Source organism: Cupressus sempervirens, chromosome 5, assembly GCF_028749045.1.
Source record: "Cupressus sempervirens isolate cs-2001-9-10 chromosome 5, ASM2874904v1, whole genome shotgun sequence".
NCBI lineage: Eukaryota > Viridiplantae > Streptophyta > Pinopsida > Cupressales > Cupressaceae > Cupressus > Cupressus sempervirens.
Genome location: NC_143122.1, coordinates 137,785,818 through 137,929,996, shown reverse-complemented (window position 1 = coordinate 137,929,996; position 144,179 = coordinate 137,785,818).

Sequence of the window (144,179 nt, the reverse complement as noted above, 5' to 3'; positions counted from 1 at the left end):
GAATACTTTACATGATCTAGAGAGATTTTGGCCACAAAGGCATAAAAGGAAGATTCTTTTTGCTTAGCTACATGTACATTCTTGTTTGTTTTTTTAAAAAGCTAATTGCAAATGACAATGCAATATCATGTTGATCAATTAGGATATCTTCACATTTTTCAAGATAGAAAAATAAACTACTATGAAGATGTTGATTGCATGAATTTCAATGCACCAAGACATGAAAAAATTTCAATACTACTGGCACAAAAATCAAGGCAAAAATTTTGAGACAATTTTCTAAAAACTTAAATATTTTTGATGAAGACCCACACAAGATCTCGAAAAACCTAGAAAGAATGTGAAATCAGAATGAAAATCCATCAACATAGAAACTAAGCCACAAAAAATGAGGTACCCAAACAAATCTAAGACCAACCTAGTTGAGCTCTCAAAAAATGCACCAAGAATCTATAATTAGATTTTACATTTGGAAAAAATACTAAGTGGATCAAATAAAACCCTAGCTAACTTCAAAATCTTCATAAAAATAGAAGATTGAATTGTAAAAAATGGTAGAGGAATCACGCCTAAACATAGCCAAAAACTTGTACTCAAAGAGGGCCAAAAAAAGTGTGAAAGATGTCCACAAATCCTATCCAAATCCATGGCCACAAATATTTGCAAATCTAGTCCAAATCCATAGGAAGATAATAGGCACATTCTAAAGAAAATATTAGGTAGAAAACATAGGTGATTTGGAATTAAATTTTTGCAAATTGTGGCACAAAAATTGTTAAGATTAACCTTAGACAAAAATAACAGTTACATGCAAATATAAACAATATCAAAAAATAATAGATCTCACAAAAGAGAACACAAGACACTAGGATTTAACATGGTTCACCCATTCCTTGGGGTACATCTATTGGATACAATTGACTAATTGTGTGTTGTCCTTGATGTTACACAAATGTCATATCAGATGATATTTAGTGCATACCAAGCTCACTTGGTCAATGAAGACAACTTTCCTAGTCTACCGAGCATTTCTAAGTTTACTTTGTGTAGAAGGCAGTTTCTACTGAGCTCACTTGGGCATCAAAGGAAGTTAAGTAGAAAAAAGTGTTAACTAAGGTCACTCGGTTAATGAAGGGAAAGTTGAACAGAGTCAGTGCTAACAAAGTTCACTTGGTTACCAAAGGAATTTTGTAAGTTTACAGTGTTAACCAAGCTTCTATTGGTTAACATAGGAAATCACTTCAGAATTAGTTTCTATCGAGCTGGGTCGACTACCAAAGGATTTTCTTATTTTGGCATATAAAGCTTAATTATTTTACCTATTGATTCTAGTCAACTGAAGTGATGAATATTAGTTATTCTAATTTGTATTTGAGTCAACTTGAAAATTTGAAACGTATAAGTAGAAGGTCAAGTTGTGATTTCAAGAGTGTGATGCATGCAATAAGTTGAAAGAGATAAGAAGAGGAAGTGAACTTGAAGGATAAAGAATATCGTTTTGGTGTAGAAAAATATATTCGATTAGGAAGGATAAAGTATGAACTAGAGTAGAGATCTATAGTCAGCAATTTAGTTGCATCACAATCAAGTCATTTCATTGTTACTCTCTAACTATTGTAGTAGTGATCTAAAATCTCTTAACAAAGTTGGTTTAACAGATCCTCTAACAAGGTGTCAATTTCATTGAATTGTTTCAAGACCTTTTGCAAGGCCACTCCTAATAGGTTGATTAAATCCTTTAATAGGGTCACACCTAATAGTGTGTTTTGTAACCTTTAACAGGGTTGGCTCCAAACAGGGCTCACTTTAGAAGAGTGAAAAATAGTAACTAGTTACATTGGTGGTTTTTTTCAAATAAGGTTTCCACGTTAAATCCTAGTGTCTCATGTGTTCATGTTATTTCTTTCATGCTTGCAAGTAATTTCTAATAACATCTTAAGATTTACTAAAGTAATTTACACTCTAAATTTACCGAGTTACAACATTTTCTATGTGTTTATCGAGTAACAATAATAATCTATTTTATCAGTCTAAATTTTATAGTTGACATCTAAGGGATCTGGAATGGTAACTAATTCATCCCCCCTCTCAATTACTCCTCTCATATTTCCAACAATTGGTATCAAAGCTTTTGGTGCTTGTAGAGAAGGTTTCAAGGACCTAAGCTAAAGATCAAGATGTCTTACAAGAGAGAGATTTCAAAGTTGAATAGAGATAACTTTGCAGCATGGCAAGAACTTATGAGGCTTCATCTTGCTACCATCAGTGATTCAAGATGCAAATATCTTGATGAAGACTATAAAAATCCCACTAGAACATTATCAGTTGATGACATTACTAATAAGAAGAACCATAACATCATGATGATTAACATTGCATTTGCTCTAAGTTATGCTAAATTTGATGAGGTTAAAGATTGTAAAACCACTTTTAATATGTGGAACAAGCTAAAAGAAATATATGGAGGTGATGAAAATGTAAGAAGAGCCAAATTAGAAAGCCTTAGAGGACAATTTTATTAAATGAGGATGAGAGAAGATGAAAATGTTGCTAAATATGTGGAAAGAATCAAGGCCAGTATTAGTGCAATCAGAGCATCTGGAGGAGAAATCAAAGAAGAAACTGTTGTAAGTAAAGTAATCAAAAATTTGCTTCCTATTTATCCAATTAGAGTATCTGCTATTTAAGAAAAGAAATGTAATCCAAATCACTAGTTAAGTTTGGATGTCCTAGTAGGAAGATTGACAACTTTTGAACTAGACAATTTTGACAACTATGTTCTTGTTTCCAAGAATATTAAATTTGCATTTGAAGCTAAACTCTCACTCAAAGAAAAAGGCAAGAAAATAAAATATAATCAATCAAAAAGTGAAGAAGAAACTGGAGAAAGTTTAGATAGTGATCTTGAAATTGTTGAAGCTTTACTTGCAAAGAAATATTCTAGGAATAGAGGAAAGTACAAAGGTAAAATCCCTCTAATATGTTTTTCTTGTGAAGAGATTGGTCATATTGCTGCTAGGTGTCTAAACAAAGAAAGCAAGGAAGATAAGAAAAGCCACAAGTACAAAGGCAAAAAAGAATTTGAAGGTCACAAATCCTACAAAGAAAAAAGTAAGAAAACTTGTTTTATGGCTAAAGATTCTAATTACAGTGAAGATGAAATAGTGTATATTGCTATAAAAGACGAATTTGATGATGAAGAAGATAAGATGGCACTTGTCTCTCATGTAAGCAAAAATGACACATGGATCATAGATAGTGGATGTTCTCATCATATGAATAGAGACAAAACTAAGTTTGAACACTTTGAACACTATGATGGAGGTAGTGTAAGGTTTGAAAATAATGAACCTTGCTGCATAAAAGGGAAAGGACGAATCTCATTAACCAATGAACTTGTATGTAACAATGCCTATTGGGTTGAAGGACTAAAACATAATTTTTTGAGTGTGGCATAGTTGAACAACATTGGATTCAAGGTAGAATTCATGAATGGCAAGGCAAGACTGCTAGATAACCAAGGAAATTTGACTAGATTAGGCAAGCAAACAAAAAGTAACCTATTTTATCTTGATCTTGGCGATTGTTCATGTTTCATTGCTCAAGTAGAAGAAAGTTGGCTATGGCACAAAAGGCTATGTAATGTAAAATTTGATAATATGGTCAAGATTAGCAAACTCAAAAGAGTAAGAGGTCTTCCTAACTTGAAGAAACCTAATGTTGGATTATGCAAGAATTGCCAAATTGGTAAAATGGAAAAGACTAGTTTTAAAAGTAAAAACTATTAGTCAGAAGATGTCTTAGAAATTGTGCATACTAATTTGTGTGGACCCATTGGAATAGAAACTTATAGTGGAGAAAAGTTTTTCATTATTTTTGTTGATGATTATTCTAGAATGATGGCTGTTAGGTATTTAAGAGAAAAATTAGAAGCTTTTGAGAAATTTAAGTGGTATCTGGCTAGAGTAGAAAAAGAAACTAGAAAAAGATTGAAATGCTTAAGATCAAATAGAGGAGGTGAATTCATTTCAAATGAATTCAACAATTTCTACATTGAAAGAGGAATCAAAAGACAAGTATCAACCCCTGGTACTCCTGAGCAGAATGGAATAGCTAAAACAAGAAATAGATCCATCATGGATTATGCAAGAACAATAATGATTGAGAAGAATGTTGCTATCAAATACTGGAAGGAAGCTATCAATACGATAGTTCATACTTTGAACTGAGTTCAGTTGAAGAAGGACTCAAACAAAACTCCCTATGAGCTATGGTATGGCTACAAACCCAATGTAAGTTACTTGAAACTATTTGGTAGCAAATGTTATATCTTGAAAGAATCTAGAAAAGACAAATTTTATGTAAAAGGTGATGAAGGTATATTTCTAGGATATTCCTATAGAAGTAAAGCATACAAATGTCTAGATCTATCTACTCACAAAATTATAGAAAGTGCACATGTGAGAATTGATGGGTTTGTAGAAAAGATTGAAGAAGAAAGCAAAAAGGAGCCAAAAGACTATAGAAGATTTATTTACTATGAACCTGATACATTTCCAAACACATTTGATAGAAAGGAGAATTCATCTCCCAAGTTGACCAAATCTCCATCAGCTACTGAGTTATAGGAAGTTCAAACTGAGTTACAAGGACCCAAGTCACATTCAAAGGCTCAAGAGTTAATGCATACTGAGTTTGAAGAACCCAAGCCACAGATAGAACAACCTGAGCCAAAAGTTGAAATTCAAAATGATGACAATACAATTCATTCAAAAGTCAAAGTACTTTTATTGGCTAAATATGTCAGAAGGCATCATGCACCTGATCAGATCATTAGAGATAAATCTGATGGAACAATGATAAGAAGAAAACTAAAAGGTACATGTTTACTTGCTGAATTTGAACCTATAAGTGTTAAAGATGCATTGGAAAATGAAAGTTGGATTGAGGCTATGAATAAAGAAATAGAATAGATAGGAAAAAATAAAACTTGGACTCTTGTACCTAGGCCCAAAGATAAAAATATAATTGGTACAAAATGGGTATTCAGAAATAAGCTAAATGAAGATGGAGACGTGTCAAGAAACAAAGCAAGGTTGGTATGTAAAGGTTATTCTCAAGAAAGTATTGATTATGGTGAAAATTTTTCCCCTATTGCAAGAATTAAAGGTGTTAGGACTTTACTTGCTTATGTAGCTCACAAAGGATTCAAAGTATATTAGATAGATGTTAAATCTACATTCTTAAATGAAATTCTTGATGAGGAAGTCTACATTGAACAACTAGAAGGTTTTGTTGATCAAACAAAAAGAACATGGTCTATAAATTTCACAAAGCCCTATATGGTCTGAAACAAGCTCCTAGAGCCTAGTATGAAAGACTACATAACTACTTGATACAGATTGGTTTTCAAAGAACAAATGATAACAATGACCTATACATTAAGGAAGGACTAGACAAGAAGATTGTGTTGGTAGAAATATTTGTGAATGATACTCTATTCACAAGAAATGATGACTTATGCAAAGCACTTTCAAAACAAATGAATAAGGAATTTGAGATGTCATGTTTGGAGAAATAAAATTCTTTGTTGGATTGCAAATACAATAGAACAAGAATGGCATCTATATTACTCAATCTAAGTACATCAAAGAGATACTCAAGAAATTTGGAATGGAGGATTCAAAACCAATTGGAACCCCCATGTGTACTGGACTCAAGCTTACAAAAGATGATGACTCCAAAGAAGTAGATAAGACCTTATATAGATTCATGATTGGGAAATTACAGTATGCGATACATATAAGGCCTGATATTGCCTTAGCAATTGAGATAGTGACAAGATTCTCAGCTAAACCTAGAGAAAACCACATGATGGCAATAAAAAGAATCTTAAGATATTTGAAAGACACTAAAGACTATGGCTTATGGTACAAACTTGGAGGCAACCTTGACTTAAAAGTGTTTACTGATGCTGATTGGGTAGGAAATCTTGATGATAGAAAAAGTACTAGCTGTGGAGCATTCTTTCTTGGTAAAAGGCTGGTATCTTGGACAAGCAAGAAGCAAAATTGCACATCTCAATCTATAATAGAAGAAAAATATGTAGTAGTAGTAGTGAATTGCTCTAACATTGTTTGGTTCAAACAGATGTTGGATGGAATGAAGGTTGAAATCAAAGAGCTAATAGTGATGTATTGTGATAAAACAAGTGCAATCAACATATCAAAAAATCTAGTGATGCATTCCAAACAAAGCACATTGCTATCAAATATCACTTTGTAAGAAAATTAGTACAGGACAAAGAAATTAGATTGGAATATGTGCATACAAAAGAACAAATTGTAGATATATTCACAAAGCCATTACCTAAGAATGCATTTTTGTATCTAAGAGGTAAGCTAGGGGTCATTCCCTTATCTAAAGTTTACTAAATAAATTTTAGTGATACATCAACAAGAACCAAGTTGAAAATCAATCAGTTGATGCAATAGTTACAAATGACATATTGTAGATGAATTTGTACTAAAGGTACATTGATACCATTCAGAATTATCTTTGGCATGTGTTTTTAGAGAGGGAGAAGTCTACTATCATATCTTTTTTGAAATTTTGTAAAAGGAGAAGTTAAGAAGCTCATTCAAAGAGGGAGAAACTTTCTAACAGAAGGAGTTTTGTTCTAAAAATTTCATTGTGCTATGACATGTCTTGCCATTGATGCCAAAGAGGGAGATTGCTGGATACAATTAATTAATTTTGTTTTGTCCTTGATGTTACACAAATGTCATATCAGTTGATAATCAGTGCATACCAAGCTCACTTGGTCAATGAATGCAATTTTCCTAGACTACCGAGCATTCCTAAGTTTACTCTGTGTAGAAGGCAGTTTCTACCGAGCTCACTTAGGTGTCGAAGGAAGTTAAGAAAAATAAATTGTTAACCAAGATCACTCGGTTAATGAAAAGAAAGTTGAATAGAGTCAGTGCTAACTAAGTTCACTTGGTTACCAAAGGAATTTTGTAAGTTTGTAGTGTTAACTGAACTTTTGTTGGTTAACACAAGAAATCACTTTATAATCAGTTTCTACCGAGCTGGGTCGACTACCAAAGGATTTTCTTGTTTTGGAATATAAAGCTTAATTATTTTACCTATTGATTCTAGCCAACTAAAGTGATGAATATTGGTTATTCTAATTTGTATTTGAGCTGACTTGATAATCTAAAATGTATAAGTAGAAGGTCAAGTTGTGATTTCAAGAGTGTGATGCATGGAATAAGTTGAAATAGATAAGAAGAGGAAGTGAACTTGAAGGATAAAAATATATCCTTTTGCTGTAGAAAAGTACTATTAGATTAGGAAGGATCAAGTATGAACTAGAGTAGTGATGTGTAATCAACAATTTAGTTGCATCACAATCAGGTCATTTCATTGTTACTCTCTAACCATTGTAGTAGTGATCTAAAATCTCTTAACAGAGTTGGTTTAACAACCATTTGAAAATCCTCTAACAAGGTGGCAATTCCATTGAATTGTTTCAAGACCTTTTGCAAGGCCTCTCCTAATAGGGTGATTAAATCCTTTAACAAGGTCACAACTAATAGTGTGTTTTGTAACTTTTAATAGGGTTGGCTCCTAACAGGGCTCACTTTAGAAGAGTGAAAAATAGTAACTAGTTACATTGGTCATTTTTTCCAAATTGGGTTTCTACGTTAAATCCTGGTGTCTCATGTGTTCATGTTATTGCTTTCATGCTTGCAAAAAATTAATGATAACATCTTAAGATTTAATAACGTAATTTACACTCTGCATTTATCGAGTTACAATATTTTTTGTGTATTTATCGAGTAATAGCAGTAATCTATTTGATTAGTTTGAATTTTATGGTTGACATCTAAGGGATCTGGGATTTATTTCAATGGTAATTGATTCACCCCCCTCTTAGTCACTCCTCTCATATTTCCAACAATGCCCACTAACAACAGTGCAATATTATTATTATCCAATGATTACAATCCGCAATCAGTTACAACTCAATACCGCTGCAGGAAACTATAATATCACCATTACATTATGAAAACCCTAACTCTAAGTCTTTTTATACAAGATTTTTACCACTTAAACAATTAGGGCTAGAATAATTTATCCAATAGAAAAATAGTAGCTGATGCCTTTTATAATATAAGGTCATTTTTGGCTTTGGGGGTGCTACCCCCAAAAACCCCCATGGGGACATTTCTTCTCGACCTCACCTTGTACTATGAAAGGGAGTCCACATTTGACCCCATTTTGGGGGCATTGTCCCCAAACACCCATAGAAATAATATGGGGAGAAAAATGCACCAAATAAACCTTCGAGTTTGATTAGGTTCCACATCACAACAATCTTCCACTTGGAGACTAATCAGACTCTACAATAATAAGCTCCCACATGGAGACTAATCATAGCACTACTAAATATATAGCTCCCACTAGAATATCAAACAAAACTAGACTTTGTTGTTCTTTTATTTTGTTTAGTCTAGAAGACTAACTGAAGATGAAGAGGATTTCAGCTTCTGCCTTGGTACTACCTTGGTAAACATATCTGTTGGATTATCATCTGTATGTATTTTTTTTAGCTTTAACTGTCCATCATCCAAAACTGACTGAATGAAATGGTACTGCAACTATATGTGTTTTGTCTTTAAATGCAGAGCTAAATTCTTTGCAAGATAAATGGCACTTTGACTGTATATAAAATAATAATTATCCTTCTGAGGGTGTCCCAATTCTTCCAAGAAGAACTAAGGCCATATTATTTCCTTAGCTACCTCTATAGCAGCAACATACTCTACCTCTATAGTGGATAAAGCATTAAGCTTCTCTAACCTAGAAATCTAGCTCATGGCTGCCCGACCAATAGTAAATATGACCTACCAATAGTAAATACATAACCTATAGTACTCTTCCTGGTATCAATATCCCCTGCTAAATTTGAGTTAACATATCCCTTTAAATTAGTAGTAGAGCCCCACTTACTAGATGTTCCTCTCAAATATTTGAGAATCCACTTAAGTGCATTCCAAAGCTCAATTTTTGGATGACTCATATACCTTCTAACAACTCCCATTGCATGTGCAATATCTAGCCTTGTACATACCATAACATACATAAAGCTTCCTCTAACTGAAGCATAAGGTACCTTAGACATCTTATCCTCCTTTTCTTGTGTCTTGGGACACATCTCCTTAGTTGACTTCAAATGACTAGGTAAAGGTGTGCTAAAAACTTTAACATTCTCCATAGAGAAACATTACAACATCCTAATATCAAGGATTTGTTTTGTTACCCCCAAATTCTTCATAGCAAATGAATGTGCTAACTATTCCTTTAACCCCTTAATGTGATCCATGTTAGATTCAACTACAAGCATATCATCAACATATCAATTTAAAATCATGTAGCTGTCATCATCCAACGTCTTAAAACAAATACAATGATCTAAATGACACCTATTGTATCCATGCTCATGCATAAACCTATCAATTTTGAGATACTATTGTCAAGGTGCTTGCTTCAAGCCATATAAACTTTTTTTTTCAATTTGCATACTATGTTATCCTTACCTTTTACCTCAAATCCCTATGCTTGTGCCATATATATCTTTTCATCCAACTCACCATGAAGGAAGGCTATTTTAACATCAAGATGGTCTAAATGCAAATCTCCAGTAGCCACAATACTTAAAATAATGTGAGTAGAAGTCATTTTAACAAAAAGAGAAAATATCTCATCAAAATCAATGCCCTTTTTATGTGAAAATCCTTTTACCACTAACTTGGCTTTAAATCATTTCTTACCTCCATCATCTTCTTTTAACCTATAAAGCCATTTATTCTATACAGCCTTTTTACCTACAGTCAAATTGCATAAATCCCATGTCTTAATTTTAGCAAAGAGTCCATTTCTTCTTTTATTGTAGACTGCCACTGAATCTTTGTATCCACCTGGACAATTTTATCATAACATTTAGGTTCACCAGCATCAGTAAGTAAAATAGAGTACAAAGAAGGAGGAAATATTTCTAGAGATCTACTTAGCCTTGTTGACCATCTAACATTCACTAGGATGTGTGTTATTTGTTGTTCTAGTTGTTGTAAATAATGAGGAATTGCTAGAACATCATCTTTTGGAGTATCACCCAACACTACATAATCATCTTCTTTCTTCTCATATTTTTGCAATAGATCTTTGTACAACACTTTTTCATTGAATATGATATCCCTACTTCTTACAATTTTATGATTTTCAAAATCCCAAAGCCTATAACCAAATTCATCTATTTCATATCCAAAAAATACACATTTCTTTGACTTAGCTTCCAGCTTGGTTCTATTTTCAAAATCTATATGAGCAAATTCTTCACAACTAAAGGTTCTAAGAAAAGAATAACTCACCTTCTTACCAGTCCACACTTATTCCAGTATACCACAACCCAAAGGAGTAGAGGGACATCTATTAATCAAATATAAAATAGTATTGATAGCATCTACCCACATGTTTAAGGGCAACCCTGCATGCAACCTCACACTCCTTGTACACTCCATTATAGTCTTGTTCATGCGTTCAATCACTCCATTTTCCTGTGGAGTCCGTGGAATAATTTTTTTTCTATGAATACCATTAGTGGATTAATGATCTTCAAATTCATGACTACAATACTCACCACCATTATTAGATCAGAGACATTTTGATTTCTTTCCAGTCTCATTTTCAACCAAGCATTTCCATTTCTTAAAAGTTTGAAATACATCAAATTTCTATCTAAGAAAATAAACCCATACTTTTCTAGTTGCATCATCAATAAATGTAACATAATAATCAGAGCCACCAAGGGAAGATAAGTAAGCCGAACCCCATACATCTGTATGCACAAGCTCTAATCTCTTAGTTTTCTTTTCCTTCCCAGTCTTCACAAAACTCACTCTTTTTTTTTTTTCATACACACAAATTTTATAGAAATCTATATTGAGACATTTTAAACTTGGTAAAACTTTCTTTGAATGAAGTAATTTCATACCTTTCTCACTCATGTGCCCTATTTTCTTGTGACACAATGCTGTATCAAGATCTACAACAACTATTTGTTCTCCCTGCTCAACTACAATAACTGTTCTTGAACATTCATTTTCTTTGAAACAATCAAAGTAGAAGGAACAATATGACCTGTACAAAGATATAAGGTGCCTATTTTCAAACCTTTTTCTACTACAAGGGAACTATTTGAAACCTTCCATTTTTTATCATTAAAAGTAACTACACAACTCTCATCACCAAGTTGCCCTACTAAAATTAAATTCCTACTCAGCCTTGGAACATGTCTTACCTTATGTAGTAGCCAATGATTCTTATTCTGCAACTTAATCTTAACTTTCCCCTTTCCAACAATCTAAAGGGTTCATTATCCCCCAAATAAACAAGTCCAAAATCCCCTTAGACATAATCAATAAAATAACCTCTATGAGGTGTAGCATGAAATGAAGCATCAAAATATAAAACCTATGAATCATCAATGCTTTCTAAAGATAGAAGCAAAGCATCCTCTTTAAATTTTTTACATACCACATTTGCCTCCTTGTTCCCTTGTGGTTTATCTCCTTCATTGTTCTTTTGAGTCCAATAATCTTTCTTCTTATGCCCTGGTTTCTCATAGTACTAGTAATCTCTTGGTCCTCTAGATTGAGATCTCTTTCCCTTGTACTTTCCTCTTGATTTCCCATGATTTTTGAAATTATTTCCTCTCTCAGTCATTCTGCCTCTGCTTTGTGCATTCAAATCACTTCTTATGTAGATCTACCTGAGATTTTCCTATGACTTGCCTCACTCAAAATAACACTGATCACCAATCATATCATCATATTTTAGAGTATTAGATCCAAAAATAGAATTACTCACAACCATTACCAATCGATTCCAACTTTTAAGCAAAGAACACAAAATTAAGAGAGCCTTAATTTCTTCATCAAGTTTGACATTCAAAAAAGATAACTAACTAGTAATAGTATTAAACTCATTTAAATGATCTACAATAGATCCACCTTCTATCATCTTCATATTAAATAAATGCTTCATGAGAAATACCTCTTTGAAGTGGAGGGCTTTTCATACAATTTTGCTAGGGTTTCCATCAACTCTTCCATTGTCTTTACTTTTGTAATGTTAAATGTCATCAATGGTGTTAGGTATAACTAAATTCTTCCAAGTGCCTTTCTATCTAAAACCTCACATTCCTCATTTTTCATAGTTCCCTGGTTTATAGTTTTTCTTCCAACAACTTCCATAAATCTTTTTGATAGAGATGGTCCTCCATTTGTATCTTCCATAACTAAAAGTTCTGCCCATTAAACTTGTCAACCCTTAGCTTACCCTTATCTACCATTTCTCCCACTCAACCATGAGACTCCCACTTAATCATGAGACCTTCCTATAGAGGATCGCTAAAAAAATGATGATAGTCTAGCTAAAAAAAATGATGACCGTCTGGCTTGATAGGGGCCCACACAAGCGATGGAGCATGTGGTTTAATTTGATTTAAAGTAAAGAAACTTACTAGTGATTGACATGCTATGAATCCTTTTGAAAAAGAGGAGTGCCTTTAGGAATGTGGACATAGGTGGTGCATGGATATCATTAGTTTGTGCCACAAGGTGTTGGGTTAAGTCCTGCAATGAGCATAACCCTCATGTTTAGTTGCCATAAAGTTTTGAACTCTAAATAGACTATTGGTTTTAAGCTGGAGGAAGGCGAGGATGATGTCAAGTCATCATGCCCCTTATACCTTGGGTGAAACACATGCTATAATGACTGGGACAAAGAGTTGTGACCCTACGAGGGTAAGCTAACCTCAAAAACTTGGCCTCAATTCAAATTGTAGGCTACAACTCACCTACATGAAGTAGGAATCGCTAGTAATCACCAATCAGCCATATGGCAGTGAATTCATTCTCGAGCCTTGTATAGACCACCCTTCACACTTGGGAAGTGTGTCATGCTTTAAGTCATTATCTTAACCGCAAGGAGGGAGATGCCCAAGGCACAACTAGTGATTGGAGTGAAGTCATAACAAGGTAGCCGTACTAGAAGGTGTGGTTGGATTACCTCCTTTTCAAGGAGACCTAATGCTTGTTGAGTTCATACACTATTACACTTGTGAAAGAGAGTGAGTGACACAAAGATGCATCTTCAGGAGATTAAGTCTCTTGTCATTTATTAGCTATGAAGTTCATTATAGTCACGTAAGTAAGAATGAAGTTCATAAGTAAGCTCCTTTTCCCAGATCGAGACAAGTGGACAGTCTCCTATTTTCTGTGCTTTTTTAAATTTTATTCAACCATTTAGTATGTTGAATTATTTATTTATACATTAGAAAAATTAGTATTTCAAATAGAGACAATGATTTCAATTTTGAAATCATTGTCTCTATTTCTCTTTTTTAAGATATCTTGTTTTATTTTCTTATGAACTTGATTACTTGTTTATTTTTGGTTACTCATTTATTTAATTTGGTTACTTGTTTATTTAATTTTCTTATGACTTTATTTAAAAGACTTATGTCATTAGTTTCTTATTTTCTTATGGCATTTTTCACCTTTTTTAATTTGCTTATGGCATTGGTTACTCATTTATTTAATTTTTTGATGACATTGGTTACTTATTTATTTAATTTTCTTATGGCATTGGTTACTCATTTATTTAATTTTTGTATGGCATTGGTTTCTTTATTTAATTTTCTTAAGGCATTGGTTACTCATTTATTTAATTTTCTTATGGTATTGGTTACTTTTTTGTTTAAGAAGCTCATGGCATTGGTTACTTGTTTATTTAATTTGCTTATGGTATTGGTTACATTTTTATTTAAGAAGCTTATGGCATTGGTTACTCATTTATTTAATTTGCTAATGGCATTGGTTACTCATTTATTTAATTTTGTTATGGCATTGGTTACTTTATTTAAGAGGCTTATGTCATTGGTTATTTATTTATTTTAAGTAAGAATCTTATGGCATTGGTAAGTTTAGTTTAATTATTTAGAATTATAGAATTAATAAAAAAAACACATACAAAAAGAAGGTCTCAAAAAAAATCGCGAGCAAGAAGATTTCTCTTGCTTTTGGTAGGCATCCCCTACTACTGGGGGGGCCTACTAGGCTATTAAACTATGTCATCATGCCTATGCTGCGAAGGCTATTAGCCACATGGATAGTTCAATGTACTCATCAATTCTTGACCCAAAGATGTGGATCATCCAAGGAACATTAGCATGGCGTATTCCTTTTGTTTGAACTAGGGTTGAAAATTGAATTTTTTTTACCAGGAGGACAAATGAGGTGATTAAGGTGAGATTGAATGTAGATCAAATTTTCTATTCATTCATGGGATCTAGATGGCCTTGGGAAACCATGTATTTTGGTTACTTTTTTTTGAGAATCCATGCATATCTTATTAGTGTATGGAAGGCTATCTCTCGAGAAGAGGCTGAAGTTCTTATTATTAAGCCTAAATGTTAAAAAAACACCTAACACATCTTCATAGACAAAGAACTATGAGATAACCTTTTATTCTAGGGTGATAGAGGGATCATATTATTCAAATTCATGCTTTTTTCTTAGCATAGGATGCGGGAAATATAGTAAGTATAGGTCTGGCTGGGAGAATTTTTCTTTCTAAATCTAAAATAGTGGATAGTTAAATACTTTCTTGGTCTTCGACTCGTTCAATTACTATGAATAATTTTTGGATTAGTAGTTTAGGAAATTGTTAATTCATCTCCTAATAAATGATGAGAAAAGTAGGATCAAAAAAGGATCTTGGAATGTCTAGGATTGGGTTAGGAGGATCTTAATTAATACCTCCTTTTCTCTTCTCATCCAAATTTTTACTTCTTTTCTTATAGTTGGTGAAGAAAAAGGAAGGAGAGCAAGTACACATCGAGAGCATAGTACAACAAAAAATTGTATGTTGTGTTCAAGAAGGACGAGTCACTCTTAAATGAAGAGAGAACTTATTCTCCTTGAATCATAGGTGCAATTATTTACTTCACAAGTGAGGTCTCTGGTTCAAGCCCAATATAGCCCAACCATTATGCACTATGTAGTAGGATTTTTGTCTGCTTCATTTGATATCTATGTAGATATAGCTCAGTTGGTAGAGCTCTGCTCTTGCAATTAGGTCATTGTGATTATGGGTTGGATGTCTAATTGTTTAGGCAGTAATTATAGTACTTTTACCTAAACTAGTGGCTCACTTTTTATGAATAATGGGAGAAAGGACTATAGCATGCCACTAAAAACTCTATTAAGATGAAGATAGACTATCAAGATTGTAGAGAAGGTAGGGTGGGTAGTTGATTAGATCTAGTATGGATCGTACATGGTCCATAGTTGGAGTTGGTGACTCTCCTAGGGGTCTTTCTTATAGGATCCTTGGGGAAGACAATCAAGTTGGCCCTTGTGAACAACTTGATGCATTATCTCCGTTTAACCCTTTTTAGCCCAAAAAAATGGAGGCAAAAGGAAAATTCATGCCATGGACCAACCCCATCATCTCCACCTCATAGGAACTATGAGATTGCTCCAAGGATACTTTCATCATCCAAGGGTCATAGAGTGACCACAAACCCTAATTTGAGAATTGGAGTTTAGCTATCCCTTATGTGTAACCAACTTGCTGTTAAAAAGAGAGCAGAAAGAAATAGCAAGAAAAGAACTCCAATATAAAGATCTTCATTAGTGCATAAAGCAATTGTATACCACAACTGATAAACACTAGAATAAGCAATATTTACTAGACTAGGAGAACCTCCTTAGGTAAAGGCTTCTACGGCTAGTTGACCAAAATGAGGATCCCAAATTGCATGAGTAATAGGTCTTATATGTAAGGGGTCATGGACCCATGATTTGAAATTTCCTTGCCAAGCTACATAGAACAAATTATCAAAGGTCCATAGAAAGATTATAGCTAACTAACCAAAGTGAGAAGCAAAAATCTTTTGATAAAGGCGCTCTTCGGTAATATCATCATGACTCTCAAAGTCATGTGTAGTAGCAATACCAAAGCAAATATGATGAGTAGTTGGGTGCTAGACCAAGCCTTGGCTGAACTTTGGAAATTTTGATGCCATAATGCTACATAATCCTAGCCATTATCCTATTGCAATAATTCTTGCTAGGAAGAATACCCATATTGTGGCAATTTCACCCAGAGGGTAATGAGCTACTCCTACAATGCATCCTTGAACAATACTCAAGGCTCTTGGGTAGATAGCAGGAGAAACTTTTAATTTATTATGGGCCCAAACAATAGATTCAATAAGTTCTTGCCAATATCCACGACTACTAAATAGGAACATTAAACTAAAGGCCGAAACAAAATGAGCACCTAAGAATAAAATACCATATGTAGATGATGAAGAATTGTATTGGATTGCTTGAGAAGCTTATGCCCATAGAAAGTCATAGAGCCACCCATTAATTGTAATGAAACTCTGTGCAAAGTTTCCTCCTGTAACATGAGTTACCACTACCTGATCACTTATACTACCCCACAAATCTGATTGCATTTTCCAACTAAAATGAAATATCACTACCAAAATTGCATTGTACATCTAGAATAACCCTAAGAAGACATGATCCCAAGTAGATACTTGGAATGTTCCTCCTCTACCAAACCCATCGCAAGGAAAATGAAAACCAAGATTTTCTTTATCAGGTATTAAACAAGAATTGCAAGCAAATAAAACACCTTTAAGTAATATTAAGATAGTCACATGGATAGTAAATGCATGAATATCATGCACTAAAAAATCCACAGTTCCTAATGGAATAGGAAACAAGGCCACTTTGGCAATTACTTCTATCAAATCACCACCTCCCCAGGTTAAGCTGGTACTTGTTGTTGTATTAGGAGCTATCAAACTAGGTGCTAAAGCATGAGTTTTTTGTATCCTTTAAGAAAAGATAGGTTGTAATTGGATAGCGGTATCTAAAAACATATCTTTAGGACATCCTAAAGCACTCATAGTATCATTTTGAATATATAGACCAAAACTATGAAAACCTAAGAAAATACATACCCAGTTGAGGTGTGATACAATTGCATCATGATGTCTTAGAATAGGGTCTAAAATATTGTTGTACTGAGTAGTTAGATCATAGTCTCTTACCATAAAAATAGCTAAATGTGCACCAACTATGAGAAATCCACCAATCCACATATGGTGTGTGAATAGAGATAGTTGGGTACCATAGTAAGTAGCTAGATATAGATAGGGAGGCATAGAATACATATGATGAGCTACAACAATAGTTAAAGATCCTAACATAGCTAGGTTAAGAGCTAATTGAGCATGCCATAAAGTAGTTAAGATCTCGTAAAGACCTCTAAGTCCTTCCCCTATAAATGGACCTTTATGAGTTGCCAAAGTATCCTTGAGGTTATGACCAATAACCCAATTGGTTTTATACATATGACCAATGATTAGAAAAAAAATTGCAATAACCAAATGGTGGTGTGCAGTATCAGTTAGCCATAGACCCCCTGTTACTGGGTTGAGTCCTCCATGAAAAGTAAAAAAATCTAAATATTTCAACCAATTCAGAGTGAAAAATGGGGTCAATCCCTTAGTGAAATTGGGATAAAGTTGAGCTAAATGCTCATGATTGAAAATAAACTCATGAGGAAGCAATATCTCTTTAGGGTCCACTCCAACATCTAAGAGTTGATTAATAGGTAAAGAAACATGTATTTAGTGTCCTGCCCAAGATAGAGAGCCAAGTCCTAGTAACCTTGCTAAATGGTGGTTCAACATGGATTCTACATCTTGGAACCAAGCCAATTTTGGAGCAGCTTTGTGATAATGGAACCAACCAACAAAAAGCATTAATGTTGCAAAGATCAATGCACCGATTGCAGTGTAGTAAAGCTACAATTCACTAGTTATTCTGGATGCTCACTAAATTTGGAAGAACCCAGAGGTGATTTGTATTCCTCAAAAACCTCAACCCACATCTCCATTCAAAATTTCTTGACCTACTATTAGCCAAACTACCTGAGCACTAGGTTTAATGTGAGTAGGATCACTTAACCATGCTTCATAATTGGAGAAATGAGCACCGTGAAAGTACATCCCACTTAGCAAAATAAATATGATGGCTAATTAACCAAAATGAGCACTAAATAATTTGTGAGAGATCTCTTCTAAATCATTTGTATGGCTATCAAAATCATGAGCATCAACATGTAGGTTCCAAATCTAGGTGGTAGTATTGGGTCCCTTAGCTAGTGTCTTTGAGAAATGACTGGGTTTAGCCCATTTTTCACATGAGGTTTTAATAGGATCCCTCTCCACTATGATCTTTACTTCTTTTGGTGAACAAATGATCATTGAGTTCTCCTCTTTCTAAAAGAGACATGAGAAAAAATCTGCCAAATTAAAAAAAAGACTATATATTCTAAACTTGTCCCTCTCTTTATTTCCCAGTTTAGAACTAGAGCGACTATGATATGGAAGTCAATTTGAGGCAGATGTTCAAATTTATTATGACATATCTGATAGGAGCTTAACGGACTATTACAAGATATAAAACTTTCTCGCCTAGTGGTTGTATATGAACAATGTTAGTATGCTAATAGAAACCAAATTTAAATAAAGCTTCTACAAACTAAACAAAATTCATAAAATTCAAGATAGACTAAGATGAGCTCTCAATTGAGAATATGAGCCATTAATGGGCTCTCTTCAATGAGAAGCTCTCTTTTTGAGTAGCTTTGTCTAAATAGATAGGATGTATGCTCAAGCTTTATGCTTCAAAAAGGGCTTCAAATGGAGTTGGAATTTGGGTGTGAGTGTATGGTTTTGATGTAAAATGGCTTCTTAAAATGGCATTATGACTTTACTTCATGGATTGTGTTGTTTTGCAAAGGGGAAGGATCCAATTTATAGGCAAGAGGCTTGAGGGATTGAGGGCTAAGATGCAAGGATGGGAAAAAGCTCATGGAGGGCTTAGATTGCATGAGAGGAGAGCACATGGATTGTGCTTCCTTATAGCCAATCAGGGAGTGACACATGTCACAGGGTGAGAGGATGGAGAAAATGGGAAGGATGAGTCAACAAAGGAGGCTCAAGGGATAAAATCTTCATAAAGACCCTCATAATGGCTTGTAAGAGCAATAAAAGGGCTTGGAAGAGTCATTTATGGCCTAGTGGGTTTCATAAAGTTTTATGGTTGGGATATTTTGAGGGAGATGAGAGGAATTTTGACTTTGGCTTGATTAGGAAGGTTTTAAGCTTGCTTAGGCTTGTGCAAATGATTAGAGGATGGATTAGGATGGTTTAGGATTAGCTTAGGGATAGGCAAGTGGATGGCATTTAATGAGGGTGGGTGAAGGAGGAGATATTTGTTAACTTTGGCTTGGGTTAGTAAGTTTTAACCCATGTTTAGGGAATGTGACAAGGTTAGGAGGGGATTAGGATTAGGTTTAAAGACATGTTCTAGAAGAGTCTAGACTTTGGATGAGGATAAAGACTTTCTAGAATAGTCTAGAACTTCCTAGGATGAGGATGAAGACTTTCTAGAAGAGTCTAGAACTTCTTAAGATGAGGATAAATTAGATTTTTAGGAAATAAATAAAGTTTTATTTATTTCAAGGGTTTGGGTTGAGGAGATATTTATTAAATTTTTTTTAATAAACATGAGGATTAATATTTAATCTTAATTAAATATTTTGAGTTGGGATTAGGGGTAGGAAATGATGGGATTAGCCTTTAATCAAAATTAAAGAAGGATTAGAAGATTTTGGAAGAGGTTAGTGATCTTAAGGAAATTGGCCAAGTTTTGGGCAAAATTTTTTTAAAAACTTTTTTTTGGGATTTTTGGTCAATTTATTAATTAAATAATTAATTAATAAATGATGATGTCATCAGGAATTTTTTAGAAAATAAAAATACTTTATTTTCTAAAGGTTTTTAGGTGTCTACATTTTTCCCCTCTTTGATGTGATGCCGCAAGTGGCATGGCATCAAAGATAAGAAAATAAGATGCCCAAGGCTAGAGCAGAAGAGGAGAGAATGGACTGCAAGATGCCCCCTCAAGAAGGCGGCGGGGAGAGAAAGCGAGGCTTGACGACTTCTTAAAAAGTACAAGAATCTAAGATGAGTAAGAAGACTCAAATTGTCTTAAGAGAAGAGGTTTAGTTAGCTCAAACTCTCACTACGGGAGAATGATAAAGGGAGAATCAGAGGTACAAGAGGAAGCAAGCTTAAGACTTTAGGGAAGGTGGAGGATGAAGGAGCAGAGCGCTATAAAAAGGAATCTAGGATAGGGAGATGGATGATGGGATGATAAAGCTGATGCAACAGGATTTCAAAGAGTCAGATTGGCGGAAGATGGGTTTTAGAGATCCCTAGGACTAGGATTGTGGATCTCGAAAGATGAGGCTTGGTGGATCCCTAAGACTAGGATTGTGGATCCCTAAAGCTAAAGGTGAGGAGTGATTCAAAGAGATACTAATGCATAAGCTGGGGTAGGAGAGACGGATGTTGGATATGGATATGGGATAATGGAGATGAAGGAAAACCATTGAAGCTTTTTGAGCGGGGGGATACTTCAAAGAGAAGTACCACCATGTAGTTGAGCACTAGATTTTCTATAGGACTGTTGGTTAATTGTCAAGGTTACCAAGAACATCAAGGCCTTTTCACCAACTGTCCAGAGGATTGACAGACTGACTCGAAACAAACACACAAGGATTGCCCCAACATCACACATGAAATCCGAAAGAAACAGTGTGGAACCGACACTGGGTAACCCACAAGCAAAAAAGAAAAAAATGAAAGACTTGATCAAAACCATATGCTCAGAGTGCCCCATTCGTAGCATACCATGATATGGAAGATCATGGCAACCTTGAGGAGGGAACAAAAAGATTGATTGGAAAAGATACTTCAAGACCCAAAAGGGAAGATTCCAAATCAAAAGAAAGTGAAAATCTAAAAGAGAATCATTTGCCAACGAGATGGGTAGTACAAGGTACTAACAGACCAAGATCAGACATGAGGAAAGCTATATCCTACAAGGATCTATCGGAGAGCACCTAAATCGATGGATCAGGGTGAGTGATGTGTCTGGCAAGCTGAACTAAGAAGGATAACACTTTGGTGATAGGAGATCTAGCTAAAGGATGCATTGGAATAGCTAACCAAGATGTGCAATGTGTGCAAGATGCTGATCAAGGAGGAACTAACACAAAAGCTAGATAGATACAATGGTACTAAGTTAAAGAGGATGTACAAGCTGACAAACCAAGATATTTATAAGCTGAAGCTGACCAAGATATTACAAGCAGGCAAAAGCTCAGGATGATAGGATAGCAGGATGGTTTGATGTTGTGCAAGATGTGAAAGCTAAGGGTGGGGTGATAGCGAAAGATATGGATTTGGCAGGATGCATCCAATGATGATGAGAGATTTTGTGACTAAGGATAACTAGAGGAGCAGGATGAGATGGCTGGATAGGATGGTAGATAGCTAGGATTATGATGGATATAAAGAGATGACATTGGGTTTGCATGAGGATAGCCTAGAGCTAGATACCAATGAAAAGGGAGGATGGACAAGACAAGATCTCAAAGGAATATAGTGCCCCCAATTAGAAGATAACATGTGGAAGGAGGTCTTATGATGGATGTGATAGGATTGAAGCTAGGATGGAAAAAGCTGAAGGGGCTAGGGAGATGGATGATAGCTGGGATGGTTGGCTGAAGCTGCAGGAGATAAGTGGATGGTGTGAGATGGAAGATGGAGGGTGGAGGATAGGTGGATAGATTGGAAGATGGAGTTGGATGTTAAGAGATGACCAAAAGCATGAGGGTGATAGGCTAAGCTAGGGATGGCGAGATTACGCATGATGCTTGTTTGCCAAGTTTTCATCATGGTACTTGTCCAAGGCACTTGAATTGCCATGTTTTCACTAGTGGACACTTTATTTTTCTTTATTTTTTTTGAATTTTTGACTTTGGACTTAGCTGGAATGATTTTGGCTTTCTTCGGCTATTTTGGCTTTTTTGGGATTTTTCACTGGCTGTTGGAATGTTCAATTTTGTTGCTAGCTGTTGGTACACCAGATGTGTGATTTATGCAATAGATTGGATTAGATGGGATTGATGGTAGGAGATGGAGGGATGAAAAGGTTGGAAAGGAGCATGAGATGGGGATGCTTGCAAGAGCAACATTGGCACATGTTGGGACGGGTGTGAAAAGAGCATATGGATGATAGATGGCAGATGCGGGCGTGATGGAGGATTTGTGGAAGCATGCTTGGGGATATAGGCACCCAAGATGGAGTTAGGAGATGGGGGACATGAGTCACTGGATGGAGGATTAGCAATGGTCGATGCCATTATGCATTGGGTTTCAACTTTTTTCTTTGGGATCCACATGGTTTTGGATTTTCTTTTCATAGGCTTTTGCATTATTTTGCATTCTTTGATTGGATTTTTCCTTTTTGGAGTATGTCTTTTAGAATAGACATATGATTGCCTAGGATGTGGATTTTTAGCTTTATGCATTTTGAATTTGGCATTTACATTGCTGTCGTAAGCTTTGGGAAGATGGTTAGGAGAAGCTTTGTGAGATGGAGAGGATATGGGAGAGTGTGTAGGGGGATGATGATGGATGATGTGCCTCGATATGTGCCTTTTCTGATCTTGCATAGGAATGGAGGGAATAGGATTTGAATGATGGCTGATAGGAGGATGGAGGATGGTATATTTTGGGACATAGGGACCCAAAATGGATTTAGCAAATGAAGGGGGGATATGGTAGGTTGTTTTAGGTTGCAAAGATGGTGGAGGGGGGATGACATAAGATTTCTTGAAGGAGTGATGGGAGGCTGGCATGGGGGGTTTGGAGATAGGCTTGGTTTGGGGGTGTGGTGTACCAACACCTTTAGATGGTGAGCCTTTGGATACATATCCAAGACTATGAAATCCTAGATTTTTTTGTGCAATAATAGGTTTTCTGATTCCTTGCTCTTGTGGTCCTAAAACTTGACCTTGATAATGCCATTGATTAAGCATTTGAACTAGCTGAGGATACTTTTTGCTTGCAAAAAATGGTGGAAGTGCTTTATCAGATGTATTGTAATAGGGAGATACTATTCTTAATTCTTCTGCTGAGAGGAGGCCACTATGGATGAATGTAAGTGAACCAAGAGGGTATATTATAGATGGTGAAATAGCTTGGATAGGTGGTAAGATGGAAGCATGGAGTGGAGGAGATGGTAGGATAGGATCTTGATTTAGCTGATGGGATGAAAAGATATCCTGCAGTAGAGGAGGTATGGCTTGAGGTTTTGGAGATGGAGGGGATAGTAACTGCACTATGGATGGAAGACATGGTACGATGATATCTTCATTTATGCTTTGGGGGATGTCAACATGCTTTTGGGTAGGATCTTGATAGGATTGGTTTGGAGTGGATGGTGCGATAAGAGGTGAAGGGATGGACTCTTCAAAGGCAGCAGATGGATAGATGGGAGATTCAGTAGTGGAGATGGGTGAGTAGAAGATGGATGCATAAGGGTCATTATGGGAGATTTGGAAAATTCTTGGAGGTGATGTGGATAGGATTTGGAGGGTTTTGACAGATGGTGAGATTTTGATGCTTGCGGGAAGTGGAAGGATTTTAAGCAATTTGATGGATGGTATGGGGATGATAGCTATGGGAGATGGAGGTGATATTATAGATGGGGAAGCTTCATTACTGACTACTTTACATGGTTGGATTAGATGACATGGCTTATCGACTGTTGGAGGCGACTTTTCTTGTATTTCCTCTAGGAGATTTCTTGGAGACTCATGTGTCAGAGGTGGAGGTGGATTGACATGAATAGCTAGTGTGATGGGGGTGGAAGATTGGAAGCTTGGTTGATTGGGTGATGGAGGAGAAGCTGGGATATCAGATGGCATAACTAGATAGTTTGGAAGAATGCATGGATTTTGTGGGATGCTTGGGGGAATTTTTCTAAGGCTTTCAATATACCCGTCATAGTCAACAAGATTTTCATCATCATTGGAATAGGAGGTGGTGGGAGCAAGGACAATACGACCGAACACATCATGATAGATTTGGGATTTCATGTTTTGATGATGAGTTAGATGGGGATGGGGTCTTGCATATGGATGAACACAAAAGCTCATGGTTGGATTTGGATTAAGTGCAAATTTTGGATTGGCTAATGAAGGATTTCCTAGGGAGAGTCAAAGTTGTATGACAGACCTAAGGAGGATTGGCTAGAGATTTTTGGCTTTCCTATGGATGGAAGACTTCAAGGGCATGCTGTCAAAAAGTGAGAGTTTTGCTTTCCTATGCACTGGATTGGTGGAGATTGTGTCAACTTAAGGATAGACTAATGATCCTATGGGCATGACACGGGATTGACCATTTGTGGATCCCAACCTTTAGCTCAAGGTGATGAGGGATAACAAGTGAGAAAGTTAGATTACCCTAGACAAAGCTCTGTCAAAGGGATAACCTTGGTGAGGCTGGTGGATTGGTCAGATTGATTGGATGGCAAATTCTAGTAGAATGACAACAACTCTCTAAAGGCTTGGGTGTGATTTTGGATTGGGTTGCTAGCTGGCTGGGGGGGATGATTTGGAGAGACTTTGGATTTGGGATTGTTCTAAAGCAAGGAACTAGATAGATCCGATTGCAGTGGGGGAGCTTGGATGATTTTCTTATGAGGCAGTGACTACGCTAAGTATGCCTTGAGCTGGGAGATTTTTTCTTTTTTAGGATTTTGACCAAAGTTGGCAAATATTCATTCAGAAGCTATGAACAAACAAGAAGACAAAATTTTGGAGCAAGCACGTCAAACACACCAACATCTTAGGAAGCTTTCTACAAGAATAAAATTTGTTATAGCTAGGGAGTCCTTGATATACGCAAGGTACGTGAGGCCCAAATCCATAGATGAAACCAAAAAGATGTCACACAACCGAGAGGAGTGGTAACCCACTTCTCCTCTTTCACTTCTCAAGGGTATAAAGTTCTTTGAGGCTTAGCCCGAGTGACAAAATCTTGATTCCAAGAGAGGTGTCTTTGGATTCACCTCCCAATTTTTATACTCCGTCGGAATGCTGGAGTTGAGGTCATCCCAAGGGGTGATGAAATCCCCAAGCAGACCTCCTAAAAAGTGTAAAACAAGACCACATACATGATCTTGGGCTTTAAAAGACATACGTTTATTCCAATTGATGATTTAGATTTTGTAAGCTATGATTGAAGACACTTGTGATTATGGCATACCATGTTCATTCCAATTTGATAGCATTGTCAGCATAATGAAAGTCGAGAGATCGTCAACATAAGAAATGCGAGCATCATTGAAAATGCGTCCAAACCATGCAATGTTCATTGATTGTTAGGCATTCAAGATTGAGTGTGAGTTTGTTTTAAGACCAAAATAAAGATGTGTGAAACTCGATTGCCAAGCGCGCGCCCGGAGGCCCTCCACGTGAAGATTTGTCTAATTTTTATGCCCAAATGAAGTGTGAGCAAGATTAATGCGCATTCAAGAAATTTTCTAACTTAGAAAAACCACTAAAGACCCAAGTGAGTGGAGTTTGATCTTTGTGGAGCACTTAACACCCTGTTAGGTAGACCCATCCCCATAGATGGCGTTGAGATTGCAACCAATGGTTAAATTGATGGGTGATTAAAGAGGGTGAGTCCAACTACAAACTTACTCAAAGCATCTTTATTAGTTTTTATAACTTAGAAAATTTCAAAAATGTGGATTCTTTTTATGCCCCAAAAGATGATTATTTGATCTATGGCATTCAAGATTGGATTTGTTGTTTTAATCATGCATTCATAAATTTTTTTTTTAAATTTTAATCCATGGCACTCAAGAGTGATTTTAGCAACATGCATTCAAAGACAAGTGATTAAACATTCAAGTTTTTTCCTTTGAGCATTCAAGATTGAGATTTTGTGTGTTGTTTTAAGAACTTTGAAGTGCTTTGTTTTAACCTTAGATCATTCAAGATTGTTTTGGACTCAAAAGTGAAAATGACTCTTTGGACTTTGGTTTTCATTCAAGATTTTGTGTTCTAGTTTGCATATTTTAAGCCCAAAAATGATATTCCTAGATTGTTTTGATGCATGAAAAACCTAAGAAACATTCAAGATTTTGCAACAAGACATTTTTTTGGAACAAATAACAAAGCTTTTAGGACAATTTTTGGCAACCATTTAGGACTCTTAGTTTTCATGAGATTGTTAAAAGAACTTTAAAATATTTGCAAATGAGGTTCATTTTATCCTTTATTGATGCTTTAATTTTGATTTTGATTTTAGTGTGCACTTAGTGTTGATTTTGAACCTTTTGAAATGGAAACTTGAAGTTCTTTTTAAATTCTCAAAAATGAAGTGTTCCTAACTTTGCATGAATGCATCTAAAACCTTGATGTTGAAAGGATGCAAATGATTGGATTGGTTTAGTTTCACTTGTTAAAAGATTTTTTCCTTTTTGCAAATTTTTAATTTTTTAATGGATTTAAGTATGATTTGGGGGTTCATTTTAAGCACTAAGAAGAAGTGTGTATGATTTTGCTTCCTTAAAAAAAAAAGGCCAAGATCTCCCACAAGAAGAAGACGAAGTAGATGGAATAAGAAGAATATAGACAAGAAGAGGAAGAAGAATTCCAAGTGCTTTGTCCACCTATAAGCTTGAAAAATCTGCAAATACTATGAGATAGACTATGAGTTCCTTTGTCTTCTTCATGCTCACGTGGACCTACAAAACCAATTTATACAATCCTACCAATCACAAAAACAAGCAAAATTAGCCAAAATTAGCAAATGACATACAAAACTTGACTAAAAAAGCTAATGAAGATGACCCATGTGGGGTCCCACCAGGCGTGCTAAAATGTATATGAGCAATGTTAGTATGCTAATATAAACCAAATTTAAATAAAGATTCTACAAACTAAACAAAATTCATAAACTTCAAGATAGACTCAGATGAGCTCTCAATTGAGAATATGAGCCATTAATGGGCTCTCTTCAATGAGAAACTCTCTTGTTGAGTAGCTTTGTCTAAATAGATAGGATGTATGCTCAAGCTTTATGCTTCAAAAAGGGCTTCAAATGGAGTTGGAATTTGGGTGTGAGTGTATGGTTTTGATGTAAAATGGCTTCTTAAAATGGCATTATGACTTTACTTCATGGATTGTGTTGTTTTGCAAAGGGGAAGGATCCAATTTATAGGTAAGAGGCTTGAGGGATTGGGGGCTAAGATGCAAGGATGGGAAAAATCTCATGGAGGGCTCAGATTGCATGAGAGGAGAGCACATGGATTGTGCTTCCTTACAGCCAATCAGGGAGTGACACATGTTACAGGGTGAGAGGATGGAGGAAAGGGGAAGGATGAGTCAACAAAGGTGGCTCAAGAGATAAAATCTTCATAAAGACCCTCATAATGGCTTGTAAGAGCAATAAAAGGGCTTGGAAGAGTCATTTATGGCCTAGTGGGTTTCATAAAGTTTTATGGTTGGGATATTTTGAGGGAGATGAAAGGAATTTCGACTTGGGCTTGATTAGGAAGGTTTTAAGCTTGCTTAGGCTTGTGCAAATGATTAGAGGATGGATTAGGATGGTTTAGGATTAGCTTATGGATAGGCAAGTGGATGACATTTAATGAGGGTGGGTGAAGGAGGAGATATTTGTTAACTTTGGCTTGGGTTAGTAAGTTTTAACCCATGTTTAGGGAATGTGACAAGGTTAGGAGGGGATTAGGATTAGGTTTAAAGACATGTTCTAGAAGAGTCTAGACTTTGGATGAGGATAAAGACTTTCTAGAATAGTCTAGAACTTCCTAGGATGAGGATGAAGACTTTCTAGAAGAGTCTAGAACTTCTTAGGATGAGGATAAATTAGATTTTTAGGAAATAAATAAAGTTTTATTTATTTCAAGGGTTTGGGTTGAGGAGATATTTATTAAAACTTTTTTTAATAAACATGAGGATTAATATTTAATCTTAATTAAATATTTTGAGTTGGGATTAGGGGTAGGAAGTGATGGGATTAGCCTTTAATCAAAATTAAAGAAGGATTAGAAGATTTTGGAAGAGGTTAGTGATCTTAAGGAAATTGGCCAAGTTTTGGGCAAATTTTATTTATTTATTTATTTTGGGATTTTTGGTCAATTTATTAATTAAATAATTAATAAATAAGGAAATAATGTTTAAATAAGATTTAAACATTTTTGGGAGGGATTCCTTAATTAAATATTTTAATTAAGATAAAGGGATTTAATGGCATAAAAATTAATTAATTAAATAATTAAATAATTAATTAATAAATGATGATGTCATCAAGAATTTTTCAGAAAATAAAAATACTTTATTTTCTAAAGGTTTTTAGGTGTCTACAGTGGTAAGATATATAAATATGATACAATCATTATTTTCATATCCAGATTTATTTATCCATATCTCTAGACCCATATGTTATATTAATGAATCTTTCATAAATTCTACTTATGGACGATATTGACTCATATTAAAAAGATTTTTTTAACAATCCATAGATTGTATTCTTTGTTCTATTTTATATTTTTTCATAATGATTATGTAATAAGAGAAGCTAATTTGTTCGAATAGCATGGTAAATTTCATCATCTTGATTATTGGAATCAAGAGATTTTCATTTTGTATGCATTATCTACACAACAATTAACTGGCTAGGATCATTCAATAGGATAGTATGGACATGATACCAAGGAAAACCCATGAAAATACCCCTTTATAAGAAAAAATACATACTATGTAACTTTCTTGCATTAGAGACAAATTATGCTATGAAATTGGACCTTTGTCTCAAAGGTGAATATCTATCTATTAAATAAAAGAGTTTTAAAAGATAGAACTGAGAAGTAGATCTATTTTATCATTTATAGCTACCAATATACAATGTGGTAATTGGTCCCATTTGTTTTATATCTTACAAAGTAAAGTAATAAATTACTTTACAAGAGTAGGTATTTTATGAAGAAAGACACATCTGCTTATTTGGTTCTATTACTCATTTGATCTTATAATCTATCTTTGTAATTGATAAAAAAAATACTTAATATACTTTTGATATGATAATCAAGAACTTCCCCTCTCTCTTAGTACCTTTGGTGGGCTTTTTTTTTCTAGCAGTTACCATGCTTTTTCTTTTCTTTTATATTCTAAATGACAAAATTTTATGAATATGATTAATCAATATAGATATGTGATATTTGACACCTTTTTTATTATTATAGATCTATTCATATATGATAAATAACAAAAAATATAATGTATATGGTATCATATGTATGAGATACATCAGACTCGTGTGTGAATTTCTTACTTCTACTTCAAAATATGCTTATATAATATATTTGAATAGAGATATTTATTATTTTTGTGAAATGCTTATATGTATATGGCTAGTTTATGAATATAGCCAATTTATGAGAGTGATGTCTAGATTGGAGTCAAAATTTGTTCAATCCCTCAAATTAAATAGGATGTAATTTGTTATGAATCATCGATCCAAATGGCTCTGGATAGAACCCATAAAAGGGTCTAGAAAAATAAGCAATTTTCTTTTTTCTTGTCTCTTGTTTTTGGGTTCACTAGGATTTTTTGTGGTCAGAATTTCAAGTTATCTTGGTAGGAACCTGATACCCTTATTGTCATCTTAGCAAATACTTTTTGTTCCACAAGGAATTGTGATGTGTTTTTATTTGATTGTAGATCTATTCCTTAACTCTTATTTGTGGTGCACTATTTTATGCAATGTGGGTAGTGGTTATAATAAGTTTGATGAAAAAGAAGGAGTTGTATGCATTTTTTGCTAGGGATTTCTTGGAAGAAATAATCACATTTTCCTCTAATTTCTTATGAAGGATATTCAAGCAATCAAAATGGAAGTTCAAGAAGCTACAATATCACCATTACATTATAAAAATCCCTAACCCAAGACCCTATTGGGGTGATGCCCCTTAACCCTAGTAGAAATAATATGAGGAGAAAACTACACCAAATAAACCTTTGAGTCTAATTCGGCTCCACATCACAACAAAAAAATGCACTAATATGAATGTGATTTGTATAAAAAAATGTGTGTAAAAAATGCATCAAAGACGATCGAAGATTACATGAAAATTGACTGTGATTTTGTAGAGAAAGATGCATGACCATTGCAAGAACAAGTTGTAGAAAAAATAATATGAGTAATGGTTAGTATTTGTAGAGAGAAAAATCAATGAGAAACCCTATTCTAGTTTTGAAAAAAATAAAATTTTCCTTCAAGTTTGTAAAACTGAAAAACTAATGAGCCAGGGCTTGAAGAAAATCATTTTTGAAAAATTTAAGGCAAATGATTTCAGATGAGAAATTATATTTTTTTCAAAAACAATTTAAGCTCTCTCTGATACCATTTCATGAAAGTAATCAGTAAATCATTTTATGTATTAACAATAAGAAAAGACACTCAATAAATAATGGTACTTGAAAAATAAAAAGGTTTCTAAAAATTATAGATAAGATCAAGGATGATCTTGTCACCAAATATTACAATAAATTGCATTATTGATCATTAAATAAATAATAAATCATTATTTAATATGTTTTACCTATCCACTATATGTGTTGGCTGGGCTTGAGATGGGATCAAATTGACCACTTACACCTTTAACTCCTTTTGTGCTTCATTTCTCTATTTTTCTAAATCCTTGACTATTTTAGAATAGTTTGATAGTTTTGTAAACATTTAGCCTACCTTAAATAATGCTAGCTTTGTGTCCTTCACTAGATCTGTCAGTTTTCTCCTATATGTAGTAAACTGGTCTACCATTTTACCTATCTTCTTCTTTGAATTCACTACAACACTATTCATTAATATAGTTTGAAAGTAGTGAAATGACCTTGATCAAAGTGTCAATCTAATCAATTACTAAATATTCTTCATTGTATGCTATATTAGGAAATAATTTAGCTAAAATATTTCTATCCCATCTTAAGAATCTTGCCACCATCTTCTTTGATCTTATCCCATGTCTTATGAATTTCCTCTTTGTTATTTAGAGTACTGAATTAGTTCCCTTGACATAATCTTTGTAATGCCCATTGGCTTGGCCACTAGATCCTATTCTTGTATTTTCTCCTCTTCCTCTTCAATAATTAGTACTATTTTGTGACTTTTCTACACACTTGTCTCAAGACATAGTTTTCTCTTTACATGATGTTCTTGTTCTACCTTTTTTAGATTTTCCTTTGACTAGCTATATATAACACTTTCTTCCTTATTGTCAAGGATTACTCCCCTTTCCTATTCCTTAATAGATGGTGACAGGGAGTCATTTTCCCCATGTTACTAGACTTTTAGTCTGTACCTTTTAAGATCCTAGATCAAGGAGTGTTCAATGCAAAACGTGTTTGAGTCCTTGTCTAGCTAGCCTCTAGGTAACTCCCTTCTCATTAGATATCCTAAGGGCTTCCCCTTTTGCATATTTTTGGAATTTCCTTTCTTTGTTTCCTCCCTGCACCTCTATGCATGATTCTTGCAATTCTTGTGCATCATTGGTCCTAGGTGATCTAGGCTTGGGTGGGTTTCTATTTGAGCATCTTCATGATGAGAAGAGAGTCATATTTGGTTCTATGACAAGTTCCTATCTCCAAGCAAATGTTCCTCCTAGATTCTTGGCCCTTTCTTTTCTCTTTACTTCATTGGCAAGCTTCATTAGAATGGATTCCAAAGATCATAGTGATAAAGGCATATGCGGGTATATTTTTAGTTTGATCATGGTGAGATGATTAGAAGAGCACAAATTTAAGTCTATGGAACTCTCAGAGTGAGTTTTTGAAATCAAAATCTTTATTCTATGCATAAAGGTGGAGTTTTATCTATTTTATTGCTCCTCCTTCAAAATAAAAAGCATTGAAATATCTTTTTGAAGCAATAGAAAGAAGAACTTAAAGTTAGCTATTGATTTGGTGTTATGAAAGAGGTAAATCTATGACCAAAAATTCACCTTAAAGCTCAAAGGGAAAAGTAACCAAAGTGATGGAAATCCTTTTGAGTGTTGAGACTTCTAGAAAGTATAGGTTCCCATGGTGCTTTTCCATTTAAAGGGTATTCACGAAGCTTATCTTTTGAAGGTTATGGAGATGAAGATTTTCAAAGCCACATCATCTTAGATGTGAGGATATTCTATGAAGATGCTAATATAATGCCATGTGATGGAGTAGTTGCCCAAGTTTGAGCACAATAAAAAGGAAAAATTTCACTCAAGTATGTAAAGAAAAAAAGTTGTTTCACACCTTCTCTAAGTCATTTAGATAAAGTGAAGCAAAAGCCTTGTGTAGAAAAGAAACAAATGAAGTATCCTAGGCTTTAAAGGAGAAGTCTACATAATGCACTCCCATATAGAAGGAAATCCATAGTAAATCTAGGCTTTCAAAGAGATAAGGTAATGCCTCCTTTCTCGTGCTCAATGAGTTTTAGTGCATGTTAATGTTCCAAATTCTGTAGCAAAAGAAGTATCTTTTAGAAATCTTAAGTATAAAGGGGTTTGAAAAGGAAGTAATCTCGCAACTCCAAGAGATTAAAGTAAATTTATTTGTTTAGATTTGTACACCATCATGTGGGTAGGCTTAATGTCACTTTCAAAGCCATTGATATACTTTGATTAAATTCAAATCCAACCATTATGTCATTAGATGTGAGTTATTTTGTTTGTGTGGCACTAATGTTTAAATTCCGAAGTCTATGTGATCAAATTTGTTTTGAACGAATTTCCTCATTTTGTAACAACTATTTTCTACAAATTTGTTTAGTCTTTGATATTTCTATGTGAAATATAAGAAAATGGTAGTCAAAATAGCTAGGTATGATCATCTAGTTGGACTAGAGAGTGAACTTAAGAATTATATTGATACATCTCTCAAGTTATTTGATCTTGGTAATTTACAAAAAAGATTGAACACTCAACCCATCCATCCAATCACACATAATCTGAAGGAGAGCATATTAGTTGAAGCTATCTGGTTTCCCATAGCCATGCAAGTGACAAAATTAGCAAGGAATGCATCAAGAGGTATAATATAGAGATGAAGTAGTTTCAACTACCTAATTAATCTATTCTTCTTTTAGTGAACAGAGAATTGTTGCAGTCGACCTTTAGAGCTCTAGTGAAGAAGGAGTATTGTGATATTAATTTTACACCCTCTAAATCAATGTTTAACAAGAAGAAAAATTTGAGGAGATGAGATATACAAAGTACATGGCTCTAAACTCCTTGAGGTAAGAAGAGAAAAATTCCAAGGACTCTCTTTAGAACTAATCTAAAGAGGGAAATTATGGATATCTTGGCTCTGTTGTTGTTATCAAAAGGAAAATAAGAGGTCTTGAATTTCATAGAGCACTTCTACTTGGTTAAATCCATTTTTGTAGATGAACTACAAATTAACTGGGCTTAGCTAATTTGTGATGATCTTGCTTCATGGCTAAATTTGTGATGCAAGAGGAATGAAATAACTAGAGCCAAAGGTGCACCTAGCTATCCAAACCACCCTGTAAGAGTTAACAAGTAGAAACACAACACAAAGAACAACAACCAAAGAAGGAAGAAGAGAAAACACTTTCATTGATTCATCAAGTAATCATCATACATCCCCAACTATAAGGCCTTCTGGGTTACAACCATGTAACAATTCAATTACAAACCATAATGATCCTACCTTGCATTCTTGCTTGTTTACTATTCTAAGTTATATACCTAAAACTTAATCCTAGACCTCCTTAAATACTTTGTGTAGCCATAGGTCGGCCTACCACAAAACTAAACCTTACATTAAATGTATGCAAAATCATAAGTCAGCTCACAACAAATATTAACTACCTAAATCAAAATTAAAGATGAGGAAGGTCAACCCAACCTGGAACCAGACATAGACTACTTGGAAAATGAATACTTCACAAAATATTAGCACTCAACATCCACATGAGCTTTACATTCAAAGAGTCACTTGGCAACAACTACAAACTCAACATCCTCTAACACTCAACAACCATGGAGAACTTGACAACCAAAGGAATCACTTGGAAACCAAAGGAATCACTCGACAACAACTAAGAACTCAAAAAAAACTAAAAGCTCAACAACCACTAAAAGCTCGACAATGCAAGACATTGCAACTCAGAAGAAAGGAAAAATGAAAACATGTAGGATATCAGTGCAATCTAGGATGCTCCTACATTAGACAACTAGGGTTGGGAAAAATGATTCTCCTAAATCATTGAGATGTCACAACCATAGCTGAATCTAACTCAGATTGAGAAATCCATGAAGCATCTTCAATAGGTCTATTCTTCTAGTTCACCAAATATTCATAGTAATCTTTTCCTCTTATGCTCTTACCAACTCTTTGATCCAATATCTATTCAAATTCTTTAATCTTATTCTTAGGATAATCTTCATATACAAAAAATTCATCATCTAACTCATGATACTTATATAAATCAACAACATTGAATATAGGAGATATATCCATGTCATCAGGTAACTCAACTTCATAAGAATTTCCACTATCAAATTTCTCCAAGATCTTACAAGGTTCAAACTTCTTCATCTTTAAATTACTATATTTTCTAATAGGAACTTTTCATTTCTTCAAATGAACCATCACCTCATCACCAACTTCAAAATCATGATGTCTTCTATACTTATCAACATTCTCCTTATACTTTTGATTACTTTGTTCTATCCTTAACTTCACTTCCTCAAGAAAAGATTTCATAAAATCAGCAAATTCTTCTCCTGTAACATTACTCTTTTCTTCACCAAAAACATTCCTCAAATATGATACTCCTTTAGGATGTATTCCAGTAACAATCTCAAAAGGTGTTTTTCCTGTACTCCTATTCATAGAATTATTATATGCAAACTTAGCTTGTGCTAACACTACTTCTCAATTACTTGGCTTATCTACAACTAAAAATCTCAACAAATTACCCAAGCTTCTATTCACAACCTCTGTCTATCCATCTATCTATAGATGGAATGTAGAACTAAACTTCAACTTAGTTGCCATCTTCTTCCACAAAGTCTTCCAAAAAACCAACAAACTTACTATATTTGTTAGAAATAATACTTCTTAATAATCCATGCAATCTCACAATCTCTTTAAAGAAAAGTTTAGAAACATGCTCAACATTTGATGTCTTCTTACTAGGTATCAAATGAGCCATATTAGAAAATTTATCCACAACAACAAATATAGAATCATACCCCTTCATTGTTTTAGGCAATCCAAGAACAAAATTCATATCGATGTCACTCCAAGGTTTCTCAAGAACAACAATAGGCATATACAAAAAAATATTTTGACTTACTCGTTTTGCAACTTGACAAACTCCACAACTCTTCACATATTTATGAACATCCTTATGCATTTTTGGCCAATAGTACTTTTCTTTCAGCAAACTCAATGCCTTATCAATTCCAAAATGTCTAGCCAATCCACCATTATGCTTTTCCTTAATCAAATTAACTCTCATGGAACTTCTAAGGATACACAACTGAATTCCTTTAAACAACATACCTTCTTGAATGAAATATTCATCATACTTACTTATATGATCTATTAGATTTGGTGCTTTGTAGTCTTTGCATGCCTTAGAAAAATTAGGATCAATATCATACAACTCTTCCATTTCATCAAAACCAAGAACTTCAACCTTCATCTTAGTTAATAAAGAATATCTTATTCTCAATGCATCATCAACTCTATTAGTAACTCCACTCTTATGCTTAATAACAAATGTAAAACTCTACAAATACTCAACTCACTTCATATGTCTCTAATTCAATTTATGTTGACTTCCCAAGTACTACAAAGCTTTATGATTAGCATACAAAAAAACTCCTTAGGAATCAAATAATGTCTCCACTTCTTTAATGCTTGAACACTAGCATAAAAATCTTGATCATACATAATGTAATTCCTTTTAGCATCATTCAACTTCTCACTAAAGAAAGAACTAGGTTTACCTTCTTGACTTAATATAGCTCCTATTGCACTACCACTTGCATCACAGTCAACTTGAAATACCTTATTGAAATTAGGCAAAGCCAAAATAGGTATCTCAACAACCTTTTGTTTCAAAGTCTCAAAACTCTTATCAGCTCCATATGGTTACTTGATGAATTCTTTTTTATCTCCTCTCATTGTCTTAGTCATAACATTACAAAAAAAACTAAAATTTCTTATGAACTTTCTATAAAATTTAGCCAAACCATAAAATGATCTTACCTCACCCACATTCTCTGGTGTAGGCCATTCCAAAATTGCTTTTACCTTCTTAGGATCCATCTTCAAACGATTAGCTAAAATCACAAATCCCAAATATATAATCTCTTCTTGCATAAAAGAACACTTTTTCAGATCAATCATCAACTTCTTCTCTTTCAATCTTTGCAATACTTTCCTAACATGCTCAAGATGTTCTTCCTTAGTCTAACTGAATATAGGAATGTTTTCCAAATAAAAAATCACAAACTTACCCAAGAATCTTTTTAGAAATTCATTAATCAAACCCATGAAAGTACTAGGTGCATTAGTCAAACCAAAAGGCATTACCAACCATTCATACAAACCATCTTTTGTCTTGAAAGTAGTCTTCCATTCATCACCTTCTCTAATCTTGATCTGATGATAACCACTCTTCAAATCAATCTTTGTAGAATACTTTGCTCCACTTAAATAATCCACTACATCATCCATCCTTGACATAGGAAACCTATATTTCACTGTGATCTTGTTAATAACTCTAGAATTAGTACACATTCTCCATTCTCCATTCTTTTTAGGTGCTAATACAGTAGATATAATGCATGGACTCAAGCTTTCTTTGATCAAACCTTTCTCCAACAACTCATGCACTTGTCTATTGAGTTCTCCATTCTTTATAGGTGTCAATCTATATGGTGCTTTGTTTAGAAAACTAGCTCCAAGAATAAGATCCATACAATGACTTATACGTCTCATTGGAGGTAAACCATCAGGAATATCTTGTGCAACAATTTTTTTATGTTCATTTAGAAATTCTACAATTTCTTCTGGTACTCGGTCAACACTACCAGCTGTCACTCGACCATTACTACCCAAACTTGGTCCTCTAGGGATTATAGAAAAACAAGCTTGGTTTTTCTTCATTTCTTTCTCAAATTGTTTTCCATTAACCATACAAACTTTTATTGCAGTACAATTAACCTCATCTAGAATTTCAATCAAAGACAACAATATTTGTTTCTTCTCATTCACCCAAAGAGTGTATTGATTCAATCTTCCATCATGTATAGCATATCTATCTTATTGCCAAGGTCTACCCAATAAAATATGACAACAATCCATAGGCATAATATCACACAAAACTTCATCAAAGTAATGTCTAATCTTGAACATCACAACACATTGTTCACTTACCAATATCTTATGCTCATCTTTGATCCATGAAACATGGTAGGGTTTAGGATGTTTCAGCCTCTACAACTACAACTTTGTAACCAACTCTTCTAATGCCAAATTTATAGAACTCCCACTATTAATGATCACCCCACAGCACGTTCCAACCATCTTACATCTTGTCTTGAAAAGACTTCTTCTTAAAATAGGTTCCTTGTCACTTCCTTTATTACATAAGGTTCTTCTCACCATTAGATTTTCTCCAGCCTCAGGTCCACTTGGTGAACCCTCATCATCTCCTTGGATTATAACATTTTTCTTACCTTGTCCATTTGAGAGGATCGACATTTAAGGGATCTATGCCCTTCTTTACCACATCTAAAACAGTTACCACGAAATCCATCTATAGAATAAGAATTAACTCTTCCTTGATAAGAACTTGTACCTCCTTGGTAAGAATCACCACCAGGTGGTTTGGATAGTTGGGTGTGCCTTTTTCATCATTCTTCCATTCGAATTTTTCCTTATCTTGCACATAATTGTCAGATTTGCCACCTTCTCCATAAGATCTACCTCTGCCTCTTTGGAATCTACCATCTATACCTCTTTTTCTTTGTTCATGCTTCTTGGTCAAGATCTCCTAAGCTTTCAAGGCATATTGTTATGCTTCCTGCACACTTTCCAAATTTACAAAACTTATTTCATCCTAAATTCTAGATCTCAATCCATTTAGATACCTTGCAATCTTCTCAACATCATCATCAACATGTACAGATCTAATGTCAAATCTATAGAATTCTTCAGTATACTCCTTCACACTCATGTCTCTTTATCTTAATTTTTGCATCTTTCTCAATAAGCTAACTTGGTAATTAGCAGGAAGGAATTCATTCTTTACCTTGTTCACCTTCTTCACCCAAGCTCTGATCTTCTCCTTTCCTCTCCTTTTTCTATCAATTTGCAAATGCTTCCACCATAATGAGGCTTTTCCTTTCAACTTAGTGACTACAACCTTCACCTTCCTATTATTAGGAGTATTTTCATACTCAAAGAACTTCATTTTAGAGTTCCAATCCAACACAACATTAGTGTCCAATTTCCCATCATAAGGAACAACTTCTACAGTAGGCTTTGAATTTTCCCTAGATAATACTCTCAACAACCTTACTTCATCTTGATCTTCTTTAGGTTCTAGATTGGGGTTTGTGCTACTGCTTCATCATCACTTACATCATCAAGATATGCTCCTCTCCTTTGGGCTATCTCTACAACATCTAATATGGCTATAATTTGTCTCACTATATCCAATATTACATTATTAGCATTTCCTCTACGTCGAACCATCTTTACAAATTAGGTTCCTACAAGATCATAACCCTTTGCAAGCTATAGGTCAAATCCATATATTTGTAACCCTACAACCAAATTCACTCAAGGTTCTACACAATCCAAACTTCACAAGGATGAACCACAAGATTTGATACCACCTAACATAGGATGAATGAAATAACTAGGTCCAAAGGCACACCCAACTATCCAAACCACTTTGCAAGAGTTAACACAGTGAAACACAACAAAAATAACAACAACCAAAGGAGGAAGAAGAGCAAACACTTTCATTGATTCATCAAGTAATCAACATACATGCCTAGCTATAAAGCCTTCTGCATTATGACCATGTAAAAATTCAATTACAAACTATGATGATCTTACCTTGCATTCTTTCTCTTTTACCATTCTAAGTTCTATATCTAAAACTTAATCCTAGACCTCCTTAAATACTTTGTGTGGCCATAGGTCAGACTATCAAAAAATTAAACTTTGCATTAAATGTATGCACAACCATAAGTCATCTCATAATAAATATTAACTACCTATACCAAAATTAAATGTGAGTAAGGTCAGCCCAAGCTAGAACCAGACACAAACTACTTGACAAATGAAGACTTCAAAAAATACTAGCACTTGGCATCCACATGAGCTCAACATCCAAAGAGTCACTCAGTAGTAACTATGAACTCAGCATCCTCCAATGCTTAGCAACCATGGAGAACTTGGAAAACAAAGGAATCACTCGACAACCAAAGGAATCACTCGGCAACAACTAAGAACTCGATAACAACTAAACACTTGGCAACCACTAAAAGCTTGACAATGCAAGACATTACAACTTAGTAGAAAGGAAAAATTGAAACCTAGGATGCTCTTGCATCAATTTGAAAAGGGAATTCAAGCAATTTTTTATGTCTTCCTATTTGATATATGCCTTAGCCATGTATCATCTATGGCCCAGTTTGTCTTTTATTGAACAATTTGATGAGAATAAAAACATGTATGAATTCTATCCATATCTCTAATTAGAGAAGAGCTTTGAGGAATATCTGAAGGTGAATAATGCATTTACCATGAGGCTATGCCATGATATGCAAGTGTGCCTTGACCATAGTTTTCACCTAAAGCTATATTTGTAGTAAGCCAATTTGGTTGCTATTTTATTCAATTTCCATCTTTCTCCTACATTGGGATTGGTGTATTCAATGGTTTCCCAAAGAGACTCCCTAGCTACCCAGAAGACAAGTTCATTCTTGTTGAATTATGTTATTAGATGTTAACACCTTATGCTTTAATGTGAAAAAGATAGCCTACATTTCTTTTCCAATTCTAGTAGGACCTTATTGTTGTGCTTCTAGGTCTAATGCCCATAATTTAGTCAAGGCCTTTGAGAATAGAACTAAACTGATAGATTATGAAGTTATAAGGCCCTAATATGATCCTATTAGCTTTGTGAAAGACCATCTTAAGATTGGTTATGCTTATAGGCATGTTTCAAATATTGAAGACTATTGGACTGAATGTTATAATTAATACCAAACCAAAGAGAGGTATTGGTCTAGGTTGACAATTCATGACATTAAATTATATAATGATAATTTTGATGTTAGTGATATCACAAATGATGGTTCCTACATGAGGCCTACTATCTCTGATAAGATAAAGGATACTCCCATAGTGTCAATTCTGTCTAATGGTCCTATGATTGATATAATGGAAGTCCTAATAGATGGTATCATTAAGAGGATACACAAATGGCTAGAGTGAACCAAAGCAAGGAGAAATAGAATTGGAGCCATAAGTTCAACAAGTGGAGTAGCACATAGAACAACTCAATCCCCATCAACATCAACTTGACCAACACAATCTATTGGTGGAGGACGAGACTAACTTTCTAAGAAGAGAAAGTCCCTCCAACCTATGGAGTATAATCTTTGCTAGATACTAAAAAAGTTGAAGATGAAGATGTAAAGAAAGATAAAGAGCAAAAGAAGGATAAATGAATGGTCAAGGTTTCCTCCCTAGTGTTAGTCATCAATATTGATGGTGACAACAATCCTCTAGATGGTCAACATCAAGGAGCATCTAAGAAATGTAAAACACTAGCTTTATCTATTTCTAAGACAACTACCCTTCCATTTTCTAGTAAGATCTAGGTGACAACCCTAGTTGCAAGGAAGCTCTTTGATACATCATCCCTACAACTAGCACTCAATGTCCTTTTAACTAATTCTTGGTTGGAAGAGACTATTGATAGAAAGAAGAGGAGATGTTAGGAAAGTGCTTCATCTAAAGATCTAATTGTGTAAGCAATTCAGCCCCAACCAGTGTCAAAGAATCAAAAGACCCTAACAATATTGGAAATTGATGTGACTACTAGACACATGCTTGTGGAGATTTTAGAAACTTAAAAGGAGGGGAGGTTTCAAGAGTTAACTCTGAATTATTTCCAAATCATAACTATTGACATGGGTAATCTAGTACATGATTCTATGGTCAACATCTCGAAATCAACAAATTTGTAGATTGAAGATAAGTTAGAGGAGTTAAGAAAGAGAAAGAGGTATTAAAACCCTCAAAAAAAGAATTAATGAATTACATTATAGTAGCACATGGAGATACATCTATTAATACTTTTGACCTGTAAGAATTCATCTTAGGGTGAAATCACCCAAGACCAAGAAGTACAATAACTAGCACAAAATAGACCAACATAGTATGGTTAGAATAACAATATGATATTCAATTGATGTTTGAATCTTTGGATATTAGATCATTCAATAATTGATTGATTATTAGTAGACCAGAGGTGCCTGTATATAAAGTCCTTTAAGATGCATCTAGAATGTCTAGGAGTTAGTAGTATGATAATCCTCACAACCAAGCACATGTCTACTAGGAGTGGATTATCCTCCATTAAGCACATGAGTTAGTGTGATAATGAGAGGCCTACAAAGGTATGTCACATAAAATTATGTTGTAGACACCATGTGCTTAATTAAGAGTGCAAACAACTGTGTTGTCAACATGACAACTCAGTTGATAATGCAAACTACAATGTTGTAGACACCATGTCCTAAAATAGAGTTGTTTACTCCTGTGTTGTCAACATGACAACTCATATGAGTATGCAAAATCCTAGGTGTGTAACCTAACAAATAATAAATAATGCATTTATCTTAAGTAAACTTAAGGAAAGTGTAAATAATAATTATTTACACTAACACCCCCCCTTAAGTTTAACTTAAGGGAATGCACTTAAGCTCACAAAAGCTATGATGAAATGCATAATGGGTCTCGGCTACTAGGCCATGTTAGGTACACAAGTAAAAATGCAATGCTACAATGAAATCTCTCTGAAAATAGAAAAAGAGGGAAAACCTCATGGGAAAAACCTTCCTCCAAAAAGAGAGATAAGTACAATAAGGAAAGATGCATGTATGGATGGAGTAATCAAGACCCCCCCCATTATGACATACATCATGCATATATGATAGATAATCCCTCCATGAAATCCCCCCCTTAGTGAAGGATCTCTTGATGATGAGTGCTTGAAGACAAAAGAGAATCCAATGCCTATAGACAACACTTCTCCCTTTAGGAAGAAGATACACCAAGTATAGGTGCAAGTATGCTTCCCACTATGGATAGGAAGATGGAAGAGGGATCCATATGTAGCATGCCATGAACTAATCTGGTGAATTCCCACAAGAAGGTGGCAAACAAGTGTTGGAAATGATTGAAATGAAACATATCAATTGATGGAATAATATATGGAACTGGTAAAGAATGTCCTCAATCATTGTTTTGTCATTGATGTCAAACTTGTTACTTGCAGGGATGAAAATTGCTTTAGTGATCCAAATACTATCAATTAGTTGATTGTCAAGGTGGAGGCAATCAATAAGATGTAACTAGAACACCTAGAGAAAGGTTGAAGTTATGATGTTGTAATGAAGTACAAGGATCATTGAAGCCATTAATGAAATAGTGTATTGGATGACATACTAAAAGATACAAAGAATGAGCACAAAGATCTAAGGTAAAGATCTAAGGTTTTAGCTAAGTCTTTTGTAAAGCTCAAACTAAGTTTATTAGAAAGAAGGTGCCGAGCAAGCTAGTAAGAGCTGAGAAAATTCCTAGTTAAGTGCCGAGCAAGTTCAAGTGCCGAGCAAGTTCAAGTGCCGAGCAAACTCAAGTGTTGAGCAAGTTCAAGTGCCGATCAAATTCAAGTGCCGAGCAAGTTCAAGTGCCGAGCTAGTATAGGTGCTGAGTAACATAGAGGTGCCGAGCACCAGTAACTCAATAATGCCGAGTTGCTGCATTATTTAGGAAATTGAAGATTCGTCAGATCTAAGCTGACAAAGTTGTTATCTAGAAATTTGTGAATTAAAAGGAAGATAAGAATGATGAACTGGTGGCACAGAACACCATGTAGAACATTTTTAAGATACAACTGGCGAAGTTTCAAGAAGAAAACAAGATATGGGGTAGATACATTGTATCCTACCTAATCCATTTTGAAACCCTAAAATTAGAGAGGGCTAATTGAGCGGCAAAGGAAAATTAGACTTGTATATAAAGACATGAGTTAATGAAGAAAAAGTGTGGAATAGAGGGGATAGTGAGAGAGAGCCGTGGTCAAGCATAAAAGCATGAAATGTTGAAGAATGAGCTAAGGAGAAGATAACAAAGGAACTCTGTTTAGTTAGATGACCACAAGGATGAATGCATTGGTAGAATGAGTAGGAAGACTCAAAGAGATGAAGCTTGAGAGGGAGACAAGCAGTTAGAGCTGAAGTGATTAAAGCCAAGCATACAGATTGAACAGAAAGAGTGATCTAAAATCTGCAAAGTATGTTGTAAGTTATGTCAGATCAAAAGACCATTATAGTTACTTTCTAGCAATTGTAACAGTAAGATAAATCCTATGGACTTAGGTTGGTTTAATAGCCATTAGATAAATCCTTTAACAGGGTGACATTCCAAGTGGATGTTCTAAAGACCTTTAACTAGGCCCATTCCTAACAATTTGGTGAAATCCTCTAACAAGGTCACATTTAACAGTGTGTTGTAAGCCTTTAACAGGGTAGGCTTTTAACATGGCATCACTTCAGAAGAGTGAGAATCAAGTAGCATGTTACTAGTGGTTTTTCCCAAATTGGGTTTCCACGTAAATCATTGTGTCATGTGTTTATCTTGAATGTTTTATCTTTGCATGTTGATTTACAATAATTTTCTTATATGACTGATTTAAGTTTGAACATATGAAAAGGGTATTAATAGGGCATTTGGACCTTGAATAATTGATTAAACCCCCCCTCTCAGTTATTCTAAAGAATTCTAACAATTGGTATCAGAGCCTGACTGCTGATTCAGTTTAAAGGGACTACTAGCAAAAAAGATCAAAATGCCAAAGAGAGAAGTTCCCAAGCTCAAAAAAGACAACTTTGTCGCATGGAAAAGTTTGATGAAGCTACATCTTGGATCCATAGGAGATTATGCCCAAATCTCAATTATCACTGAACATGTAGATCCAACAGGTGCTCCTACTGCTGAAGACATGAAAAACAAACAAGAACACAACCAGACAATGTTGGAAATTGCCTCTGCACTCAGCTATGCTGAATTTGATGATATCAAAGGATGTGACACTACATTCAAAATGTGGAAAGCCCTATCAGACATCTATGGAGGAGATCAAAATGTACAAAGAGAAAAAAGAGAAAGTCTCAGAGGAAAATTTGATGACATGAAAATGGAAGAAAATGAGAATGCTGCTCAATATGGTGCAAGAATAAAGGAAGTGGTAAGTGCAATAAGATGCTTGAATGGTCAACTGGATGAAGATATTGTTAATAGTAAGTTCTTAAGAACCTTTCTCCCTATCTATGCTATTAGAGTATCAGCAATACAAGAGCTAAGATGTATACCAGGAAATAACCTAAGCTTTGAAGGTATAATAGGTAGACTCACTACATTTGAGTTATCTAACTTTGACAACTACAAACCTAAAAATGTTGAATATGCTTTTAAGGCCAAGTTATCACTGAAAGATGCCAAACAGGTGAAATCAAGGAAAGGAAGAAAAATGAAGTATGTATCTAGTGACAGTAGCACTAATGAGGAAGATGTGGAACAATTGGAAGCATTGCTCGCTAGAAGATTTCACAGGGGCAAAGGAAAATTCAAAGGTAAGATGCCTATCATTTGTTTTAATTGCAATGAAGTAGGTCATATTGCTACAAGATGTCCATAGAAAAAGGATTCCAAGGAAGGAAACAAATACAAGAACAAAAGAGATGATGACAAGAGAGATTACAAAGAAAAAGGTAAGAAGTGTTATATTGTTGAAGAAAATTCTGATGAAAATGATGATGAAGTTGTTTATGTAGCCATGAAGGACCAATCTGATGAAGAAGAAGCCACAGCACTGGTGACATGTATAAACAAGAATGACAGATGGATCATAGACAGTGGATGCTCACATCACATGACAAGAGACAAAAGTTTGTAAACTTTACTCAGTATGATGGAAATAGTGTTAGATTTGGTAATGATGCTCCATGTCAAATCAGAGGAAAAGGTTCCATTAAGCTCACAGACCAAATTTTATGTGACAATGCATACTATGTTGAAGGATTAAACTACAATTTATTGAGTGTCTCACAATTAGGCAATATAGGTAGCAAAGTGGAATTTGAAAAAAAAACTACAAAAATCTATGACAATGATGGTAAACTAATAGAAAAAGGAGATCAAACAAAGAGTAATTTGTTTTACCTTGATATGGATGATGCTTCTTGTCTATTTGCAAAATTTGATGATGAATGGTTATGGCATAGAAGATTATGTCATGTCAACTTTGACAATCTGGTCAAAATCAGTAAAATGAAGAAAGTCAGAGGGCTACCAAAATAGAAGAAGCCTGATAATGTCATGTGTAAACAATGTCAGCTAGGAAAGATGACAAAGTCAAGTTTCAAAAGGAAAAACTATACATCTAAAGAGATACTTGAGTTAGTTCACACTGACTTATGTGGTCCAATGGAAATACAAAGCTATAGAGGAGATAAATACATAATGTTATTTGTTGATGACTATTCGAAGATGATGACTGTTATGTTCTTAAAAAAAAAATCTGATGCTTTTCAAATGTTTAAGTGGTATGTGGCCAAAGTTGAAAAGGAAACTGGAAAAAGTTTGAAATGTCTAAGATCAGATAGAGGTGGTGAATTTACATCAAATGAATTCGAGATATTCTGTAATGACAAAGGAATCAAAAGACAGACATAAGCTCCTAGAACTCCCCCATAGAATGGAATTCCTGAAAGAAGAAATAGATCTGTAATTGACTGTGCCAGAACATTAATGATGGAAAAGAATGTTGCTCTAAAATACTGGAGAGAAGCTGTAAGTGTAGCTGTTCATACATTGAACCGAGTACAAGTCAAGAAAGGTACAAATACAACACCTTTTAAATTATGGTATGGTTACTCACCAAATGTAAAACATTTCAAAATATTTGGTTGCAAATGTTTTATCCTTAAAGATGTTAGAAATGGAAAATTTGATGCAAAAAGTGATGAAGGTATATTTCTTGGTTACTCCACAAGAAGTAAGGCATATAAGTGTTTGAATGTTAACACTAACAAAATTGTGGAAAGTGCAAATGTAAATTTTGATGAGCACACAAAAGTCCAAGCTAAAGAACCAAAGAAAATGGAAGAATACAGAACCTTTGTATACTCTTATGAAGGAATAAATGCTGATGAGGATGATGTCAATCAAATTGAAAGTCAACAACAAGTGTCAGTTTCAACCGATTCACAACCAGTGAATGCCGAGTTGCATTCAAAAGCCGAGTTACAGAATGAAGAAAATGCATAATCCGATTCAGAAGACAACATACATGATGAAGAACAACCTGAAAATGAAGTGCATAGTGATCCTAAATCTGAAAGATCAAATATGGAAACAAGGACAGAGCCAAGATTATCCAAATATGTAAAAAGACATCACCCTGCTGAACAAATAATTGGTGACAAAGATGCAAGACCAATGATAAGGAATAGACTAAGACATGAATCATGTCTGATCAGCAAATCTAAACCCAAGACAGTATACGGTGCATTACAAGATGGTGACTGGTATAAAGCTATGGAAGAAGAAATTGATCAAATAAGAAAAAATAAAACCTAGAGTTTGGTTCCCAGACCAACTTACAAGAATGTGATTGGCACCAAGTGGGTATTCAGAAAAAAACTAGATGAGAATGGTGAGATTACCAGAAATAAAGCCAGATTAGTATGCAAGGTTTATGCTCAAGAAGAAGGAATAGATTATGGAGAAACATTCAATCCTGTTGCTAGAATGGAAGGAGTAAGAACTTTACTTGCATATGCTACCTATAAAGATTTCAAAGTCTATCAGATGGATGTAAAATTTGCCTTCTTAAATGGTATACTAGAAGAAGAAGTCTACATTGAACAACCAGAAGGATTTGTTGATGAAAACAATAGGGATATGGTGTGTAAGTTACATAAAGCACTCTATGGTTTGAAACAAGCACCTAGAGCATGGTATGAGAGACTTCACAAGTATCTAGTGCAAATTGGATTTGAAAGAACTGATGATAATAGCAACATGTACATCAAAGCTGAAGAAGGTAAAGACATTATTGTATCTGAAATTTTTGTGGATGACATAGTATTTGGTGGTAAAGAAGTACTTTGCAAAGGCTTTGTTGACAAAATGAAACATGAATTTGAAATGTCTATGTTTGGAGAAATCAAATATTTTGTTGGGTTGCAATTTCATCAACTCAAACATGGAATATTTATTACACAATCAAAATACATCAAAGAAATTCTTAAAACATTTGGATTGGAGGAATCCAAACCAATCAGCACACCAATGGCCACAGGAAATAAGCTATCCAAAAATGATGAGTCAACTGAAGTCAATCAAACAATGTACAGATCCATGATTGGATAACTACAATATGTTGTACATAGTAGACCAGACATAGCATTAGCAGTTGGAATAGTGGCTAGGTTCTCTGCTAATCCTAAAGAAAATCATCTCATAGCAGTAAAAAGAATAATGAGATATCTCAAAGGGACTGATGATTTTGGTCTATACTACAAAAAGAATGGAAAATTTGAACTCAATGTATATACAGATGTAGACTGGGGAGGAAACATTGATGACTGAAAAAGCACAAGTGGAGGTGCATTATTTTTAGGCAAAAGGCAGGTTACCTGGACTAGCAAGAAACAAACATGTATATCCCAGTCCACTGCAGAATTAGAATATGTGGTAGCTGCAGTCAATTGTACAAGCATTGTATGGCTCACACATCTATTGAATGGAATGAAAGAAGAAGTAACAAAACCGGTGATATTGTATTGTGATAATACAAGTGCTATAAACATATCCAAAAATCTAGTGATGCATGCAAAAACCAAGCACATTGCAATCAAGTATCATTATGTCAAAGAATTGGTAGAAGACAAACAAGTAAAGTTGGAGTACATTCACACAAAGGAACAGACAACATATATCTTCACCAAACCATTGCCCAAGGATGCCTATGAATATCTTAGAGGCAAGCTGGGGGTTATACCCCTAAGTCAAGTAGTTTAAGGCAACAAGGAAGCTGCCTTGCATCAACAGGAATAAATCATTGAAATATCAACAGGTTGATGCAAAGGATGACAGCAGGAACAGAAACTCCAAATCTGTCACAAGCATGGTGACAGAGGGAGAAAGACAACAAAAAGCCAAAGCTTATATTTTGCATGATAAAGATGCTACATCTTTGGCATTTATGTCAAAGAGGGACAAATATGCTAAAAAATGATCAATGTAAAGAAAGAGGGAGATATATATGAAAGAGGGAGATATATGTGATCAGTAGTGAAAATGTAGCAAACCAATACAATCTTGGTGGTAACTGAATTGATTACTTGATCAGTTTGGTTTGCCATCAATGCCAAAGAGGGAGATTGTTGGAAATGATTGAAATGAAACATATCAATTGATGGAATAATATATGGAACTGGTAAAGAATGTCCTCAATCATTGTTTTGTCATTGATGTCAAACTTGCTAATTGTAGGGATGACAATTGCTTTAGTGATCCAAATACTATCAATTAGTTGATTGTCAAGGTGGAGGCAATCAATAAGATGTAACTAGAACACCTAGAGAAAGATTGAAGTTATGATGTTGTAATGAAGTACAAGGATTAGTCAAGCCATTAATGAAACTGTGTATTGGATGACATACTAAAAGATACAAAGAATGAGCACAAAGATCTAAGGTAAAGATCTAAGGTTTTGGCTAAGTCTTTTGTAAAGCTCAAACTAAGTTTATTGTAAAGCTAGTAAGAGCCGAGCAAATTCCTAGTTAAGTGCCGAGCAAGTTCAAGTGCCGAGCAAGTTCAAGTGCTGAGCAAGTTCAAGTGCTGAGCAAATTCAAGTGCCGAGCAAGTTCAAGTGCCGAGAAAATTCAAGTTCCAAGCAAGTTCAAGTGCCGAGCTAGTATAGGTGCCGAGTAACATAGAGGTGCCGAGCACCAGTAACTCAATAATGTTGAGTTGTTGCATTATTTAGGAAATCAAAGATTCACCAGATCTAAGCCGACAAAGTTGTTATCTAGAAATCTGTGAATTAAAAAGAAGATAAGAATGATGAACTGGTGGCATAGAACACCATGTAGAATATTTTTAAGATACAACTGGTGAAGTTTCAAGAAGAAAACAAGATATGGGGTAGATACATTGTATCCTACCTAATCCATTTTGAAACCCTAAAATTAGAGAGGGAGAATTGAGCAGCAAAGGAAAATTAGACTTGTATATAAAGAAATGAGTTAATGAAGAAAAAGTGTGGAATAGAGGGGATAGTGAGAGAAAGAGAGCCATGGTCAAGCATAAAAGCATGAAATGCTGAAGAATGAGCTAAGGAGAAGATAACACAGGAACTCTGTTTAGATAAACGACCACAAGGATGAATGCATTGGCAGAATGAGTAGGAAGACTCAAAGAGATGAAGCTTGAGAGGGAGACAAGCAGTTAGAGTTGAAGTGATTAAAGCCAAGCATAAGGATTGAACAAAAAGAGTGATCTAAAATCTGCAAAGTATGTTGTAAGTTATGTTAGATCAAAAGACCATTATAGTTACTTTCTAGCAATTGTAACAGTAAGATAAATCCTATGGACTTAGGTTGGTTTAATAGCCATTAGATAAATCCTTTAACAAGGTGACATTCCAAGTGGATGTTCTAAAGAACTTTAACCAGGCTCATTCCTAACAGTTTGGTGAAATCCTCTAACAAGGTCACATTTAATAGTGTGTTGTAAGCCTTTAATAGGGCAGGCTTTTAACAGGGCATCACTTCAGAAGAGTGAGAATCAAGTAGCATGTTACTGGTGGTTTTTCCCAACTTAGGTTTCCACGTAAATCATTGTGTCATGTGTTTATCTTGAATGTTTTATCTTTGCATGTTGATTTATAGTAATTTGCTTATATGACTGATTTAAGTTTGAATATATGAAAAGGGTATTAATAGGGCATTTGGACCTTGAATAACTGATTCACCCCCCCCTCTCAGTTATTCTAAAGAATTCTAACAACAAGGAAGCATGTCCATGTATGAAGCTAAATCAAGGTCCAAAGATGATGAAGCAATGTCGCCTCCCCTCAATAATGGATGCACACCCATGATAGAAGCCCCTTGATGACTGAAGAAGCTACACCATAAAGGGTGAATGATGTTCCTCCTTATAGTAAGAAGTGGTGCCATAGATGTAGTAGAGAATACTCCCCAACTGGTAGGAAGAATCCTTAGAAAATACGACGTCTGAGGAAACTGGAATACAATATCCAAAGAATGATATGACTCCTCATAAGTGAAAGAGTCCTTCTCCATCTACTATAAAGAAATGTCCACAATCATGTTAGAACAATCAAGTGGTTGAGGGTTAGAGCTTGCCCTCACAATGAGTGAAGAAGTCTCTCAATAAAGAGAAGATTTATTTCATTGATGATGTCTCCCACATCTTCAATGTGAGACTCCACGAACAGCCCTACAATGTCTAGAAGGAAGTCATCCCATGAATCTAATGTATGAAGACATGATAATTCCTACTGCACTAAATCAAAAGCATTTGTGGCTGGAACTAGATCAATAGAATCAATAGGAGTATTAGGATGTGTGATCTCATCTAGAGTTGAAGGTACCATAACTAGAGTGACTAAAGATAGAATTTCTTCTAGAAATGGAGGAACTATGGGGTCTCCATATGCTTTCCAAAGATGCATCCAAATGTCATAAGGATACTTGTACTTATCAATGACTTCAAAGCAAGAATGAGTAACACTGAAGTTAATGACATCTAATTTTTTTTTAACAAGTGGCACATCAATGAAAGAGAGTAGTTCATTGGAACATAGATAAGGAAATACTTACTTATGCTATCTTCTTAGATGATCAATTATCAAGGCACTCCATTTCTAATAGTTCCTCTTTGTCAACCTTGGTCTAATACCAAACTGACATGTGAGACAAAACTCCATGAGATCAATAAATGTATGCACCCCCCAAAATACAAAAAATAATCAATCAACCCCCCCTAATGTATGATTTGGCACTTTATAGATAGTGCATTTATAATAGGCCACTTTGTCAAAATGAACTTAGTAGACTTCTAATTTTTCTATTTACAACCTCCTCTTATAGTTCAAATTTGGAACTTTACAATGTAGCTCATAAATACAACAATTTTGAAACAATATAATGCAAAGAAAGGACCTATTTCTGAAAGTGGTATTTTTGTCCACACAAGCCTATAATCTGATTGTAGATCTAGCAAGTAGATGAAAAATTATTCACTTAAAAATAAAAAAGGAACTTAATTTGGAGTCTAGATGAGCCTGTGTAGAGCAATTGAAGTTGCAAAATGTAGGATTGGATAGGTATAGTCACCAAAAACTATAATTTCTAACAAATCTATGAGCCAAAAATAGAAAATAATAGCACCATTAAATTTTTTAGGAAATTCTACCCAAAATCAAAAAAATTGCACCTAATTTAGAGCCTAGATGACTGAGATATGGCCTCTCAAAGTCCAACTATAAAATCAAAAATAAATGTTGGAGTTGATAAAATCCAACTCCAAAGATACCCAAGATCACCTACATGCAAATAACTTATCAAAGGGAAGCCAAGGAAGGAAGAGCATGGAGCTAGGGAAAAACCCCTAAATGAAGATGAGAGAGAAAAAGTATGCAAACACAAGAAAATATGTATTTACAATATGCAAGAATGAGATGGTAGTTGTGAAATATAATGAGGGATCTTGAATATAAAAAGCTCAAGGAATCTCCTAGAACAAGCTAGAAGATGCTAGAAGATAAGTGTGACAACTAATTATACATCTACATGAGGTGGAAAGTTCTCGAACAAGGTGAGAGGATAAGTATTACTTAAGAGAGAACTAACTCCTAGACTACAACTAATAAATGAAATGCATTTACCTAAGTAAGCTTAAGTAAATAGAATAAATAATTAATCATTAATTATTTACTCTTACACCCCCCTTCAGTGCAACTTAGGGAAATGCCTTAAGCTCACAAAACTAAAAAATGCAGAATGGGTCCCGACAACAAGGTCATGTTAGGTACCCATGTACAAATGCAAAGAAATGCAGCCTCTAAAAATAAGGAAAGAGAGAAAACCACATTGGGAAAACCCTCCCCCAAAAAGAGGTAAGAACCTAGTGAAGAACTAAAGAAGCCTCCAACTAGGGAAATGTCCCCTAAAATAGGAACAAGGAGTGATCAAGAAGAGCATCACTAAAGTATGAAGAAGTCACAAAAAATTCCATTAGAAAGAAAAATATGATCAAGAAGAACTTCCATGGAAGAAGAAGGCACGAACCGAGCATGTCTATATGGTAGATGATCCATCTCACCGAAATGCATAGGTAGCTAGCCACTGCAATCGCCTCATATATAGGATCAACCACTGAATACATAGTTCACACTATCAAACCATTGAACCAAGGATGCATTAGAACAAAAAAATAACCCCCCCTTAATGCAGATAGGGTGAGATGATAGGCAACTGAGAAGGTGGGCCAAAAATCTCCTGCAGATGAACCAAAAATGACGAGAGAGGAAGAGGTACAAACACTTATAAAGACATGGTCACAATGACGCTGCATGGGGCTAATGTTATGGAAGGGACACTCACTTGACAAAGGGAGAAGGCCTAAAATAACAAAAAACTATCCCCCCATGGTGCTTTATAAAAATAGTTCAAGTACAACTATCTAAAAAACAACGTTCATGAACCTAAAATGTAAAATTGACACTTTATCTCAATATATATACAAAAGTGCTTACAAATGATGTCTACAATGTTTAGAATAGGAAAAAGTTGACACAAAAAGATAGGACAGCCCAAAACAAAAGAAAGCATGCCAAGAAAATGATCCTTGAACTTGAAACACCCAAGATATCCACCATATAACAAAAATGCCAAAAACATGATAGAAAGAGCACATGCCAAAATCTAAGGAAAAGGACTACATTTCTAAAAAGATGACAAAACCAATTTTTGAAAAAGAAAACATTTTCAAAAAACTGACATGGGACGCAAAAGATATGCAAGCCAGAGTCAAAAACATAACTTTAGATTTCAATTGAAAAAATAGGCAAACAAACTACACCAAAACCTAAAAATACCTACACCAATGTCTCTGTCTTGGAACTAGCTTTTTGACACTTCTTTTGAATTGGAAAAATACTTTCGTATGCTCAAGTTATGGAAAAAAAATCAAGAGTAGGTCCAAAATGACTCGAAGAGGTGCAGAGGGATGGTGAAGGTGACATCATGCTAACATCAGCAAAATACTGGCTTAAAATTGATGGCCCAGTAGTCGTCACAGCAAAAAAGCCACATGGTAGGTCCATGTGGCATAATCTACATGGTAGGGGTGAGATGGTGAGTTCACATGGCAAGGTGCCACATGGCACCCAGGCCACGTGTCACCCCCACACACTGTCGAGTGGCAAGTGACTGCTGACTATACCAATGAGTGCTAACTAGGGTTCCACGTAGGCTTAGGTGCAGTGGAGGAGAACCATGAGTAGAGCATGAGCTAGAGAAGCTGGCTGAGGTGGTAGAAGCAAGCTAAGTCACCAACCAAAAAACCTAGGGGTGCCGCCGCGGGGGTTGAGGAGGTGGCTGGGTGGTGCACCTTGTACAGTTGAAGTGCAAGTTGCGCGCAAGCAGTCCCATGGTGGTCGCTGGGTGGTGCCATGGCAGCGCAGCCTGAAACTATTTTAATTTTTTTTTAAAATGCGCAAATCGTCCGTACAGTCCAGATGACAACCCCTGATCAAATTTTTTTTGCCTCCCAGAGCTCTGTCTCCAAAATTAGGAAATTTTATATGAATCCTGACTGCAAATGGCCTTTCGAATTTAATGGCAGCATCTGTTTGGGCCCAATGTGCTCTAAAAATTTGTTCCCTTGATTTGAATAAAAATGCACCAACAAACTAGGGTTTGTGACTTCAAATCATGGCTTCAATAATTCTTCAACCAAGCAGCAATAGGAAGGCTTTGATACTATGTTGGAGGTGATGAAATCCAACTCTGAAGATGCCCAAGATCACCTGCATGCCATAACCTGTAAAAGGGAAGCCAAGGAAGGAAGAGCGTGGAGCAAGGGAAAAACCCTAAATGGACATGAGAGAGAAGATATTGCAACACAAGAAATATGTATTTTCATCATCACATTTTTTTGCATATTGTAATTACATATTTTCTTGTGTTGCAATATCTTCTCTCTCATGTCCATTTAGGGTTTTTCCCTTGCTCCACACTCTTCCTTCCTTGGCTTCCCTTTGATAGGTTATTGCATGTAGGTGATCTTGGGCATCTTTGAAGTTGGATTTCATCAACTCCAATAATAAATCTGGAGAGGGGTTTGATTAGCAAACTATGAGGTTAAATTTGACATCTAAAAGGCGATCACCACAACACAATTTGGCCTACGGATGATGGTCAAATGACTGCCAATTTTAAGCTAGTGTTTTGATGATGTCACCAAAAAAGATGCTCTTGGCTAACATGGTAGATGATGTCAGCAATGACATCAAGAGTATGGAAGTACAAACATAGACGTGGCAGTGCCTCCGTGGATCTGACATGGCACAATACAATGTTGCTAATGTGAGGTACAAAATTGTACAGGTTAGGTCCACGTAGAGTTGATGTATATGCTAACTTAGATGTAAGATGTTGAGTCACTAGGTGATGTGGAGTCTATCGCATGTCATCATGGTTGGAATGTCATGTGGTGGGGAAGCTAGTGTTGCCAGAAAAGCTGTAGCAGGTCGAAGGAGGGGTTTCAGTGGTTGACAGATGCCTTCAAATGATTGGTGGATAGAAGTACTGATAAACAGATGCCGATCACTACAAAAGTTTTAAAAGCTATTGGTGGTGTTGTGGTTTTAATCCCACATGCTCCACAAAATGGGTGTCGAGCCTTTTTAAAACAAAGAGGCTAGCAAATAAAATAAACCAAGTTGCCAAATATGTGTTGAATGTTGTAGGACATTTGGAAAATGTGGTGTGGTGCCAATGATTTTCTTATCAGAATGTATATGTCCACTGGATTATGTAGAACCCATGGAGTATAAGGAATATTTGGAAATTGAGAATGGAGTATTATATGTAGGGCCAAGATTTGACCACCTAGTTCCTACAAAAAAAATTCACGGCAGGCCCCAAATTTTTTTCCAAAATACAAATTCAAAAAATACAATAATGCAGAGAAGGTTAAATGCAGATCTAAAACAAAATAAATGTGTAGATCTAATAGATCATACTAGATTTTTAAATCAAGCCTTCGGGTGCTAGTTTGTAAAGAAAATTGCCTCAATTTTGACTATGGCCCAACATAGGCAAATTTATAGTCAAAATTCATTGAATTGACAGTCCAGATGCAATGGTAAGGTTCACTTTGGCTCTAGATGCTCCCAGTAGCTACAAATACTCTAGATCTGAATCAAGGTGTCCTCAGAGAGGTGAAGCAAGAATGGTCTCCAATGGCTATGAAATGATGCCTCTATGGCTTTGATACCATGTAAGAATTTTCCTTAGAAAAAAAAATCACCCTAGACCAAGAAGCACAATAACTAGCACAAAATAGACCAACATAGTATGATCAGAATAACAATATGATATTCAATTGATGTTTGAATCTTTGGATATCAAATCATTCAATAATTGATTGATTATTAGTACACTAGAGGTGCCTATATATAAAGGCCTCTAAGATGCATCTAGAATGTCTAAGAGTTAGTAGTATGATAAGCCTCAGAACTAAGCATGTGTCCACTAGGAGTGGATTATCCTCCATTAAGCACAAGAGTTAGTGCGATGATGAGAGGATAAGCCTACAAAGGTGTGTCACATAAAATTATGTTGTAGACACCATGTGCTTAATTAAAAGTACAAACAAATGTGTTGTCGACATGACAACTCAGTTAATTATGCAAACTATAGTGTTGTAGACACCATGTGCTAAAATAAAGTTTCTTACTCTTATGTTGTCAATAAGACAACTCATATGAGTGCACAAAATCCTAGGTGTCTAACCTAATAAATAATAAAATAAGGCATTTATCCTAAGTAAACTAAGTGTAAATAATAATTATTCACTAACATGACCCAAGTGTAGAGCAGAACAAGAATCTATTGATTAAGCTACAATAACAGAGACAATTTGGTCTACTTGGTTGTGTCTGGATTGAGGAATTGAAGATCCAAGGTCCCCCTCTCATAGTGAACCTTGGAAATCTATTGTTAGACGCAAATAAATTGAGAGAATTATTGCTAAGTCATTAGACATCAATGAAGAAGGAATCAAAAAACTTAATAGAGCAATTGGCCCTATTACAAGAGGTCATTGATATGAAGAATAATGTTGTTGTAACTCATGGGATCCTTAAGTTAGGCCAAGAATCATTGCTTCATTGGAAGCAATATATAGAGATTAAAGTTCAAAAATTAGTGAAGTCTAAGGAAGAACTAAAAGGTGTCTATGATTCATTAAAGAAAATAATGGAAAAATATTTGAATATCTCAAGATTCTACTTACTAAATCATATGTCACTAATAATAGCTAGCTCATAGACTTTCAATGAATAAAGACTAATTATTTGGAATTTATTGAAGAAACTACTAATCTAGAAAACTTCCAACTGGCAAGGATTCTAGAGCTCATATCAGTGTATTGCATCATCAAGTATACAATATAGAAGCTCCTATCAAAGGTCTCTAGAGTTGAAGAATTGGCACAAATGAATGACCATTGGGTCGTTAGAGCTAACAACATACTTATCCCAAGTGTTAAGGAGCTAAAGAAAGTAACTGATGCTATAAAGGTGCACTGTATTGCCTCTCCCATTTGACTTTTGTAAGTCGTCCTGATGGATGCACCCTTGCTGATCTTTTGTTGTGATGGATCATGATTGTGACCCTAAGTGGTCTACACTGTTGAGGTGTTTGGATTTATGTTTCTTTATCAGTTGCATTGATTATGCTTTTGACTGATCTTTGAGATTATGATGTGATTTTTGGTTCACTGAGGTTTGTGCCAGTGGTTACCAAGATCGATGTGGTATCATGAGGTTGTTCCGTGATTACCTTGAGATGTGTGTAGAGATTGCACTGTGTACTTTTTACCATGCTACACGGGACTAGGTTCCTGTAGCAGTGGTTAGTCATGTTTTTGACTGTGTTTGCTTATGTGTTTTAAATGCCTTTTTAATGTAGAGTAATCAATCATTATTAAATGCTTAAGTAATTAGAATGGATTTTTCTTGTTGGATTACTTGGTTATGTGCTGCAGACATTTACCTTGTTATATTTCTAATTAGAGAGATATTTGTTACTCATGTGATGTTTTACATTTGAGATGACCTGAGGGTCAAATGTTACTCTTTGATTCCAGTATCATAGATATTAGACTACTATGATGTTTAGTTAATCATATTGCATGATGATGCCATTTTGAGATGACAATGTGTTTTTTGATGATATCTGGTTATCTGGTATTTGGACATACCTCTAATTATGTTATGTGATGGATTTAATGCTATGGTTATTTACTTCATTCCTACGTTGTTATGCTTTATGTGAACATGAGTGATGTAAATAGATTATTTTAATATAATTAAATAAATGGTTAAGTTAGGTGATTTAATGCATTTATTGCTTCGGCTATGTTATTATATGCAATTGCTCTTGATCGTGTTGTTTAGTGGGTAGGATTTATATCCCTGGCAGTAGCACATGGAGTTAGTGATTCAGCCTTTCATATTTTACCAATGTCGTCCTTGTATGGTCGACGTATCCTTTATTAAAATGTTTAATTTAAACCTTTCGATGATTATTAAATACGAACTCATTGCATTATGTGATTAGACCAGTAAGCATGTTTGTGCATTTAGAGGTTCGCATTGTCGCGAAAGTTGTTTAAGGTGATTTATGTGTTTTTGGGTTTTTGGGCTTTTTAATTGATTTATTTTAATTTCTGGCAGCTTTGCCATAGATGAATTCCTATTTATAGAAATAGCCTATTTTCGTTTGGGTCGATTCGGGATTTAACTAGGTTGGCTGGTTATTTGCCCTAATCGATTATTCACTTGAAAAGTGAATAAAAATCCAAAAAGGAATTTAATTCCTCACTTCTCACTTTTGAATTGGAAAGTTGGAGAGTAAAACCCAAAATCCTCTTCATGAGGATTTACTATTTTGTTCGTTGTGGGAGCTACGAGCGTGGGATCGTCGTGAGGTTGGGCTCGTTGGATCCAGCTCAAGGAAACCTTGGATTGACATGATTTTCAGCTACTTCTGCGAGATATTTATTTTATGGTTCAGATTCCCGTTTTGCCCTTTTGGCTATGAGGTAGGGCTTTCCTATTTTATTGTTTCTGCTTCGTTTCTGCTTCTGTTTTGGTAGCCGTTTGTTTGGAGGCTGAGAACTAGTGTTCCCCTCCATTTCTATATGTTAGTTCTACCCGGTTGGGCGGGTATGAACATTTCCCTATTTTTTGGGATGAGGGTTTGGGATTTTATGCCGTTATGCTGGCCGTTTTTGCATACGGTGTCCAATTCCATTTATTTTTGGATTTTTGGGGTTTTTTAACCCAAAGGCCAAATGGGTTTTAATTTTGAAGTTTTCCAAATTTTTAGAGTTTTTACCTCATTTTGCGTGCCACCCTATTTTCTCAAGTTTTCTTGGCACAATGTGGGTCGTGGACCTGGATGATCCGTTTGGATATCAGTCAAACCACTATTGCACCTTTTTTTGCATTGGGATGCGTGTCGCACCCGTACTCTCGACTTTGTGTTCGGTTGAGTGATTTGTTACCTGTTATGGTTTCTTTTGGACCTTTACTTTTGTTTCGTGAATGCTGGGATTCATGTAGAATCCATACTCTCAGATTGAGGCCGGTTGAGTGAGTTCATGATATTTGGTCTTGTTACATCATTGGGATTCGTGTAGAATCCATACTCTCGGATTGAGGCCGATTGAGTGATTTTATTAGCTTTGAGATTCGTGTAGAATCCGTCCTTCCCGTGTTGCTTTCAGTTGGGTGTTTTCTTTGCATTGTGTTCTCATTCCTGTCCTTGTGTTATGATCTTCATGATGGTGGTGTGCCACACATGAGTATGTGCGCGTACATTTGTTGGGTGACTTGCGAGGCCCGATCTTCCGTGAATTTGCCGAAAGTTATGATCATTGGGGTTGGGATGGGAGTATGCATGCCCACGGGCACTTGTTGTAGGATGAGCATGGGTAGGGTAGGGTAACATCTAGAGGGGGCTTCTATCTCGCAACTCGGCATTCATGGCGTCGAAGGTTGATAGAGGATAAGAAGTTTTAAGCAAGTGATAACTGAATAAAATGTGTGATTGTTAATAAAACTTAAGATAAGTAAAATGTGTGAGCACCTGATTAAGTTTGAGGACACAATGTGTGAGCACCCGATTAAGTTCGAGGACACAATGTGTGAGCACCCATTTAAGTTTGAGGACACATGATCCGAGCTTGGGCTTTTTGATGCCAAGCGACTCTCTAGGATGTTAGCCCCTACATAGTAGCCTATTGAGTGTCTGACTAGGACCTGTACTCCTTGCATTGTCTTAGGTTCTTGGTTGCATCCATCATACTGTTTGGCATGAGTGTTAGCCATGGATGTTCTTTTGTGTATTTTTGGTTGGATCATTATCTCCATCAGCACGGCAGGTGTGGACCTACGGGTGCCACGTGGTTGGGAGGCATAGCTACCTTCACCACTGCTAGGGACCGGTGTACAAAGATGATCTTTTGTCCTAGTGTGACCGTTGTTGGATGTCTTCACTTGGTACTTCGGGTTCCAGAGTATGCTTTCTTGTGATTTATGCTTTCATTGGGATGCTTGTATATCATGTTTAGATGATGTTATTTTATTTGGCGCATTCCCTTATTATGATGTTTAGCATATGATTAGATGATGTGATTTTCTTTAGTAGTATATCTGTTGCTTATTACTGTTTAGCATGTGATAGGTGATGTTATCTACTGTAGGATTATCTTATGAATTATCACTAGCATGTTAGATTTTCTTATGCTATTATTGTGCATGTTTTAGTAGTGACATCCCTATTACGACAGTATTGATGATTTGGTCGGTGGCTTGGGATGTTACGCGCGGGGGATGGCTAGGACCCACGATGGTCTTATGATGCTATTGACAGTTGGGAGGAACCGCGTACTTAGTTTGGTTGTTTTGTTCCTGAGATGTATTTATGTACATTGAGATGTTGCTTTTGTTCTCTGCGATGTTTATATTCAGTGTGTTCTTTGCTGCTGTAGTTTAGATGGTTTGATGTTCTTCATTCTATGTTGTTCTTGCACTCGAGTGTTCATTCCTCGAGCTTTTGTGGATCCGGTACTCCCTGGTGTGGAGGTTCTTTGCTTCATTTTGGTCCTTTTTGCTTCTGGGAGTGTTTTCGTGTTTCTATGGGTGACATTTGTTCAGCATTGTGCAACATAAAAATGTATCACACGCCCATACAAACTATGTCGTACGATATTGTAAAGTGTCGCACTCCTTGAGAAATGTCATACGACACTGGAAAATTGTCACACGCCTTCTTGAGAAATGTTGCACGAGTCTGTAAAGTGTTGCATGCCTTCTTGAGAAATGTCGTACGACACTGGAAGAATGTCGCACGCCTTAAGGAGAAGTGTCACCCTCTCTTGGTAAGAAGTGTCACACGATTTTTTGTAAAAACCTGCGCGGGTGGACAACAGGCACTTTTCTTCATGATCCGATCTTTTTGAGAGTGGTTTTGGATACCCTTTTGGGCGATCTTTGACCTTATGTTGTTGCATTTTGAATTCTGTCAATTTCTCTTGAAATCGAGTTTTCATGTTTCTGTTTTAGTCTCGTGGGGTTTAAAATATATCGTTTAAGTATAAGAATTAAGATATATTTTAATATATGTGACAAATCATTCGAGATAGGTTTCAGACCTCTCAGAGATAAGTTATGGATTCTAGGAAATTTCAGGGCTTCAGAAATCCAGACTTAGCCAATTTTCAAGGCTTCAGGATTTCAGGCTTAGCCAAATTTTGGGTTTCTGCATTTTACCCCAGCTTGGTTTTTTGTTGATGAGTGGTTGTTTCTTGTGCCCTCATCTTGCATGTGGTGGTTGTTGGTTTTGTTTGGGCATGTCAGTTTGGTAGTGGCGTTTGGAGATTCGTTGGTTGCCAGGATTGTGTTGAAGTCTTTCGTTGCGATCTTTGTGATCCCTGTATGATGTTGTCATGTGCATTCATACTTGTAAAAAAAATATTCTTGACTTGTATTTCACCCTTGTTTCCAAGGATCTCTGAACGAGGCATTACATGCACAAAGATAAAGTTGTAACTCCAAAGAAGAATTTATGCTCTATCAGAGGCGTTACATTCCTCCCAAGATGAAGTTACTACACGATGTGACAAATGTCACCCCCTTTTCTCTTTTTCTTTCTCTTTCTCTTTCTTATTTTGTAGCCAAATATGGCATTCTCCTCATAGGCATAAGTTTTGTAATGGATGAATGACTAGTTAATCCATTTTTTAGATACATCTTCTTAGAGATGTTCTATATTGTAATCATGAAATGTAACTGGCTAGAATATAAGGGTCTATAAATGTAACTTTTGAAGCAATGAATAAGATTCAAAAATTTTGGTGTGGACAAACGTGTGTAGCTTTGACTACTATGTGAGAGTTTGAATCTACATTTTAATTTTTCTATTCATGTTAGTGTAGTTTAGTCCTGTGTAGTGCTTTGGGGTGAATTGTGTTGTTAATAAAAGTTGTGGGATTGAAAATAAACTTTGTATTATTTCTTCCCTTTCAAAGGTTTTATAAAGTTCTACTATTATTTACATTATTATTTTATTTCCTTTATTCTATACAAGTCAGTTTCATGTGTATTTTCATTTTTGTGTGAAAGGGTGGGGATATGTTAATGCAAGATATTGATTTGGAAGCAATTCGTTGTTGTGGAATCTCAACAACTTGGGAAATATGTGGGTTTCTTAGTTGATCAAAATTTCTCTTCCAATGCAATGTGCATCAGTAGTTAAGCTTGCATAGTTGCATCATTCATTTAGTAGATAGATTATATATACTGCATGCTAGGAGTTAGAAGAATTTCAAAGTGACTCATATAGATTCATGGTTATGGAGTTTGTGAGTTATCACAAAAAATTCTCCTGGGTTGGTTGAAGTGTTGGGCAATCTAGGGGTCCTTGATAAATCATCTACATTGATCCATTCTACTAGTTTTAGCTTTCTCTTCTACTACATTGGGCACATTAAGAGTCAGGGTATAAACCAAATCCAATGAAGAGAAAAAATTAACCAACAATTTTTGGAAACTCTACTAGGGAAGGCATAATAGAACCTTTGGTGTATGTTTTCCATTTCATACGTTATCTCATTAAGTTTGTCTATGGCTTCATTGAGAATACATTAAAGTTTGGCACTCTTACATCTATTTGAGTCATATCTAATGACCCATGTGGAAAAATGGTACCTCCTCATGAAGGCCAGATCCCATTAATACAACCCAACCTTGGTTTCCAAGATGAACAAGAAGACATCATCAATCAATTGAATACACTCAACTGGAAGAATATAAAATTTTCAAATGAGTACAAAAGAGTCATCTTTGTGATAGAATAAGAAGAGGCCAATGTTGAGTACTAGGAACATGTGCTTTAGCAGAAAAGGTTGAGACAAGCCTAAAAGAGAACTAATTTTTAAAGAAGCTAGTTCATCCTAGATCCCAAATACACCAGGAGTGTCTGTGATCATGGTTAAATTAATCCAATGTTCAAAGAGCTTAGGAAAGTTGATTTTTCCATACTAGAAGATCCCCTGAGGAGTTGAATAGCTCACTCAAGAGACTTAGTTTTGGAAGGTATCCATGGGGCTCTATTCCCACCACCTCATCCTTCTTGTTGGAGATGCAGTAAGTCCTCTTCTCCTCTCATTTCTTGAACACAAACTATATCATTGTGTAACACCATCACCTTACATCGAGATAAATCTCCAACCACTTTCACTTTCTAGCTAGTTCCTATTATTTATGTACATGAATTGTAGTATCATGTGGCAATGCTATTGGTCCTTTGCACCTTGTTGCTAATAATTATCTACCACAAGCTTCCCAAAATAATTTTAATAGGTTTCATTGTGATGGGAAGGTCTCTATAGATGAACATATTACTGCTTTCTTTGCATCTTGTAGTGTTGTGTCCCCTCAACATGAAGATGTGGCAGTAAGTATGTTTGTTGAAACACTAGTTGAGAATGTGGTAGATTGGTTCCAAAATCTTCTTGTTGGATGCACCATGGGTTGGGATGACATGTAGAATCAATTTGAAGCTTATTTCAAGAGCACAAAAGATGAACACACATTATTATCTCAACTCACTCAGATCAAGAAGGAACTAAGTGTTTCTATGAGGGATTTCATTACAAAGTTCAATAAGCTAATCAACATAATTTTGTTGCAAGTAGAGCCATGTTAGATAATTAGAAGATGTTCTTCATTATCTCCATGCTTCTTGATATTAGCTTTCAAATTAGAAGAGTGCATGTGGAAAAATTACAAGCCACCTAAAACCTGACTATTGAACTAGAAGATGATTTCATTGTTGCTAGAAAATGGAAAAGAGAGATTTAGACTAGAACCACCACATGTACTACTACTATTACTACAAAAAACATAGAGAAAATTCTTCAAAAACTATCAAATGAGATGATTTCCATGAAAATGAAAATGGGTAAGCTAGGTCCTTCCTTCTATCGACCTTATCAAGGCATATCTAGGAGACAACATAAAGGAAAGGTTATGCAATTACCACTTATTGAACACAAACTTGCAATTGAGGCAGTTCCTAAGAAGAAGAACATGCATATATTCCACTTAAGAGTAGACCATGATGGAGACACTTTCCTAGAGATGAACAAATACAAGTAGATGAATGCAAGAAAAGAGCTAACAACAGAGTACCTTGAAAGTGAAGATGATTCTACTCCCCCTAGCGACTTTGGAACATATTATTTAGAGTAAAAATTAGATTTGGAGAGAGAAGCTGATTGTTTTGCCACCTTGGATGGATTACAAATGACTGCAACAATAAGAAGCCAAGAGAACAAAGGTTTGACAAGCTCAAGACCTATTTGGAACAATGCTCCTAAGATTTCACCAACCCTGACTAGTATCTCCACCCCCTCTACTTCAAAGAGAGAGCAATCAAAAGGAGATCCAAGTGGTAAGTTAGATCCCTCTTATAATATTATTCAATATTATAAAGAATATTTTATTCAAGTTTCTCCTCTAGATTACTTAAAGTCTAGTCCTTCTGAATTGCAAAAAATAGTTGATTATTGCGAAGGAGAAACTAATGATAGGGATCATTCTAATGTTAGTAAAACTATTAGTAATGATAAGTCTAGTGATAGTGCATGTCCCCCTGCTAATGAAGAACCCATCTTGCCAATGTTATTCAATCAAGAAGAATCCCCAATCCTCTCCCCTAGCCAAAAAATTGATCCCTTTTGTGTCCCTATATGTCACTGGTCACAAGTTGAGTAATTTCATAATTGACTTTGGTACATCAAGTAAAGTCATGCCATCCATTGTTGCCCATTCCTTAGGTTTGCACTTAAAAATGAACTTTGAGTGATGTTATTCCATGGATACTAAAAAAGTTCCCATTTTAGGTCAAGTGAAGGATGACCAAAGTGAAGGATGCCCAAGTAGCCTTAGCTTCACACCTAACAAAAAGAATGAAGTTGATCATCCTCGTGAATGACATCCCTACCAGTTATGGCATGCTTTTAAGCAAAATTTTTTGTAGGGATATGGGAGGTGAAATTAAATTAGATTGGTCTCATTCTATTATCCCTATTGGTAATAATAAGATCAAGATTGAATTGGAAGAAAAATCCAAACTCATTGTGGTGAAATTTGATGAGCCTAAAGTACAAATCTTGTATCAAGAAATGGAGTGCAAAAACTACATGATGTTTTCTACTTTTGGTGTTTTGGAAGAAGAGTTTATTAGAATGAAATATAATGATATTCCTTTAAAGGATTATCCTAAGCACTGGAGAGCATGTCATATTATTGACATGTTCCATTCATGACTTTGTTTGTCATTGATGTTAATATAATAGTAATTCTGTGAAAACTGACAGAGTAGAAAAAATAGATTGTGGTTATACAGACATGGTTTTGATGTTAGGGTGATTTATAGTTAAGGATATGTTCCATAATGTGTCATGATGATGAGGTTAAGTGCACATAATATAAGTCAAAGTTGTGCAAAAATAAATGTGAGATCTATAGAGAATAGTGTAGAGACAGAGTACTTGATAAGAAGCTTTTGATGATCAAATTGTATCTTCTAACAAAGATATAATCATTATATGAGAAGTTATCCATTGACAGAGGAGAGCCTGATAATAAAATTAGTGAGTGCACAAGTCCTGAAGTCACATATGTGATAATTTGTTAAGACTATGATCTAATAGTGTTTTGTGATTGCAAAATATTTAATTATCTAAATATGGTCCTATTATAGTTAATTGGGAAAGCCTCAAGGCTAATTGAAGGAATTGTTTTGAGGAGTTGGTATAAAGGAAAGTAGTTTCCTTGAATGAAAAGTGTGTTGTGGATGAGAATCAAGTGTGTAGTGTGCGAAAAAGGAGAAATATATTTGGTAAATGCGAGTAAGCAATCCATGGGATTATTGGATACAAAGTTGGTGATTTGGTATTGAGATCAAAAGGAGCGGAAGTCTGGTTGACAAGATAAAGGAGGAGGAAAAAAGTACAATTCATTCTATTATTCTATAAGGAATAATATAAAGATCATTTGGATAGTGGATTCATTGGTCTTGCCCCTGAAGCTATTTGGACAATGGGTCCATTCACCTTCTACAAGTCATAATAAGGTTGGAATATCCTAACAGGGATTCAAAGTCTCCTAATAGGGACTGATATGTACTGAATGCTTTCATAGAATCCTAACATTGTCCATCCTATAACAAGGAATATCTATATTAGAACATCATCCTTTGGGTACCATCCGCACCAGCATTTTCCATTTGATCAAGGGTTTCCTTAGTTAGCATATCTAGTGTTATTGTCTATGAGCATCTTGTTATGGTTGTTGATTATATTGCTCATATGGTTAAGGTTTAATAAGGTTGATAATTGTTTTAATAGTTGGATAAATGATTCATGGATCCTTTTAGTTATATTGGTGGTTTATATATTCTAAAAATTGGTATCAGAGCTTCAGGTCCTTGAAGCAAAAGCTTAACAACTTTTTGAGATCAATCGCAAGTCACTTCAAAAAAGATAGTCCTAATTTTGATGGAATAAATTATGATAGCTGGAAAGAAAATATGAAGACCCATCTGCTATATATGGGTCCAGGATATTGTCTTTTGACAAAGGAAAACAAAATGATTGTTGAACAATCCAAACTTGAGGAATGTAGTGAAGTGAAAAGAACCCTGTTCATATGTAATATGAGGGCTAGAGAAGGCTCACTATTAGATCGTCTTGAGAATGAATATAGTCAGGTAAAGACACTAGAAACATCTCATAAAATTTTCAAAGCTTTAGAATCTACTTTTGAAGGGGATACACATACAAAAATGATAAGGTTATAGAATTGGATATGCTTGTTTCAAGATGCTAAAATGATGGAAGATGAATCTATAAGAAGCTATGTTAGTAAGATATCTGAGATTGTTGTAGGAATTAAGTCATATTATGGAACCAAGGAAGAAGATGAGGTTGAATGAAAGATTTAAAAAACTTTGAGACCACCATTCAAGCAATTTGTGAGGCCTCGCCCCCGACCCATCGTAGCATAGTGATACATTACTCTTATTTTGTTATTTGCGACTCGAGATGTCGAGACATTATCTGATGCTTAGAACATCTTTTATTATTTCATGTTGTGTGATGTTATTTCCAGATATATTTGATGATTGTCATTTAATGCTCATGTATATGTATGTTGATGAAATCAGTAAAATGTGGGATTAACACATTGAGTTGGAATCTTTATGATTAAGGATATAGGTAGGATGCAAGAAAACCCTAATTTATGTATGTTTCAAATTATGTAAATTTTTGATACATATATATGTACATGTGATTTTCGGGACTACTGATGTGTGCAATGAGTGTGCAGATACTTAGCCGAGAAACCCTACGGAGGAACAAAACTGATCTCCATGTGCTAAAATTTGGAAACCCTTTTGTTCGTAATTATGTTCTTTCAGTGTCGCTTGACACTCGTAAAATGTTATGTGCTTCGGTATGCTGGTTAGGGTTAATTTTTTAACCTTTGGTTTCAAGTTAGTGTCAATTTTCTATTAGATTCTTAATGAGGGTTAGTCATCCCTAATTCGATTTAGTGCTAGATTGCAAGTTAGAGTTGTTAGATAGACCTATTTTATCTCTAGATTTTTATTTGACTCTAACCTCTTCCCTAAGGCTTTAAAACATGTTTTTATTCTAACCTAAGGGTATGGGTATGGGTTAGGGGTCTTTTCATACCCCTAAGCCCCTAGCTTTGACTTTTGAGGGCACTCAAAAAGTCCCTTTTTGCCTTTGTGCGAAAATTGCAAGTGGTTGTCATGAGTTGTCTTACCCCACCTTATTTTACGGTTTAACCATGGTGTAGGTTGAGTTAGGAGTTCTAGTGTGGCTAGTGGGTGGATATAGTTATTGCTCCTTTTGGGTGGTTGAGTTGGAGGCTTATTTAGAGGCCTTCCTTGGTCTAGTGGTGGGGGTTACCCAATTTCTATTTTTAGAGAAGATTTCTTGAAGCTTGAAGGAAGGAGGGATACTCTACTCAAATTTGTTCATTGCCATTACCTCTTTGAGAAGGTAGGAAACTCCCATCTCCCTTATTCAGTTTGTATGTGTTGTTTCATGTTCTTGTTACCTTGTTGTTGTTTTACTGTTGTATGGATTGTGGGTATGTTGGGAAGATTTGTAAGCCTTGTTATTTTGGTTGTTTTCCTTTCTTGATTATGTTTGAAATTTTGAGTTTCCTTGCATGGGTGTTTTGGTATTACTCACCCTAGGAGAGGGCAGAAGTGACCAATTTTGGGAGAGGTCTGTTTAGTTGGACTCCAACCTGTGTAGAGTCTCTTCTCAGGATGAGAAGAGGGATAAAGGGTAGGGTGTTATGGGCCCCTACCCATCAGCACAAACCTGGTATGAGTATGGCAAGTTTAAATGAAAGAATGGAAGTTCTTGGTTATTGGCCCCGATTGGGCATCTGAATTGGTGTTGTGCTTGACTTCTCCAGTTGGAAGAATCCACCTCTCCCTAGTCTTGATTTACTGTGAATCTTATTGTGTAAACCATGTATGACTATGCATGCTTGATGTTCTTTTGGTTCTGCTTGGTTGTCACCCGATCAGTTATTGGTTTCCTCCATGGTTCTTGAAATGAGGTTTAGAAGACATCAAAAACTCCTTGATTTTGATCATGAAGAAAATTTGATAAAATTATTGAAAATTGGGATTGAGATCCTATTGTAAATTGTATTGTTTAAACCTTATTATATATGGCAACGAAGCCGGGTTTTCTTCCTGATTCTTTCCCAGCTGAGCCTTGAATTAGGTTGATAATAAAATAAGTGATTGAGTAAATTTACTTCTCTTAAAAATTTTGTATTCTATGTTGTGATATGAATGTGTATCAAAGATAAGATGCAACAATGATGTCCAATTATTCATGATCCAATTTGTGATGTATGGTGATGCCTCTATTCATATGGACTGTAGAGAGAGATGTTGAAAATCCATGTAAATGTATGGTGTCTTTATCAAGTTTGAAATGATTTAGTTCATGGTTGATTGTGTTGAAAATAAATTTGCAAGAACATGTATGAAGAATTATGTCAAGGGATCCAAGCTAAAATTGAAACATGATAGAGAAATAACTTTGTGTATTTTGATACTCCTTTCAAAAGGAATGGAGCATTATCATTTTGATCTCTTATTTTCTCAATTGCCTTAAGACTAGTTTAGTCATTATGTTGATCCATCAGTTTTATTAGATAGTTAAATGAATACGTAGATGGTTATTTCATGTAATGTGGTTTCATTGAAATGCATGGCCATTTGAGGTTCATGGAAACAATAAACTAGAAATTTATAAGAGAATGCATACACCTATTGTGGTAATATAGTTGCAAAAGAAAATATACATTGAGTTTCAAGAGAGAGAGAGAGAGAGTAGACAAATTATCAAATAATCCACCTACAGGATGCTGGAGTTTGTATGAGAGAATGTGATAATCCTTGTTTTGTAACAGAGAATATTCTAAGAATCTATTAGTGTTTAAAAATTGGAAATAAAACAATATATATATAAATGATATCTAATAAAATGCATAAGTTATTAAACCTTTATAACTTTAATATTTTTAAATATCCTTTCTTACCATAAAAACTTTATGTCATCAATGCCCAGCTTTCTCTCCTTGGGCGTCAGTCTTAGAAATGTATATTTTAAAAGGGTTTTCTTTAAAAAAATATGGATTGCAAGTCTTGGGTCATCACATGGGATGATGTCATTCTGACCCTTGTCCCATCCCTCCCCCTCATCATTTGGAAATGGACGCAGGTGTTGGGGAAAAGTAATTAAATTTATTTGGTTTAGCACGCTAGCAAGCAGACCCTTGCTTATGTCCCCCTTGAGCCTTGAGTAGCGCTGACCTCCCACTTGGGCCAGACTCAGGCCTGGGACAGTACGTGCCGAGTCAGACTCAGGCAGCGCGCGGCCTAGAGATGTGAGGGCCTCGTGGGGTGGGGCAGGCCTAGGAGTAGGGTGGGCTTAGGGGGGTTGGTAGAGTTAGTAGGTGTGTAAGGGGGGGAAAATCTTAGACTGGGGGGGGGGGGGGGGGGGGGGGGCGCTAGTTGTAGGTGGTTTCTTATTTAAGTTTTCTTTTAGTGTGTTATTAGTATGTTTAGTTAGTTATTAATTAGGTTAAGTTGTGTTTTTTTTAATGTTATTAAATATGTTAGAATGTTAAGAGTATAGTTTAGTTGTAGTTAGATTAGGAGATAGTGTTAGTTTAGTCTTAGATTAGTTAGTTATTTAATTATTGGATCTTAGTTTCATTATTAACATTATTAATATATATATATCTAGTTAGTTTAAAATGAAATCTTAATTGTTAAAGAATAATTAGTTGAATTAATAAAGTTTAAGGTTATCTTATGTTTGTCTAAGGACGTTGTTCGTAATTGTTAATATTTCTTTTGTTACTTAGTTATGTTTAAATACTAATTAGCTAGTTTTAATTTAAATGTACTCCAATTGTTTGACCATTAAGTAGATTAAATTATCGATTAATTGGCTATTTAAATAAATTTTAAGGTAGTTTTGATTGATTTGTTATTGCAAGAAATTTTAGATCCAAATTCATGTACATTGTTATGTAAGTAAATTTGATTGCATATCATTGCAAATTAATGTAAATGTTAAAACCAATAGAAAATGTTGGATTGTTTCCTTTATCCTTTGGTCAAGGTTAAGTGTAACTTACATCTCTAATATCTTTTGATATGTTTAATTCTTAAATGGCATAACTTAAGATTGATACCAATCTAGTAACAAAAGTTTCAAAATCTTAACAATATAATTGCCCTCATGTTTATAACCTTAAGACATAAAGTAAAGAACCTGTACTAAAACTATTATCAATCATTTCAAACCTAGGGCATGTTTAATTATTAATTCAAAAAAAAAATTGTGTGTGTGTTTTTGCCTTCAAGTTTTGGGCATGACATTTTGGTATCAGAGCCCGTGTTTCAACACTAGGAACCTTAAACCATTATGCTTCATAAACTTCACTCAAACTTTTATTGTGTAGATGTCGCCTGTTACTCACAACCGACGAGGCAGAGGTCATAAGACTGGGGGTGGTAGAGCGGGATAGGAGGGTGGACCACCACCACCTCCACCACCACCAAACCCAAACCAGGACATAATTGATGCACTCCAAACTTTGATTGGTGTAGTTCAACAGAGAGTGGTACCTATAGTTCAGCCAGTCCAGTAGATTCCAGTAGTGGAAGCAGAGGGACCCGGAGGAGGTGGGCCCAGAGTCAGAGAGAGGACCAGGAGTCCCCCACCAAGACAGATAGAGGGTCAGGGTGATCATGAGGAAGAGTCCATACACTAGAGAGAACCCCCTTTTGACAGACCTCTTAGACATGTAGGGGATGACATCAGGGAATTGATTCGACTCGAACCACCATTGTTTACCGGTACCACTGAGGGTTCAGTAGCAGAGGCATGGTTGCAGAGCTTACAGTGGTGTTTTGGGTTACGCCCTTATGGGAGTAATCTAAAAGCACGACTAGCAGTTCATCAGTTGAGAGGGGATGCCTCCAACTGGTGGCATTAGGAGGAGATCATTGGTGGAGTGAGGATGGACACCCTCACATGGGAATCTTTCCTAGAAAGATTCTGAGAGAGATACTTGTCAGAGCATTTCCGGCAAAAGCAAATAGAGGAGTTCCATTCTCTTTATTAGAGAGGCCTTACAGTGGCTCAGTACGAGAGTAGGTTTCTCGATCTCCTTCCCTATGTGGAATACATGAAGGACGAGAAACTACGGGTGCATCGCTTTATGATGAAGAAGAAGAAAATGCTGGAATTGTTAGAGAGAATGTGAAAGTTTTGATTGAGACTAACAATAACTTGCAGAATGATGTGAAAATTATTGAGAAAAGAGGAGAATATAGATCTAAACCAAGAGATGAGATAAGAGTTGAGTTAACAACTCCTAATTTTGATAGGAACTTGACAGATAATCACCCTCTACAGCAGATAACAGGAAGAAAAGACAAAGGAGTGATGAAAAGAAACAAAGTAAATGAGGAATTATGTTTTATTTCTCAAGTTGAACCTAAGAGTGTAGAAGAGGCATGAAAATATGATCATTGGATTCAAGCAATAAAGGGGGAACTAGATTGTATTGTGAAGGATAACACATAGGAATTGGTTCCTATACCTAAAGACAAGAATGTCATAGGAACTAAATGGGTATCATAAATAAGATGAATAAACAAGGAAAAGTTGTAAGAAATAAAGCTAGAATGGTATGTAAAGGTTATTCAAAAAAAGAAGGGATGGATTATGAGGAAAAATATTCCCTTGTAACCAAAATGGAAGCAGTGAGATTTTTTTTTGCCTTATGCAGCAAATAAGAAATTCAAAGTGTATTAGATGGATGTCAAATCAACCTTTTTGAATGTAGAACTTGAAGAAGAGGTATAAATTAAGAAGCCTAAAGGATTTTATTTTATAGAAGACATGGATATGGTATGTAGATTGATTGAAGAAAGTTCCATATAATTTAAAGAAAATACCTAGAACCTAGTATGGAAGGTTGGACAAGTATTTGGCAAACCTTGGAATTTCTAAAGGTACGATAGATAGTAACTTGTATTTGAAAGAAATTGAGAATAGTTTTCTGATAATGGTAATATTTATGGATGACATAATTTTTGAAGGTAATGATGAAGCAAGTGATAAGTTTTCTAAAGAAATGAAAAATGAGTTCGAGATGAGCATGATTGGTGAGATGAAGTTCTTTCTAGTTTTGCAGATTGTGTAAAATAATGATGTCATTTTCATTTCACAAGCTAAATATTTGAAACTCTTGTTGAAAATATTTGTCTTGGAAAGTTGTAAGCCTTTTGGTATACCAATGATAACTAGTCATAAGTTATTTAGCAAGGATGAGACACCTATAGTTGAGCATAAGAAGTAAAAATCCATGATTGGAGGTTTGCAATATCTAACTCACCCTAGACTAGATATAGAAAATACATTTGGGATGTAGCTAGATTTCAAGTTGATCCTAAGAATAATGGTCATGTAGTAGTAAAGAGGATATGGGAACATCTAATTATGGGATATGGTATGATAGATCGAGTGATTTCACTTTATGTGCTTATACTTATGTGGATTGGGTAGGTAGTATGGATGATAGAAAAACACTAGTGGTGGAGCATTTTTTCTTGGAGGAAGATTGGTTTCTTGGCTAAGAAAAAAACAAGATTGTATTTCATAGAGTATAGTTGAAGCAGAGTATGTATCAATAGTGAATAATTATAATCAAGTCATGTGGATGAAGCATATACTAAAAGATATTGAGATAGAATTTTTAGAACTTGTTATTATATGTTGTGATAACACAAGTATAGTAAGTATGTCTAAGAATCTAGTTTTTCATTCTAATACTAAGCATATATCTATTAAGTATCATGTTTTGAGAGAGAAGGTAGTAGAGAAAGAGATCATATTGGAGTATGTCAGTACTAAATATCATATTGAGATATCTTTACAAATCCACTGCCTAAAGATACATTTGAGTACTTGAGAGGTATGCTTGGGATTATGCCCCTAACTACTTTAGAGTAGATGATGTAGGGATTGCATTAGTTTAGTGGTACAGAGCACTATTATTTAATTGGACTGAATGCTAACGGTTCTATTAGGTAGTCATTGTGCATGAGGTCAATAGTAGGAATCCACTGCACAATTTCTCTCTTGAAAAGCTAATCCTTTTGGGATCAACTCCAAAGTTTAGTATTTGTCTTACAACATACCAAAATCCACTTAGTTGAATATAAATGTGATTGTTCACAAGGAGGCCTTTGCTAGTTCTATTATGATCTCAAAATGAAGTAAATCTATTTGTTATCTCAAAATCACACACAAAAGAACAATATTTTTGTATTTTTTGGTTTTTCAATGAATGCAATTCTAACAGTGCAACTAAAATGAGTTCCTATTCTAACAAGGGGTTAGCAAAGAAAAAATGAAACTAAAAGGAAATAACATGAAATTAAAATAACTTGAAATTGAAATCCTAAATGGACATAAGCTACAGAAAACATGCTATGAGTTAAACTTTCAAAGAGATCAGTAGGAAACTAATGAGTACAGGAACATGGCTTCCTAGAATCCACTAATGCAATCATTGGTGAGAAACTTGAACAATCATATGATATTTCACCTTTCATCAAATTACAAGGCCATGGAAAGTGTGCTCATGTGAGACAAAAGGTTATGCAGGCACAATTTGATGATCTCTTCTCAAGATCTTTATGTCAGCAAAATTCATAAATCTATAGCAAACACCAAAACTTAAAGATCACACAACTAGAAACAATGCATAAACCTTTGGCTCAATCACAATTCCATGAAAAAAATTCACAAAAATAATGACACATTCGGGAAAGAATCACTACACTCCAAATGTCAGCACCAAAAGCATAATTTTATTGCATAATAACGGTAGCCCTTCTTACATTTTACAAGGGGGTATTTATAAGAAATCATCTTCTCAATTTGTGTTGAGAGTGAGAGATATCTTCATGCAATAAAATGCTTTTAAAACATTAAAAAAAACTAAATATATACAAACTAACCATTAATCTAGTGCTTAGAGGGACTCCATCCATATTTTATTCATTAATTGGATGCATGAGCCTTTACATGTCAAAAATAGAGAAAACATGAGAGAGAAAGTAGGAGGGAAGCCTTTAGTCAAAGTAGGAGCATTTGGAGGTGCCAAAAATAGAAGCTGGTCCTTTATTAGGCATGTGTCAAAGCTAAACTACTATGAAAATGCATTCCCAATGCATGGAAAGTGCTATTTTTGGTACAAGTAGTTAATTGTTGATGCACCTCTAAATTGCAGAGCTATGGACCTGCATACCTGCTGACCTATGGAGCTACGGACCTCAACAAGGTCAAAATCTCAAAATTTTACTAAGTGTCAAAATTGGAATTTTGGTATCTGGGTTTTGTTCTTCTTCATCCCAAAGCTATGTTTGGATGTTTTTCCTTGAATTTCTCTATCATCTTAGTTATCTTAGCTGCATCTGGAAGATCTAAAGCCTCATATTTATCCTTGACCTTCTATCTATAGTTGTCCACCTCAATTCGAGTCTCTGCAAAATCTCCAAGTTTGGCATCTAACTCTAACAAGGCTTATTCTATCTTGAAGGCTTGTCAGATGTCCTCATCATCTGTAACCTCCACAAAAATCTTCCTAAAATTTTCCACTATTGTCTCTATAGGTAACAACTTTTCTCATTCCTCATCTTTGAAAATATCCAAGCATGCATCACTGAAGTGTCTCTCTACTTCCAAAATTCACTCTCAGGCTTGGTCCTTGAGCGATGAATCTCCTCATGTAATGTCTCCATTACTTTATTGCTATCCACTATTTTCTCTATCCAATCATCAATCATGTCTAATTCTTCCCTGGTATATACATCAATCAAAACCTAATACCTTTGGCCCTTTATGGCTTGTAGAATCTACAAATCCTTACTCCAGGCCTATACCTCATCCATGATACTAAAGTCCTTCTTCAAAATTGCTACGATCTTATTCACGTTCTCTTATGTAGCATGCAGTAACTTCAAATTCTCTATGATAATCATAACACCTTTCTCCTCAAAGCTTTCTCGCCATTCTTGACAAGCCTTCAAAAATGGGTCAAGTTGCACACCTCCTCCTTCTCCAAGTATAATGTTCAAAGTCTGTTTAGGGTGTTTAGGATCAAGAGGACCAATGACTTTAGCTAGATATCCCTTTAGGATCTCAACTTGCCTTCAAAGTGCTTGGAGTTCAATCTTGTCTTGCTCCATGTACTTGAGGACCTCTTTGACTCTCATAGTCATCATTTGTCTAGTTGAATCCCATGTAGGTGTTCCCAACATAACATCTTTTAACCCATAATCTTCAAGGCTAAGGCCTTCTGCATCTGTGCCTTCAGGAGGGAGAGCCACTTGTGCAAATAATTCCTGGTTCCATATGGTGGTGACAAATGCCAATGGTGCTACCTCATGTGATGGAGACTCAAGTTTGTTCAAGATCTTTGTAATGTCATAAATGTGTTCCTCTAAAGCATGGAATTAAGGCTTAGTACTCCTCATTATTTCCTTTCAAATTCATCTAGGGATGTGTCCTATTGAGGACCTAGCTCTTGATGATGAAGGGTTGTGTTCTACAACTTCCTTCCCTTTATCACTCCTACTGGGAGTTGTAACTTGTTGGGAGGGCTCTCCTTCTACAACCTTAGTATTAGTAGACCTTGTATCCTAAACCTCAGTGTCTTGGGAAAGTGGTTGAGAATATTCCACCATTTTTCTTTTTGAAACTTCACCGGTCACCATTTTTTTTGATCACTCCTCTGATGATGGCTCCTTCTAAACTTTCTCTTCCTCTAAACTCTAAGGTGGAGGAGTCACTAAGCCCTATTCTACCATTGTAACTCATGATGGAGATGAAGGAGTAAGATTAGGACCTTGTGTATTTGGCAGTATTTTCATCCAGTCTTCTTGTTAAGATTCACCTGTAGGGGTATCCCTAATCTTACCCCAATCAACTCTGTACCTATGGGCATGAAATCAAAATTTGATATCGAGAAAACATCATCACTTTCTTCACTCTGCTCATCCACCCTCTACTATACTTCATCTTCCAAATAAGAGAGCTCTAAAGGTTTTGTTTGAGTGGATTGTATGGCACCCATGGAACTCTTTCTCCTTTACAACTCTGTGGCTCTAGCTAGCCAAGTTCTTCCCTGTATGGGCACTTGTTCCTCTTCCTCTTCTGATTCTTCTTCTTCCTCATCTTCATCTCCCTTTGAAATAATTTTGGGAATAGATGGATTAGGGACTAATCTTCTACTGATCCTTTGCCTTTTCTTCATTTGAATCTTAATTCTTTTCTTCTATTTCTTGGAAGTAGAAGGAGAAGCTAGCTCATCTTGTGTAGGAGGAATAGAGACTTGTGTAATCTCTCCCTCTTCTAGTTGGCTAGACACAATGGGAGGAAATTGTGATTCATCTTGGACTTGGGTAGCCCTAGTATCTTGGGACCCTTATGGACTTTGTTCCTACTACTAGGGAGGCCCCTATTCTATCTGAATCCTCTGAGGAGATGTCCTCTTTCTTTTATTCCTTCCCTTCATTTTAGGAGGGTGATAATATCCAATTGGGCGATCAAGCTGGTACACTGTCTCTGGCCTAATAGGAGATTGAGCTGCGAAGGTAGGAATTGTTACTTTCCTTCCTCTACCTCTTTTTGGATGAGCATGTGTGTGGAAGATCAATGTGTCTAGAATTGGATCAAGTGGAAAAGGTTTCTTTATCCAATCCTTTGTCATTCTAATAACATGCCTTGCTCGATGATTAATATCATCAGCCTCCTCCTTGTCAACCTCAACATTAATAATGGGTCTTTCACCAATTTTTTCTACGTCAAATAGGGGGTCCAGTAATTCCTTAGAATCCTATTGCTTTATCTTCTCTAGGATGTTCAACTGGAGAGCCTTTTCTACTAGATACAAAGTCATGCTACAATAGTCCCTAATGCAGACATCATAGTCATTCGTGGCGTTCATCCAGTGATCCTCAACAACATCCTCATGATGGAAGTCTCTTCCTGCCAAACTCTCCACTTTCCCAACATTGTCAAAATATAGCTAAGGAGAGTTGCATTATTCAAGAGGATAGTTCTCCCACTCCCATTCAAAGGATGGAATATCTAGTTTCCTCTTCACTTGATATGGTCTAATGACCAATGACCATGCCCAAAAAGGTCTTCATTGCCTCTTTATCTTCTCATAGGCTAACTCAATTTTCCAGAAAATGTCCAATAGTACCAACTTGTCACTTGGGTATCTTGGGAGATTCTTAGGATTGATGGATGCACTAGCTACCCATAGATATGCAAATGTCTTGAACTGGATGAAGTAGGCTCTAAGAGCTGTGACTTTTGCTTTGGCTTCATCAAATAACCTCTTCCCATAGTCTCCCTTAATGAATTGAATGATCACAAAGATGAATGCATCCTTCACAATTCTATATTCTTTGTTCTATCTTGAGAGCTTCTTCTTCACTAGCTGGGGATAGACTATGTATGGCCAGGCTTTGGGGTCCTGCATATTGCCTCTCTTGTACAAACTGGGATAGTTTATTACCCTTGCTGCAAGTAGGTACACCATGTAAGAAGTCATGTAAAAATTATTCTTGTACTTCACCATCCTTAGTTGCTCACACAAGTTCTCACTTATTATGATAGTCCAGTCCAATGGTATCTTTGCCTATTTGATGGTCTCAATAAAGTTGACCATAAAAGTGCTGAAGTGGCCCACTGCGGGTAAGCCCATAACTTTTCTTAGGAGAATGATAGAATATCCAATGTCTTCCTTCATGTATCCCCAAGTCATATCCACTTTGTCAGTTATCCTTCCCTGAGGAGGCTTCTTAATGAGGTACGAGGATTGTATGATGCCAATGGCTTCTTATTGATGCTCCCTGTACCATCTCTTAGCTGTCTCATAGCAAAGTCTAATAAACTAATTGCTTCTAGGAAGGTGGAAAACCTTCTCAATGTTATATGATCACAAATAAAAAACCACCTCTCTAGTGACACTCTTGACTACCCTTTCATCAGGAATAAAATACTATGATAGGGCCATGATTAGCTCAACTGATTATACTGACACAGGATGTGATGTTGAGTTCACCAATCTGGAATAGATCAATGCAGATATCATGGCTAACCTCTCTGTTGGCTTGTTGCAAATTTCTAAGAATTCTCCTAAGTCCGTGTGTCCCAGGTTAGTATCTCAGATTTTTATGTGGTCATCATGGAATCTTGACTTTGAGGGTATGCCTTGGAATTTGAAGATTATAGGTTTGAGTGTTGCTCGAAATATGGATGCCATTTGATTACCTACACATTGTGATAAAAAAAAATGTTACTAGTCTAAGGATAAAACGCAAAAAACTATGAATTAAAATAAACATAAAGAAGAAAGAGAAAAAAATGCCACATTTGGGCATTTTATTTATTTTCATTAATTTTTTTATTGTTTTTTGAAATTTTATCATTTTTATCTATTTTTGAAATTTTATGTTTTTTAAATTATATATATTTTTTTATTTTTTTAAAAATTTAAGTTAATTAAAAAAATGCATCTAGGGCGCAAGTGGTGCTGCAGATGCATGAGGTGTAATGTGAGCGTGGGTACACTTGGTGCTAGCACCACTGTGGCCTAAATGTGGTGCCACTACACAAGCACGCTCAGCATTACTGTGACCTTGAATGTCATGCAAGCTTAGACAAATTTTTGGCACCATTATGAAGGTTAAAAGTAATGGCACTGCCATGGCTTGAAAGTATTGCCACCACTGTGGCCTTGCATGCCGTGCGGGCTTTGCATAGGCTTTAAAAGTAATGGCACCACTATGGCTTGAAAGTGTTGCCACCACACATGTGCGCTTAGCACTGCTGCAGCCTTGCATGCCACGCTAGCTTAAACAATGTGGGCTCTATTGCACGAGTCAAAAGTAATGGCACCATGGTGCAAGTTTGGTAATGTGTTTACCTTGTGCTGTCACCAAACCCTACTATGAAGAATGAAAAAAAAATAGTATAAGCACTTGGGGAAGCTTGGGTGGGGGTTTTATAACCCTCCCCTCTGTGCTAAGCCGAGTGCGCGACACTAGTGCGTGGTGGGCACTCCACCCATGCACGCAAGCGCATGCACGTGAATTTGATTTTTTTTTTTGTAATTTTTGATTTTTTTATATTTTTTCAAATTTCCCATTTTTTAGTGTTTTCTTTTCTTTTCTAATGTTTTTGTGTTTTTTCAAATTTTTGACGACTCTAATACTCTAACTCTAACAATTTTCTCCCAACTCTCAAACTATGAGCTTGGGAGTTTGGGAAAAAAGTAGGGGGTCCCCATTCCTAGTGAAAAATGGGGCATGTGTTGTGGAGACCACAACAAGTTCCTGTATGGGGGATTTTTTGTGAAGATGAGACTCACTAAGAACTCTTGGTGGTTGGTCTTAAAATAGTATCTTTGGACACTTGAGCTGTTTGAAGACTTGGAGCAGATGATTCACATAATGAGGTCTTTTCCATTGATGTCAATGGGGGAGAGAATGCATGAAAAACATCTCCTAAAATATGGGGAGAGAAGTGTGAAATATGTGGGAGAGAAATGTGACAACATCCTCTAGATGAATAGAGGTGAGATAGATGAGCATATCTATATTAGGGAGATTTAGAAAGATTCATGTGAGTAAGGGGAAGTAATATCTCTATAGGAGAGATATACAATATAAAGTGTTATGATTAATGGGGGAGAAGGTGAGAGTTGTTTAGTGTGTGAACAAATAATGCCAATCCTAAGAAGATGTAGAACAAAACAGTGTTCCATAGGATTCAGATTTGATTGATGAACAAGATTTGAGAAGATGAGAACAACAACATCAACAATAGAGTGTTGTTTGGTATTCTAGGAACCTAGATGTTTTTCATCTTTGTTTCCATCAATTCCAAAGGGGGATATTGTTGGCATGAATTCTAATGGTATTCCTTTGGGAAAGTATCCTAAGCATTGAAGAGCATGTGGCAATATTGACGTGTTGCATTCATAACTTTGTTTGTCATTGATGTCAACATAGCAATAATTTTGTGAAGACTGACAGAGTAGAAAATAGAGATCATGGTCATACAGATAGAGTTTTGATGTTTAGGTGACACACAGTTAAGGATATGTTCCACATTGTGTCCTAATGATGAGGTTAAGTGCATGTAATATAAGTCAAAGTCATGCAAAAAATATGCAAGATCTATAGAGAGAAGTGTAGAGACAAAGTACTTGACAATAATCTTCTGATGATCAAACTATATCTTTTAACATAGATATAATCATGATATGAAAAGTTATCTAGCAATAGAAGAAAGTCTAATGATGGCATCAACAAGTGTTCAAGTCCTAAAGTTGCACATGTGAGAAGTTGTTAAGACTGTGACGTAACAGTGTTATGTGATTGTGAAATATTTATTATCTTAATATGGTCCTATTATAATTAATTGGGAAAGCATCAAGGCTGATTCAAGGAATTGTTTGGGGACTTGGTATAAAGGAAAGTATTTTCCTTGATTGTAAAGTGTGTTGTGAATGAGAATCAAGTGCAAAGTGTGAAAAAAAGGAGTAGATTATTTCATAAATACAAGTAAAAGATCTGAGGGATTACTTGATGTAAAATTGGTGATCTAGTATCGAGATCAGAAGGAGCAAAAGTCTGGTTGAGAAGAAAGAGGAAGAGGAAACAAGTATAGTTCATTCTATTATTTCACAAGGAATAATATAGAGATAATTTGTATATTGGGTTCATTGTTTTGGCTCCTAAAGCTATTTTGATAGTGGGTCCTTCTACTTTCAACAACTCCTAATAGGGTTGGCATAACTCCAAATAGGGTTGGAATCTCCTATTAGAGATTCAAAGTCTCCTAATAGGGATTGATATGTACTAAATGTTTTCATAAAATCTTAATAGGGTCCATCTTGTAACAAGGAATATTTATATTAGTGCATCATCTTATGGGTACCGTCCCCATTGGGGTTTTCCCTTTGATCAAGGGTTTCCCTAGTTAACATATCTAGTATTATTGTGTATGAGTATCTTGTTATGGTTGCTGATTATATTGCTCATATGGTTAAGGTTTAATAAGGTTGATAATTTTTTTAATAGTTGGATAATGATTCATCCCCCCTCTTAGTTATATTGGTGGACTATATATTCTAACAAATTAGAGCCTTCTAATGATCAAAGAATCTAGACTTTAGAGTTTGACGGTAGTTGTGCAATTGCTAGCTTAGGAGCAGGTATGGTACTAGTTTCCCCTAAGGGGAACCAATATAGTTCACCTAAAAACTACAATTTAAGAATCCAAATAACACTGTAGAATATGAAGCATTTCTTTTGGGCATTGATGTAGCAAAGAAAAATTGAGTAAAGATTTTTAGGGCCCAAGCTGATGTTGAACTGATAGTGAAACACGTTTGAAGTTAGTATATTGTTAAGAACCTTAGACTTTAGAATTATAGAAACAAATTTTGGGATAAAATAGAAGACCTTGATGCCTTCTCAATACAAGATGTTCCAAGAGAGAAAAATGTAAGGATAGATCTATTAGTTTCCTCTTCATCCCTTCTGCTATGTCATCCAAAATTAAAAGACCAAGACTATAAGGTTGAAGTTCTCTTCACACCTAATATGCCTGATAATGCATAATCATGGAAAGTTTTTAATGATGATAATCAGATCCTCTCCTAATAGAAAGAAGGATTTGGAGCTAGGTACTATGAAATTAAAAGGTAACAAAATTCCTAAGAACCTTATCTCCTTAAAAAAGTTGTTCAATAGACCTAATGTACATATAAGAAGAGAAAGAGGTAGGAAAGGTGGAACCTCTAGAGATTATGAGGGAATAAATATAGGCACTAATTTTAAGCCTAAAATGATTAATATTACAATTGGTTTTACAAATAAAGAAAGATCTAGAGCCAGAGGGTTTCTTACTAAATACCAAGATGTAGTTTCTTGGGGGTATAGAGATTTAAAGAATTTCATGAATGGTGAGTTCAAACATAAGATTCCCCTTAAACCTAATGAAATCCATTTTAGGAAAATGAAACACAACTACAAACTAATGATATTAGGTTCCATCTTTAGAGATATTGATAATATGTTAGAATCTAAGATCATCTATCCTATACACCATTCAATATGGATAGAAAATGTTGTCCTTGTCAAGAAGAAGAGTGGGGAGATCAAAATTTATGTTGATATCAGAAACTTGAATAAAGCATCTCTCAAGAAAAATTATGCTCTCCCTAATATGGATCACTTATTGTAGATAGTATTAGGATTTGAAATGATGTCCATGTTGGATGGATTCTTAGGTTTCAATCAAATTGAAGTAGAAGAAGATGATCAATATAAGACAACATTCACAACTCCTTGGGGAACATTTGCTTACAACAAAATTCCCTTGGGATAATTAATGCTAGAGATACTTTTTGAAAATCCATGAATATGCCCTTTTTTAATTTAAAGGACAAAATCATTCTCATCTATCTAGATTATTTGATAGTGTTCTCCACGAAAAGAGAAGAACATTTGAAGGATTTGGAGAAAGTGCTAAAGAGATGTAGAGAACATGAGATTTCCCTTAATCCCAAGAAGTCTATATTCTATGTAACAAAAGGAAAGTTTTTGGGTCACATAGTGTCTCAAGAAGGCATTAAGATTGATCTTTAATGTGTCAAAGCTATCCAACATCACAACCTTTGAGGAAGCAAAATTGGAGTTAAATAATTATTCAATCAGGTAAACTTCTTGAGGTACTTTTTTCCTAAGTTCTCTGAAATAATAAAGTCCATAATTGATATGATGAAAATAAATCAACACTTAAGTGTAGTGACTTTGTAAAGAAGGCCTTTGAAGAAATCAAGACTACCATAGCTAATGCCCCTATCCTAGTTCACCCTAATTATACCAAAGAGTTTAGTTTATATTGATATCCATCACCTCACACATTTTCTACCATACTCATGCAAGAAAACAAGGAAGGTGTCCAAGAACATATTGCATTCATGAGAACCCCTCTTAAAGAACAAGACGTTAAGTATTCTTAGATGGAAAAACATGCCAATGCTATGGAAAGAGTCTTAAATTAGATTTTATGTTCTACACTCACATTCAATTGTTTATGTTCATGATTCAGTAGTCAAGAGTATCTTGACTCAACAAGAATTTGGATGTAACACAAGAGGATCTTGGAACGCCAAAGTTCATGAGTATGATATTGACCTTAATCCTACCAAGCTGGTCTATGGCAATAGTTTGTGTAGAGCAATTGTGGAACACCAGGAGACAAGTAAAGATGCAAAAAATTCAAGAGCGTTAATGGTAAACCTCCACAATCTTTAGTTCTCAAATATTTTTTTATATACTTACATACAAAGAGTGTCCCAATAGATTAACCTATAAGAAGAGAAGATATCTTAGGATCAAGTCAACCAAGTATGTTATTTGGGATGACTAGTTGTACAAAAGGGAGATTGATGGTATATTTATAAGATGTGTAGATAAGCCTTAGTAGGAGAGATTTCTCAGATTGTTTCACCATGAAGCTTATAGAGGGCATTACTCTTCTACAGTTACAACATAAAAAAAATTGAGGCAGTGTTATTACTAGCTAGGTATGTTTAAAGATTCTTATAAATGGGTAGCCCAATGTGAGAAATGCAAAATGTTTAATGATAAGCCTCAATTGGATGCCTTTCCATTAAGGTTAGTAATAATTAAAGGCCCCTTTAAGCAGTGGGGAATACACTTTATTGGTCCAATTAATCCTTCCTCTAATTTTAGAAATTCATACATTGTCACAACTATAGATTACTTAACAAAGTGGGTGGAAGCAAAGCCTTAAAAAAAAAATATTTCTGAAGTTGTCTGTGAGTTTGTAAAGGAAAACATTCTAGCTAGATTTGGTATCCCACTAAAGCTAGTCATGGATAATGATGCATATTTTATTTAGTGGATATGGTTAAATTATGCCACAACAATAGTATCCATTTAAGTCATTATTTTGACTATTTTCCTCAAGGAAATGGTCAAGTAGAATCAAGCAATAAAAATCCGGTCAACATCATGAGGAAGCTTGTCTCTAACAACCAAAAGAATTGGCACAAGAAGATATGTGAAGCTCTTTGGGAAGATAGAGTAGTACCTAAGAGAGCCATTAGTATCTCCCCATTTGAGCTAGTATATGGAGTTGAAGCTAGTCTTCCCCTTCCATTGGAGCTACTAATCTATAAGTTGCAATAGGTAATTGAGGATCTAGTTTTTCGAAATGATCTAGAAAATAAAATTATATACCTTACCAAGTTGGAAGAGGAGTGTGAAAAGTTAGTTGAGCACATCATAGAGCATTAGAAGCATGTGAAGAGATTCTTTGATAAAGGAGCAAGGCCAAGAAGGTTAATGAAAGATGATCTAGTCTTGCTGTGGTATAAGAGACATGAAACTATAGGTATACATCATAAGATTTACTATCTTTGGAAAGGCCCTTTCTAAATTGTTCAAGAATATCAAAATAACTCATTTATATTGGCCTACCCCCCTAGTGAGGTTTTTCCATTTTCCTACAATGGCCAAGACCTGAAGTTATATTAGTTTTGTGATTCAAAGCAGGTAACCCCTGTAGTTAATTAGTCTAGGTAGGCCTTCCTTTCTCCTACTTTCCTAGTTTAGTTTTCTTGCATTCTTAGTTTTGTTTCTTTTCTGATGTGTGTTTAGTTTTTTTTTTTCCCTGAGTTTTTCCATTAGAAGTATGCATAACTAGAGATAATAGGTCCCTTCTTAAGTATTTTCATACCTAAGTCTCTAGTTAGAGCCAATTGTTGCCAAAATTTTAATTTGTACCTTTTAAGCTCCTAGCTTGAGGAGTCTTCAATGAAAAATGTGTTTGAGTCCTTGTCTAGCTAGCCCCTAGGTGATTCTCTTCTCATCAAACAACCCAAGGGATTCTCCTTTTGCATATTTTTGGGATTTCCTTGCTCTGTTGCCTCCCTACACCTCTACATGAGATTCTTTTGATTCTTGTGTATTATTGGTCCTAGGTGATTTAGGTTTGGGTGGATTTTTGTTTGAGAATCTTCCCAATGAGAAGAAAGTCATATTTGGTTCTACAGAAAGTTCCCATCTCCAAGAAAGTGTTCCTCCCAAATTTTGGACCTTTTTATTATCTTTCCATCTATTGGTGTTTTTCAACTACTGAACAACAAATGCTCAATACCAAGATAATAATACTCATAAATCTAGGGACTAGCTATTTCCCATTAACAATTATGTATGCATATTATTTGGATCCAACTTCAACAAAACCAAGACCAGTTTTCTACTCACTAGGCTCTATAGAACGAAGGTGGGTATACCTAGGGGATGATTCAAATGAATGTTGTTGTATGAGAATCCTTTTAGTTTCATTCTGATTCTCATCTCTTATCTCTAACATATACATAGTTTATCCATTACTTGACATTTTATGATGATATACATCCCTTATAAGAAGATTTGGTCACAATTCTCCTTAGGTTTACAAATGTTTATGAGAATAGTAGCTATCTAAGATTTAGAAGTCAGATGTAAATGAGTGCTAACCCTCTTTGAAATTATTCAAATGGTAAAATAAATTTGATTTTGATTTTAGAATTGGTGCTTATTGATGATCTCTCTATCTATAGACTAGACTAACACGATTAGTGCTATATTCATTGGGATTCAGAGTCTACTTCAATTTATAGATCTAATTGATTGCATTACAACCAATACTATCAACAATTCTTACTGGAATTCATTCTTATAGACATCCTATTACCTTAGCAACCCTATCAAATTCACTAGAGCATTTACTTAATTCATTGAATCAATAGCAATAATGAATTGACATAGAATCTAAATGAATTGCATTCAATTGGACAAGGTTTACTCACACAACATTAGAATGACTAGGTAATAACAATGGAGACAAAATTCAGCAAGAATAGATATGGGGACAATTCAACTTTGTATTAATCTTCTTTGAAAATTGTATACAATTGTAATAAGACTCAAAATGACTCTAGAAAAAACATTAGACCCTTGTAACATCAATATATTCCCAAGTATTTATAGATAAGATACATCATAAGTTTTGCACTAATAAACTAAACTGAACCATATTTAGTATAGACCAAAATTATCAATGAAATTAGGCTATTCTCTAGCCTTGGAATCTCACTTAAATATAGTGAGATGCAACAAGCTTTAGGCATTAAGAACTAACAGATGTCAACTAGACAAAATATATTTACATTTAGTTGTCACAAAAAGACAAAAAATTGTGTAACAGAAAAACTTATATATCAAATTATTCTTTTGGTAGGCCCCTCTTCTGTTACATTTTCAAATGCTACAAATCCCATGATTGACTTTTAGTTATTCTGAGTCCTCAACATATGTAGCTATCAAGTTCACCAATGATGTGTCAGGCTCTGATTCTTGCAAATTCACCTCCACTCTAGCATTTCCACTTGCATCATCATGTACTACCAAGGTGAGAGTTATATTTGGTTTCATTTCTGCCACATGATTCATTTGGCCCAAGGTATTTTCCACATGAGATGATTGCCCTTCTTTGTCTTCTTCTCTCCTCTGATCTTCCAAAGGTGTATCAATGATTTGTATTTCATCTGGATTCATCTCATCATCATCACTCTCAACCTCTTCCCATTGCTCATCAGAAGAAACATCAACCATCCACTTGTTAAAGAGGGTGTCATCTCGCAAGTTAAACTACAAAATATCACTTTGCTTTTTGATCACATATTCTGCCTCTTTATCAGTACTAACAAAATATTGCTTAAAGAATCAAAGAATAATTGGACCTTCACTATTTCTTCTATTGTGGCTGCCCACCATGCATGTCCTTTTTCATTTATGACTTCATTCATTCTTAAACAAAATAGATCATTTAATTCTTTAGCCCATTCATCTTTATTTTTCAATTTATTTTTCTTATCCAAAGCAAGTGAGAATAAATCAAATTTCTTACTCTTGTACTTATCCAAATAGCTAACAATTATTCTTTTTAGCTCAACTCTCTTATCATCAAATTCTGGGAGATCATGAGCAAGATCATAAGTTATTTCAATGTGATCATGTGAAGACCTTATGACAGAGTAGCACAAGAATGTGATTTCCTTTCTCCTCTTATTCCACTTATTGACAATATGTTTCAAGGCCTCATCACTTGCTTTTATTTCATCCCATATGTTTATTACTTTTACTAATTGATTAGAAAACAATGGCCATTCAATTTTATCAACCAGATACATGAGAGCCTTTCTCAGTTTGTCCTCATAATGCACATTTAACTCTGCATGTAAAGCCCATAATTTTCTCATCTCCTCTTCAAATTCTTTAGATGTATAATATTGTGGCCTTTGTGGTGTATCAGGGATCTCAATAAGAGGAGCGGATTTAAAAGGTTCCATTGGTGAGTGAGGGTATATGATCTGAGGCCTAGTAGACTATCCTAACACCTTAGTCTCAAGTTCAATTCTCTTTTCAACTTCTTTATTATAGGCTTCTAAAACCTTTTCATATTTACTCTACAATTCAGACATTGCCTTCTCTTCTTTCTCTATAGTAGCTAGAACTAAGTGATATGTTCCAACATTCATATGTATAGCCTCTACATGGGTAGTATCTACCACTCTTTTTACAATGATACTCCCCATTAAACTAGTATCATATGGCTGCGATGATATAGCCCTAGATCCTTTCCTTAGTGACCAAATAACTAAGGCAGCTTGGTCTTCACTCAAGGTGGTGCCTTTTATTTCCTTCTTATCTTGATCATGTAAATCTAATTTATTTGAAACAAAATTTAAAACTAGGGCATCTGCTATATCCCAATTGGGTAGTAGTAGAATATTTGATGCTTTCACCATTTGTCTCCCCACTTCAGGGGTTATATTTTGGAACTCTTGCACCATTTCATCTTTAACATGATTCTACATGGCCGCCTCCTCCATTTCTGGGTGCTCAGTCCTCAATTTATTGCACCTTTCCTCATATTTTCTCATATTTGCTCTCCATGCAAATTGGCAAAAGGCTCTTGTTTTAAAAAAAATGTCATCAGACAAAAATTCATGGCTAGCCTGCTCTATTACGGGGTCCAATTCTTTTCCAATATAATTTTCCACTGTCAAATCAAGGCTTGGTATTGGAGGCTTTGGAAGGTTTCCCTCATCTAGCTCTACCTGTGTAATGAATATTCCTCCTTAGGACACCTATTGTTCAACCCACTCTCTAGTAAAATGCCTTTCTCCAATCTGCAAAGGGGATTGAGTGGGTGAATATTCCTCAATGTGAGGACCTATTCTTTCATTATTTTTTGCCTCTTAGGAGAGGGCTCATCGGGTCTTTCTTCCTAGATAGCACTAGTGGATCCTATTATTTGTTTGCCTTTGTCCACAATGGTCTTCTTATTTTGGATTATATTGTAGCCTGATCTTTTTTGGACAATCAATTGGCTAGCTCAAATATTGGGAGTAAATTCCAGCTTTCTCATAGCCTCTCTAGCTTTATGAAGATAAGCATTAATAAAGAATTGCTTCTTCTCATTCATTGTTTCAATTATCTCAGGAAAAGTTTTCATGGGTTTTCTTATTCTATCTGCCTTTATTTTTGCATTCTCGAGAGGTTGATAATCCTTATCAAAACAATTTATAAATTCCAAAACTCTTGAAAAGACTCCACTTTTCCTTTTTGGTCTCTTGCTCCTACAAAGAGAACTCATTCCTTATTATGTCTTCAAGGTAATAAGACTCATGTTTTATTTTACCCAACTTAGCTCTATGTCTAAAAGCCAAGTCATAAAAACCCACAGTGTCACAAAAATGAGGATGAGACATTTCCATCTTATATTGATCTAAAATTTTGTACAAAAACAACCAGCCTCCCTTTGTAATAACAAAATGGTTGGCTATAGTACAAGTTTTGAAAATTGAACCTCTTCCTCTTTTCACCAAATATTTCTCCTCCAATCCTCCCAGTTGCCATAATATATCAGTTATTCCTATCTTTAGTGGCACTTGGTAAGGCAAAACACGAGGAGTCCCTTGAAAACCATAAACTCTAATAACAGTAGAAACAAGGTATGGTATAATGTCTCCCCAATTATGAGATACTTTCAAACTAGATAGGTTATCCATGGGTCTAATAAAATTTACCAATGCCTTAGGCACTTTAGGATTGTCACTTAATAAAAGGCACCTCAACTTTGAGGAAAAATACCTATCAAACCTAACAAAACTAGCATTTTCTGCATCCCAAGTCGTATCTACACTCCACAACTGAACTAACAGAGCCTCTCCCTTATTATCTCTATTAAAATGCATTTCTTTACCAAAATATGTTGCTCCTTTGAAAAAGAACATGTGCATCAGCAAAGAATAATGACCAAAAGTTTTTCCAATCTCGCCTTTAGCAATTCCAACTAGGCCTATATGGATTTCTTATACTAAGTAGGAGGCAAAATAAAAAATAATATCAACACTAAAGGAAGAAATTTGAGTTATCATATACATGAAACTTATAGGCATAAAATTCTGTTCATCTTCACCAAAAACCCTACATAGAGTTAGGTATATTTCCACAGCCAAAGAAGTGAAATATTCTTTCTTAAAAGGCTCCTTAGAGGAGGCTATAATCACAGACAAGTTTCCAATTATGCCTATATGTGCCCTTAGCACACCCTACTTGATTTATCCTTTTTAGACACATATTCTTTTTCTAGACCTTGTAGGTCAATGGGTATATGAAAATTTGATAGAGGTGTCAGGCCAAATACTTCCCTAATTTCCTTAGGGCTTACTATGATTAAACATTGACCATCTATTCTTCTTACTACCGTAATTTTTGGGTCATAGTTTTTAGTGATAGTCATTAATAAATCAGCATCCATGAAGACACTAGGGACCACTAGCTTTCCCAAGTTAAAATTCTAGATATTGGCATAAGGGACAAATAATTTCCTTTCTGCAAACCATTTAAAAAAAAGGGTGAGCCCTATTTGAGTAGTTTTGGCATCCCTAACCCAATTTCCTTTATCATGCAATTCATTAGCAATTTTAAGCCTAGGGTTTAAAGAAATTAATTTCTTTACTTCAACAATCTCATTTGTTGATGCAGGTAACAATTTGAGGAGTTCATCATGAATATGTCTACCAAGCAATCTTCTTGACGAGAGAAAACCTTTTTCAGAGGCATGGTGGATACAATTTGCAAAAAACTAGAGTACTTAAGTATTTATAGTGATAAAAAGGACTTACTTGATTCTTTGCTACTCTTCTCTGCAATTTTGCAATACTTCTATGAACAAGTAGGAATCCTCTTACGTCTTGATCACCCTAAGCATAAGTTTTGATAGCTTTGAATTCTTTTGGAAGTCTAAAGATTTGTTTGCATATGAAAAGATTAGCAAGATTTTCTACAATATATCCTATTATTGGTTCACACAAGGAGCCTTCATTCTTCATAAATAAGCTGTAAGACAAACAAGGTGGCACCATATTCAAATTTTAAAATTATGCCGTTGATCTCAAAAAATCTAATGATCTAGGAATAAAACTAGGGATGACTCTTTTTCCTCTTACCAATCTAGAAATCAATCCAATAAGCTTTCTCCACATAAGCTTTTCTTTTACTACTGGTGGCTTTGACTAGACCCACTGGCACTTGAGGACATGTGTTGCCATGTCACTATGTTGCCATACATAAAAAGTGAGCATTTTGTCTATGCAACATAGTGACAATCGTTGATGTCATCTCAATCTAACGATGTCCATTTGATTAGCAATTTAATATGATTGTGGTGGGCCCCTCCTTTTCTTCCTTTGGTCACTATATCACTATCCTTAAAGAATGAGGAACTCCTTATAGTGACAAAGCACCCACCATTGATGTGCATCTGATCTGACAATGAGGAATCTGCATTTATTTTACTTTAATTATGGTGGGTCCATGTGTTCCTTTCATTAGTCACCATGTCACATTAAATAATCAGTGTGCAACTCTTGATAGTGACTTAGCGATGATTGTTGATTTAACTTAATCCAATGATCCAAATTCTTCATCTCTTCTTCTGTTTGAGTGTGATTCCACATCACGTGTGACTTGGAAATATTCTTACATGCTAGCCAGCCATATAATATTTTAATTATTTCTTGTGCCACCATAAAACAAAACCTTGCCCTGTTTCATCTTTTTTGGTAAGGTGCTATGTCACTATTGACAGAAAACAAGGATTTTTTGGTCATGAAATAGCGACCTACCATATGATATGTGGGACTTTCCTTTTAGAGTTGTTGCTACATTCCCTTTTTCTGTCAAGGTGCTATATTGCTACTGGTGGGATTCCTTCATTTCCCAATTGCGACATAGCGATCTCCTTAAAGCCCTTTGAAAATTTGGTACTCTAAAAAATATCCACATTCCACCATGATTATTGTAATCAATTCATCTGATAGGGAATTGAAGTCACATACCTACATTAACAAATAGGAATTTTATGATTCCTATCCATTTCATAATCTCCTGCATTTTCTTAAAATTTTGGCAAGGTACTATGTCACTACCGGTAAGGCACTTTCATTTTCTAGTTGCAACATAGTGACCGACTGGAAATACTAAACCCCAGTGAGGCCAATTGTACACTTTTCTAGCTAGTCCCTTCTCCAACACTGACAGTTCTGACACCAGCCATATTGCCTCAAAGTTTAGAGTAATTAAAAGATCCGGTGCTGACTCTCCACTTTAAAACACCGTCCTTTAATTTTGTGGTATTCACTATGTCGTGTAAGTTAAAATCCTCACACTTCATTTAAGTGACATAACGACCACCATAGATCTTGCAAAGATCTTTCGGTGTAAAAACTTTGTGAACAAGAAATGAGAAAGTGGGATTTTAAACAGATCTAGAAGGAATATTCCAAATTCAAAAAGTTGACTACCCAATAAAATTTAAAAAGGACAAGGCCTATCATGCTTAATTGGGACACAAAGCTTGATTTTAAAAGGGTTTCTCATAGGGTTTTAAAATTGCAAATACAGAAAACAAAACCCTAGTAGGCAAGACATAGAACTTATTTTGATTTTTATATCTAAATTTATGAAAATTTTATTTTGTAAAAATTAGACCAACACAATCATTGGAAAGCTTCATCATAATGGATTCCAAAGATCAGAGTGATAAAGGAATTTGCAAGTATATTCTTAGTTGGATCATGGTGAGATGATTATAAGATCATGAATTTAAGGGTATGGAACTCTCTAAGAAATTTTTTGAACTCAAAATATTTATTATATGCATTAAGGTAGAGTTCCATCTATTTGATTGCTCCTCCTTTAGAAGTGAAATCCTTCAAATATCTTTTCAAAGCATTACAAAGAAGAACTTAATGTTAGATGTTGATTTGATGTTATGAAAGATGTAAATCTATGACCATAAATTCACCTTAAAGCTCAAAGGAAAAAGTAACCAAATTGATGGAAATCCTTCTAAGTGTTGAGTCTTCCAGAAAGTATAGTTTCTCATGGTGCTTTTCTATCTAAAGGGGTCTGCAAAGCTTTTCTTCTAGAGGTTATGAAGATGAATTTTTTTGAAGCCACATCATCTTAGATGCAAGGATATTCTATGGAGATGCTAATATAATGACATGTGATGGAGTAGTTGGCCAAGTTTGAGCCTGATACAAAGGAAATGTTTCACTCAAATGTGTAAAGCAGAAATGCTGTATTATGGGTTCTCCAAGTCATTTTGATAAAGTAAAGGAAAATATTTGTGTGGAAAAGAAACAAATGAAGTCTCCCAAGCACTAAAGGATAAGTTTGCATGATGCAATCCTAAATTGGAGGAAATCTAAAGTAAAGCCAAGCTTGTAGAGAGATAAGGTAATGCCTCCTTTCCTATGCATAATGAGTTTTAGTGCATGTTAATGTTCTGGATTCTATAGTAAAAGAAGTTTAAAGTAAGTTTATTTATTCATATTTGTAATCCATCATGTGGGTAGGCTTAATGTCACCTATAGAGTTGTTGATCTGCTTGATTAAATAAAAATTAAACCATTATGCCATTAAGTGTGAGTTATTTCACTTGTGTGGTGCCAACGTTCAAATTTATGAGTTTATATGATCAAATTTTTGTCGAACAAAATTTCCTTATTTTGTAATAGCTACCTTATGAAAATTTGTTAAGTCTTTGATATTTCTATGTGAAATATAAGAAGATGGTAGTTAGAACACCTAAGTATGATCATTTGGTTGGAATAGAGAGTAAGCTTAAGAATTACATTGATACATCTTTCAAGTTCTTTGATCTTGGCAATTTTAAAAGAAGATTGAATGCTCAACCCATCCATCCAATCACATAGAAGCTGAAGGAAAGAATATTAGTTGAAACTACCGGGTTTCCCATGGCTGTGAAAATGCCATAATTGGTAAATAAATGCATTGGGAGGTATAATCTAGAGACGAAGAAGATTCTATTCTCTGATCAATCTATTCTACTTTCTGTGAATAGAGAATTGTTGCAACTTGTCTTTAGAATTCTAGTGAATGAGGAGTATTATGGTATTCATTTTGCATCCTCTTCATTAATGTTTAATGAGAATAAAACTCTAAGGAGAGAAGATATACAAAGTATATTATTCCAAAATCCTTGAGGTAAGAAGAAAAAAATGCCGAGGACTCTCTTTGGAACTAATACAGATTGGGAAACTATCAATATCTTGGCTTTGTTGCTAAGATTAAAAGGAAAATAAGAGGTCCTAAATTTCATAGAGCACCACTTCTACTTAGTTCAAGCCATTTGTGCTAATAAACTATAAATTGACTGGGTTCAGATAATCTGTGATGAGCTTGGTTCATGGTTGCTAAATTTGGCAAGGGTATTCAAACAAATCTTTATGCGTTCTTATCTGATATATGCCTTAGCCATGCATCATCTACAATTGGAGAAGATCTTTGAGGAATATGTGAAGGTCAAAGATGCCTTTACCATGAGGTTATGCTAGGAGTTGTAAGGGTTCACAGAGTGGAGGTTTTTCACTTGAAGCTATTTTTGTGGTAAGGAAATTCAGATGCTGTTTTATTTAATTTCCATATTTCTCCTACATTAGAATTGGTGCATTCAATTTTTACTGAAGAGACTCCTTAGGTATCCAAAATATAAGGTCATTCTTGTTGAATTATGTAGACTAATATTAGTGGTTAACACTTTATGCTCTAATGTGAAAAAGATAGCCAACATTTCTTTCCTAATTATGGTAGGACCCTATTCTTGTGTCTCTAGGTTTGATGCCCAAAATTTAGTCAAGGCCATTGAGAACAAAATTAAATTGATAGATTATGAAGTTATAATGCCACAATATGATCCTGTTAGCTTTGTGAAAGACCATCTTAAGCTTGGTTATGGTTATAGGCATGTCTGAGATATTGAAGACTATTGGGTTAGATGTTATAATGAATACCAAACTAGAGAAAGGTATTGGTCTAGGTTGACAATTCATGATATTAAATTATATAATGATAATGTTGATGATAGTGATATCATAGATGATGGTTCGTACATGAGGCCTACTAACTATGAGAAGATCAAGGACACTCCTATAGTGTCAATTTTTTCTGATGGTCCTCTGATTAATACAATGGAAGTCCTGATGGATGGTATCATTAAGAGGATAAATAAATGGGTAGAGTGGACTAGAGCGAGGAAAAAGAGAAGTGGAACCACAAGTTTAGCTAGTGAAGTAGCATCTAGAATAACTCAATCCTCATCAACAACTACATCCACTACTACAACAACATCAACATCAACTAGACCAAATTTTTTGGTGGAGGAGGAGACTAACCTCTTGAGAAGAATGTTCAAGTGTCTCCAACCTATGGAGGAGGATCTCTGCCAGATACTAGAAAAATTTAGAGATTAAGATGTAGAGAAAGATAAAGAGGAGAAGAAGTAGAGATAAATAGTCAAGGTTTCCTCCCCGGTGCCAAGCATAAATCTTGATGGTGACAATAATCCTCTAGATGGTTAAGAGAAAAGAGCATTTGAGCATGGTAAAAAACTATTCGTATTTGTTACTAAGACAACTACTCTTCCATTTTCCAATAGGAGCAAGGTGACACCCCTAGTTGCAAGGAAGCCCTTTGATCCATCAACCCCACAATCAACACTCAATGTCATTTCAAATGAGTCTTGGTTGGAAGAGACTATTGATAGAAATAAGAGGTGATGCAAGGAAAGTGATCTATCTAAAGATCGAATTATGAAAGAAACTTAGCCCCAACTAGTGTTGAAGAAGGTAAAGAAGGAGAATACCCTAACAACATTGGCAATTGATGCAACTATTGGACACATGCTTATGGAGATTGCAGAAAATTAGGATGGTAGGTTTCATGAGTTAACTCCAAATGATTTCCAAATCATAACTATTGACATAGGTATTCCAGTACATGATTCTATGGTCAACATCTAGAAATCAACAAATGTGAGGATTGAAGAAAAGTTAGAGGAGTTAAGGATTGATAAAGAGGTACTAAAAGACTCAAACAAAAAAATAATGGATTACAATAGAGTAGTACTTGGAGATACATCTGTTAGTACTTTTGACCCAAGTGTGGAGGAGAATAAGAATCTATTTATTAAGCTACAACAAGAGAGACAACTTGGTCAACTTGTCTGTGCTTGGATTGAAGACCCAAGGGCCCCCTCTCATAGTGAACCTTGGAAATCTATTGTTAGACAAAGATAAATTGAGAGACGCAGTGATAAGTCACCATAACTCAATGAAGAAGGAATCAACAAGCTTAATAGAGAAATTGGCCCTATTACAAGAGGTCACTGATATAAAGATTAATGTTGATCTGACTCATGGGGTCCTTAAGTCAAGCCAAGAACCATTGTTTCATTGGAAGCAATCTATAGAGTTTAAAGTTGAGAACTTAGTGAAGTCTAAGGAAGAACTAAAAGGTGTCTGTGATTTAGTAAAGAAATTTATGTATAATGTATTTGAATATCTCAAGGTTATACCTATTGAATCATATGTCACTAATAATAGCTAGCTAGTAGACATTAAGAGAATGAAGACTAAGCTTCTAGAATTCATTGAAGAAACTACTAATCTAACAAACTTCCAAGTTCTTTGTTGTATTTTCTAGGTAGATTGTGTAACAATTTGTGTTACACAATCTACCCAAAAAGTATAGCAAAGAATTCTAATAAATTGTGGAAAACTAATATCTACAAAACTTCCAAGTGGTGAGGATTGCAAAGCTCACAATAGTTGATTGTGTCCTCAAGCATACAATAGAGAAGCTCTAATAAAAAGTCTCCAGAATTGAAGAATTGATAGAAATGTATGACCATTGGGTTGTTAGAGCTGAAAACATCCTTATCCCAAGTGTTAAGGAGTTGAAGAATGTAGCTAATGCTATCAAGGTGCATAGAGCTAATGCTATAACTCCAAAGATGAATTGATTCACTGTTAGAGAAATTACATTCCTCCTAGGATGAAGCTACTACAAGATGTGACAAGTTTCACCCCTATTTTTCTCTCTCTCTTTCTAATTTTGTAGCCAAATCTAGCATTCTCCTCATAGGCATAAGTTTTGTAATAGATGACTTACTAGTTAATCAAATTTTTAGATATAAGATGCTATGTATTGTAATCATGAAATGTAATTGGCCATAATCTAAGGGCCTATAAATGTAACTTTTTGATGAAGTGAATAACTTCAAATTTTTTTGGTGTGGACAAACCCTTGTAGCTTTAACTACTACATTAGACTTTGTGTCTACATTTTTGAATTTTCTATTCATGTTAGTGTAGCTTAGTCTTGCGTATTTCTTTGGGGTGAATTTTTTTTATTAATGAAAGTCATGGGATTGAAAATTAAATTTGTGTCATTGCTTTCTTTACACTAGTTTTATGAAGTTTCACTTTTATTCACAATATTGTTTCATTTCATTTGTTCTATGCAAGTTAGTTTCATGTGAATTTTCATTGTTTTGTGAAATTTTAGGGATATGATTAATGGAAGATATTCAATTGGAAGCAATCTGTTGTTGTGGAATCTCAAAAACTTGGGAAATTTGTGGGTTGCTTAGTTGATCATAGTTTCTCTTCTTATGTAGTGTGCATCAGTAGTTAAGCTTGCATAGTTGCATCCTGCATTCAATAGATAGATTAGATTGCATGTTAGGAGTTATAAGAACTTCAAAGTGGCTCATGTACATTCATGGTCATGGAGGTTGTGAGTTATAATAAAAAATACACCTTGGTTGCTTTTGAAGTGTTGGTACATCTGGTTGTATCCTCTTCTTCTCTTTGGTTAAGAGCATACCCTAAAATCATTTTTCTACTAAAAACATTATTCATTACAAATATTTGTATATAAGGGAGTTGTACCTTTCAATTTAGGGTTCCTTGATAGAACAACTACATTGACCCATTCTGCTAGTTTTAGGTTAGTCTTCCACTACATTGGGCACATTAAGAGTCAGGTTATAAACCAAATCCAAGGAAGATAAACTGTTAACCGATAACTTGATTATATAAACTATGACTACCTCAGCTCTACTGGTTGGTGGGAACTCCATATTTTTTCCTTCAATGTCCTATACCTATTTAAGAAGGCCATGAACAACATCTCTAATGATCTTTTATATAGTGAATGTGTCATCTATCTCAATAGGTGTGGATTGATCCTTTTTAGCTTGTAATGTATCCTCCTTAGTCTTTAGAGTTCAATTTTACATCTCAACTATTTCATTATGAAAATTTTGCATATCCTCAATTAGAATTCTTGTAGCTTTGTTCTTAACTCCAAACCGCTTCTTGTCAGCTTCAAATATTATTTTTTCATAATCAAGGCTTAACTTAGGTTGCACATCCATTAATACTTTCTCTATAATTTTCCTATCTAATTGTAGGGTTGAAATTCATCTGGCATATATTAAATGATATAACTCATCAAGGATAAATGAATGTATCTCCAAAGGTGTTATACTAAACTTGTGAATATGATGCACAATGTCATCTTCAATCTTGTCCTTGTCCTCGTAACTTCCCAAATTGTATCTTCTCTAAATTGATGCTAGTCCACCTATGTCCATAATTCCTTCCTAAATTTCATCAATGGTAGAGGCCCACTTTTTTATACCCCTCTTCTTTATTTCTAAGGCTTCCCTATCTAATTCTGTCCTTTTGGGTTCTTCCTCTTAAAAATCCCTTTTATCTATCTTTTCCTTAATAGGTTTCTTCCTTTTTTTTTTGTTTCCCTCTTCTTTGCTAGTTCACTCTTTACCTTAGTTTCTTTAGCTACCAATATGGTCTGCTTTCTTTTTACCTTTCTCTATGTTGTAGGGATATTTTTTGATGGGTCTTCAATTACTCTAAAGTTAGTACCATATGTACTTGATTCCTTACCACTAGGCTTCTATTCTTGGCTTGCTAGCATTCTTCTTGTATTCCTTTCAGTGACTAATTCTTTAGTTCATTGTGAATATCTACAAAGACTTCATCATATGTGCCAAATCTTCTTGATTTCTCATCCAAAGGTTTGGACAATAGTTTATCTACATGTTAGCTCACAAAACCATTTTCTTCTTCATTCCCATAGGTCGAAACCAATGGATTCTAGGTTAACTACTTGCATAATACATGTATCTATATTTACTAGAAAACATATATCATTTATGATCTTTTCCATAATGTTAGAAGAGATCCTTTCACATTTATGAATCTTAAATTGGAAATCTTTAAAAATAACCCCACATAACATAATTAAAAATCTCACCTAATTCTATTATGATTTCATCAACTTGAGTGATGATTGGTTTGTTCTTATAGACCATTTACCCTTACCTTTGTAGAGAACAAATTTTTTGATGTAGAAAAACACATAATTAGATGTATTCAATAAAAAATACTCTTGGAGGAATAGTAGATAGTACACCTAACATGTCCACTTTGGCCCTTTGATAGGATGCACTTTGAATTTGGATCTAGGCATCTCTACATTACCAATTAAGGAAAGTGAGTGAATGTTATTTTCCATTGGAATAAACTAGAATGATGCATAGATCAAATGGAAAATTAAACTAATTACTGATAATACACCAGTTAGGGGTCAGAATTACTCAATAGCAAATAAGTTTGACAATCTAAATTCAATCACAATACTCGTTCAATATTGCTCAAGATAGCTCTCAAATTCTCAATTGAAAGTAAATGTGTAGAATGAAATTACTTTCCCTTATTTATCATCAAGAAACATACATTTCATTCCTCAAAGGTTAAACAATACCTCTACCAATGGTAGGAATAGTGCCTTGTCATTGGTAAATGAATATTCAACGATTAATACTCACTAATGGTTATGAATGATAAAAATAGATGTATGCTATGAAATCTTTAGTACAATCATCACATAATTAATATAAATTCTCAAAGTCTTAAGAAACCCCAAAACCATAAAATATAATTCTATAATATATCAATATATCTTGTGTTGATCTCTCTATTTTTGTTGTCTATTAGTGTCAAAAACTTAGTCATATATAAGGAAGAGTAAGACTTGTAAATAATCTATAGGTCAAGCTATGTATTTGTATAGACTTGTAAATAATCTTGTATATGTTGAGCTCTATAGGAGCCGAGGAAGTCTATGGTCACTGTGTATTCCTATGCAAGCCGAGTTTAGTTCATGCCGAGCAAAGAAGAGAAAGTGGATGTTGGGTCCTACAAAAGGTACTAAGCTAGTTGAGACTGAGTATCAACAGATTGAATAGTTATGATTGAGCATCAAAGATAATATGTGCAAAGTAAAATAATTTGAACAACAATGTCTGAAATGACACAAAATTTGAGGTAAACTAGTGTAGGGCACCTAGGTGACATGATGAGTAATGGATTGATGGAAAAAGACATATGGTGATGATTCATCTCATTGAATGATGTTGGTTTATGTTTGTTTTGTAATAAGACTGATCCTATTGTATGGTTAGGGAACTTAAGGTATTCATATAGACCTCAATCCACTTAGTTATGAGGATCTTGGATTTTCATATTTAGAGTAATAATATGACTTATGATGTGTTTTGTGAGTCATTTCAACTTATTAGGGTCTTAAGAGTTACAAATGTTAAGTTCGTAAAGTCTTAGAGAGCAATATTTGAAAAGTTGTTTTTAAGAAACAAATATTCGTGACAACTTTTGGCTAAAAGTTGAAACTTATTATATAATGGCTCTAACCATTCAAATTTCAGTTATGACTATTAGAAATGATGTGTTTAGATCCTAACATCCTTGAGGCAATCAGAGGTGTGATGTTTTGTATAGTCAAACAAAATAGAAGAAGGAATAAATAAATTTTTTGAGTGTTTTTTATTTGTATAGAGTTATATTGATTGGGAGACTGAAATAATTTGCATATATTGATAGGCCCTTGAGTCCTTGTTTTGTTTCACTTTATTTTTTTCAAATTGGTTAAGTATGAAGTGAGATATTATATTTTTATTGTGACTGGGTTAGCAAACCCTGAAATTGAGAGTTTTTATGGATCTTGGTCCCTAACTTGCATTTCCATGGTTGGAACTCCTCAACCTCCTAGGATTTGCAGGGTTAGGGTATGTATTTGTAGTTTCCAAAGTGGAAAGACTACTTTAGAAGATCTAAGGGTCCTATGATCAAGCCCTATGTTGGACATCCCTATGTATTCAACCAGTTTTATGAAGGTTTGTATGATAGGAATTGAGATGAAGCCATAAAACTTGGTGAAAAATTGTTTCATGTTTAAATAAGTAAGAAAAGAAATTCCAAATTGGTTCCTAAGGCCCAAGTACCCATTCTTTCTCTTTACCAAGTGTTCCATGCCTAGTTTGGCTAATTAGGCCTATTAAGCTTGTATGAGTTCAAGGGTACAAGAGTAGGTCATAGAATTGAAATTTGGGTGGTAGATGTCACTCCAAAAATGGTATTTGGAACCCTAATTTATTGGTCAAGTTCTTTGGAGTAATTATGAGTTGCTTCCCTAAAACCAATGAAATTACTACTAGAGGATTAAGGCCTCTTAAGTGCAGTTTTGTGTTGTGAAAGGTGGAGAAGCCAAACTATTGTTGAAACTTAGTCTTTATATGTCCTTTAAATTTTCCCAAGTGTTGGTTGGGATCAAGGAGTTGATTAATGACCATTTTCTTAGTTTTTGCATATGTCCAAACTTGATTCTTATAGTCACTTTGTTGAAAAGTTTTCTTGAAGTGTAAAAGGTTGTGTAGAATCTTGTGACTATTTGAAAGATTGTTCAAGGGAGTCTTGTAGTCTCTAGGAAGAGTGGGTAAGTTATAAATACTTTAATACATTGAGGATTTTTGGACTCATTTACACTTTTTCTATTGATCTCTGCACCATAAACTGTTTTGAGCCGACATGTAAACAACATTTAATGATTGTAGAGTTTGTTACACATTTTGATGTGAATCATTGATCCCTATGAAGGAAAGATAACTAATCAGATTAAGAGGCTAAAAGGGAAACATTTAGATCATTGATTTTATTCTAGAAGGCTCCACATATGTCTTTATAAGGGCACATCTAAACCCTATTATGTATGTATGCAAGGTGTTGTGAATGCTTAGGTGAGAGAGTTAGGTTTTGGAGGCTACAAGAGAAAGTTGTGAAGTAATAGAGTATAATGACTGAGTGAACAAGTGAAGAGAAGATTAAAGACGTAATAGATAGGAGATTAGATCCAAGAGTGGAAAGAGAAGATCTATAATAAACATTATAAGTGCAGTCTAAAGGATCAGGTACGAAATCATTTTTTAAATTGAGTCAGGGTAAATCTCTTAAAATAGTGGTCATAATAGGCCTAAGTAAATCTATTAACATAGTTCTTGCTTCATTGTAAGTTTTAAATCCTTTAATCAAGGTAGACCTAATAGTATTGTAAAGCTCTTAACAAGGAAGACCCTTCATAGGGTAGATCACCAGAAGTTATCAAACTTGTAGCCCTAACAGGCAAACTTTGTTACTGTAGTAGTAAATATTTGTGGGTGCCATCCCAACCCTAGTTTACCTTCACCTTGGAGGGTTTTTGGGTAACCAAAATATTTGTGTTATGGGTTTATCTTTAAGCTTATGGATGTGATGAATAGTTAGATTTATTTCAGAATTCAAAGTTTGAAGTTATCTTATTCATGATCTAGATATGAGATGGATTAAGTGGTCAATACAACTAAGTTATTTTGATTATTGAGAATTTTAGTGATCCTAATTCACTCCCCCTCTCAGTATCTCACCTCCCTAATAAAATTTCAACATCTTACTACTCTTGAATATTGGGAATCGATAAATGATTTCACTTTATATGCCCCGACCTAAGAGAATATTGTTCTTAGTTTGAAAATGAACCCTCCGCACCAATGAATGGTGATTTCCATTCTCGCGACTTGAATTATTCTTACTTCTCTTCTTTCTTCACCCAAGTCTTCTTCATCTCACTTCTAACTTCATTAAGACATATAACATTTTTTTCTTTTCTCTCCTATGATCGATTAGGAGACTGATTCCCAAATCTCCAATCTCTAGTAAGGTGATTGACCTTGTTACATTGAAAACAAGCTATTGGAAACTAAAATTCAACATTATATTTCTAGTTTCTCAATCTAAAATTTTCTACTAGATTTAAAAATTTACCATATATTGAGCATGTAACATTGAACTATTTCTCTCTTATATAAGAGTTCACTAGTTGAACAAGTAGCCTAGGAGCTTTACTCTTAGATTTGCATTGCTCATATTTATGACTATATTTATAAAATTTATATTACTATCCATTAAAACTATCATTACTAGATCTAAACTCATAAACATCATGACCATACTAATAAAAATTATAGCAATAACCTTCAAATGAATAGAACTTACTCATCAATTTTCTCCTACAAACTTTTACAGTATGAAAAAGCTTTCCATAGTTGTGACAAGTTGGTTTTTTATGCTTTTTACTTGTATCATTTGTGACTCTCTTTTTACCATGTTATCACTTCTTGGGTTCAGATTTGGATGAATCTCTGGTCATAAATATTTCTTAGCTTGTGTAACCAAGACTAGTTGTGTCATTATGCCTTCTCTAGTTTTTCAATTATTCATCAAGGTTTTGCCAGATTTCACTAAATTTCTTCAAATTTTCATTGTATCTCTCTCAATTTCTAATTCCTTCTTCAATTTCTTATTATTCTCTTTTATCAATTGAGTTTTAGTCACAATCTACTCACTCTCCATAGTTTTTTCATGAAGGTTGTTACTAATGATGTATTCTCTTGGGATATATTGAAAAGAATTGTTCGCCATTTCCCGCAATGTATCCTCAAAAAATTTCTTTGCATCTTCTATAATTTTCCTTGCTTTCTTAGCTTATCTCTTTACTTCAAGATCTTCACACATCCTAATAGACCACTTTTCAATCTCTCTATTCAAAATTGCCACTTTTTCTTTAAGTTTCTGTTTCTTTTTCATCAATTCTTGCAATTGCTTCCTTAGTTTCTTCTTTCATGGATCCTTCAGATAAATGATCAATGTAGTCACATTTCATTCATCTTTTGAATGAGTTATCTTATTATGACCATGGACTTTCTTAGCTTTTCCTTTAGTTATTGGATCACCTAGTTTGCACTTTCAAGATGCTTCCAATACTTGTAACTCTCCATGATTGTGGATATTTTCCACAATATGTTAGGCTTATTACCAATGGGACTAGAGCTCTTATACCAATTATTAGGATTTGTAGGTACTAAGAGGGGGGAGTGGGGTGAATTAGTATAAATAGGCAAGGCATAAATTCAAACACTTATATTCTCAACTTAAATATAAACTTTCAAATCACAAAGCATAGATCCAATGCAAGTAAATAAAAGAGAATAATATCTAACAATGAAAAAACCATCACAAATAACACATATATTTAGGTATCATGAAAACCATTGTTAGAGGGTGAAATCCATAGTGGTGATGATACCCACAAGCTCACTATTGTAGTAAATGAGGCATCATGTTAGGAGTTACAATAACCCCTTTTGAGAGTGATTTGTACCCTTTTATAAGTACAAATAGATCTATAAATATATACCTTGTGAGAGTACTTCAAAAACTCTTTTAAGAGCTTACCCTCTTAAGGGATTTACAATAAGAACTTTTTAGAGTTTGCTCCATTTAAGGATTTTCCCATTGAAACTATTAGTAAAGAACAAGATCACTAATGTGGATGTAACACTACTTTCATATAAAATGATGAGTCTAAAAAAATGCCTTTATTTTGTTATGTTTAAGATACTTTATGATACTCCGTTTATCCTTGTTTTAATACTTATAAGCCTATGTTTGATAAACCTTTGATGATTTATGGGGTAGAAAAACTATATCATCCTTTGCCTAAATTATATCTAATATGTAGTATTTCATATAAATATCCAAATGTGCGTTCTTATGCTTCAATTTAGTTTGATGGATTTTTATTTGCAAATATGTCTTATATCATAACTAACCTGATGATAAGGATTAAAGGATGAGCAGAAGAATCTAGAAGTTGGTTGTTGACAGCATTCAAGGAGAAATGAGCATCAAGGAACAACCACGAAAAGGAAGTTATAACCACTCCAGGAAACATGGTAACAAATAAGGAGGAGTTTTTATGAGCCATTACCTTCTCTGTGTTTACGTTGTAACAAGTGGATGCCGTGACTTCATTGCTCCCTCCTCAATTCCATTATCCTTCCTTTCCACTTTTAATTGTTCTCCTATATTCTCTCCTACGGACTTAACTTAGGATAGTTACTTTTCTGTTATGTAATAAAGAGTAGATTCCCTATATATGTTGGGATCGAATCCTGTGTGTGAAGTTTTTAGTTTTGATAAGTTTTATTGAGTAAGAGAGAACACTGATTCACAGTTTGTTGTAGTTGTGTTTTACAATTCTGAATTATGTAATGACTGATTAATGAAATGAATTAGTTCTCTTTAGTTTCTATCTTGTGTTGGTAGATTAGAGAAGCCAACCAAGGGTTCCCACTTGGAAGGTGGATTAGATTAGGATAGAATAGATTCATTTTACTAAGCATTAGCAGTATTTTAAGTAAGACATAGCTAGTTAATTCCTTCCTATAGCATCACACTTCATGAATGTTCCTGCAGCATCTGCGAGAACAGTCTAATGGATGAGTCAAGATGGAATCTCTGTTATCTTGTCATTGTGTTTTTAACATTCATAGATTCAATAGTTTCCTTTCTACAGCAATAGTGTAGTTTCCTTCCTTTGCATTTTTACTTTCCTGCAGCACAAGCATAATGATTCATCAAGGTACCTAGTGCACATACTGTGCCGACCATTTCAAATATACCTCCTTGGGTTGACAATCTAAATGCACCTCATGGCAGGGAAAAAGTAGTCCTTAGCTTGAATAGATTATTCCTAAGCCAGGCCTAGCGCATGACTGTGGAACACCTGGTGTGAGGCGGTTCATTTTTGGCACTGTTGCTAGGGATGGTGTCAAGCTAGGAGCATTTTTGAGTCATAGTTTTTAGATTAAGTTTTTTTTACTAGTGTGAAAATTTTAGTTGCATGCATCGAAGAGGAATACGACGAGATGAATATGGCAGATTTCTTCCACAGGGATCTGTTAATTTGAATGAAGAAGTTGAAGAAGAAGTTGAGTTTCCCTTTGAAGACGCAAGTCCTGTTTTCCCCACAGTATCATCATCAAGAGCTAAATCCCTAGATATATCTGGTCTCCAACCTTTCACTAAAATATTGACCAGTTTTCTTGATAACACTACCTCGAATCCACCAGTTGTTAATCACCCAGTGCCTAACCTTCCTTTTCAGCAGTAACCTCATAATCTAATCCCACCAGTCATGGCACAACCCACTTTTCCATTTCCACTTCCAAGTCTCATAACCAATGCCAATCTCAAGAATATGCCTCCCACTACTCTTCTGAAGTTCTATGGCCTTGTAACTGAAGACCCCGATACCTTCTTGTTTGAGTTTGACATCTTTTGTCATAGTTTTGACTACAACATTGATGCCCATAAGCTTAAATTATTTCCAGCCACATTGAAAGAATCAGATTTACGATGGTTCATGGGCTTAGGAGCCAATGCAGCTATAAATTGGGATGAAATGCAAACCTTGTTTTTGGAAAAATATAAAGAATATTGCAAAGCATTTGGCACAAGAGGAGATGATATCTTTAGGATATCACAGAAGGAGGAAGAGACATTAGAAGACTATGTTTCTCAATTTTTATATACACTACAAAAGAATCCTCAACACACATTGTCTGAAGATTCCCAAAAACTAGTCTTTCTAAGAGGAGTCAATGAAGATTGTTTGGAAGCATTGGACCTGATGGTCGGTGGAGATGTATATCAAGCTCAATGGGATGACCTCAAAAAGATATGTCAGAACTACTCAAGGTCAACCATGAAGAAAGGTCGACGACCCCGTTCTATGGTTACAAAAGGAATTAGTCAAGGCATTTCAAAACTTGAAATATCCAATTTGTTGTCAGATTTCAAACAAGACATCAGTAATGATGTCGCTACATAGTTGGATACAATGACTGTAAAGAAGAAGCAAGTAGAGGCTGAGTTACAACTAGCTGAGTACTGTCCTCATTGCCGAAAGCAAAAGAAGGATTGCCACTATAAATTGGTTGCAAGCATGGAGAACCAGCATCTTCCAACTGAATATGTAAAGATAGATGGGGATGATGAGCAAGTATTCTTTGTTGCTCAATGCCGACCATGGGCTCAACATCAAGGTATGCCTCAAGACCCCTTGCAAAATTCAAATTTATATGGTAATCAATGGCAAAACTACAATACCCAAGGTCTTCCAGAGAACCAACCCAATTGGAATAATGCTGGGCAAAATAACCCACAACAATCTCAATGGTCTCAAAATTTCCAACAACCTTGGCCTAACCAGCAGAATAACCAATGGTCCCAGAACCAACAGAACCAATGACAACCACCCTAAGGGAATTGGCAATCTCCAAACTAAGGGAATTGACAATCTCCAAACCAATGGAAGGGATCTCAACAATGGCTTAACCAAAATACTGGTGTTCCACAATTACCCCCTCCAGCTCAACAACCTACTTTAATGCCACCACCTGCAAATAGTGGACCTCAAAAGAAAACATAGCTACCTACACAGCCTCAGCCAAATCCAAATAGAAAACCATAGTAGCCCATGTATAGTACTAATACCTAGTAGTACCCTGCTTATGCCCTAGATGTCGCAGATATACATTTGAGATCTGGAACGACCTTACCAGCACCAAGGCCATCTCTTATAATTGAAGTATCAAAATCTCTTGTAGCATCAAAACCTTTGATTGATGAACCTGTTGACCTAACTAATGTTACCACACCAATACCAGATCAAGTAGAAGTAGAGCCTCCTTTTCTAGACCAACTAATACAAAAGGAACAAAGCAAGGAACAACCCTTTGACATTGTTAACCAGTTGAAGAATATGCATGTCCGAATACCTTTGTTTCAAGCTATTAAGGACATTCCTGCTTATCAAAAAGCTATAAGGGAAGCTTTTCTAAAGAAACCTAGAAGGAAGAAGAAGGATCCTACCATAGTTCATGTTGTTGGACATTTAGCTGATATCATGTTAGGAAGAGTGATTACACCAAAATATTCTGACCCAGGGAGTCCAATAGTAAGTGTCAGCATCAATGGTCAATTTGTTAAAAATGCCTTAATAGATTTGGGAGCTGCTATAAATGTGATGACTAAAGAAACCATGAAGAAGTTACAAATAGAAGGATTAAGGCCCACACCAACTATTCTGCAGCTTGCAGATAGTTCCACTATCACTCCTAATGGAATGATAGAAAATATTGTTGTGACCTTAGATTCCCTAGAATATCTTGCGGACTTCATAATTTTGTCCCCTAAAGTAAACCTATCTGGCTATCCTGTCATTCTAGGTAGACCATGGTTGGCCACAGCTGATGCAAACATAAATTGCAGATCAGGGAATATGACCATATCAAATGGCCAAGCAACCAAGCAATTTGATCTATATCCTCCTGCACAACCATTACCAGATTTAAGTACATCTTTTTGGCCAGATTTAGGAGATGAAGAAGAAGAGATAAATTCCATAGTACAACTTATGATGTTACATAGGAAATCTTTTCTAAAGTTGCAAGAAGAAGATTTAGTAATCTAGAGCATCCTTACCAACACCTGTGTGGTAGGAAAAGATGTGTCTAAAAGCTCTGTATTAGAATTGATTACATATGAGGAGTGTGATACAAGTTGTACTTTACTTAAGGAACTTGAAAATCTTTGTTCACTACTTCCCTGTGAAGTAGAAGGAAGCCCAATCTTTGAAATTACTATGGTAGAATCCACTATTCCTATTGAACTGAGTAAAGGCCATGAACTGCATGTTAACCCCAAATTGACATCCGTACAGATGGAACAATTAAAAGAATTGCTTCAGAAGCATGAGAAGACTTTTGCTTGGGATTATGATGATATGAAAGGATTAAGCCCTACACTGTGTACCCATAGGATATACATTAATGAAGGTTGTCTACCACTTTGTCAACCTCAGAGGAGGATAAATCCAAGCCTCAGAGAAATAGTCAAAATAGAATTGCAGAAATTGCTTGATGCTGGCTTTATCTATCCTATATCTGATAGTAAATGGGTATCACCACTGGTTATAGTATGTAAGAAAGGAGGAAAATTGAGAATTTGTGTAGATTACAGGGAGTTGAATAAGACTACTAAAAAGGATCATTTTCCTTTACCCTTCATAGATCAAGTTTTGGATACACTAGCTGGAAAGAAGTACTTCTCCTTTTTAGATGGATACAGTGGCTATAATCAAATCAGTATTGCTCCTGAAGACCAAGACAAAACTACATTTACCTATCCATGGGGTACTTTTGCATACTCTATTTTACCATTTGGTCTTTGTAACGCTCCTGCAACGTTTCAACGGGCTGTAATTAGTATTTTTGCTGATATATCACATGATTGTATGGAAATCTATATGGATGACTTTACAAAATTTGGAGTTACTTTTGAAGAAGCAATGATAAATCTTGAAATTTTTTTGGTAAGATGTCAAGAACATAATTTGGCACTAAATAGTGAAAAGTGTTTCATGCTCATGCAAGAGGGTGTGGTACTCGGTCATTTCATATCTACTACAAGTATACAAGTAGACCCAGCTAAAATTGAGGTAATTCAAAGATTACTCATACCCACTAAATTAAAAGATATCAGATATTTTCTTGGACATGTTGGATATTACAGGCGTTTTATAAAAGACTTTAGTAAAATAGCCAGTCCCTTGTATAAGTTGCTTACAAAAGAAGCTGAATTCAAATGGACACCTGAGTGTGATAAAGCTTTCTTGTAGCTTAAGCAACTTTTGACCATAGCCCCAATTTTACAAGGCCCTGATTGGAACCTACCTTTTCACATATATACAGATGCTTCTGATTATGCCATAGGAGCAGTTTTAGCACAGAAACACTCAAATCTTGAGAATGCCATTTATTATATTAGTAGGAGTCTTCATGGTCTAGAACTGAATTACACAGTGACTGAAAAAGAATTATTAGCAGTAGTCTATGCTCTAAATAAATTTTGGCATTACGTCATAGGTTATCCTATCTATGTTCATACTGATCATGCAACAATCAAGTATCTCATGAACAAACCTGCTATAACTAGTAGGTTAGCAAGATGGTTACTATTGTTACAATAATTTGACATAACCATAGTAGATAAGCCTGGAAAAAAAAATGTCGTAGCTGATTATTTTTCAAGAATCAATCATCATGATACTGACACTACTCTGGTAGATGATGCATTTCCAGATGAACATTTGTTTCATATTTCTGTTAAAGTTCCATGGTATGCAGATATTGCTAACTACATTACAACTAATAAGACACCAACACATTTTTCTTATAAGGAGAGAAAGCTGCTCATACAGAAAAGCTTCCATTTCTCATGGATAGACAATTTTCTGTTCTATACTGGACCTGATCAAGTTATGCGCAGATGTGTAACAGAAGATGAGACATATGATATTTTGCATGCATGTCATAATGAGCCTTGTGGAGGACATTTTTCAGCCAAAAGAATAGCTTTCAAAATCTTATCCACTGGTTACTATTGGCCTACCCTTCATAAAGATGCAATCAATTATACAAGGAAGTGTGACCAATGCCAAAGAATGGGTCACCCAACCAAAACAGATGAAATGCCTTTGAACCCTCAAATGGTGTTAACACCATTTGACAAATGGGGAATGGACTTCATTGGTCCTATTGATTCTCCATCCAATGGGAAGTCTTATATTCTAGTTTGTACTGACTACCTAACCAAATGGGTTGAGGTTAAGGCTATAAAACATGCCCATGATGAAAAAGTTTCCAAATTCCTGTATGAAGAGATTTTTACACGTTATGGAGTTCCTAAAGAATTGGTTACTGATCAAGACACACAGTTTACTTCTAACCTGATTTCAGAATTGATGAAATAGTATAATATTAGGCATCACAGATCCAGTCCTTATCATCCACAAGACAATGGACAAGCAAAAGTTACCAATTGTGAGTTGGAAAATATTCTAACTAAAATAGTCCATTTGCATCGTCAGGATTGGACCAGCCGGTTACAAGAAGCTATTTGGGCTTATAGATTAACTTGGAAAACCACTACCAGATTCACACCATTTGAGCTTTTGTATGGGAAAGTGGCAATGATTCCAATTGAATTTGAACATAAGACTTTAAGAATAGCCTTGACCTTAGATATTGATCTTCCTGCAACACAAAGAGAACATCTCCTAAATCTTAATTCTTTGGATGAAATGCGCAAGACTACTTTAGAACATACTGAACTGGTGCAAAAATAGAGAAAACATTGGCATGATTCTCATATCATCAACAAACAGTTCAAAGCTAGTGACTAGGCATTATTGTATGATTCCCGCTTCAAGGATATGCTAGGGAAGCTGCAGACGCGATGGTTAGGACCATATCAAATCATCCATGTCTTTGACAATGGAATAGTTCAACTAATGACAATTGATGATATGCATTTCAAAATGCTGATCAACGGTCATCGACTTAAACTTTAAAAACAACCACAAACAAAAGCCGAGTTCATGCAATAGTTCGAACAATCGGATCCAACAACAACTCAAGTATCTCTTCCTGCAGCCAAAGGTGAAAACCTTCCGCCTGCTCTTCTTCAACATTAATTCTAATTTGCATGTCCATAATAATAACTTTATATTTGCATAAAGTCCATTTTCTTTTCATGATATTTCTTTCCATTCATATCTTAATCTTCCATCCACCCACCTCACTCCATTTCTTAATCTTCCATCCACTCACTTTCTACATACTTATGTTTTTGTGTTTTCAATCAAATTTGCACATGCTAATGGATGCTACCAGTTACATTATTTCTGTCACCTTTTTTTGGAGCATGTGACAATCCACTTGGTAGGTATAAATGTTTTCAAACTATTATTCATTTATAAGTTTGCAAATTTTGTTAATTATATCTAATACTGCATAGTCTTTATAATTACAGCGTATTCCAGTCCCTAACCCATACTAGTCTGACATGTGAGGACACTTGTCATAAAATTAGCAGGGGGTAGGGGAGTGTCATACTATCCAATGACATGCCTGATTAATTGTGATGATTTTCAAAAATCTTGGCATTACCCTTTATTAATGAAAACTTTTTTCCATAAGTATGCCATGTCAAGTGTTGTACTCCCACTTTCTGAATAAATTTTTCTTTGTTTGTGCCAAATTTTTCGTGATAATCCATGAGAATGAAGTAGTCCCTAAAAGTCATGATTCGAATACTGCCTTAGTCCCCTATAAGTCAACATGGATCAATAGTTTGGCAGAAGATCTATGGCGGGAATAGAAAAAGAAAAAGGATTATGAAGAGGATAACAGTGCTGTCACCTTGCAAAGACTCCTTTTCCAATTATATGGACAACATTTATTTGCTGAAGCACTATGGAAAGAGGAGAAGAAAAGAATGAGCAAGATCATAACATCACAAAATGAGGAGATTGAAGAATTGAAAGAACAGCTAGAAAGACAGAAATAACACATGGAACATGCACTTAAATTAGCTGATCAAGCTCTTGCTTACAGACCACCTCCTCGAGTATATGCTTTTTGTTTGGAAGAACAATATCTTTTGTTTCAGTTGATGTTAACCCTCAGAAATGTAAATGCAAAATTCAAAACCGCACAAGAGTTTTATGGGTTGTATCAAACCTTACCACCATGGTAGCAAAATCTATTGTGTGAGTTGTATATTCATAATTTTGTCATTCCTGTAGAAACTGAGTGGAATCCTTTGCTCTATATAGGAGATGTGAATTTGAAAGCTTTAATGTCATGGATGTCTAATGAGGCAAATTATGACAGACAACTGGTTAATTACAGAGATGAGGAGAGAACCAAACCTTTACCCTTGAGGGCAAAAAGTAAACAACTAGAAGAAATGCTTCAAGACTGGTTTACATTAACATATGGGAAGAGTAATCTAGACATTAGAAAGAAGGTATTTGTTTCTAGAGCCAAAGTATATGCCAAATATGAAAACTTGTCATACTTTGCGTTCCAAAGAGCTATGACCGGAGTAAGAGGTAGATGGGCACGGTTACCTGATTCTCTCAAGAAATTAGAGCCACACAGTCCTATTAATTTGGAAGCAGCACTATATAGAGTTCCAAAATATTTAGAAATGGGAAAGCAACTAAGGCCATAGCTATGGTGTCCTTTAACCATGCAACCTCCAATGCTTTTATGGCCCCTATATGATATTGATGTTGAAAAACTTGATAAGTTGCAGGAAGACCACAGGCGAGAAGTATGGGAAAGGACCAGAGGATTCTATTACACCTTCAAGAGCAGCAAAAAGGGAAAGACAGAAGTTGGGGAGCTTAGATCTTTGACAAAGAAGTGTAATGCTTGAGGACAAGAATTAGTTTAGCAGGGGGCAGATGATGAGTCAAAAAAAATGCCTTTATTTTGTTATGTTTAAGATACTTTATGATACTCTGTTTATCCTTGTTTTAACACTTATAAGCCTATGTTTGATAAAGCTTTGATGATTTATGGGGTAGAAAAACTATGTCATCCTTTGCCTAAATTATATCTAATATGTAGTATTTCATATAAATATCCAAATGTGCATTCTTATGCTTGAATTTAGTTTGATGGATGTTTATTTGCAAATATGTCTTATATCATAACTAACCTGATGATAAGGATTAAAGGATGAGCGGAAGAATCTAGAAGTTGGTTGCTGACAAGATTCAAGGAGAAATGAGCATCAAAGAACAACCACGAAAAGGAAGTTATAACCACTCCAAGAAATATGGCAGCGAATAAGGAGGAGTTTTTATGAGCCATTACCTTCTTTGCATTTACGTTGTAACAAGTGGATGCCGCGACTTCATTGCTCCCTCCTCAATTCCGTTATCCTTCCTTTCCACTTTCAATTGTTCTCCTATATTCTCTCCTATAGACTTAACTTAGGATAGTTACTTTTCTGTTATGTAATAAAGAGTAGATTTCCTATATATGTCGAGATCGACTCCTGTGTGTGAAGTTTTTAGTTTTTAGTTTTTGGTTTTGATAAGTTTTATCGAGTAAGAGAGAACACTAATTCACAGTTTGTTGTAGTTGTGTTTTACAATTCTGAATTATGTAATGATTAATTAATGAAATGAATTAGTTATCTTTAGTTTCTATCCTGCATTGATAGATTAGAGAAGCCAACCAAGGGGGCCCACTTGGAAGGTGGATTAGATTAGGATAGAATTGTTGGCATTATGATACATTTTTTGTCATTAGTTACAACACTTATTGGATTCTGAATGCTTACCGAGCTCTCACCGGAAGCCAAGCTTTACCTAGTTCTCAGTGTTTACCGAGTAATCAAGGTGAACAAAGAAGTCAGTGTTTATCGAGTAATCAAGGTGAACAAAGAAGTCAGTGTTTACCGAGTAATCAAGGTGAACAAAGAAGTCAGTGTTTACCGAGTAATCAAGGTGAACAAAGAAGTCAGTGTTTACCGAGTGATCAAGGTGAACAAAGAAGCCAGTGTTTACCGAGTGTTCAAGGTAAAGAAAGGAATCAATTTTGACCGAGTGAAGATGTACTAAGATGTAACCAAGAACTTCATGATAACCGAGCTCCTGAGGTTATCAAGGAAATTAATTTTTACCGAGCTCAGACGGATATCAAGGAAACTAACTATCATCGAGTCACAAGGTTCTATCAAGTGTTTCCTTTGATCACCAAGCTACAGTTCAGATAGAAGTATTCACCGAGTGACATCTCTTCTACCGAGTCTCCAGTGGTTACCGAGTTCAGAACTACTCAAAGTGTTTAGTATGGACCATGCCTTCACTTCTACCGAGTGCATGACGATGTCGAGTAACACAGTGGATGCCGAGTATCAGAAGGACACTGAGTCAGTTCAGTGAACCTGAGTTTTTACCTTGGGCCGACTTTGTATAGAGATTTGCACTTGTTGTTTTGGCCGACCTTGCATGTATTGTTTAGCTGACCTTGCATGTATTGTTTATATGGATGGCATATATATGTAATGTATTGTATCATTCAAATATAGTTGTTATGACAATGGTAATGAATGGAAATGTGAAAGTGTAAAAAGTGTGAAAGTGCGAAAGAAATACATGCGTGCGAAAGTATGTGGACTGAATTGTGAAGATATTCAGTAGGTCGAGTTTTGGAGCAGAAAAGTTTTATCTATCACATCAAGGTGAATCAGAGCATAGCGGATCTTATCAGCAATCAGTTGTAATCAGATCCACTGTTTCATTCTAATAGGTGAATCAGTTTTTGTAAATCCTTTAACAAGGTAGACTTAACAGTCTTTTGCAAATCTCCTAACAGAGTGCATACTTCATTGTATGTTTGAAAATCCTCTAACAAGGTGGATCTAGCAATCCTTTGTGCTCCTAACAGGGTAGATCACCAGAAGTGGTCATTGTAAGCCTTAACCGGCCAACTTCATACTGCAGTAACGAAGCTTGTGGGTTTCATCCCCACCCCAGTTTTACTTTCTATTTGGAAGGTTTCTGGGTCACCAAATCTGTGTGTTCAAGTGTTGCAAATGATTTTGTTTCATGCTTACAGTAGGTTACTTGGATGAATGGTGAATATATTAGTATATAGTTTTATTGTTTGAAATTTTAGAAGTTACTGATTCACCCCTCCCCTCTCAGTAACTTGTCATATCTTGAATATTTCCAACAAGAATATATTCATTTTACTAAGCATTAGCAGTATTTTAAGTAAGACATAGCTAGCTAATTCCTTCCTATAGCATCACACTTCATGAATGTTCCTGCAGCATCTGCGAGAACAGTCTAATGGATGAGTCAAGATGGAATCTCTGTTATCTTGTCATTGTGTTTTCAACATTCATAGATTCAGTAGTTTCCTTTCTACAACAATAGTGTAGTTTCCTTCCTTTGCATTTTTACTTTCCTGCAACACAAGCATAATGACTCATCAAGGCACCTAGTGCACATACTGTGCTGACCATTTCAAGTATACGTCCCTGGGTTGAGAATCTAAATGCACCTCATGGTAGGGGAAAAGTAGTCCTTAGCTTGAATAGATTATTCCTAAGCCAGGCCTAGCGCATGACTATGGAACACCTATTGTGAGGCAGTTCATAAAATTTAATCTTCTATACCCACTTATTCAAATTTTTTATGTTCGCCTTTGTTCAATATTTCAATCACAACCGTAACACTTCACTACTCACATTACTTTTTCTCATCACATACCTTCTTAAGAAAAAGTTCTATTAGAGACACACATTTTGCCTCTTAATCCTAGCCATTTATGAAAACCTTAAGCTTCCCATGCAAGCACTATAAGCACTTCACATATCTCAATTTCATAGTAAAAATTATGATAACCACATTAGCATTCAACAAGATGTTTGTATCATATTTCCAAAGTACTTGACACATTTTACCTCCTCTAATGAACCACTTTAAATTTGTCTTATACTTTTTCAATGATCTAAATATACCAACTCATCATTACTATAACCTCTAATTTTTATCATCACATGATGCAACATGATCATACATATTGTACCACTCATCAATCTAGAATCTTCTATCTATCTTCAAGAACTCAAGTGTTAACATTTTTGATAACTATGACAACCCAAACTCTCTTAATGATCAACTGATTAGATTGTGGTCATGACTATAATGAGAGATAACCATAATGATGTTGTGCATGTGATTTCCCTATGTAATTATGTTTTCTATGCCATCAACCACTCAGCTATACTTGGCCTATTTACTCCATCACTAATCAGAAGACCTTCTCACTGATCATGTCTTGTCTTCAGTCTATCTTTACTGATCATATTTCTTAGCTATACCAACTTAGTTGCCATCGATGACAACCAACCATGTCCTTATGTTTGAGACCAATCTTCTGATCATAATGCCAATAGTTTACAATAGTATCAAAATTTTCAAATTTTTATTATTTTTATTTGGTTATCATGTCTCTTGATTAATTCAATAATGGGTAAAGTTAGAGAAGCAAGGAATGAACATGATTGTAACAACCACTTTTTCCCAGGTGTTAACTAACAACTAACATATCAAAGAAATACAGGTATTACTTCATTTTCATAGGAAGATATTTATATTAGTTACCAAGTGAATGAGATTAATAGTGACATTCAATTAAATAGAATTCCATAATTAACAATTGAAAACACCATCAATGAATTTACTATGGAAATTAAATTCTACATACCATGGAATTTGAAACCAAAATCAATCTAGAGATGATTTTGCAAATACCTAGGTTAGTCCATAAATATGACTTGTAAACAAATGACGATTACCATCCAATACCACTACATCAAAATCAAACAATGATTACCATCAAATACCACTATATCAATTAGGCATTGATTACCATTGGATCATTTAGGGCATCACATACCACTGTATCAATTACAGAATCTATCATCATTGGATCATTTAGGGCATCAGATACCACTGTATTATTTGGGGCATTACATACCACTATATCATTTAGGATATCACACACCACTGTATCATTTGGGGCATCAGATACCTCTATTTCATCCCTTTTTTTCCTAGTGCTAACTATGGAAATACTATAAGATTAAAAGATATGCTCATAATCATTATTCCTATAAATAAAAGATTGAAATAACAATCCTATAGAAATATTCCATATTCATTTGGAAGGTCAACTGATTTAAATAGTTACCAATTACATTGATGAGAAGGGTTTCTTTCATCAAAGGAAATAATTGAATTCAATGATATAAATTAATCCAACATATCTTCTACTTGTATAAATATCATAAAAGTAAAAATACCTATTACCAATAAATGTTTGAATGCTCAACATATCTTTATCTAGTGTTTGTCCTAACATCTCATGGAGAGGGAAACACTGTTAGGGGCTTAACCACCGAAGGACCCTAAACTTATCCCCACACTTTCTCTAACTAGAACGGCCCTCCCTACCCAGAACAAACATGGAACACCTTGTTAGCCACTGAGCATCCTAGTACTTAATCACACCAATCGACTTGACAATAGAGATGAATTGGACATGCCTAAGCTATTAAATGATTATCTTTTTAAAGTAATATATACTTGTTATGTCACATCTAATTTTGTTTCCATGTTGTTATAGATTTCTTTATCACCTCTTCCTTGGCCATATGGCTAGGTGAGTCCTAGCTATTTAAATCTCAAAGTAAACCAACTCATTTTGTTTATCCTCAGCTAGTGTATGAATACTACATGTTTCATAATATCACAACTTTTGACTTGAGAAATAATTTAAAGACTTGCAAGAATAAAATTTGATTTTGATATACTATAGTAAAATAATGATGTATAAACTTATCATTAGCAATTGGTCTTGACTTAGTATGGAAAGATTTGACTCATTAAGAATCTATTCTGTTGGTGTTTTGAAATGTTATAGGTTTCAAATTACCCCGATGAGAATATGGTACATCTAGGGGCAGCTAAATCCCATCTTAACATATCATTTCAGATACTGGGCCAACTATAAGGCTTGACCCTTCTTCTACTTCAGGCTCTGAAAAACTTAGGTGGGTGGACCTTAGATTCAATCAATATGGTATCAGTGCAAAAACATACTCTTGAATCTATTAAGTAGATTACAAACCCTTATATCTCTTAATACTTATGCAATAACATAGATCTACAATAGCTAAATACAAATCTATGAAATTCACAAGCTGAGTCAGGGCATCCTTTTCAGCTCTTCAACATGAAAGGGATAAATGTTTGATTAATGATGTTGAATTCAACAAAACCCCAAATATGCAGCAATAAGAAAAAATTGATCCTATAGCTGATCAGTGCCTTATTTATTGGGCAAATCCATGAATCAAATGCATGCATCTATGATATCAATGACATATTTCATACACCAAGACATCAGATCTATCCTATCACTTTGTGAATCAAACATCAATGTTCAATAAGACCTTGTTCTCATGAAATATCCTTCCCAAATAACTAGCAACGCTATCAAACACATCAAGCATTGACTTGGCTCTCTGTTCCAACAACAAAACATATACGACATACAACCTCAAAGGGATGCAAATGGATCTCAGCTCTTTGTTCCTAGACCACATAAGACTACAGATTACCAAGATAGGGGATGAGAATTAGAATGAAACTAAATAAATTCTAGCTCATTTGTATTCATTTCTTTGAAACAATACATTCAAATGCATGAAATCAGAGCATAATAACACCTAATAGATCTAAACTATCTATGTTATCTTCACTACTGCTATTCATACAAGAGTGTGGTGTCATAGTAATGGGAACACATCAAGACTAGAACCCTAGTTTCATAGCTCTAAGTAAAATCCAGATTGGAACACACATGGTATCACAACAATGAGTCATTTTTTCTCCAAAAACTAGAACCAACCCATACAATGAATGAGAAAGAAGAAGATATAGGAGGACAAAATTCCTAGATTTAATCTAAATATGACATGTGTCCACTTGAAATTCCATCCTCTACTATTAAAAAAACTTCTTTCATCTTTCTACCCCAAAAATTGATTTAGTTTTCATCATTGCTTTGTAACAAATAGGTGAATATCTCTGCTGAATGATGAAAACCTTTATACAACCAAAATATTTGATATGCATCATGAATGCTGATAAAAACTTTGGGTTAACTGATTTGAATGTGACCAAACTTGATTCCAACAACATTTTTACCATTTTTACACATATTTAGGTCATTACCTTACTAGAAATCACAATTGAACTTTGATACCTGAATGCAGTTGCAAGTTAGGAATCTGGGACAAAACCTACTATAGCTTGAATACATGACTTCTTGTGCAAAAAAAATTTCAAAACTAGAAAGCTCATAGTCTCTTGGTTCTGATGATATATAATATTTCTATATTTGTCTACAAGAAACCCCCTAAAAGTCGATTTGAAAAATATACCCCCTCTGCATGGCCTCCGGTCTGAACTTTTGAAATTTCAAAAATTTAAAATTTCTAAAGTATCAAATTTAGAATATAAACCTTTTTTGATTTAAAAATTCTATACATGCATTCTGAGAAAATATTTTAAAATCATTTTATTTTTTTATTTCATATTGCCCCTCGGGTCAACCTTCCTTTGACTTCTGTGAAACATGGTACCCTCTGATTGGCCTACCTCTACCGGACCATGACATCACCACCTACCTCATCATCACCATGTCATCACCATCCTGGGCCCACTACCACATGGCACTCGGGTGCTTCCTCACATTATTTAACTTTCGTGCATCTCCCTCAAGTGCCCACTACAGTAGGTGCCAAATGGTGCAATCCTGTGCCTCACCGCTACATCACCATACATCATTGCTTGGTCAAAATTTAACTTGTAGTCACCTCCAGTTGGCCATCGATGGGTCCCACGTACAAGCTTGGCTTCTAAAAGCCTCTTGTCTTAAAGACATTACACTAATTGAGTTGAATTGTATTTAAATAAAAAAACACATCCACATTACAAATGTGGGATATTGCAGAGCAAAGAAAAATTTCAACGACTTTGCGAAGCTCTCCTTTCTGCACTTTCGATGTTGCTTTGTTTTGAGGAGACCCTTTTGGCTGTAGATGCCCCTGCCCTATCGACCCTATATTAATGTGATTCCTCTTTGATTGGTGTGAAGGTTATGGATGCTCTTGCAGATGGCAACTTCTTTATCCTGCCAATGTCATGGCCAAAAGAAAAATATTTTTCTAATTTCCTTAAGACATGTTTGCTTCTAACCTTCTCTTCTTCCACGTGGGTTCCTTTGCTTGCAGCTCTTCTTGCAAGGTAGCTCCCCTACCTCTTTTTAATTGGTGGATTCCTTTTTTGCACACGTCTTCTCTCCCTACATGAAGTCATCCCCTCCTCTTTAGAATCCTTGCCTACTCATGACATACATCTGCTCTCTTTGGGTAGTGACTTTTACTTGTTAATTGTAAAATCAATATCACTACTAGCCATTTTTGGAAAGCTTCTATGCAAAGGGAAATGGAAATTGGAGGAAAAAAAATCAAGGGTACCACATGGAGTCGCCGATCTATTAATAGATTCGTCACTGCCATTAACTCTTCCTACCATGAGCTTTCTTGCAAGCCAAAAATCCACCATATATAATGAAAATTGACTTTTCATATTGGCATAAGAGCTCACTTCAAATGGGCATATTTTCACTTCATGCACAACACACAAGTTTGTGTGCAATGCATAAGTCAATGTCTCAAGAACCTCTACATTTCTTTCTCCTTTACTTGACCAATAACATGGCATACCAGATTCCTTTCTATGCCTTGGATCCATAGTATTGATGACACCTTCATCTGGGTAATTGTCAGTAATGGAAGCTTGAATTGGCTCGCAAATGCAATTCCTCTTTAGAGGAGGTTTCATTAGCTCATGTGCTAGCATGGTATAAAATTTATATTCTCTCTCCAAATTTTCTCATGTTGAATCTTTTGAAAAAATTTGGATGCACAAATCTTTAATGCATTTACCTTCAACCATTGACTGAATACTGAAACTTGATCATGAAATCTTCACTATAAATGCTTAAGTGTTGCCTTCTTTGGATCTGCAGTTATTTTCAACTCTAAAGTAAACTTGCACTCAACATCCTGTAGTTGATTTCAAAATTGATTGATTTTTTCTTCCTTGCTTTCTTTGTTACCCATCAAAATTTTAAAACCTTATTTATCAATTTCCAAATAATGTGTGGTACCAATTGAATGTCACCTACACCATCAAGAAACTATATCTCCAATCACAAAGTTCAATTACATCTAGGTAGAGTAAACTGATCAAATTCTTTGCTCTATTCATGTTCCCAATTAAAACATACTTAAACCTCTCAAGTTGTCATTACTCTGATGAAATCAATCAAGCCCCAAAGTGAGTCTAGCTAAAAAAAAAATTCATTTTTGAACAACTGACTCTTGGAATTAATCCACTGAGATCTTCAAACTGGCTAAAATCAAATTAGATCACAAATTCACCACTGAAAACTTATTTTAAATCATTTTAGCCCCACTGTGAAATTTGTGTTAGGAGGCCTGTTGCCTAGCTTTAAAAATTGACATAAACACCTGGCCGGGCTCTGAAACTCTGAACTTCTATTCTTTTCGACATACTTAATAAGCCTGCAAAATCTTGTCACATGGCAACATCAAGGTCAAAAGAGATTGACCTCCAAAGTTGCTCACTTAAAATCACCTACACATAAACATGTCAGAAAATAACAAAATGCATTTGGAATTGGCTTCAAAAACTGGGCAAATTGACACTTGGGAAAACAAAAATTGGGGTATTGGTTCACTGTCATGAGGATAGTATAAATATGGGATTAAGACTCATGACGAATAACAATACACAAATAGAAACTGGTCAAAGTGAGCTACTAAATTTTGCAAGTTGAAACAATGGAAAAAAATTATTTTTTGCAAATGGAATTGACCTAGGAAAGTGTGCAAACAAATTTGTCAAGACTTGAAAATTGGCACACTTAAAGTATTCTCAGAGTACAACATAGTGGCACAATTCATTCAATCTCATCTATCATGGATCTCAAGTTATGACATCACAAACAGGGGTTCCGACAACTCTACATTTCTTGACACCAGTAAGAAGTTACAAATTGCATTTGGAATTGCTTTGAAAACTGATCAAATAGATTCATCATAAGCTCAAAACTGAAACATAGCAAGTCTTTGACCTCTAGAATGCAATGCAATAGAAATTTTCTCATTTCAATCAACTAGGTTAAAACTATAACAAGTCAAACAGGGCTTCCTAGAATTCAAAACAATTCACATTAGCATGACATCGATAAATGACCAACTTTGAAGGATTCAAAACCTAGTCAAACGGACTCAAAATGACTCAAAATCTAAAACATAAGCTCTTTGGTATGGACACTAAACATTCCCAAAGTGGAAATTCATGAAACACTACTGGGTGCGAGATATTCACATGCAAACATAGCCTCCTATCACTATTTGACACTTGGCAAAAATGCAGATTTGATGATTGCTCAAAATAGGACTTCACGAAATAGCTTAGAATGTCAATTCATCTTCATGGGACACATGGATGCACTGAATGAAAGGTGTTAGAAACATTAAACACCTCATGGGCCTCAAATGGACAGCCAAGTACATATGCATTTAAAAGCATTTATAGAGCTTAATTTTCTCAATAGTACTCAAAATTGGGGCTTCAATTTTGAGTCCCAACATATTCAATGATACAAAAAAAATATAAAGTATAGAATTTTATGGAAATATTCCTTGCTTCTGTAATCTCAAATGTAGTATTAGATAGGTAAAATATTTATCAATCAGAAATGAGGAGCCGACCACATAACCTGATCAAATTTGAAGAAAACATGAGCCTTGGATTGACGCTAACAACCAGTTCCTTCACGAGAGCAATCTGAATGCCAATTCTAGTGTAATTATGAATTGCAACTTTCAAAAATGGTAGAACATGAAAGAAAAATAACATAAAGGAAATGCAGAGGTAAATCATGGAGAGGGGAAATTCTAATCCCCTCCCTTGGCTTCTCTCGACTTCCAAAATATATGTAAAGGCATTCAATTTTTCAAAGGCTTCCAAGAAGCCATAACTCTTAAAGAATTGTTTCACCTTCTTGGACACTGATATAATATGCCAAATGTGCATTTCAGTTTCTAGAAAAGAAAATAAATAAATAAATATGGAAAAGAACTTGAAAGGTTAAAAATCAAAGAATAATATAAACATATTTATTTACGTGCACGTATATATATATTTTATTAAGATGGCACATATTAAATGTTTATCCAAGGTCGTGCCTTTTAAATATGTATATCTAAATACATGTTTCATCTTGGAAGATTTATTTTATCTTCTTGTACCTGCATTTAAATGTATGTATTAAATATATAAAATCTTGTTTAAACAAATAATACTATGATATCACCTTTAATTTATATGTGTATGTGCATAAATATGCATTATAATGATGTGGTGGAAAAGTCAACCAAAAGCCATTTGAGGTACACATTAATTAACTTAAAATGATTAATATTTTAAATGTTTACTTAATAGCTCATGTGTATCTAATGCATGTATCGTGTTATGCATTTGCTAGGTCCTCGACCATGGTGATTCATGATTCATACCCATTTTCCCAATGATGGTGATGATCTGATGCCCAATTATTTTATGATAATGCTTCCACCCCTTTGATGTGTCCCTGTAAGGAAATTCTCTATAGTTAAATCATATCACCATAACAAGTTAATAATCAGAAATAATCATAACTGATAACCGCCTTTTCAATTCCATGAATTCATAATAAATAATCATCTAGCATGTTATCTTCATATGAAATTATAACAACCAACCATCTCGCCATTTTGTAGGATTATAAAAATTTTAACTGTCAACTGACTTCATGTGAACCTCAATGACTATATGAACATTTTAAATGGGGTCAAAATTTGGGATGTAACAATGATATTTACTTTATTTTCTACTTGTGAGATTATTAATAGGATGCACGATCATATATCGACACAAACATCAAATATATATTAAGTATCTCATGGATTTGCATCTAAACAACATTAACTTGTATACTTTTTACGAAAACAATTCTTGGGTCATCTAGGTTTACATATACCACAATGTTTGTGTTAACTTGCAACATTAAAACCCATGTAAGGAGCGTATCACCGACTTTAATATGTGCAAATTGAATACTAACATTAACAAAAGAAATCACAATACAAAACAAGTTAATACTTATGATAGGACAAAGGAAAACATTAAGAAGGGAAGAAGACCAAGAATGGTAAGCTCCTCAAATGTGTTGCCTATGATAACATCAATATGTCCCTGATGGATAGGGGATGTGTGCTCACAATGTGCTCAAGCCTCAAGGATGAGGTGTTTATAAAGCACGGGGGTGGATGGAGGATTCAATAGTGGAGGTGAAGATGGACTTTGAATTGGCAATGGTATAAAATGGGTTTGATGTAGTGGTCAGTAGAGCATTATAAGTTTGCATGGGTAGATGATATGGATTGTGAGAGGGAAGGGATTTATTTATAGGCTAAGGGGTAGTGAGATGGAGGGTTAGGATGCAAGGATGGAAGAATGGTGAGGGAGGGCTAGGATGCTTTGAAAGGGGAGCACATGGATTGTGCTTGTTTGTAGCCAATCAGGGAATGACACTTGTCACAAGGAGGATGAGTGTGAGGGGATGGGCAATATGGTTGGTCAAAGGGAGTAATTAGGGGGGAAGAGTGTGTAAGAGGGATGTAAGAGGCATTAATGGCATGCAAGAGGCATCAATGCTCTTGGATAGGGATGGAAGATGACAAAGGAGACTTATTGACTTTGACTTGGGTTAGTAAGTCTTAACCCTTTCTTAACATTGTGCACAAGTTTATGAGGGGGATTAGGCTTAGCTTGGAAAGGGGGTTAGGGGGTAAGTGGCTTAGATTTGATGGGATGGGTTAGTTAGGAGGCTAAGTGAGGTTAGTATGGGTGAATGTGTTGGATTAGGGATAATGATAGGGTTTAAGGATGGTATAGGGGTTTAGGATGATTTATTAAATGAAGAGGGGGATGTGGGATTAAATTAAATAGATTTAAGGATTTGTTTAATTTAATAGAGGAATAGGTTTTTAATTGATAAATTGATTTTGGGTTATCTTTTGATTTTATCAATTGGACTATAGTTAATTAAATAAATAAATAAATTAGGAGATGACGATTAATTAAATGTCCTATGAGATGACTAAATAAGATTACCTAATGGTGTAATTAGATTTAGGTGTCTATAAGGAGTACTTAGATTATCATAGTTTAGTTTTTATTATCGATGCTTATACTTGCAACATTTTAAAAGATCAAAGATGAAAATAAAGCACGATAAAAAGATCAAAGGATGAAAATGTTGCATTCATTGTAGATTGCATGGTTTTCTTGGAAAAGGGGACTTTTTTTTCAACAATGATGATTCTCTTTAAAATATGATATCATCAAACAAGGAAACATGTTATAATTTTTTAGATGGCTTATCAAAATGACACCACCTACACTTGTCCACTTATAGGCGGTCCTTCTCTTCCAATAGTTAAACATCAGACATCAATAATTATCTATAAATTATCTTAATTAGTCAAAAAACAAACATCATCTATTCCATTTGCTCAATTGATATTTCTATCAATCTCAATGAGAACATCTATTTTTTATCCTTTATATTGTGAGGTCAAAACATCAAACATCTCCTATCATATCTTCTCAATTGAGATTTCTATAAATCTTGGTGAGTACATCTATTTTTGATCCTCTAGATCATGAGGTTGAAACATCAAATCCTAATCCTATCATCAATCATTAAAATACTCATTGAAAAATGTTGACTTTTTTAATAAAAAGGCATACAATCTAGTCTATGAGACATGTCACTAATCTAACAAGGGCAATTATTTAAGTAAATTAAATTTTTTGGGAGATGAATCAAATATTTTTAGAAACAACTCTATTTTCATTAAGAATTCAATTTTTTTGCTAAATTGGAAAAAAATCAATATTATTCCAAATCATTCTATTTTTTCTCATTTCATCTTCTAAGGGGGAATATGTGCTAATCAACTCATATCAAACATCAAGGGTATATCTCACATCAAACAATCTCACATTAAACATCTTGGGCATGTCTCATATTAGACATCATGACACAAATCAATAGTTTTTTCAAAATTGGGTATATTGGACATCGAGAATCCAAAATCATCATTTGGGCATAGAAAATTGAAATGAAGGTACCATATTTATATTTAATCATCAACAAGGGCAACAACTACTTCAAGAAATCAAACAAGTGCAAATTAAAAAATTTCTTTGAATCAATATTCTCAATCACACATTAATTCTAAGAGAGGCAAAATGTATAAATGTAACATTAGACATATTAAATAAACATAGTACCCCATTGATAATATTCTCTTATTATATAGTCCAATATAATTATCCAACTATATAGTTCACATTAATATTATTCCTCTATTAAATAGTCTAATTTAATTGTTTGAAAATATAACTCACTCTCCCTAAAATTGTTCTAATATTTAGCATAAGGCCTTGTTTGGTTGCAAGAATTGGGTGGGAATAGGAAAATCTAACTACCCACATTTGCTAATTTGATGTTTGTTTGCAAAATACAAAATTGGAATTAAAATTTGCCTATCCTAATTTGGCCCCAAACTGAGCATAGTGGAATTCCTAAAAAGGGTGGAATTCTAGTTTTTAATAAATCCAATTTAATGTGTTGTCAAGTCTATGACTTTGCTGTTTGCTTGTATTTTGCCACTCAAATATATTTTTGGACTATTTTTTTCCATTCATCATAAGATATAAACTAGGTCAACATTATTTAATGTTTAATATGTGCTTTTCTTAAAAGGACACAAAAAACTAATATCAGATTTGATATCTTTTCTAAACTTTCATAAAATTATCTTTACAAGTAAATATTGTGTTCAATCTTATAATTAAAACTATGTTGAAAGATCATTTAAATACCATATTAATGATCTTGACTTATTTGTATTTTTTATTTTCTTTAATATATTCAATTTTTTAAAAAAGTTTAGATCTTATACTCATTAAAATAATTTGATTTAATTTAAACTTTAATTTATAATATACAATATAATGTATTTTGAATTTCAATGGTTGTGGTATATCTTTCACTTATAAAATCAATTATAAAAATAAAATAAAGGCTAATTAAAATAATTTGACTTTTTAAAAAATTAATAAAAAACTAGATTTTATAAATAAAAAAAACTTATTTATTTAAAATATTACCAAACTAAAAAAGAAAATTATTAAAATTAAAAAAAAACTTATTCCAATTCCTATTTCAACTATTGCAACCAAACATAGAATATGCATATTTCGACTCCTCTTCCAGATCAACCAAACATGTCCAAATGATATTCCATAACTTATTATAAGAATGCACAAATACCAGAAGAGAGCTTATTCCACCATAGATGAATGTTGCATTCAACAATTCTTGCAGCCAAACGAACCCTAAATCATCTAACCATTTATGTATTTTCAATTTAAAGAAAAACTATTCATTCCAACCTATTCAACTTATCCACATCTAAAATATTTTGGGGAATTAATAATCTATAACCACCCATATTCTACTATTCACCCTTCTTAAATTATATAAGTTGTTCATACGAAAATGATCCACATTCTTTCTACCAAGATCATAATCTTGAATTGCTCTTTCATTTTCATCCATTCTTTGATGGTCTACTATCGTTAGTCTATCTTTAAATATATCTTTTATTTTGCATCCATCCTTTGATGGTCTATTATCTTTAGTTTATCTTTATTAACATTTAGTTTTTATCTAATTAAGTTCTAGTTGTTATCTAGATTTTAACTCCATTCTAGCATATATTTGGTCTTCCTTAGCATACTTATTAAGTAGGATTGTATTTTTCTCATTCCACTCATCTATATGTATTTTAGGCAACCATCACTCATTCTTTGGGTTTGCATCCACTTTGATCAAATGTGCCAATTGCAATCCATTTTGAATGATCAAAATAAATCCTTGGCCACAAAGAACATGAGATTCTTTTATTCAACTATCTTGCTTATTTGCTTAATTTTGAATAGTTTAATGATATAATATTTCATGGTATGTTGGTATTTTGATTTTGGGTTGAGCCATATTTGCTAACAAACACATGTTTGTGACTCGATGCATTTCGTATTCATGATTCATTGTATGCATAGATAGGCTGCCTTTTGAATGCTTTATCATTACTACAACATTTAAAGTTCCACTAAGTTTTTATTTCAAGTCAGATGTTTATGCCTATCATTTGTGATTTTTGTTTAAGATTTGTATAGTACTGGATAAAAAATATTGAAGGGATAACTCTCTTTAGAGATTGACATCTCTTCAAGGTATGTGGATTATATCTATTCAATAAAGTACACATGGACATTCATTATCAAATGGATGAAATAAATGATGGCAGCACACTTTATTACACCACAATTTAATGCAATATAAGACCACACATCAAGACAACATGTCAAATGAATTCCATAAAGATGCTAGAGAATGATTCACACCAATGAGTAGAGGAGTGTTGGTGTGGTCCAAAGATCTAATTTAGAATAGATAATAGTTTAAGATCTATAATTAATACTAATATTATTTAAATGAATAAAATTTAATCTGATAAACAATGTCCAAATTATATTTATTCAAAGTTTAAAATTTGATAATGTAACATTTTATAATGTTTATAACATTTATAGAAACATTAGAACAATGTCTCAAAATATAATTTATTACATTTAATAATTAAATTGAAAATCAATATATAAATAAATTATAAATTATAATTTAATCATTAAACACATAGACATCTTTTTAATGCCTACTACAAAATATTCTTGATAGTACACATGAAATATTCTTTAAAAATTGAATATCAAATAGACATGAATATTGTCATATTAGTATCAAATGCTTTCACACCCATTTCTTAAAAGGTTCTCGTAAGGAGGAAAAGGCAAAAGCTAAAGAAATTAATCACATGGAAAGGAGTGGGATGAACGTGGTTCCCAACACCTCTTTCTCCTTTATTCGTTCATTTCCTAACATTAATTTATAGACTATCTTTAAACAATATCGCCAAAGTTTCAATTATATTATATTGGAGGGGAGGGTTGATTTCAGATGGAAAATTAAATAATGGAAGTGCATAATTTTGGTCTTACACTTTATTTGTGGCAGCTTTTAGTGGTTATAGATGATAATATTTTAAAGATGTAAGACCCTTTTAAATAATAAAAAGAAATGGGATAGATATAGTTTGGAGTAAGTTGGATTAAGACCAAAGAGGGCACGTAGGTCGAGGAAACACATGATTAAGAAAGAAGGAGAACAAAGATAGAGGGGAGAGTTAAGATAAAGCAAAATAGGACAGTGAATGAAAAAAATTAGAACAAGGTCATAATGATAAAATTCATTATGACAATAATAGAGAGATAATAATTTTTAAAAAATAAGTTGAAAAGAATTAAGTTAAAGCCAAAAATTGATAATAATACTAATATTAGAATAATAATAAAAAATAAATAAGTCACCTAGAAGAAAAGAAACTTATATATATATATATATATATATAGACACACACACACACACGAGCATATATACATACATACCAAAAATGTAGAGGAAAAATTAAAAATAGAATAATAGTAATAACACAAATATATATATATATATATATATACAAAAATGGAGACGAAAATAATAATATAAAGACAAAAAAGGAAAAATAAATTAAAAGACAATAATAAATTAAAAAGCTCTAAGATCAAAACACAAGAATAATAAATAAAAGAATAGCCTTAGAGAAAAGAAACTATATATATATATATATATATATATATATATATATATATATATATATATATATATATATATATATATATATATATAAAGAATAATAAAAGAAAAAATGAATAGATTAACAAAATAGAAATAATAAAACAAATAAACATACAAGCATATATACATACCTACATCAAAAAAGGTGTGAAAAGGGGAAAAGAAAAGAAAAAATTAAAAAATTTAATAATAATAAAAAATATACTAAATAGGAACGAATACATACACACACACACACACATACACATATATATATAAACAAGTTTGTATGTATGTGTATAGGAGTGTATATACGTACATTCCTACATATATACATAATCTTGACACAAAAGAAAGGAAGGATAATAATAATAATCAAAAAATGCTTAAGGTAAAGATAAAAGTAGAAAAATAAAAGAATTAATGAATTAAAAGTAGTAACTACTGGTACATTCACAGTTCATTCCTTAATATGAAAAACACGATCCCTAGAAGTTGCACAACCAAAATAAATTCTTATCTAACATAGTAACAAAATTACTAGCAACTATTGTATTGTTCTTTTGATTAATTGAAATATAAATGTATCATCTATACCTACTACAACTACTTAAATAGTTATTAAAGTCCATTAAGGCCATCATCAATCAGTCCAAAAAGTTACTAGTTGGAGCATCCCAATAGAAGCAGCACAAAGTAAATAAAACATAAAACAACAAAGGCTTAAACTTTAGCCTTTTCCTTTTTTATTTTCCAGCAAGACATTGGCCCAATCATTTGCCATAAGCCATACAATTACTTTGAGTCCTCCATTTCGATACCCTCATCCTCCTTGTCTTGGTGGTGTAGTTGGAGCATGGTTGTCACCACATGAGTCACTTTCACTGCAAACCTAAACAACGTCTTGAAACTCTCGTCTCATCCAACATAGTAAAATTGGACTTTGAGAGATTGTATCTCCCATTTTTTACTATCTCCCATTGTACCATTGAATTCCTAATAGCTAACACATTTTCCCTTAGGTGTCACCATATCATGAACCTGTAGAGAAGAGCCTTGATAAGAAAGGTAGAGCAAAGAACAAGAAGAGTTTGCCAAAAGAAACAACATCAAGGAGGTAATATTTCTGCAAAAGATAAAATCCTTGATAAGGGTGAGACTCACGCAGTAGACATGACACCTGCACACGAGGTAGAGGAGCAAGATAAAGATGACCCACATGTAAAGGAAGTCACACCAAAAAGTGTTAGGATTAAACCACAGACATAAATAACAATTACATGTAGATATAACCAATAACAAAAAATAATAGATCACACAGAAAAGAACACAAGGCACCAAGATTTAACGTGGTTCTCCCAATTCTTGGGCTACATCCACCAAACAATAATTCTGATATTATTATGATCCAGTGATTATAACCTGATTACAATCCATAATCCCTTACAGCTCAATACTGTTGCAAGAACCAATTTCGCATCACAAATATGAAACAATCCCTAACCCTAAGCTTTTTTATACAAGTATTTTTACCGCTTTAGGGTTATAATTAATAATTACATGTCGGCCCAAAAATCTGATAAAATAGGGACCAAATTTTTTTCTTCAGAGCCCCAAAGAATTTATGAAGTATGTATAGTACTTTCTTGATCAGTCACCACAATCTAACATAAAGGTCTAAGATGACCAAAGACATATCACATAGATAACCAAATACAATGAAATCTATGCCCCAAGAGGAATCTCAACATGGAGGGAGGTGATAAAGAACATGTGAAGAAGAAGAAGAAAAAGGCAAGACACTTGTAATCCTTGTCATCATCTTCCATCTTGGAAGATGAAGGGGCATTGTTTGAGAACCATGTAGAAGAAGTAGATGACATAAGCCAAATCAATGCATAAATTGACAAAAGAAAAAGACCAATTTGATGAAATGAGTGAAAATGAGGTAAATCATTTCTATAAATTAATTTTTTCAATATAGACTCCTTATGCAATGAAGAAAAAGATAGATAACAACACAAATACTAGTGAAGACCAGAGACTTGATAGTTAATTTAGCCAGAAACTGTCTAATAAAAAAAATCACTGATTTAATTAGTCAACTGGAACATATTATTGACAACATAGACATGGAAAAGTTTGCAGTAGAGAAAGTGGATGATAAACATAAATAAAGTGGTGTAGGGGCACCCCAATAAATATTAATAAAATGCAATGTTAAGAACTTTTCAATGAATCTTTAGGATTGATTAGGAATGTTGGCTATTCATATTGACCCATTTGTGGGACCTAGTGCCAATATTGGCACCCTATAAGCCCTTGGTAAACTATGGTCAAAGATGTCAAATAGCCTATAATATTAGGATATATTAAGTTTTCATGTTTTAACACGTTTTGGTCCATGTTGGATCAATTAGAAACCAATTTTGGTTAGTATAGGCAAAGTTGCACTAAAAGTTGTCAAACAACTTTTAGCAACTTTTGTAAAAGTTGTAATTTGAACTCACAATGGCCAAATTTGGTTCAAATGGTTGTTATAATTGTTGGGAAGGCCTATATAGGCCTTTTAGATGGGTGGTAGGCACATAATGTGTAAATTTTCTTTCAATCAATAAAAATACCAAGGTTTTATGCTAAATATGATGCTACAACTTGTTGTACAGACTTCCTCTGACACGTAGGTACGTAATTCTAATTTTTTTGGATAATCTGGTCAATCATCTCTCAAATGCACTTGGAATGAGATCCTAACTTGCCATACAACTCCATATATTCAAGTTTTACTGACTGCTACCATAGTTTTTAGTAACCACTTAGGGTTTCATCATTTTTCTCTCATATCTTGAGATTCCACCATAGGAACTTAATGACCCTGGGTTGAATTCAAGTAGGGACATTTTATTTTAATATTTTCTTGGTCTCATATGAAAATATATTGACACCAAGGAGAAACTTGATGCCCTAGGCATACAAGATCCATGTGCATGCTAGCAATTTGCAACAACAACTCCCATAGCTTGCTACAGAAGAGGCTTCAAGGCTTAGGATCACATTTATAAAAATCTTATGTGAACCCCCTCATGTTCCAATTTTTGTATTGGATTTTGGGTTAGAAGTTTTGGTACTTCCTTTGCAAATGGAGGCCTAATTAGCTAATCCTTCTAGGCAAGATCTTAAGTTTGACTCATTACATTCTCATCTTGGGATCCCAGTGCCTTAGCATGTTGTATAAACCCCAAAAGGGTATCTAAATCAGTGATTCATTCCTTGTGAGTGTGGATTTTGTTGGAACTAAATCAAGTTTTTAGATCTCAAGGGCTATAAGCCTTACCTTGAGTTTATGAAGCAACTATTGAATAGACATTGCATAGTTTGATTCCAATGGTTGATTCATCTTGTTTGGACCTAAATAGACCATTACTATGTCTTAGAGTCATCCCTTGTCCTTGAGTGAGTTTGGGGAGTATTGTGTCAAAATTTCCTTGTAATGCCCTTAAGAGAAACTAGTGATTAGTTGTCTTTGTGATAGGTTTTCTTTGTGATTGGAAATTCCTAGGAGTGGTTTGGGTTGAGATAACCATTACCATCTTGTTAAACACTTGTGATTGGTGTTTTGGGGTAGATTGGCTTTGTAAGGACACTTATTATTCTCATAACCTTCAGTGAAGAGGATTCTAGGAACCTTGTTTTAACCCACTACTAGTTCAATTGCATCATAAAGGCTCATGATTCTATTTGAGCAAAGAAAGGTCAAATTAACTAAAGCCAAAGATACTATGGTGGAAGCAATAAAAGACATTACACCAATATTGTAGAAAGTGTTAGAACCTGTTGGTCTGACTTTTTGTTTGATAGAAGTCTTTTGTCTAATTGTAGGAAAGTCAGATTTTTTTCATTCTAGTGGATAATAGGGTTTCTAGATAATTCATCCATTTGCTATCCTTTGAAAAACTTTTGTGAAAACCCTACGTTTCTTTCTATTCGTAAATTGTCAGTTGCGAAATATTTGAATTTTCAAATAAGGCAAATATTCTATTGTCTTTTTATCTTCTGTGCCCCCGAGATACCTTTCCTCTCATATTCCCCAACCGTTCGATCTAAGTAAATCCACCATTGTCGTTAGCTCGCTATGCAAACATGGGCATTTTTTATGTATGGCGAGGTAGCGAGTGCTGAAAAGTTTATAAAACGGGATCGCAAAATGAAGATGCGGTGGTCGGGGCTTTATTTTCTGGCTGATTTATTAATCAAGTACACATTGCAATTACCATCAAAATAGGAAAGGGGACCCAACAGAAGCAGTTTGAAGTCAGAGCTGAAATGATGATTTTTTTGATGTTTCGCTACCTCGCTATTGAAAAAATTTGACATCTCGCCGTTAGTGAAGTAGCGAGGGCCCGTGAAATTGAAGAGCCGGTAACATTACAATTCATCAGTACCATGACTAATCCAGGTGGCATGATAAGTAATAACTGCCGTTGTCAGAAGAAGCTAATAGCAGCAATAATAATCTGATGGACCCTTGCATTTCACGATGCCAAAATTTATTAAATTTGTCGGAGCTTGCTACCTCGCTATCAAAAAAATTTGACATCTCGCCGTTAGTGAAGTAGCGAGGCCCCATGAAATCAAGAGCCGGTGGGACCTTTAGTAACGTGGGATGATGACTAGGACTAAAGTAAGATCTTAAAGGGTACCAACTGTGCAGAATTCCATACTTCATCAATGCCCTTCTGATCAAATGTGCAAGAGATCCTGAGCGTCAGATTAGAACAAAATCAACAGTCCTTGCTATCTCACATTGAAAAGTTGCATGCTATTTAAGCTATGTGACATGGAAAGTATAAGTCAAAAAACTATGTGCAGTTTCCCCACCTTTGATTAGGTCTCTAATCAACGGTCGTCGTCTTCTTGCTATGAAGAGTTGCTAGGGAGATACGTGTAGCGACATAGCGAATAAGGACCCACTGCCGTCTTTCTGAGCAAGCCTAGTAACATATTATCTGCAGAATTTAGATCAGATCAATGGTTGTTGCTGCTTTGCTATGGCAAGGTGCTCGTTCTTTATGCATAACGAAGTAGTGACCTTCTGACACGTGTCCTCAATTGCCAGTGGATCCGAACATAAGCACCATCAAGGAAAGAGTTATGTACGTGGTAAATTTTCATTGGATAAATTGACCAACATGTCAAGTGTAATGCCTAGTTGTTTTCTCCGTATCACATGATCATAGGATTTTTGAAGATCGACGGTGCAACTTTAAACACAGAATGTGGTGCCACTCTCTGTATTAATTAGACATGAAAGAATCATGCATGAAAAAAATAGAGTATAACACAAAAGATTTCATCAGTTTCATCTTACATGAGCAAAGATTCTGAGCCATTCTTGTGCAAAAGCAATTACTGAAGGAAAGCGTGCTGAAGTTTGGCAGAATTTGTGAAATTGTCTGTTTGCAAAAAGTTTGTAGAAATACAGAGGAAAACAAAGACAGAATTCAAGTAAGTAGTACTACCATAATCTTTGTAGGATTTTCAGTTCTGTAAAAAATAATTCAAGATGCCTCCGAAGAAGGGTTTTTCAGGTCAAATAAACTATTTGGATAGAAATGTGCATGATGACTTGCTTGAGTTGCTCCCCGAGTCTACTGTAGAGACAGTACAAGTTAAAAGGTTGACCTCATTGAACCCTAGGCTAAGGATAGCTGATGGATTGTATGATAAGGGTAATTGGGTCCAGGATGCTCAAACTTCTCAAACTAGTTTGCGTTTGTTCAAAAAATGGTTTGCAGAAAGGAAATTATATGCCCCACATGCCAATATATGGAATTTTGATCTGGGAAAGCTACTTGTTCCCAGTGTGTTTATGGATTATGACCTTCTTGAGGCCGTGGTGAGGAGTTATGATCAAGCCACTAGGGTAGTGAGACGAATGGATGGTGAAGTTTTAATTACCATCAGTCCAGAAGAGATTAGGGAAGTTTTCAGTTTGGGACCTCTCACTAGGTATCATGTGCCCATTGATTTGATAGAATTAGAAAAAGAATATATGTCAAAAAGGGATGTAGTTAGACAAGGTGCACTGAAGGCCCACATAGGCAGAATTGGAAACCTACCAGCAATAACATCATATTCTAAAGAACCTTTCAAGAAATCATGCTTTAATGCCAGGGCAGTAGAGATATACAGGACCCTGTGCAGAGTCTTCGGAGAGGGTGAAGAAGATTTTATTCCTGTGAGGTTCATGTATATGATCACCCAAATCTCCTCTTTTGATGTAAAAATAATTTTTGATTTTGCATCTTACCTGGCTAATGAGATTCATAGTGGATTGGTGGGGATTGCAAAGGGCAAGGTGGAGAAGGTTTCGAGTCAGTACTCCCTATTGATGCATATGTTTCTATTTGAAGGGGTTACATATTTCGGTAAAGAAATGGTTTTAAATAGGGAACAAGAGGGGGAAGCACTACTAGTTCAATTATGGAGTGTAGACACTACTGGGGAAGCAAAAAATGATAGTTTTGTTAGATTTGATAGGCACTTTGCTTCTAAACTAAGGTACCTCATATTGAGTGACAATCCCAGAATTCCTAAGGCACTGATGCACCTTGTTAGGCCTATGGACAGACCCCATAGTCTAAAATTTTCACATAATTAGGGGGATATCATCCCATATCCGATCTCAACTGTCATTATAGTTTATGGATTCAAAGGGACACCCCATGTACTACCCTATCAAGTGCCCTTAAAGGTAGGAGTAGCTGAATTTTTATGGCAGTTGGGAGGAGTGGAGGAGACCTTTTTGCACAAAAGGGGAACAGGATCAATTTTTCCTACTTGCACTATAGCTCACCAGTTTGTAATAACTAAAGAGGGGTGGATCTTCCTTTACAAATTTTTGGATCAGTATAAGATGACAATATCTCGCTCTCATTTTTGTGATGCAGAAGATTTCTTTAATTCTGCTCTTAGACATAGGATCAAGCTTCATCCAAGTCAGCATGAGTTCTATTTCCCTGAAGATGTAATAAGGAATGAATATTCTCTCCAGGAGCAAGAAACAAAGAAAGAGAAATGGAGAGTCTATTCAAAAGTTTTGGAGTTTATTAATTGTTTTCACAAGGATTACAGTCCTCTTAGTAATGTTGCAACTAATGTAGATAGAATAAATAAGCTCATGAGTACATTCCCTGAAATAATGGAGGTAATGAATGAGAAGAAACAACATTTTATTGATTCTTTTTCAGATAAAGCCAGGGAAGTAATGAGGAAATTGGGTTTCACCCCTAACATAGGGACAGGTCCACTGGTTGTGCGAAAGAGGACATGATATACTGTCATTCGGGATCAGATGCCCACTATAAACAAAGGAAAGCAGATAATTGAATCTACTAGTACTATTTTTGAAGAAAGACCCCCTAAACCCTCTCCCAAAAGAAGAAAAATAATAAGGGAAGAGGAATCACATGATGAAAGCTGCTCACCCTCCCAAACTCCTATGAGAATTGAGGAGGAACATCTCACCAATGAGCAAATTGAGCAAATGGGATCACAAGGAGGAGTTTTTTTTACTTAGGCAAAAATTGATGAAGGGAATCCCCAGGAGCCTCCTATGCCAAGTTTTGAATTAACTATAGCAGATTTCAGGGGAAGGGAATTAGACCCTATTTTAGAACAAGCCAATCAACAATTTTTGTCTGATAATAGTTTGGTAAAATCTAGGGCTTTCCATCAATTCATGCGGAGGGCAAACATGCACATTTTTGAGAAAAGATGTAGGAATATGAAAATAGAGCATCCAGAAATGGATGAAGCCTCTATTCAGAATCAAATAAAGGAACAAATGATACAAGAGTTCCAGAATATAACCTCTGAAGAGGGTAGAAAGATGGTGAAAGATGCAAATATTTTATTATTGCCCAATTGGGATATTGTTGATGCCTTAATTTTTAATTCTGTGTCAAATAATTTAGGATTATAGGATCTAGATAAAGAGGAATTCTTGGGAACAACATTCATTAATGACCAAGCTACTCTTGTTATGTGGTCATTAAGAAGAGGATCCAGGACTACTCCATCACAGCCTGATGATTCAAGACTAATAGGGAGTATCATTGTGAGGAGGGTCGCTGATACTTCACATGTACAGGCAGCCCACATGAATGTGGACTATTCTAAATTTTCCTTGGCCACTGCAGAAAAAGAAGAAAAGGAAATGACTGATCTGCAGAGCAAGTATGAAACAATGTTAGATGCCTACAATAAAGAAGTAAAAAAGAGAATTGAGCTTGAGAACAAGCTATTGGGAAAAACCACTAGGCCAAAAATAACATACCCTCACCCCCCAGTTGAACCTTTTAAATCCACCCCTCTCATAGAAATACCAGATACACCCCAAAGGCCACAATACTACACTGCTGAGGACTTTGAAGAAGAAAAAGGCAAACTGTGGGCTTTACATGTAGAATTGGAATCTAGATATGAAGATAAATTGAGAAAAGCTCTCACATATTTGGGAGACAAGATTGAATGACCACTAATTTATGATCAGTTGGCCAGGGTGATCAGTATTTGGGAGGATTTGAAATCTAATGATGAGGCTCTAATGCCTATTTTGAATAAATGGGTGACAAGGGAGAAAGAAATAACACTTTTGTGTTTCTCTATCATAGATAATTCTTTTGATCAAATTGAAAAGACATTTGATATTGTTTCTGATCTCACTGATTTTAATAATAAAAGGGTTCATTTACAAAAAGTAGTAGTAGGCTACTTTGAAAAGTACAAAAGCCAAAAATTCAATTTGTTTCCTCATGCCTTAGATAAAGAGAATAATTTGAAAAGAAAAGATGAATGGGCAAGGGAACTTGATGATTTATTTTGTTTAAGAATGAATCAAGTCATTAATGAATCAGGGCATGCATGGTGGGCCGCCACAACAGAAGAAATGGTGAAGGCCCAAATATTCTTTGATTCTTTAAAGAAAGAATTTGTTACCATTAACAAGGATGCTGAATATGTGCTAAAAAGATAGAGGGATATTTTACAGTTCAATTGGCCAGACAATACATTATTTGACAAATTGATGGCAGATATGGCTCCCGTTGAGCAGTTTGATGAAGATGAAGATGATAGTGATGAAATGCAAGGTGAGGAGATCCAAATCACTAACCCTGTCACTACTCAAACCCAACCAGAAGAAGAAGACAAGGATAATCTATTACCTTCAGTTATAGACCTAGGACCACATGATGCTGATACAACTAAAGAAAGGGAAAAGGTAGACGTTATTTTCCCCATACAGGATAAAGATGGTGAAAGCCCATAGGTGGAGGTTGATGTGCCATCATCAGAACAAACTTCATCATTGGTTAATTTGGCTTCTGCATACAAGGAAGGATCAGAATAGCAACCAACTTAGAAACACAGGAGCGTGTAACAAAAGGGCCCACAAAAGGAATGTCTAATGTAAAACTTTTGCTATTACTCGCATTTTTGTCATCTTGTTACAAGTATATGTAAGTTTCTTTTAAAGGACACTTGTCATTTTGTCTTTAGCTTGAAGCTTGTTGCATCTCACACTATTTAAGTGAGATCCCAAGGCTAAAGAATGGTCTGAATTCTATTTTTCTAAGTAATATGCTTAGTCTGTTTTTGGTCCAAATTTTGAAAGCAAGTTTAAGATGTATTTTCTCTATCAATTCTCTAAGAATACATGAATATAGAATGAGCTGTGTTTCTTTTTGAAGGTCATTCTAAGTCTATTGTAAATGATATACCATTTTCAAAGAAGATGAATACAAATTGTGAACTATCCCCATATTATTCTTTCTGAATCTTATCTCCTTCCAATTACTTGGTTGTCTTGATATTGTATAAGTAAAACCTTGTGCAATTGAATGTAATCTAGTTAGGTTGTATATTTGTTTATCACTGCTGTTAATTCAATGGATTAAATAAAAGCTTTGGTGAACATGATAAGGCTTCTTTAGTAGTGGGAAGGATTTTGAATGATGAATTCTTATAAGAATTGCTGATAGAATTTGTTGTAAGGAAACAAACTAGATCTAAGAACTTGCTATAGACTTTGAATCCCAATGGATTAGGCATTGATCAAATTAATTCAGCTGAAGGAGAAATAGATCATAAATGATTATCAAAATGCATCATCAAATCAAATTTTACTTTTATTTCCTAAAGATCTTCAAAGTTGGCTAGCTCTTGTCTGCATGGAATGTTTTAGCTTTAGTTAGCCACTATTGTTAAGAACATCTGCAGATCTATAGAAGAATTCTTGGCCATATCTATTTTATGGGATGTGTTTATCAAGTTAGTAAAGAATTATGTATATGTCTGAGGATTTTGAAATGAGAATCATAATGAAACTAAGAATAATCCTCATACACTTGTTCCAGTTTTGAATCATCCCTGGCTACACCCACCCTGGTCTTGCAGATCCAAAAGAGTAGAAAACCATCTGTGGTTTTGTTGAAGTTGGGTCCAAATACTTTGCATACACAATTGTTAATAAGAATTGGCTAGTCTTTAGATCGTGTATGTACTTTCATTTTGGTATTAAGCATTTTGTCACTTAGTAGTTTTAGTGCATTTTAAAACACCAACAGAACCATCGAGATACATGCCTTAACTAGATATCACTATGACTTATGCAAATTCAAAGTTTATTTGATGTTATGACCAATTCAAAAATAGCCTACACTATAAAAATTTAGGAGTAAATTTACCTAATCAACATAACTAAGGCTAAAGAGGAGAAACACACTCTCAATCTCTTAGAGATGTAGTGTTTCCTATAACCCCTGGGGTGAATTATACAAGAAAAGATCAAAGATACACAAATATAGCTAGCCAAAGGCCCCATTAATACATTGAATGACATCGAAGAACATTTGGAAGACATACAGATTGAGAAAATCTCCCAGATATCTCAAAGATTCTTGGTTGACATCTCAAGAGTTCCTCAGTCCAATATAAAGGGATGTTGTGTCCCTTTGTTAGTTATGCCAAAAGGAGGGGAATAAAGAAGTAGGGTGGGGGGAATAGAAGTGATTAAAGGAGGAGAATATAAATGAAAAGCATGATGAGGAGAAGAATAAAGAGGAACAAATCTAAAGTAGAGGTCATGAAAATGAAACACAAGCACATGGGGAGAATAAAAGAAAAGAGGAAGAATACGTAGAGAAGATCAAATTAAATGGGAGTTCCCATAGAACTTTGACTAAAGCCACACTGGTATAAATTTATCTATTGATGTAGTGGAAAGAATAGTGAAGGCCAAAGGATCTAGCAATAAGGTCAAGGATGACCAAAGGTTTTTCCATCAATGCCAAAGGGTGACATTGTTGATCTCACAAGTCTCATTGGAATGATAATTATAGATTGGTGATGTTAAAACTTATCACACCAAAGTGTTGTCATTTATTGGAAACCATTGAACAAAGGAAGCTAAGGGCATATTGTCTCAATGACCATTGATAGACCTCTACACTTCTTAGATCAAGTAAGGATTGAGGACAAGACAATACATGTATACATGAAAAGTGTTAAAATGTAGACAACATGGCGAGTCACCATAGATGTGCCCCAATAAATGGACAAAAGAAAAAGAAAAAGTGATAGACATAAATTTGAAGTAATGGAAGGATGCAAGGGAAAAATATAGTTGTAGGATCACACATGGATTGGAAGAGCTACCAGTCTAGACACCTACTAGTAGGTGTCATGAGTTTTCTATGAGAAGCTCAAGTATGTACTTTAAATTCTTAATGCATCAACTTTGGGTGGGATTATTTAGGGTTTTAACACCCAAATGATGTTAAGAAAAAGAGAGAGAGCTAAGTTTAATAGAGGAAAAAACCAAAGAGCTAAGGAATTGTAGATTGATGACCATAAAGAGTAAAGCATAAAGAGAGAAAGGAAATACTCCTTCTATCACATAGGAAACCAAGATAGCAAGTAAAGATCAAGGTATCTTCAAGGAATACACAAGAGATCTAAAATTATAAGGCATGATGTGTCACTTGTTTAGATCAACCATTTCAATTACTTTTTTTTACCATTGTATTCATTTTGTAAGCTCCTATTTAGACATGCTTCAGTAGCAAGCATATTTTAAATTCTTTACTTAGTACCTCCTAGGAGCATTGAAAATCCTTTAACAAGGTAGCTTTAAAAGTCTTATTGTAATCCTAATAGGTTGCTATCATTCATTACTAGATGTGTTCTAAGAAAGAATAACTATAGCCTCTAAGAAGATAACATTTTATTTGCAATAAAAGAATAGTGGGTATATTACTCTCATTATGGCTTTTATCCTCTCATCAAGGGTGTCCACATACAAAAATCCATGTGTCATTGATGTATGAATTTTTGTGTAATTGTTGTATGTTTTTATGTTACTTCTTTTATCATATTTTTTTATTTGAAGGGTATTCAAGCCAACTTGACATTGGGTTCCATATAAATGGAAGGTCAAGATGTGGATTGAAAAATGAGAAGAAAGTGGAGAAGAAGATAATATGTGAATAGAGAAGGATATTTGATTTAGAGTAGAGTATCCAAGGAGTTATAAACAATATTCTAATCAGGGAGGATCCAAAGGATAAGCTAGAATAGTGATCTAAATCTATAATTTAGTTTCTTCATCAATCAGGTCAATCATTGTTACTCTCTAACAATTGTAGTAGTGAAGAAATCTCTTAAAAAAGTTGACTTAACAGTAATTTTGTAAATCTTTTAATCAAGTGGAGTTTCTAAATTGAAGTGTCTAAAGACCTATAATAAAGCCACTCCTAATAGGGTGATTTAAATCCTTTAACAGGGTCACACCTAATAGTGTGTTTTATAACCTTTAACATGGATGGCTCCTA